The sequence below is a fragment of the Lithobates pipiens genome, unplaced genomic scaffold (genome assembly GCF_037356315.1).
Source record: "Lithobates pipiens isolate NorthernLeopardFrog02 unplaced genomic scaffold, aLitPip1_a1.2 Scaffold_27, whole genome shotgun sequence".
NCBI lineage: Eukaryota > Metazoa > Chordata > Amphibia > Anura > Ranidae > Lithobates > Lithobates pipiens.
Window position 1 is genome coordinate 4572437 of NW_027507788.1, and position 110114 is coordinate 4682550.

The 110114-nt window shown below is 48.4% G+C and overlaps 2 protein-coding genes across 3 annotated transcripts; one reads left to right on the forward strand and one right to left on the reverse strand.

Annotated features, from left to right (window-relative positions):
- The first annotated feature begins 6725 nt into the window (after positions 1 to 6725).
- Positions 6726 to 64940, forward strand: TMCO4 (transmembrane and coiled-coil domains 4). Its single transcript, XM_077456345.1, has 14 exons — positions 6726 to 6952; positions 17798 to 17946; positions 19879 to 20053; positions 20595 to 20622; positions 22676 to 22808; positions 34667 to 34764; positions 35004 to 35147; positions 38987 to 39106; positions 39306 to 39470; positions 39560 to 39696; positions 45421 to 45505; positions 47901 to 48018; positions 51209 to 51326; positions 64076 to 64940. Exons 2-14 carry the CDS (start codon positions 17819 to 17821, stop codon positions 64490 to 64492), a joined length of 1866 nt encoding a protein of 621 aa, XP_077312471.1. The 5' UTR covers positions 6726 to 6952; positions 17798 to 17818; the 3' UTR covers positions 64493 to 64940.
- A 7260-nt stretch (positions 64941 to 72200) lies between these two features.
- Positions 72201 to 95500, reverse strand: HTR6 (5-hydroxytryptamine receptor 6). Of its 2 annotated transcripts, XM_077456346.1 has the most exons (4): positions 94248 to 95497; positions 78934 to 79077; positions 75196 to 75905; positions 72201 to 72518 (listed from the first exon to the last, which is right to left on the reverse strand). In XM_077456346.1, the coding sequence occupies exons 1-3, from the start codon at positions 95064 to 95066 to the stop codon at positions 75507 to 75509; spliced, it is 1362 nt and encodes a 453-aa protein (XP_077312472.1). In that variant the 5' UTR covers positions 95067 to 95497; the 3' UTR covers positions 72201 to 72518; positions 75196 to 75506. The 2 variants fall into 2 exon arrangements, with proteins under 2 accessions (XP_077312472.1, XP_077312473.1); XM_077456347.1 differs by lacking the exon at positions 78934 to 79077 and having other exon boundaries at positions 94248 to 95500.
- Between the last annotated feature and the right edge of the window lie 14614 nt (positions 95501 to 110114).

Consider the following 110114-nt stretch of genomic DNA (forward strand, 5'->3'; position numbering starts at 1 on the left):
CATTTTGGAAAAGAATGTACCATTACGCATATTCTATTAAGGTGGGGAACCTTGGACCTTCCCCTTGGATGACACGTAGCAAAAGTCCTTAACTATGGATTCCCTAAAATGGAGTTCACAGCACCAGATAGGATCAATAAGTTTCAGAGCTACTTATTTTCATGCTTCTACAAAGTAGAATGTGATCTGTGGAACGTTGCCTTCATTTTTGTAACCCCCAAAATCTATATATAGTTTGGTTGCTAGGGGCAGCATCGCTGTTTTTTATGCGACTGCCCGTGCGCGATCAACATGGTGATCTTTTTATAGTATCTTTTTTTGATGTTTCAGACTTTCTTTAATGCAACTCTATGCACATCTTAGTTAAACTGGACAGTTAGTATGGTTAAAAATTGGCAAAAATGTTTAATTGGGTCTCCATAGGTCTTTATTTTTAACTTGATCTCCATAGGTCTTTAATTTTGAATTGGGTTTCCATAGGTCTTCAATTTAAACTGGCTCTCCATATGTCTTCGATTTTAATTGGGTTTCCATAGGTTTTCAATTTTAATTGGATCTCCATATGTCTTTAGTTTTTAATTTGGTTTCCATAGGTCTTTAATTTTAATTGGGTTTCCCTAGGGCTTCAATTTTAGTTGGATCAAAATAGGTCTTTAATTTTAATTGGGTTTCCATAGGTCTTCGATTCTAATTTGGTTTCCATAGGTCTTGAATTTTCATTTGGTTTCCATAGGTCTTTAATTTTAATTGGGTTTCCGTAGGTTTTCAATTTTAATTGGATCTCCATATGTCTAGTTTTTAATTAGGTTTCCATAGGTCTTTAATTTTAATTGTCTCAAAATAGAGCTTTAATTTTTAATTTGGTTTCCATAGGTCTTTAATTTTAATTGGGTTTCCATAGGTCTTCAATTTTAATTGAATCTCCATATGTCTTTCATTTTAATTGGGTTTCCATAGGTTTTCAGTTTTAATTGGATCTCCATATGTCTTTAGTTTTTAATTTGGTTTCCATAGGTCTTGAATTTTTATTTGGTTTCCATAGGTCTTGAATTTTCATTTGGTTTCCATAGGTCTTGAATTTTCATTTGGTTTCCATAGGTCTTGAATTTTCATTTGGTTTCCATAGGTCTTTAATTTTAATTGGGTTTCCATGGGTCTTTAATTTTAATTGGGTTTCCATAGGTTTTCAGTTTTAATTGGATCTCCAAATGTCTTTAGTTTTTAATTGGGTTTCCATAGGTCTTCGATTTTAATTTGGTTTCCATAGGTCTTGAATTTTCATTTGGTTTCCATAGGTCTTTCATTTTAATTGGGTTTCCATAGGTCTTTCATTTTAATTGGGTTTTCAATTTTAATTGGATCTCCATATGTCTAGTTTTTAATTAGGTTTCCATAGGTCTTTAATTTTAATTGGCTCAAAATAGAGCTTTAGTTTTTAATTGGGTTCCCATAGGTCTTCAATTTTAATTTGATTTCCATAGGTCTTTAATTTCAATTGGATCAAAATAGGTCTTTCATTTTTAATTGGGTTTCCATAGATCTTCAATTTTAATTTGATTTGATTTAATCAATTTGTATTTAATTTTATTTCCATAGGTCTTTCATTTTAATTGGGTTTCCCTAGGTCTTCAATTTCAGTTGGATCAAAACTGGTCTTTCATTTTAATTTGGTTTCCATAGGTCTTTAATTTTAATTGGGTTTCCATAGGTCTTCAATTTTAATTGGATCTCTGTAGGTCATTCATTTTTAATTGGGTTTCCATAGAGCTTCAATTATAATTGGATCTCCATAGGTCTTTAATTGTATCTGGGTTTCCCTAGGTCTTCAATTTTAGTTGCATAAATATAGGTTTTCAATTTTAATTGGATCTCCATATGTCTTTAGTTCTTAATTTGGTTTCCATAGGTCTTTAATTTTTAATTGGGTTTCCCTAGGTCTTCAATTTTAATTTGGCCTCCATAGGTCTTTAATTTGAATTAAAAAAACAAACAAACAAAAATAAAATCACACATATAAAAAGCAGCTGAACACTGAGGCCGCGCACACACGCGGGGACTGTTCGCTCAACTTTGTCCGTCAAACAGTTTCAGCAAACAGTCCGCTCAAAATTAGCATGGACGGACTTGCCCACACACGACGAACGAACAGTTTGCTGAAACCGTGCGCGATGACGTGAACGGCACGTACGACGGGACGCAAAATACGACGTCCTATACATTGCATTACAACTTTCGGCGTGTAAATCCTTTCTGAGCATGCGCGGAACTTAGTTTGACGAACAAACCTACACACGAGGGGACTGTTCGCTGAAACCAAGTTTCAGCGGACAGTTTTTTGGAAATTCCGAAAAACCTTGTTCAGCAAACTGTTCGCTGAAACTGTCCGCTGAAAGCCCACACACGGGCGGACTGTCCGCCGAAACACTGTTCAGCGGACAAAGTTGGGCGAACAGTCCCCGCGTGTGTATGCGGCCTAAGAGTAAAATCCTGAAATCCCTTAGGTATAATTATAAAGCAGGTAGTGCAGGGCTATAACCGTCCAAACAATGAAGAAACAATCCGCGCAGACTTCCGTGATAGTATAAGCATGCAGGTGACTTTGTGGAAAAACCTCCACCAGAATAGTAGATGGACTCTCACCTCACCAAATGGACCCTTTGATTATAGAGGGTCTAAAACGCCTTCCCGCTTGGGGCATGTACAATGGAATCGGCACATATATCTTAGGCACTTCCCACTTGGACAGGTGTTTAGATCGACACTTTTACTCCTGAATATCAGTTGTCAGCCGGGCGGTGAGGGGCGCTGAGTACACACAACTGCTGCCCCTGCCTTCCTCCAGCTGGGCTCTATTATGAACGTCAAGTTATGGTGGCCAATGGGAGATCTTATGCAGTTGTGCCCACTACCAGCCCCAGCCAGCTTTGCCACATACTTGGCCATAAGTTTTTGCATCCGATGCCGCCCGATGGTGAAGCGGCCATGTTGGGGAGATCCAAATCATTTAGTTAATATATAACTGCTGCCCCTGCCTTCCTCCAGCTGGGCTCTACATCGTCCTCCTCATCCTGCCTGATGCCCGTCTTCAAGGTTCCTGACAGTTTCTGGGGGCTTTCACCTCTCACGTCACCAGCCAATTTTAATTGACTCTCCATAGGTCTTCAATTTTAATTGGATCTCCATGGGTCCTTTGCAGGCATTATGAACGTCAAGTTATAGTGACCAATGGGAGATCTTATGCAGTTGTGCCAACTACCAGCCCCGGCCACCTTTGCCGCTTACTCGGCCATGGGTTTTACATCCGATGCCGCCCGATGGTGAAGCGGCCATGTTGGGGAGATCCAAATCATTTAGTTAATATGTGACGTAGCAAGGTCCCAGGTCCTCCCCTAGTCTAATGAGAACATTTAGACCCAAAAACTGCTGACATCCTTCCACATAGAGTGGCTTGTAAGACATATTGGGTGTAATGCAAGTTAGATTTGTGGGCGCCAGACACTTCTTGAACGCGAAGAGAGTTTGTTTCTCTTAAATAGAGTTGGGTTGCTATGGGTTACGGTTTTTCCTTTGTAGCAATCCATAGGCTTTAGTGTACAGACGGATGCATATGCACTTTAATGGTTATGTTGGCTTTAAATAAATTCAGAAACACAAAAAACTTTTTTTTGTCAATAAATGTATTATATAAAAAAGTTTTTGTTTATTTTGTTTTTAAACCTTTAATGCTTTTTCTAGACATAAATGTGATGACTTGTGGGTAATAATCTGAGCTGTTTGTGTGAAGGGGCCCGGATATGTCATGTTGTACCATAGCAAAACTATTAACCCCTTTTGCTGCAAGAGCTGTTTTTGCATTTTTCTGTTTACATGTTTAAAAATTATTTTAGGCCTTAAAGCGGGTCTGTACTGGGGAAAAAAATATTAAAATCCAGCAGCTATAAATACTACAGCTGCTGACTTTTAATAAATGGACACTCACCTGTCCCGGGGTCCAGCGATGCCGGCAGCCGAGGTCGATCGATCGCTCGGCTCTCAGCTGCTGCCGCCACCATTCTAGGTGAGGGAATCAGGAAGTGAAGCGAATCGGCTTCACTTCCCAGTTCCCTACTGCACATGCGCGAGTCGCGCAGCGCAATAGGAATTGTCCGCGCTGTCACTGGGACCCGTGTGTGTCCCAGCAGACAGCGCGGCAGGACAGGAAGAGGCATAGACTCCCACGGGAGTCTATGCCCGGAAGTGGGTGTAAATACCTGTCTTTGACAGGTATCTCCTCCCCCCTGAAAGGTGCCAATTGTGACACCGGCGGGGGGGAGGGTTCCGATCAGCGGAAGTTCCACTTTAGGGTGGAACCCCGCTTTAAAAAGGAGTTCCATAAAAAATAAAATAAAAATGAATAGTCAGCAGCTACAAATACTGCAGCTAATCGGACACTTACCTGTTCCAGGGTCCAGCGATGCGCAGGGGATCGACGCTTGGCTGCGCCGGCATTGCAACTGTGGGCACCCGGCTGTGGCTTCACAGCCGGCCACCCACTGCGCATGTGCGAGCGGCACAGCGCCCCGTGATTGGCCGCGCAGTCATCTGGGACCTGTCACGTGTCCCAGATGACTGACAGGAGGGAGGGGGCGGAGCTGAGCCCTTCCTGCGCCAAGGGGAAGTGATGTCACCAGCCCAGGCACTGAAGGAGGCAGACTACGAGGAACCCCCTAGCAACAGGCATCTAGAGGTGAGTTAAAAAAAAAAATTCAAAATGTTTTTTTTTTTTATATTATTTAGGAATTTTAATGATTTTTTATTTTTTTTTCTGTGCAACACCACTTTAAGATTACATAAAAAAAAAAAAAAAAACTGGACTGGGTTCACACTGTCGCACGGAGCAGCTCACAGCAGGGGGTCCGTTGCGTCCCTGTTCACCGCACTGCTGCACTCGGACTTGAAACGGACCCAAAAAAAGTACAGGACTCCTGTACAATTCGTATCGGAGCCGCCCGGAAGATGTGTGCACCGGCTCCATAGAGAGCCAATCACAATCTCCAGACATGCGAATTGGAATGCGGGGAAAACCCAGATCCAAGTCGCAATAGTGTGAACCCAGCCTAAAACAGAAGTAGAAACTCTGGAGAATAAAAAAAAAAAAAAATGGTAGGTACAATTTTTTTATTTTTTAAAATATATATTTTATTCAACGCCAAAACAAAAAGGGGTAGGTACAATTTTTTTTTATGTCGCTCAATATTAGCGCAATGGTTTAGGAAGCACAACATTTCTGTAAAGCATACACTGAAGTTCATTTTAGGGCACACATACACAATAAATCAACCAACTTTCTAGTAAAAACGTAAAAGACGAGGTTGTGCCGAGTAAATAGATACCCAACACGTCGAACCTTAACCCTTTCACGCCTAAGCATATTTCTGACATTTGTTGCTTACAAGTTAAAATCCATTTTTCTTTTTTTTTGCTAGAAAATTATTATAAACATCCCTTGTATTTGAAAAAAAAAGCATGACAGGACCTCTTCAATGTGAGATCTGGGGGGCAAAAAGACCTTACATTTAAACTAAAATAATAAAATAAAAAAATAAAAAATAAATCTTTTTTTTTTTTTTCCAATAAAAAATAAAATAAAATCCCCTTTAAGACCATTGGACCGCAGTGACTGTTTGACGTTGCTTCCGTCATCCAATGATATGGAGCGAAGTGGGGAAAAGGACCGGATCATCTCCGCCGCTTACCAGAGCTGTCTGTATTTTTAAAAGCCTGCTGGAACATTCGCCGCCACATCACGTTTATCGACGGCGGTGGGGAGAGGTGCCCCCTCCCCCTCCCTCCCGCCGCATCCCTGTCATCTCACATTTACACTAAAATGCAATAAAAATACAAAAAAATAAAATGTATTTTTTTTTCCCAATAAAAAATTGAATGGTCTTAAAGGGGAATTTTTTTTATTGGGGAAAAAAAATACATTTTATTTATTTATTTATTTATTTTTATTTTTTATTGCATTTTAGTGTAAATGTGAGATGACCGGGATGTGGCGGGGGGGGGGGGCACTTCTCCCCACAATTGATAAAAGTGATCTCGCGGCAAATGCTCCAGCAGTTTTTTGCCATAACAATGGTATTCAATGTCAAAATACCGACGAATAATGAAGGCGGGCCGTCCGGATTAAAGGAGATTGTACAATCAGATTGTAATGTGTGTGTGTGTGTGGGGAGTTTTGGAGACAAAAGAGAGTGGGTGCCGGTGGGGGAGGGGAGAGTTCAGTCCCAGTGTTCAGACCTCTCCCCCCCTCCCCACCCTGCTCCTCCCCCTCCCCCCCCCCCTCTAAACTTGGATACACACTATACAACTTTCGTTGTCTGATCTCCTTTTAGATTTACCGTCAACCATGTAGTAGAAGGGCCGGCCTGACTGCATACACATTGTTTAGGTGTGACCTCATATTATATGGTTTTGGTAAATCTAAAGGTAAAAAAAAAAAATCTACAGAAAATTGTATAGTGTGTATCCGGCTTTAAGGTTCAGCACTCTGGCAGTCTGGTGGTGACGTGTCACCGACCCGCCTACATGAGCCATGATTGGAGGATTGGACAGGGATGGGGGGGGGGGTGGAGCACAGGCAGCTGTGTGCTCCTATTGTGCAATGTGACGTCACAGAGCCCTGTGTACAGTACAGAGCACACAGGGGAAGTCTTCTGTCACCATAGTGACCGCCGACGGGGGGGAGCAAAGTCCTCCTGCCAGATCATTACGCCCGATTCCTTACGGACTTTACGTAACCTTCCCTGAAAGGATCACGCCACTGCGTTCCCTTGCGCTGCGATTCCCGGAAGAGCTACGCCGCTTCCGTACGTGAGCATTACAGCGGCTCCGGGTCACCGGGGGGCCCCAACGGGGGCTGTGCCATGCTGCTGAGGACCCCCCCGGGGTGTGACTGGTGATTATTTAGGTATGATTATACTGACTATGGGGGTATTACTGTATTTACTATCATGTCACATGTTACTGATGTCGAGATGTATATTATTATTATTATTATTATACAGGATTTATATGGTGCCAACAGTTTGCGCAGCACTTTATAATGTAGGGGGGGGGGGGGGGGCAGTACAATACAGAAGAAATAGGAGGGCCTTGTTCATGGAGCTTACAATCTCACTCCAATACAACCGTACATGTCAATAATAATATTATCTACTTGGATACATTGTTATCTGTTATATTTGTATCATGTTTTAAAGACTTGTACACATTGTTAGTATTTTTTTATCTTCCTTATAGGATAATATACAGCAGGGATCTGCAATTTCAGGACCTCCAGCTGTTGCAAAACTACAAGTCCCATCATGCCTCTGCCTCTGGGTGTCATGCTTGTGGCTGTCAGAGTCTTGCTTTGCCTCATGGGACTTGTAGTTCTTCAAAAAAGCTGGAGGTCCACTAATTGCATATCCCTGTTATACAGTAACTTTAGATTCACATCTCTGCAGGCAATTGCGCACATATCCAACCTCATGCCTCCTCCCAAGAACCTCATATGGTCTCCTGAAAACTGATATCTCCTCCTGAGAACCTCATATGGTCTCCTGAGAACTGATACCTCCTCTCGAGAACCTCATATGTTCTGAGAGCTCATACCTCCTCTCAAGAACCTTATACCTCCTCCTGAGAACCTCATATGTTCTGAGAACTCATACCTCCTCTCGAGAACCTCATATGCCCTCCTGAAAACCTAATACCTCCTCCTGAAAACCTCATATGCCCTCCTGAAAACCTAATACCTCCTTCCGAGAACCTCATATGTTCTCCTGAGAACTGATACCTCCTCTCGAGAACCTCATATGTTCTGAGAACTCATACCTCCTCTCGAGAACCTCATACCTCCTCCTGAGAACCTCATATGCCCTCCTGAATACCTCATACCTCCTCCTGAGAACCTCATATGCCCTCCTGAATACCTCATACCTCCTCCTGAGAACCTCATATGCCCTCCTGAATACCTCATATGCCCTCCTGAATACCTCATACCTCCTCCTGAGAACCTCATATGCCCTCCTGAATACCTCATACCTCCTCCTGAGAACCTCATATGCCCTCCTGAATACCTCATACCTCCTCCTGAGAACCTCATATGCCCTCCTGAATACCTCATACCTCCTCCTGAGAACCTCATATGCCCTCCTGAATACCTCATACCTCCTCCTGAGAACCTCATATGCCCTCCTGAATACCTAATACCTCCTCCTGAGAACCTCATATGCCCTCCTGAAAACCTAATACCTCCTTCCGAGAACCTCATATGTTCTCCTGAGAACTGATACCTCCTCTCGAGAACCTCATATGTTCTGAGAACTCATACCTCCTCTCGAGAACCTCATACCTCCTCCTGAGAACCTCATATGCCCTCCTGAATACCTCATACCTCCTCCTGAGAACCTCATATGCCCTCCTGAATACCTCATACCTCTTCCTGAGAACCTCATATTCCCTTCTGAAAACCTTATACCTCCTTCCGAGAACCTCATATGTTCTCCTGAGAACTGATACCTCCTCTCGAGAACCTCATACCTCCTCCTGAGAACCTCATATGCCCTCCTGAATACCTCATACCTCCTCCTGAGAACCTTATATGCCCTCCTGAATACCTCATACCTCCTCCTGAGAACCTCATATGACATCCTGAAAACCTCATACCTCCTCCTGAGAACCTCATATGCCCTCCTGAATACCTTATACCTCCTCCTGAGAACTTCATGTCTCTTCCTGAAAACCTCATACCTCCTCCTGAGAACCTCATATGACATCCTGAAAACCTAATACCTCCTCCTGAGAACCTCATATGCCCTCCTGAAAACCTAATACCTCCTTCCGAGAACCTCATATGTTCTCCTGAGAACTGATACCTCCTCTCGAGAACCTCATACCTCCTCCTGAGAACCTCATATGCCCTCCTGAATACCTTATACCTCCTCCTGAGAACTTCATGTCTCTTCCTGAAAACCTCATACCTCCTCCTGAGAACCTCATATGACATCCTGAAAACCTAATACCTCCTCCTGAGAACCTTATATGCCCTCCTGAAAACCTAATACCTCCTCCCGAGAACCTCATATGCCCTCCTGAGAACCACATACCTCCTCCTGATAACCTCATACCTCCTCCCGGGCACCTCATACCTCCTCCTGATAACCTCATACCTCCTCCTGGCATCTGCACTGAGAACCATGGAATATGGGTCCTTTCACACGGGGCGGATCAGTGCTGATCCGCCCCGTGGATATCCGTTTGCTCAGCGGGGATCACTCCGTCGATCCCCACTGAGCAGGGAGATGACAGGTCCGTCTCTGCACACTGCGCAGGGACAGACCTGTCAGACCTGTCACAGCGCCGCTCTCCCCTACGGGAGATCGGATGACTACGGACCGCAGTGTCCGTCGTCGCCCGATCCGATCCGCAGACGGATGGAAAAATAGCTTTTTCCTCCGTCACACTTTTTCCGATCGGAGCGGGTCGGATGTCAGCGGACTTGTCACCGCTGACATCCGACGCTCCATAGACCTCTATGGAGCGTCCGTTCAGGTCTGCCTGAAAAACTCACAGGTGGACCTAAACGGATCGTCAGTGTGAAAGGGGCCTCTTAGGCTCCATTTAGATATGTGTGTGTCTAATTGAATACATTGTAATTTGTTATATTTGTATCCTGTTTTAAAGACACATTGTTAGCATTTTTGTATCTTCCTTATTGGAGGATTTAGGGATATGCAATTAGTGGACCTCCAACTGCTGCAAAACTACAACTACTTGAATACATTGTTATTTGTTATATTTGTATCATGTTTTAAAGACTTGTACACATTGTTAGTATTTTTTTATCTTCCTTATAGGATAATATACAGCAGGGATCTGCAATTTTCAGACCTCCAACTGTTGCAAAACTACAAGTCCCATCATGCCTCCGGGTGTCATGCTTGTGGCTGTCAGAGTCTTGCTATGCCTCATGGGACTTGTAGTTCTGCAACAGCTGGAGGTCCGCTAATTGTGCATATGCCTGATATACAGTAACTTTAGGTTCACGTCTCTGCAGGCAATTGCGCACGTTCCCAACCCACGGAGAAGCGCGTTAGTGTCTGCTAAAGTGCAGTTCATTTCTCTGCGGGTTGGTAATGTGCGCATTTTATTTTATTTTTTTCACCAGAGATGTGAACCTCGAGTTACTGCATATCATCCAATAAGGAAGTTAAAAAAAAATTCTAAGGGCCAGTCCACACCACATGCAGTCCAGTGAGGTTTTTTTTCTGCATCAAAAATGCATATAAAGTAGGTTATATGGTTTCCAATGGCGTAGTTCACACCAGTCAGCTCCGGGGCTTTCCAGTTCCAGGAAAAAAAAGTAGAACATGCTGCATTTTTCATGCACTGGACTGTATTAGAACGCTATAAAACACACCGAAATGTACTAGAATGCATCAAAGACGTATTAAAAAAAAAAAAAGCAAAAAAAAATAAAAAATGTATCGGGAGCAGATCTGGATTTGATTATTGTGGTGTGAAGCAGCTCTAACAATGTATACAAGACATTAAAACCTGATACAAATATCAAAAATAACAATGTTTTCAATTAGACACACTCAAACATATCTAAATGGAGCCTCATTCCATGGTTCTTAGTGGAGATACCAGGAGGAGGTATGAGGTTCTCAGGAGGAGGTATGAGGTTCTCAGGAGGAGGTATGAGGTTCTGAGGAGGAGGTATGAGCTTCTCAGGAGGAGGTATGAGGTTTTCAGGAGGACATATGAGGTTCTCAGGAGGAGGTATGAGGTTTTCAGGAAGAGACATGAAGTTCTCAGGAGGAGGTATGAGGTATTCAGGAGGACATATGAGGTTCTCAGGAGGACGTATGAGGTTCTCAGGAGGACATATGAGGTTCTCAGGAGGAGGTATGAGGTTCTCAGGAGGACATATGAGGTTCTCAGGAGGAGGTATGAGGTTCTCAGGAGGAGGTATGAGGTTCTCAGGAGGAGGTATGAGGTTCTGAGGAGGAGGTATGAGCTTCTCAGGAGGAGGTATGAGGTTTTCAGGAGGACATATGAGGTTCTCAGGAGGAGGTATGAGGTTTTCAGGAAGAGACATGAAGTTCTCAGGAGGAGGTATGAGGTATTCAGGAGGACATATGAGGTTCTCAGGAGGACGTATGAGATTCTCAGGAGGAGGTATGAGCTTCTCAGGAGGAGGTATGAGGTTCTCAGGAGGACATATGAGGTTCTCAGGAGGAGGTATGAGGTTCTCAGGAGGAGGTATGAGGTTTTCAGGAGGACATATGAGGTTCTCAGGAGGAGGTATGAGGTTCTCAGGAGGAGGTATGAGGTTCTCAGGAGGACATATGAGGTTCTCAGGAGGAGGTATGAGGTTCTCAGGAGGAGGTATGAGGTTTTCAGGAGGACATATGAGGTTCTCAGGAGGAGGTATGAGGTTTTCAGGAGGACATATGAGGTTCTCAGGAGGAGGTATGAGGGTCTCGGGAGGAGGTGTGGGGTTTTCAGGAGGAGATATGAGGTTTTCAGGAAGAGACATGAAGTTCTCAGGAGGAGGTATGAGGTATTCAGGAGGAGATATGAGGTTTTCAGGAAGAGACATGAAGTTCTCAGGAGGAGGTATGAGGTTCTCAGGAGGAGGTATGAGGTTCTCAGGAGGAGGTATGAGGTTCTCAGGAGGAGGTATGAGTTATTCAGGAGGACATATGAGGTATTCAGGAGGGCATATGAGGTTCTCAGGAGGAGGTATGAGGTTTTCAGGAGGAGATATGAGGTTTTCAGGAGGAGGTATGAGGTTTTCAGGAGGAGGTATGAGGTTTTCAGGAAGAAACATGAAGTTCTCAGGAGGAGGTGTGAGGTATTCAGGAGGACATATGAGGTTCTTGGAAGGAGGCATGCGTTCTCAGGAGAACATATGAGGTTCCACAGTCTCATTCTGTCATCTGTCACCATAAGTGACTTTGTATTGTGACTAGGGATGAGCTTCGTGTTCGACTCGAACATTGGCTGTTCATCCGTTCGGCGAAATCCGAACACTTGGTCCGTTCGCGTCAAAATTCGTGTGGCGCGCACGGCCCACAATGCACTGCGATGGCGCAGTGCATTGCTGGCTCATGATTGGCCAAGCATGCACTGTGACCCCGCATGCTTGGCCAATCGCAGCGCCAGCAGCGAGGAGAGCCATGATTGGCCACAGGCATCCTGCCTGTGGCCAATCATAGCTCAGGCTGTGTAGTGCACGCCTTTGAGGCGGCCTCGTGTAGTGTGTTGGCGTCTGAAGCAGTGGGTGTTCTGTGTACCTTCAACACAGTACACACCAATCGTTTTTGGCTGATTTCCTATCTTGCTGCTGTGTAGTGGTTGTTGTCTGTGCCCTGACTGCAGTATACACCACTATATTCACCTCACCTATATAGCTAGTGATCTATCTTTTATAATAGAGCTTGCAGTCAGTAGTGTTAGGAGATAGTGCGTGCTGTCTGCGTGCTCTGTACCCAGTACATACCGCTATAATATAGGACAGGCCCCTACTTTCAAACATCCAACTTACAAACATCTCCTACTTGCAAACGGAAGGAGACAGCAGCAAGTGAGATGAAAAAAGATGGACGACAAAACAAATTATACAGGGGTGATAACCCTTCACTATGTTTTCCAAAAAGCTTAAAGATAGTTTTTTTGACTGGAGCTACACTTTAAAAATGTACCGGTTGAAAATGACAAACAGATTCAACTTAACACAACAAACCTACACAGTCCCTGTCTTGTTTGCACCGCCTGTATACTGCTGTTCTGAGTATATAGGGCCTGGGGGCCACACGCATTTCCTTTTTTTAATATGGGTACGGGGTTCCCCTTAATATGCATTTTTCTCAATGATTTTCAACCATATTGCAGGAACCAGATAAAACATTAAAACCGCAAGCAGTTTTAAATGGTGTTATTTCCGTTTAATGTCATTTTGTGCAGGGACTGTTCTAAACACGGGAAACACGTGGCACTTCACAGGCATACTACAGACACCCCCCAGGCACCATATTTAAAGGAATATTTCACTTTTTTTTTTCACTTTAATCGTCATTAAAATCAGTGCTCCCGCCAAAACGGCCGTTTTTAAAACTTTTTTTTGCAGTGACCCATGTCCCCTGAGGCAGGAGCCAGGTCCCCAAACCCTTTTTAGGACAGTATCTTGCATATTAGCCGTTAAAATTAGCACTTTCCATTTTCGAACGTTCGAGTCCCATAGACTTCAATGGGGTTCTAACGTTCGTAACGAACGTGGGGTCCGTTCGAAAGTTCTGGTGCGAACCGAACCGGGGGGTGTTCGGCTCATCCCTAATTGTGACATTGTCTCTTCTATAGCTGTCACCTTGTATTGATATTCTATATGGGTTCTGTAAAGGTCTTCTGTACGAGTTCTATATGGGATCTGTATGGACCTTCTATATTGATTCTATACTGGATCTGTATGAATCTTCTATATGGGTTTTGTATGGGTCTTCTACAGTATCTCACAAAAGTGAATAGACCCCTAACATTTGTGTAAATCTTTTCATGTGACAACACTGAAGAAATGACACTTGTCTACAATGTAAAGTAGTGAGTGTACAGCTTGTATAACAGTGTAAATTTCCTGTCCCCTCAAAATAACTCAACACACAGCCATTAATGTCTAAACTGCTGGCAACAAAAGTCAGTACACCCCTAAGGGAAAATGTCCAAATTGGGCCCAAAGTGTCAATATTTCCCAGCACTGCCTTCACCCTCTTGGGCATGGAGGTCAGCAGAGCTTCACAGGTTGTCACTGGAGTCCTCTTCCACTCCCCCATGATGACATCACAGAGCTGGTGGATGTTGGAGACCTTCCCCTCCTCCACCTTCCATTTGAGGATGTCCCACAGATGATCAATAGGGTTTAGGTCTGGAGACATGCTTGGCCAGTCCATCACCTTTATCCTCAGCTTCTTTAGCAAGGCAGTGGTGGTGTTGGAGGTGTGTTTGGGGTGGTTATCATGTTGGAATACTGCCCTGCGGTCCAGTCTCTGAAGGGAGGGGATCATGCTCTGCTTCAGTATGTCACAGTACATGTTGGCATTCATGGTCCCCTCAATGATCTGTAGCCCCCCCAGTGCCGGCAGCTCTCATGCAGCCCCAGACCATGACACCCCCACCACCATGCCTGACTGTAGACAAGACACACTTGTCTTTGTCCTCCTCACCTGGTTGCCCCCACACACGCTTGACACCATCTGACACCAAATACGTTTATCTTGGTCTCATCAGAACACAGGACATGGTTCCAGTAATCCATCTCCTTAGTCTACTTGTCTTCAGCAAACTGTTTGCAGGCTTTCTTGTGCATCATCTTTAGCCATGCAGACCAATTTGATGCAGTGTGCGGCGTATGGTCTGAGCGCTGACAGGCTGACCCCTCCACCCCTACAACCTCTGCAGCAATGCTGGCAGCACTCATACCTCTATTTCCCAAAGACAACCTCTGGATATGACGCTGAGCATGTGACCTCAACTTCTTTGGTGGACCATGGCGAGGCCTGTTCTGAGGGGAACCTGTCCTGTTATACCGCTGTATGGTCTTGGCCACCGTGCTGCAGCTCAGTTTCAGGGTCTTGGCAATCTTCTTATAGCCTAGGCCATCTTTATGTAGAGCAACAATTCTTTTTTTTTTCAGATCCTCAGAGAGTTCTTTGCAATGAGGTGCCATGTTGTACTTCCAGTGACCAGTCGACACCGGGGGGGGGGGGGGGGGGAGGGAAAATGGCTAATTGGGCCCAATTCTGACACTTTTACTTAGAGGGTTACTCAAATTTGTTGCCAGCGTTTTAGACATTGTTGAGTTATTTTGAGGGGACAGGAAATTTACACTGTTATACAAGCTGTACACTCACTACTTTACATTGTAGACAAGTGTCATTTCTTCAGTGTTGTCACATGAAAAGAGAGAAGAAAAGATTTAGACAAATGTGACCGAGGGGTGTACTCACATTTGTGAGATACTGTATATGGGTTCTGTATGGAATCTATGCATCTTCTATATGGGTACTGTGTCAGTCTTTTTTTTTATAGGGGTTCTGGATGGATCTTCTAGATGGGTTCTAAATGGGTTTTATATATGGGTACTGTTTGGGTTTTTAGAGTCTACAGACAGTACAGAAGTCCTGCTCTCCAGAGGTTTGTCCTCGTTTCTGGTCATTGATTTGCTTCCCAATCACTTTTTAGAAAGTCGAACTGTTGGCATTGCATTGGTAGTCTCGGTGACAGTAGGATAGGATATGATGGGATCAGTTGTCACAGAGCATGAGCTGGTTTAGACTGGATTCCAGGCCCAGCCTGTTCCGTCCATGCCTCCCGTCCATGCCTCCCGTCCCTGCCTCCCATCCATGCCTCCCCTCCATGCCTCCCGTCCATGCCTTCCGTCCATGCCTCCCGTCCATGCCTTCCATCCATGCCTTCCATCCATGCCTCCCGTCCATGCCTTCCGTCCATGCCTCCCGTCCATGCCTTCCGTCCATGCCTTCCGTCCATGCCTTCCGTCCATGCTTTCCGTCCATGCCTTCGACCATGCCTCCCGTCCATGCCTTCCATCCACACCTCCGTCCATGCCTTCCATCCATGCCTCCGTCCATGCCTTCCGTCCATGCCTTCCGTCCATGCCTCCCGTCCATGCCTCCCGTCCATGCCTCCCGTCCATGCCTTACCTCCATGCCTCCTGTCCATGCCTTCCGTCCATGCCTCCCGTCCATGCCTTCCATCCATGCCTCCGTCCATGCCTCCGTCCATGCCTCCGGTCCATGCCTCCCGTCCATGCCTCCCGTCCATGCCTTCCCTCCATGCCTCCCGTCCATGCCTTCCGTCCATGCTTTCCGTCCATGCCTTCGACCATGCCTCCCGTCCATGCCTTCCATCCACGCCTCCGTCCATGCCTTCCATCCATGCCTCCGTCCATGCCTTCCGTCCATGCCTCCCGTCCATGCCTCCCGTCCATGCCTTACCTCCATGCCTCCTGTCCATGCCTTCCGTCCATGCCTCCGTCCATGCCTCCGTCCATGCCTTCCGTCCATGCCTCCCGTCCATGCCTCCCGTCCTTGCCTTACCTCCATGCCTCCTGTCCATGCCTTCCGTCCATGCCTTCGACCATGCCTCCCGTCCATGCCTTCCATCCATGCCTCCGTCCATGCCTCCGTCCATGCCTCCGGTCCATGCCTCCCGTCCATGCCTCCCGTCCATGCCTTCCCTCCATGCCTCCCGTCCATGCCTTCCATCCATGCCTTCCATCCATGCCTCCCGTCCATGCCTTCCGTCCATGCCTCCCGTCCATGCCTTCCGTCCATGCCTTCCGTCCATGCCTTCCGTCCATGCCTTCCGTCCATGCTTTCCGTCCATGCCTTCGACCATGCCTCCCGTCCATGCCTTCCATCCACACCTCCGTCCATGCCTTCCATCCATGCCTCCGTCCATGCCTCCGTCCATGCCTTCCGTCCATGCCTTCCGTCCATGCCTCCCGTCCATGCCTCCCGTCCATGCCTCCCGTCCATGCCTTCCCTCCATGCCTCCTGTCCATGCCTTCCGTCCATGCCTTCGACCATGCCTCCCGTCCATGCCTCCCGTCCATGCCTTCCATCCATGCCTCCGTCCATGCCTCCGTCCATGCCTCCGGTCCATGCCTCCCGTCCATGCCTCCCGTCCATGCCTCCCGTCCATGCCTCCCGTCCATGCCTTCCGTCCATGCTTTCCGTCCATGCCTTCGACCATGCCTCCCGTCCATGCCTTCCATCCACGCCTCCGTCCATGCCTTCCATCCATGCCTCCGTCCATGCCTTCCGTCCATGCCTCCCGTCCATGCCTCCCGTCCATGCCTTACCTCCATGCCTCCTGTCCATGCCTTCCGTCCATGCCTCCGTCCATGCCTCCGTCCATGCCTTCCGTCCATGCCTCCCGTCCATGCCTCCCGTCCTTGCCTTACCTCCATGCCTCCTGTCCATGCCTTCCGTCCATGCCTTCGACCATGCCTCCCGTCCATGCCTTCCATCCATGCCTCCGTCCATGCCTCCGTCCATGCCTCCGGTCCATGCCTCCCGTCCATGCCTCCCGTCCATGCCTTCCCTCCATGCCTCCCGTCCATGCCTCCCGTCCATGCCTCCCATCCATGCCTTCCGTCCATGCCTTCCGTCCATGCTTTCTGTCCATGCCTTCGACTATGCCTCCCGTCCATGCCTTCCATCCATTCCTCCGTCCATGCCTCCCGTCCATGCCTTCCGTCCATGCCTTCCCTCCATGCCTTCCCTCCATGCCTCCCGTCCATGCCTCCTGTCCATGCCTTCCATCCATGCTTTCCATCCATGCCTCCTGTCCATGCCTTCCGTCCATGCCTTCCGTCCATGCCTTCCGTCCATGCCTCCCATCCATGCCTTCCGTCCATGCCTTCCGTCCATGCTTTCCGTCCATGCCTTCCATCCATGCTTTCCGTCCATGCCTTCCGTCCATGCCTCCCGTCCATGCCTTCCGTCCATGCCTCCCGTCCATGCCTTCCGTCCATGCCTCCCCTCCATGCCTTCCATCCATGCCTTCCGTTCATGCCTTCCATTCATGCCTTCCGTCCATGCCTCCCATCCATGCCTTCCGTCCATGCCTTCCGTCCATGCTTCCGGTCCATGCCTTCCGTCCATGCTTCCTGTCCATGCCTTGCACAGGTGGGACTTTCAGATGTTTTTGTGTCCATATTCTTGAACATTTGATCTTGTTGCAGGTGAGTCCTGTGGGGGCCGTCATGCAGGATGAGCCGGATGGACAGAGCAAGGTGGTGCTGGGGAGGTTGCTGCAGGAACCAGCCAGGTTTGGATACGCAGGACTGTGCGCCATTTCTTTGGCTCATCTCTTCCCGGAGAAAGAACAAAGGTAATCTAGAGATCTCTGAGCAAACATATTGGTCCGGTTCACACCGGTGCCACAAGCACTCCGACTTTGAGAGCACAAATTGCATGACATGTAAAGATCTATGTTTCCCTATGAGAGACCCATCTTAACCGGTCCCACTTGTGTCAGTCCGCCTTTTTGAAAAGGTTCCTGCACTGCTTTGGTCCGACTTCAGTTCACTGAATTTAACTGAAGTCGCATCCAAGTCTGATCAGCATCTTAACTAATCTGACTTGTGACATGCGACTTGTGCTCAGAGGCAAGGTTAGCAGTGCCCCCCCCCCCCAATCCATATCAGGCCCTTAGGGTCTGGTATGGATTTTGTGAGGAAACCCCACTCCAAGAAAAAAAAAAGGGAGAGGTCCCCCCCCCAAATCTATACCAGACCCTTATCCGAGTGGGGAGGGGAGGTGCAGGCACCCATGCCCCCTCCTAAACCATACCAGGCCACATGCCCACAACATGGAGAGGGGGGAGGGCACTCCCCCCACCCCAAAGCACCTTGTCCACCTTGATGAGGAAAAGGGCTTCTTTCCCACAGCCCTGGGCTGTGGTTGTGAATGTGTGCGGGCAGGGGGCTTATCGCAATCTGGAAGCCCCCTTTAAGAAAGGGGTCCTCCAGATCCCGCCCCCCCCATAAGTATGGGGTACATAGTCACCCCAGACATAAGAAAAACATGATTCTATTTTTTACAAGTCCTTTATTAAAAATTACTAATGTCTGCCGTGGTAGCTTCAACATTAATCACGTTGGAGCTACCACGCCGGCCTGCAGAAAATAACAAAAATTGCTCCTCCGATGGTGGCTCCCTCTGACGCTGCTCCTCCCACCATTTTGATACCATTCTATTGGATGAAACGCGTTGGGTGTGGGGGTATGCGGGCAGGGGGCTTATCGGAATCTGGAAGCCTCCTTTTAAGAAAGGGGGCCCCCAGATCTCTGGCCCCCACATTTGAATGAGTATGGCAGGGTACCCATTTACCCCCCCCCAAAAAAACTGTGTAGTGTAAAAAAAACAGGAGGCAATTTTTGACAAGTCCTTTATTAAAAGTGACTAATGTCCCCCCCCCCCGTGGTAGCTCCAATGTCAATCATGATGTCTCCTGTCACCGCCGCTGACCCGCTCAAAAAAAAAAAAATGTTAAAAACACTCCTCCTCCGACGACACTGGCTCCCGCTGTTCTGTCAGCTCCGGGGTCTGACAGTCCTTATGGGGCGTGACCATCGGGTGACGTCAACTCTAGACCCCGCCCCCTTTGTGACACCAGCGCCCCGGGCATGATGGGTTTGTGATGTCACAAGGGGGTGGGGGGTCTCAGGATGATGTCATTGGATGACCACGCCCCATAGTTATATAAGAACTGTCAGACCCCGGAGCTGACAGAACAGCGGAAGCCAGTGTCGGAGGAGGAGCGTTAAAAAAAAAATGATTTACAGCGGGTCAGCGGCGGTGACAGAAGACATCATGATTGACACGGGGGGGGGGGGGAGGGGACATTAGTCACTTTTAATAAAGGACTTGCCAAAAATTGCCTCCTGTTTTTCTTACACTACACAGTTTTTTTGGGGGTAAATGGGTACCCCACCATACTCATTCAAATGTCGGGACCGGAGATCTGGGGGGACCCCTTTCTTAAAGGATGCTTCCAGATTCTGATAATGCCCCTCAGACCGGCCCATCTGCCACCAACAACCACGCCACGTCCAAAGTCACCGAGATCCCCTTTCTTCCCCATTCTGATGCTCGGTTTGAATGTCAGCAAGTTGTCTTTACCACGTCTAGATGCCTAAATGTATTGAGTTGCTGCCATGTGATAGGCTGATTAGCAATTTGTGTTACCGAGCAACGGAACGGGTGTCCCTAATAAAGTGTCCGGTGAGTGCGTGTCACAGTCTGCTGTCCTCTCCTGTAGGGACTTCTGCCGGAGGTTTGTGGAGGATTTGGTGCGATGGTTGGACTTGTCCCCCTCCGTCATTCCGGCCATGGAGGCCTTCGCCAGCGGGTTGGGAGGAGAAGGAACGGAAACCTTCACGGCGGTTCTGCTGGAGGATTCCGTCATGAAGGAGAAGCCGACTCTTATCACTCAGGTAACGGCGATCTGTATGGCTGACCGCTTCCGATCAATACAAATCACACCCAGATACATCAAAGCCGAATTACACCAAAACCAGAAATGTCAAATATTTACAGCTTAACAATCAGTAGATGTGGCGGCTGCATTCGTTTTCTTTTTGTAGGATTTTTTTCCCCACAGTTTTTCACCTGGTGATCTGGCCAGTATTAGGGAGACAACTCTGGAGGAATGATAAGAGGAGGCATAGCAAACAGCAGTATTGGGGGGAGGGGGGGAGGCGTGTTATATGGATTAGCAGATCTAAGTATACTAACAAATTGAAGTCAAACTGCAGCTCACACTTTATAACCAGCTCCAGGCATGTTTCCTTGTCCATGCACCTGAGCAAAGATGGCGCTGTGTTTCTGGAGAGAAAGACAGATGAAGGCGTTGTCAGGGGAAATACTGCGATCACATTACTGAACATGCTGCACTTATAATGAAACAATGTATCTGAGGATATCACGCTGTGATTGGCCGCTGCCTGACCCCGATCTCCCTCCTTTCTCTCCTAGGATCTGGTGTCCTTCTCTCTCCGGGACGGTATGTTTTTATTTTATTATTCTGTTTACTAAAGAGGAATTTTTTAAATTGTAAAACTTCACAGGATTTCTATCATGTCAGCCCCTCCCAAGAAGACCCTCAATGTTTATTGTCAAATTCCTGCTACCGATCTCATGGTGGGGGAGACATCAGGTTCACTTTAATGGCGCCCCCACCATCAGCACACAGTCCCCTATCCACACCCCCCAGGAATGTGCATGTGACTGACTCCTCCCTTCCACCCCTCCCATGTGACTGACTCCTCCCTTCCACCCCTCCCATGTGACTGACTCCTCCCTTCCACCCCTCCCATGTCACTGACTCCTCCCTTCCACCCCTCCCATGTCACTGACTCCTCCCTTCCACCCCTCCCATGTGACCGACTCCTCCCTCCCATGTGACTGACTCCTCCCTTCCACTCCTCCCATGTGACTTACTCCCCCTCCCATGTGACTGACTCCTCCCTTCCATCCCTCTCATGTACTGACTCCTCCCTCCCATGTGATTAACTCCCCCCACACCTACCATGTGACTGACTCCTCCCTCCCCTCTCATGTGACTGACTCCTCCCCACCCCTCCCATGTGACTGACCCCCTCTTCCATGTGACTGACTCCTCCCTCCCATGTGACTGACTCCTTCCCACCCCTCCCATGTGATTGACTTCTCTCTCTCTCTCCCCTCCCATGTCACTGACTCCTCCCTCCCATGTGACTGACTCCTCCCTCCCATGTGACTGATTCCTCGCCACCTCTCCTATGTGACTGACTCCTCCCTTCCACCCCTCCCATGTGACTGACTCCTCCCTTCCACCCCTCCCATGTGACTGACTCCTCCCTTCCACCCCTCCCATGTCACTGACTGCTCCCTTCCACCCCTCCCATGTGACCGACTCCTCCCTCCCATGTGACTGACTCCTCCCTTCCACCCCTCCCATGTGACTGACTCCCCCTCCCATGTGACTGACTCCTCCCTTCCATCCCTCTCATGTACTGACTCCTCCCTCCCATGTGACTGACTCCTCCCCACCCCTCCCATGTGACTAACCCCCTCTTCCATGTGACTGACTCCTCCCTCCCATGTGACTGACTCCTCCCCACCCCTCCCATGTGATTGACTTCTCTCTCTCTCCCCTCCCATGTCACTGACTCCTTCCTCCCATGTGGCTGATTCCTCTCCACCCCTCCCATGTGACTGACTCCTCCCTCTCTCCCCTCCCATGTGACTGACTCCTCCCTCCCATGTGACTGATTCCCCCTTTCACCCCTCCCATGTGATTGACTCCTCCCTCCCATGCAAATCAAGGTGAGTAGAAAATTCTGGACAGCCGCGCTCCAAATGAAATTTCTCATGCCTTTATTAGAACATCAAGATCACAAGGTACATGTCACAGCAAAGTAATACAGAACTAAAAACAGCTGACCTAAACGTAGTGCTTACTCATAGCTCCTCCCTCCCATGTGACTGACTCATCCCAACCCCTCCCGCGTGACTAACTCCTCCCTCCCGTGTGACTAACTCCTCCCTCCCGTGTGACTGACTACTCCCTCCCACGTGACTGACTCCTCCCTCACATGACTGACTCCTCCCACCCACGTGACTGGCTCCTCCCTACCACGTGACTGGCTCCTCCCTCCCGTGTGACTGACTCCTCCCTCACATGACTGACTCCTCCCACCCACGTGACTGGCTCCTCCCTCCCACGTGACTGGCTCCTCCCTCCCACGTGACTGGCTCCTCCCTCCCATGTGACTGGCTCCTCCCTCACATGACTGACTCCTCTCTCCCATGTAACTGACTCCTCCCTCACATGACTGACTCCTCCCTCCAATGTGACTGACTCCTCCCTCCAATGTGACTGACTCCTCCCTCCAATGTGACTGATTCCTCCCTCACATGACTGACTCCTCCCTCCAATGTGACTGACTCCTCCCTCCAATGTGACTGACTCCTCCCTCCAATGTGACTGATTCCTCCCTCACATGACTGACTCCTCCCTCCAATGTGACTGACTCCTGGCCAGGACATGACATGATGGTTCTGTTTCCCCGCAGGGTACTATGACGCACGGAGCCGGGTGTTAATCTCCCACGTGTCCTGGCTGCTTCGCGTCCCTCCAGAAACGATGGAGCTGAGCGAGGAATCCCTGATGGAGAGTCTGAAGGAAAACATGGAGCAACCATCAGAGTAAGAGCCCCTCCATCACATGAAAGCCAATGTGCCGGGTGTACTGCGCCACCTGTGCTCAAGTACTGCCAAGCACCCGCAGTTTATTTTATTTTTTGAAACTTTCTGTAACAGGCCAAGCTGTCCAACAAAAGTTACATATACAGAGGTTGCGACCAACCATATAACACTGCCCAGGGTGCTCACAACAGTCAGCTTTTATTTTGTGCTTTACAGCTTTCATTTGTTGCTGCTAATACATAAAGTGTTATTTGGAGTTGGGCTTTAAAGTCTATCTAAGATTGCCCTCTATAAAAAGCAGTCGCAGCCTATTTACAAAAGCCAGCAAGAAGAGCACTGGCCCCTTTTTTGTGGAAGCAGCAGTCTCTGTGCAGAGGTCCGGTGCGCCCCCTGCTGAGTCAGACATGGAGGTCTCCAATCAACAGGCAGCATGAACTTTGCTGATTGGAGGGGTGGAGCTCTGCCCTGGCATAGGGTGTCTCAAACCTCTTTGTGGAGGCAGCAGTCTCTCCGCAGAGGTCCGGTGCGCCCCCTGCTGAGTCAGACATGGAGGTCTCCAATCAACAGGGCGCATGAACTTTACTGACTGGAGGGGGGAGGAGACCACTGCTTCCACACGGAGAGCAGGAACCCTTCTCTGCAGCAGGCTGGCAGGGGACAGGCTTTTCTACTGTGACTTTGCACATCCTTCGTCTTGGTTCTCCATGAACATATTTAGCTGGTTCACCTTTTCTATCATGTTTGAGGCTTTGCTCACATTTAGAGTATAACATAAATAACATAAAACATGGACGATGCAAGCAACACCTCCCCCCCCCCCCAAGAGCTCAATTGTGGGGCGCCTCTGTGCAGCGTTATGTTGTCATTCACCTTTAGGCTCCGCCCCCCACCACCCCATCATCCAGGTCCAGGATTGGTGCAACGTGGTGGCCCCTCCTGCCTCACCTCACCCAACCAGGTTCACCTGAGGCTGGAAGGTGTGTGTGTGTGTGTGGGGGGGGGGGGACACTGCAAGAGCCTGCGCTTTGCACCCATGACACACTGATCACCGGTGCAGTGCTCTGCAGCTTCACTGCAAAATTTGCTGCATTCGCTACTTTTTTTTTTTTTTTTTAGAAAAGGTGGGTTCCCACTTTAAGGTGAAGGACCAATTGGACTGGAAGTATTGGGGTGGCCCTATACATTATAGAAGCCCTCCCCCTCCCCCTCCCCCTCCACCCCCCCCCCTATTGATTTCCTTGGTGGAACCTTCACCCTCCTAATGGCTTTTATGGCGCTGTTTACCCGCAGCGCTGTATGATTCGGTATGGGGCAGAGTCTGCCCACATCAAGAGAGCCGCCATCTCCTTATCGCTAATTGGAGATTTATTGCAGAGCTACTGGAGATGTGACAATCGGGCAGAGATACCCCCCCGCCACATAAACAGGAGCCTATATGTAGGGGAGGGGGTGGTTTAACCCTAGAGTCTTGCAAATATGTTTCAAATTATAATTTTTTTAGGCCTGAAGATTACATAAACCCCCCCCCCCCCTCCCCAAAACATATTTTCTGAAAGCAAGACACCCTGGGGAATAAAATAGTGGTGGTTACAATTTTTTCATGTCACAAAGTAGTCGCACAATAGTTTGCGAATCACAAAATTTTGGTAAGAAAAAAAAAAAAGAAAAAACACACTGAAGTTTAAGTGGTGGTAAAGCCGAAAATTTTTTAAGCTTAAAGCGAAGTTCCTCCCAAAAAGTGGAACTTCCGCTTATTCGTCTCCCCTCCCCCCCCCCTCAGTGCCACATTTGGCACCTTTGAGGGGGGGGGACTTTTATTCCTATTACAAGGAATGTAAAAATCCCTTGTAATAAAAATAAGGATGACAGGTCCTCTTTATAGAGAGATCTGGGGTCTGTAAGACCCCCAAATATCTCCTTTACCTTTAACAACAAAAGATCAAAAAACATTATTTTATTTTTTTGATCTTTTGCTTTAAAAAAAAATAAAAAATTTGCTTACTTCCACCCTAGACCAGAAGTGACGTCACTCCGGTCCTCCAAGACCATAGATGTGATCAGAGACGATCTCGTCTCTGTTCGCCTCTGTGACCAGCTGGCCGCACCGCCGGATCATTTCTCGGGTTCACTGGTGAAAAAGGCAAGCCCGAGATGACATCACCCCCCCCCCCCCCCATCCCACCCCCACTGCCGCTTCTGAAAATGATCCAGAGGCTAATGGGGCGCTCAAAGCTCTTTTATGAGAAAGCCAACTGCTGGCTGAAACCCCCCCCCCCCCCCCCAAAAAAAAAAAAACTAAGTTATGGCTGACAGCTTTAGCCATTGCCCCCGGTTAAGCACTGGCAAACCACATACGTATACGTATTGCAAAGCGAGCGAGGGGGCGGAGCCACACCGCACTGTCTGTGTCTATGGACGCAGGCAGCGTGGCTTAGGAACGAGCCGGCAAGTGTGCCACCAAAGGATGTAGCTTCCTTCCAAGAAGAGAAGGAGCCAGGAGCACCAGCAGGGGGACCGAGAAGAGGAGGATCGGTCTGTTTTTATCTACAGGCGCCCCCTACCAGTATAGGCATTTTTTAATTTTTTTTTGGTAAAGGTGGACTGAACCTTTTATACTTCTTGAATGAAAGCCGACCCTTGTAAGCATGCTGGCAGTTTAATCTTGTTTTTCCAACCCCTGTAACTGTCTCCATTGGTGGACAGCTTGGCCTGCATGTAAATGTGGAAACACAAAGACACGCTATATAAAAAAAAAAGGAATTCATATCCTGAATATTATCATTCCAGGTATTAACCCCGTATGTACCGGAATACCATTTATTTTGCTATAGTGGATTTGCCCCAAGCACGGGCCGGGCATTCCATGGTACGGGTGACTCTGGCGGCGCTGTAAACCTTGAAAAGTGGTGCCATCCATCAATACTAATTCCTCCAGAGACCTTCACTGCTCAGATAATGTGAGATTATCCTCCCCGATAACCCACCCCATTCACTAATCACCGATCAATACTGCAAGGAGCGGGATTTCACATCTCCTTATAGATGTGTGCAGAGTGGAAGTTTTTTGCACGCCCGTCTCGTAGGCAGTGTTGTGAAAATACACCAATCGGCCATAACATTATGACCGCCCACCTATTATTGGGTAGTTCTGCCTTTTGCCCTGACCCGTCGAGGAATGGACTCCACTAGACCTCTGAAGGTACGCTCTGGTCTCTGGCACCGAGCTGTCAGCAGCAGATCCTTTAAGTCCTGTACGCTGCAAGGTGGGGGCCTCCATGAATCAGGCTTGTTTTTCCAATGGGACTGAGATCTGGAGAATTAGGAGGCCAGGTCAACACCTCCAACTGGTTGCTGTGTTCCTCGAACCATTCTTGAATTCAGCAGACCAGGCCACCTTCTTCCAATGCTCCGTGGTTCAGTTCTGATGCTCATGTGCCCATTGTAGGATTTTTGGCTGTGGACACGGATCAGCATGGGCCCCCTGACTGGTCTGCAACTACACAGCCCCCCATATATAAAAAAACTCACCAATTTTAGCTCCAGTAGTTCTTCTACTGAATGAGACTACACAAGCCAGCCCCCCCCCACTCCATCAATGAGCCTTCCCTCCCCCCACCTCCATCAATGAGCCTTCCCTCCCCCCACCTCCATCAATGAACCTTCCCTCCCCCCCACCTCCATCAATGAGCCTTCCCTCCCCCCATCTCCATCAATGAGCCTTCCCTCCCCCCCACCTCCATCAATGAGCCTTCCCTCCCCCCCACCTCCATCAATGAGCCTTCCCTCCCCCCACCTCCATCAATCCATCAATGAGCCTTCCCCCCACCTCCATCAATGAGCCTTCCCCCCCACCTCCATCAATGAGCCTTCCCTCCCCACCTCCATCAGTGAGCCTTCCCTCCCCCACCTCCATCAGTGAGCCTTCCCTCCCCCACCTCCATCAATGAGCCTTCCCTCTCCCCACCTCCATCAGTGAGCCTTCCCTCCCCCACCTCCATCAATGAGCCTTCCCTCCCCATCTCTATCAATGAACCTTCCCTCCCCCCCCACCTCCATCAATGAGCCTTCCCTCCCCCCCACCTCCATCAATGAGCCTTCCCTCCCCCACCTCCATCAATCCATCAATGAGCCTTCCCCCCACCTCCATCAATGAGCCTCCCCCCCACCTCCATCAATGAGCCTTCCCTCCCCCGCCTCCATTAATGAGCCCCCCCCAACCTCCATCAATAAACCTTCACTCCCCACCTCCATCAATGAGCCTTCCCCCCTCCACCTCCATCAATGAGCCTTCCCTCCCCCCCACCTCCATCAATGAGCCTTCCCTCCCCCCCACCTCCATCAAAGGGCCTTCCCTCCCCACCTCCATCAATGAGCCTTCCCTCCCCCACCTCCATCAATGAGTCTTCCCTCCCCCCTCAATCAATGAGCGTTCCCCTCCCCCACCTCCACCAATGAGCCTTCCCTCTCCCCCACCTCCATCAATGAGCCTTCCCTCCCCCCACCTCCATCAATGAGCCTTCCCTCCCCCCACCTCCATCAATGAGCCTTCCCTCCCCCCACCTCCACCAATGAGCCTTCCCTCCCCCCACCTCCATCAATGAGCCTTCCCTCCCCCCACCTCCACCAATGAGCCTTGGCCGCATTACCTTGTCACCGGTTTTTCTGGTTCTCCTTCCTTGGAGCACTTTTGGTTGGTCCTGACCACTGCAGACCGGGAACATCTCACAAGAGCTGCAGTTTTGGAGTTGCTCTCACACATTCATCTACACATTATAATTGGGTCCTTGCCAAAGTCTCTCCAATCCTTACACTTGTCCATTTTTTTCTGATTCAACCCAACAACTTCAGGGACGACATGTTTACTTGCTGAATAATATATCCTACCCACTTTCAGGTGCCAGATAATCAATGTTATTCACTTTACCTGTCAGAATGTTATGGCTGATCTGTGTATGTTTCTATAACGCAAGGATAACAATTGCTGATGCGTTTTCTTTCTGTCTGCGACCCAGTCAGAATTTGACAAAACATTGGGGTTGATTTACTAAAGCTGGAGAATGCAAAACCTGGTGCAGCTCTACATGGCAGCCAATCAGCTTTTAGCTTCAGCCTGTTCAATTAAGCTTTGGCAATAAAACCTGGAAGCTGGTTGGCTACCATGCACAGCTGCACCAGATTTTGCTGCGTGAAGTTGCCTTAGAAGGATATGGCCCAGACTTTGCTTCTGCCCATGAAGGAAATGCAGATTTTTAAAACGTATTGATAATAATTATTATTGTTATTACACTTATTCACAATATTTCTAAATTCTTTGTGTAGTGCCACCATCTTCCGTGGTGCTGTACAGAGAAAGGCTATAGTGCGGTGACCTGCGTTGATGAACGCTTGTCTCGGCTAGGGCACACAGAAAACCATTGCCTTCTATGTGTTCTATTCACTCTGCAGCGCCCCCCGGAGGTGTGCTGCATTGAGCTGCGATGCTTACAATTTGGCTGCCATGGCAAGAAGCAAACTCTGGACCTTTCCCATCATAAGACAAGTGTTATTGTGGTAGATGTTCCTTTTAATATGTATTATTCTGTCTGTTCCTTCCGCTGCCAACCAGGAGCCGAGAAGCAGGTATGTAACTAATGATGAGATTTCCTGCAGTAGTTTGTGTCTCTGCCCCTCCCACAATGGGGAGATTTCCCTGCAGTAGTTTGTGTCTCTGCCCCTCCCACAATGGGGAGATTTCCCTGCAGTAGTTTGTGTCTCTGCCCCTCCCACAATGGGGAGATTTCCCTGCAGTAGTTTGTGTCTCTGCCCCTCCCACAATGGTGAGATTTCCTGCAGTAGTTTTTGTCTCTGCCCCTCCCACAATGGGGAGATTTCCCGCAGTAGTTTGTGTCTCTGCCCCTCCCACAATGGGGAGATTCCCTGCAGTAGTTTGTGTCTCTGCCCCTCCCACAATGATGATATTTCCTGCAGTAGTTTTTGTCTCTGCCCCTCCCACAATGGGGAGATTTCCCGCAGTAGTTTGTGTCTCTGCCCCTCCCACAATGGGGAGATTTCCCGCAGTAGTTTGTGTCTCTGCCCCTCCCACAATGGGGAGATTTCCCGCAGTAGTTTGTGTCGCTGCCCCTCCCACAATGGGGAGTTTTCCTGCAGTAGTTTGTGTCTCTGCCCCTCCCACAATGGGGAGATTTCCTGCAGTAGTTTGTGTCTCTGCCCCTCCCACAATGGGGAGATTTCCTGTAGTAGTTTGTGTCTCTGCCCCTCCCACAATGGGGAGATTTCCCTGCAGTAGTTTGTGTCTCTGCCCCTCCCACAGTGGGGAGATTTCCCTGCAGTAGTTTGTGTCTCTGCCCCTCCCACAATGGGGAGATTTCCTGTAGTAGTTTGTGTCTCTGCCCCTCCCACAATGGGGAGCTTTCCCTGCAGTAGTTTGTGTCTCTGCCCCTCCCACAATGGGGAGATTTCCCTGCAGTAATTTGTGTCTCTGCCCCTCCCACAATGGGGAGATTTCCCACAGTAGTTTGTGTCTCTGCCCCTCCCACAATGGGGAGATTTCCTGTAGTAGTTTGTGTCTCTGCCCCTCCCACAATGGGGAGATTTCCCTGCAGTAGTTTGTGTCTCTGCCCCTCCCACAGTGGGGAGATTTCCCTGCAGTAGTTTGTGTCTCTGCCCCTCCCACAATGGGGAGATTTCCTGCAGTAGTTTGTGTCTCTGCCCCTCCCACAATGGGGAGATTTCCTGTAGTAGTTTGTGTCTCTGCCCCTCCCACAATGGGGAGATTTCCCTGCAGTAGTTTGTATCTCTGCCCCTCCCACAGTGGGGAGATTTCCTGTAGTAGTTTGTGTCTCTGCCCCTCCCACAATGGGGAGATTTCCCTGTAGTAGTTTGTGTCTCTGCCCCTCCCACAATGGGGAGATTTCCCTGCAGTAGTTTGTGTCTCTGTCCCTCCCACAGTGGGGAGATTTCCCTGCAGTAGTTTGTGTCTCTGCCCCTCCCACAATGGGGAGATTTCCTGTAGTAGTTTGTGTCTCTGCCCCTCCCACAATGGGGAGATTTCCCTGCAGTAGTTTGTGTCTCTGCCCCTCCCACAATGGGGAGATTTCCCACAGTAGTTTGTGTCTCTGCCCCTCCCACTATAGAAAGATTTGATTGCCCAGTTCCAAAAGGCATCTCACTGGCGTTTTGGGCCGTGCCTTCATATCTTTCAAATTGTTCGATCCCCGTTGTCCTTCTACAGATTGTCATGCCATACATCTAATACTGAAAAAAAAAATGTCTGGAGTTCCCCTTTAATGTTTAGTACACAGCAGGTCCCTGTAAGTTCTATACAACGAGTGGGGGGGCGTAGTTCATGAAACCTCCCACCGTACGGCTGTTCTCCTACATACAAAGAGCTCATTGTATGGTCTGAGTACTTCTTCTGCTTCGGTGGTTCCGTGCTGCACCTTGTTGTGAAGGAGCCATGCTGTGTTCTACATGTAATTATTGTTGTTTGTTTCCTCTGTGTTCTTCTACTATTGTTCTTTAATAAAAAAACAATCCAATTAATCAGAACGGATTCACCCACGTCAAGTCTTAGCCTAACTCCAACCTTGCAAGTCAAGATTTAACTCCATCATTGGACCGAGGTGCCTCATTCCTTCCAGCCTACACTATTTGGGCAGATGTTTGTAGACCCCCCCTCCATAGGATGGAGTTCAGGTGTCTCTAGTGACGGGTTCTGTAGACCCCCCTCCATAGGATGGAGTTCAGGTGTCTCTAGTGACGGGTTCTGTAGACCCCCCTCCATAGGATGGAGTTCAGGTGTCTCTAGTGACGGGTTCTGTAGACCCCCCTCCATAGGATGGAGTTCAGGTGTCTCTAGTGACGGGTTCTGTAGACCCCCCTCCATAGGATGGAGTTTAGGTGTCTCTAGTGATGGGTTCTGTAGACCCCCCTCCATAGGATGGAGTTCAGGTGTCTCTAGTGACGGGTTCTGTAGACCCCCCTCCATAGGATGGAGTTCAGGTGTCTCTAGTGACGGGTTCTGTAGACCCCCCTCCATAGGATGGCGTTCAGGTGTCTCTAGCGATGGGTTCTGTTAATACTCCATCATACGAAGACAATGTAGACAACTGTGCTTCTCCAACCTTGTGGTTGCAGTTTGGTGAAGACCCTTTTTAGTTCCAGCATGACTGTACCCCCTGTGTACAAAGCCAGATCCATATAGACATGGTTTGACCAGTTTGGTCTGGAGGAACTCAAGTGTCCTGCACCGATCCCTCTCCTCAACCCTACTGAACACCTTTTGGAATGAGTTGGAACGTTGTTGGTGGGTCTCCCCATCCAACATCAGTACCTGACCTCGCAATTGTTCTTTTGGCCTAACGGACACAAATTTCCACAGATACACGCCCAAATTTTGGTAGCAAGCCATCCAAGAAGAGTGGAGTCAGCTCCATATAGACATGGTTTGACCAGTTTGGTCTGGAGGAACTCAAGTGTCCTGCACCGATCCCTCTCCTCAACCCTACTGAACACCTTTTGGAATGAGTTGGAACGTTGTTGGTGGGTCTTCCCATCCAACATCAGTACCTGACCTCGTAATTGTTCTTTTGGCCTAACGGACACAAATTTCCACAGATACACGCCCAAATTTTGGTAGCAAGCCATCCAAGAAGAGTGGAGTCAGCTCCATATAGACATGGTTTGACCAGTTTGGTCTGGAGGAACTCAAGTGTCCCGCACCGATCCCTATCCTCAACCCTACTGAACACCTTTTGGAATGAGTTGGAACGTTGTTGGTGGGTCTTCCCATCCAACATCAGTGCCTGACCTCGCAATTGTTCTTTTGGCCTAACGGACACAAATTTCCACAGATACACGCCAAAATTTTGGTAGCAAGCCATCCAAGAAGAGTGGAGTCAGCTCCATATAGACATGGTTTGACCAGTTTGGTGTGGAGGAACTCGGGTGTCCTACACACAGTCCTGACCTCAACCCGTCTGAACACCTTAGGAATAAATTGGAACTCTTATGGTGAGCCAGGTCTTCTCATCCACCATCAGTACCAGACCTCATCAATGTAATTTTGGCTTAATGGCCACAAATTCCCATAGACACATTCCAAAATTTTGTAGGAAGTCATCCAGGTGGAGTAAAGCCAGCACCACAAAGACCTGGTTTTAAGCTGTTTGGTGTGGAGGAACTCGAGTGTCCTGCACAGAGCCCCGACCTCAACCTAACTGAACACCTTTAGGATGAATTGGAAGTCCGATTGTGAGCCGGGTCTTCTCATTTAACATCAGTACCTGACTCCATATCAATGGCCATGGTCTTGGAATAAGGTCCAACAAGCTCATACAGGAGTGATGATCAGGTGTCCATTGATCTCTGACCTCAACCATGCAGAACACCTTTGGAATGAATTGGAATGTAGGAACATGGTAGGTCTTCTCATCCAACATCAGTACCTGACCTCAATGTTCTTGTTCATGTTCTTTTGGCTTAATGGCCACAAATTCCCACAGACACACTCAAAAATTCTGTAAGAAGACATCCAGGTAGAGTAGAGCAAGTTCCACAAAGACCCGGTTTTGAGTAGTTTGGTGTGGATGAACTGGAGTGTCCTGCACAGAGCCCTGACCTCAACTTACTGAACACCTTTGGGATGAATTGGAACGCTGATTGTGAGCCACGTCTTCCCATTCAACATCAGTACCTGACCTCACAAATGGAAACTCCCTACTAATGGCCATGGTTTTGGAATGGGATGTCCAACAAGCTCAAAAAGATGTGATGGTCAGGTGTCCACAACGTCTGCCTAGGTGTCCACTGATCTCTGACCTCAACCCTGCCCAGGGCCGTTTTTAAGGCAGTGCAAAAGGGGCAGCTGCCCTGGGCCCTGTCATTGTTGGGGGGCCCAAAGCAGCTGCCTCATACTTGCCAACTATCCTGGTTTAAATTGCCTCGTCCCTTGAAGTTTTAGTCCTGTGCTGTGTCCCAGTATCTCAGTGTGAATTGCTGCTACTAATGCTGCCCAGCTCTGCCCTATTGTTGTGTACAGATGACTCATCTGCAGACCCTGTGTTTACATGTAAAGTACCGGCATTCGTATGTAAATAGCAGCGACATTCATATGTAAATAGGGGGTATCATGCCCCACCTCATATGTATATTATGCCCCCCTGAGGTCATATCCCCAGTAATCTCTAGCAACCAATCAACAAGCAGAAATCATGTGCTGTAACCTCTAGCAACTAATCAGTGAGCTGTAATGTGTGCTGTAGCCTCTAGCAACCAGTCGGTGAGCGGTAATGATACAATGTAACCTCAGGCAACAAATCGCAATAGCTGCCTGACCTGGTTCAGTAAACTGATTTTGAGTCTAGCTGCTATTTATTGTATGTCTCAGAGCAGGTGGAGAGCGAAACTGCATGGGGGGGGGGGGGGGCCCAAGAAAAGTTTTGCCCAGGGTCCAATCAGTATTAAAGACGGCCCTGACCCTGCCGAACACCTCTGGAATGAATTGGAACGTGGGAACGTGGGAACGTGGTGGGTCTTCTCACCCAACATCAGTACCTGATCTCACAAATGGAAACTCCCTACTAATGGCCATGGTTTTGGAATGGGATGTCCAACAAGCTCAAAAAGATGAGATGGTCAGGTGTCCACAACGTCTGCTTAGGTGTCCACTGATCTCTGACCTCAACCATGCCGAAACACCTCTGGAATGAATTGGAACGTGGGAACGTGGTGGGTCTTCTCACCCAACACCAGTACCTGACCTCACAAATGTTCTTTTGGCTTAATGCCCACAAATTCCCACAGACGTACTTCAAATTTTTGTAGGAAGCCATCTAAGAAGAGTAGAGTCAGCTCCTTAAAGACATGGTTTGACCAGTTTGGTGTGGAGGAACTCAAGTGTCCTGCACAGAGCCCTGACCTCAACCCTACTGAACGCCTTTGGGATGGATTGGAACGCCGATTGTGAGCCAGGTCTTCTCATTCAACATCAGTACCTGACCTCACAAATGGAAAAATCCATACTAATAGTTTTGGAATGGGATGTCCAACAAGCTCAAAAAGGTGTGATGGTCAGGTAGGTCCACAACGTCTGCCTATATAGTGTAACTGGTCTCCAGTGGTCTGATGCTGCATTCTCCTCCAGCATTCAGGGCTGGACTGGGACAAAAATTTGGCCCCGGACTTCATCCAGACCGGCCCACTTTAATTTTGCAAACACGCAAAAAACAGTATATAAACTGTATGCAATTGCGCAAAAAAGCCCCTAGAGAGCCCCCCTTACATCAGGGTCCCCAGAGAGCCCCTCCTTACATTTGGGTCCCCAGAGAGCCCCCCACTTACATCAGGGTCCCCAGAGAGCCCCTCCTTACATTTGGGTCCCCAGAGAGCCCCCCACTTACATCAGGGTCCCCAGAGAGCCCCCTCTTACATCAGAGTCCCCAGAGATCATCTGCCTTACATCAGGGTCCCTAGAGAGCCAACCCCTTACATCCGCGTCCCCACAGAGCCCCCCCTTACATCCGGGGTCCACAGAGAGCCTCTCTCTTATATCAGGGTCCCCAGAGAGCCCCTCCTTACATCAGGGTCACCAGAAAGAGGGCAGGTAGTGGGCCGGGACCCTGTGGTTGGGGACTCCTGGACTGACTTGGGGTTATGGGCCCCAGATTCGGGGCTTTAGCCCCAAAAGTCCCCCCCCAGTGATGCCACTGGCTGTCACTGAAACCGGCCCACTGAGCCATCGGCCCACCGGGAAACTCCCTATAGTCCCTATGGCCAGTACATGCCTGCCAGCATTTGTGACGGGTGTACTTGATATTGCTTGTTTCCGTGTGTCATCAAAGCCCTCACTCTCCTTGCAGGTCAGTGCAGGCGTCTCGCAGAAAGAAGGAGAGTCGGAGGAAGATGAAGAGGTATTTTCTAATCGGCCTAGCGACCGTCGGAGGCGGCACAGTAATAGGTAAGAGATCAGTAATGGGGAATGTTTAGCATAGTGACCATAAGTAACTGAAGGAAGAGCATTTTGTTATCCTGGGCAACCAATGGGATTCCACCTTTGGTGTATCCCATGCAGTATTAAAGGATAAAAGGGAACGCTGATTGGCTGCATTGGGGAATATAAAACATTTTGATCAGGACTCCTTTTATCATTGACTGACAAGTCCCTGTGTGATGTCATCGGTTACTTTTGTTAATCAGGTCTAACTGGAGGTCTGGCCGCTCCGCTAGTCGCTGCAGGAGCCGCCACCATCATTGGAAGTGCCGGAGCTGCTGTCCTGGGGTCGACGGCTGGCATCGCCATCATGGCGTCTTTGTTTGGAGCAGCTGGAGCTGGTCTCACAGGTAAGTACTTCCCGTGGGTTTGTCCCTTGTATAATCTGCTTGTGCCCCGCTCTTAATTGCTTTATTCTGACCAGCTCTTGTTACCCGTTTTCCATGCTTCTCCACTTTGCTGCCCCCCCCATTTATTAGGGACTTTCACAGAAAGTGCACAGAATGAGCCTCTTATGTGTTTCCCGAATGAAATGTCCACTGTGGTCACCCTGACCTGATAATGCCTAGTCATGCCCACAGCAGTTCTAGTGCTTGCAGGAAAGTTGAAGGCCCCATCGACACAGCATCATCATATTGTAGAACCATTTCAGGGTATTAACATAGAAGGGGTCAGATAAGAACAAGACAAACATAAATTAATGGAATTTGTAAGTATACACCGATCAGCCATAACATTATGACCATCCTCCATAACCCATCAAGGCATAAATTCCATTAGACCTCTGAAGCTAGGCTGTGATATCTGGCCCAAGCCGTCAGTAGCAGATCTTGAATGCCCTGTAAATTGTGGGGCATGGCCTCCATGGATCGGACTTGTTTTTCCAGCACATCCCACAGATGATGGATTGGATTGAGATCTGTAAAATTTGGAGGGAAAGTCAACACCTCAAACTCGTTGTGTTCCTCAAACCATTCTTGAATTCATCAGACCAGGCTACCTTCTTATATTGCTTCGTGGTCCAGTTCTGATGCTTACGTGCCCATTGTAGGGGCTTTTGGCTGTGGACACGGGTCAGCATGGGCATCCTGACCGGTCTGCAGCTACACAGCCCCCCATACACATGTGTGTTCCGACACCTTTCTATCAGAACCAGCATTCACTTTTTCCGAACTTTGTACTCCAGAAGCCCTTCTATTGGATGGGACTACACAGACCAGCCTTCCCTCCCCTTCCCACCTCCATCAATGAGCCTTCCCTCCCCAACTCCATCAATGAGCCTTCCCTCCCCACCTCCATCAATGAGCCTTCCCTCCCCACCCCCATCAATGAGCCTTCCCTCCCCACCTCCATCAATGAGCCTTCCCTCCCCTCCCGACCTCCATCAATGAGCCTTCCCTCCCCACCTCCATCAATGAGCCTTCCCTCCCCCACCTCCATCAATGAGCCTTCCCTCCCCCACCTCCATCAATGAGCCTTCCCTCCCCCACCTCCATCAATGAGCCTTCTCTCCTCCACCTCCATCAATGAGCCTTCTCTCCTCCACCTCCATCAATGAGCCTTCTCTCCTCCACCTCCATCAATGAGCCTTCCCTCCCCACCTCCATCAATGAGCCTTCCCTCCCCCACCTCCATCAATGAGCCTTCCCTCCCCCACCTCCATCAATGAGCCTTCTCTCCCCCACCACCATCAATGAGCCTTCCCTCCCCCACCTCCATCAATGAGCCTTCTCTCCTCCACCTACATCAATGAGCCTTCCCTCCCCCAACTCCATCAATGAGCCTTCCCTCCTCATCTCCATCAATGAGCCTTCCCTCCCCACCTCCATCAATAAGCCTTCCCTCCGCACCCCCATCAATGAGCCCCCCCTCCTCATCTCCATCAATGAGCCTTCCCTCCTCATCTCCATCAATGAGCCTTCCCTCCCCACCCCCATCAATGAGCACCCCCTCCTCATCTCCATCAATGAGCCTTCCCTCCCCACCCCCATCAATGAGCCCCCCCTCCTCATCTCCATCAATGAGACTTCCCTCACCCACCTCCATCAATGAGCCTTCCCTCCTCACCTCCATCAATAAGCCTTCCCTCCCCCACCTCCATCAATGAGCCTTCCCTCCTCACCTCCATCAATGAGACTTCCCGCCCCCACCTCCATCAATGAGCCCCCCCTCCTCATCTCCATCAATGAGACTTCCCTCCCCACTTCCATCAATGAGCCTCCCTCCCCACCTCCGTCAATGAGCCTTCCCACCCCACCTCCATCAATGAGCCTTCCCTCCCCACCCCCATCAATGAGCCCCCCCTCCTCATCTCCATCAATGAGACTTCCCTCACCCACCTCCATCAATGAGCCTTCCCTCCTCACCTCCATCAATGAGCCTTCCCTCTCCATCTCCATCAATGAGCCTTCCCTCCCCACCTCCATCAATGAGCCTTCCCTCCTCACCTCCATCAATGAGCCTTCCCTCCTCACCTCCATCAATGAGACTTCCCGCCCCCACCTCCATCAATGAGCCCCCCCTCCTCATCTCCATCAATGAGACTTCCCTCCCCACTTCCATCAATGAGCCTCCCTCCCCACCTCCGTCAATGAGCCTTCCCTCCCCACCTCCATCAATGAGCCTTCTCTCCCCACCTCCATCAATGAGCCTTCCCTCCCCACCTCCATCAATGAGCCTCCCTCCCCACTTCCATCAATGAGCCTCCCTCCCCACCTCCGTCAATGAGCCTTCCCACCCCACCTCCATCAATGAGCCTTCCCTCCCCCACCTCCATCAATGAGCCTTCCCACCCCACCTCCATCAATGAGCCTTCCCTCCCCCACCTCCATCAATGAGCCCCCCCTCCACATCTCCATCAATGAGCCTTCCCTTCCCACCTCCATCAATGAGACTTCCCTCACCCACCTCCATCAATGAGCCTTCCCTCCTCACCTCCATCAATGAGCCTTCCCTCCTCACCTCCATCAATGAGACTTCCCGCCCCCACCTCCATCAATGAGCCCCCCCTCCTCATCTCCATCAATGAGACTTCCCTCCCCACTTCCATGAATGAGCCTCCCTCCCCACCTCCGTCAATGAGCCTTCCCTCCCCACCTCCATCAATGAGCCTTCTCTCCCCACCTCCATCAATGAGCCTTCCCTCCCCACCTCCATCAATGTCTGTTCTCCCCAGCCAGATGGGGCACCTAAAAAAAAAAATTAGGGCTGCGGAAATTAACGATTAATTGTTCGATTAATCGTTAATTTCTTTGATCGATCAAAATAATTTTGATCGAGGACGATCCGCGGAGTGAGCTCCGCAGTCTCGCCCATAGGAAAGGCCGCGGCTTCGGCCTAGCTCCGGAGCCGCGGCCATCTTGGTCCACCCGTCGGTGGCCTAGACGCGCGCGCTGGCGTCATCATCGCCCGCCTGCTTGTGTCTACTCTGAGGACGGACGGGTCTGCCTGCTGTCTATTCCAGACAGAGCAGACAATAATGAATATTAAGGTATGGGGGAGATGTGAGGAGATGTGGGCAGTACTTTATGGGGGGAGATGTGGGCAGTACTTTATGGGGGGGGGAGATGTGGGCAGTACTTTATGGGGGGGAGATGTGGGCAGTACTTTATGGGGGGGAGATGTGGGCAGTACTTTATGGGGGGGAGATGTGGACAATACAGCATGGGGGGAGATGTGGGGGAAATGTGGACCGTACAGTATGGGGGAGATGTGGACATTACAGTTAAAGTTAAACTAACTTTCTACGTTTTTCTTAAAGTTTAATAAAAAAAATTGTAAAAACTGTATATGCATTATAATTAATCGAAATTAGTCGATTAATCGATTAAAAAAAAATCGATTAATCGAACAGGAAAATTTTAATCAGTAACAGCCCTAAAAAAAATAATAAAAAAAAAACTACTGATGCCAGTGGTGGAACTACAGGGCTCACAAAGGTCATACCTGTGACCACGCCCTGGAGTTCCACCGCCGGACTCGGAGGGAAGGGCCCTGGCTGGGGTTCAGGGGGGGCCCTTCATGGTTTCTTGCATCGGGGCCCTGAAGGTTCTAGTTACACCACTGGTTGCCACCCTCTCAAGGCAGGCTTTCATTGAAGACTACAAGTTCAACACACATTACATAGTCATGGCCCATTATTGTCACCTTCAGGAAACGCGCCCTGACAAATGTTTTTTATTGTCCCCAGGCTACAAGATGAAGAAGCGAGTTGGCGCCATAGAAGAGTTTGAGTTTTTACCTCTGACCGGAGGACGCCAGCTGCACATCTCTATCGCCATCACTGGCTGGCTGTCCACTGGCAAATACGGTAAGTGGCCCATTTTGTGAGGTATTTTGAAACCGATCCTCATGTGACGTCCATCATCCACAGACCCCCAGCAGCGTCCTTTGTGGCCTCCGCTTACAGCCCTATTTATTTCTCAATAGATCTCCCTCCCTTGTTGCTGTCCATAGCAGTGGCATCTATAGGGATGGCCTCTCTAGTAATTGATGATTTTGTTGTCCAGGCAGCTTCGCCGCCCCGTGGCACAGCCTCCTGCACTCCACCGAGCAGTACTGTCTGGCCTGGGAGTCCAAATACCTCATGGAACTGGGAAACGCACTGGACGCCATATGGAATGGGCTGGTGAACATTTTCGCCCAGGAGGCCCTGAAGTACACCATCTTGTCAGGTCAGTCTTTGGTGGCCCTGGGGTGGTCCTTGAAGTCCCATCTTACCCTGTCAGCATGCTGTGTAATTCACCTGTCCTTCCCTGTCCAGGAATTGTGGCGGCGCTGACGTGGCCGGCCTCTCTCATCACCGTGGCCAGTGTGATTGACAACCCCTGGGGCGTGTGTCTGAGCCGATCAGCAGAAGTTGGCAAACACCTGGCACAAATACTGCTCAGACGCCAGCAGGTAACGGCGACCAGAAGATTTATATTTTACCTCGTCTGTCTCCGGCTATCTCATTTCCCCTCTTCTACATTCAACTCCTCTTCCCTCCTTACCTCTTCCTTTTGTTCCCTCTCCCCTTCTCTCCACTGCCCTCCTCAGCTCTCCCCTCTCATCGTCCCTCGCCTCCTGTTCTTCTTCCCACCTCTTCTCTTTTTTTCTCCTCTCTGCTCTTTCCCCCTCTCTCATCTACCCCCTGTCACCTCTCATCTCCTCTCCTTTTTTCTTCTCACCTCTTTTTCTACCCCCTTCTCTTTTCTCTTTTCCTCTTCTCTCATTTTTCCTTTCTCCACTCATCTCCTCTTCCCTCATTCCTCTTATCCCTTTTCTCTCATTCCTTTCCCATCTACTTTCATCTTCCTCACCCCCCCACCTCATCTATCTCCTATTTTCTATCCTCCCTCTTCTTCTCCTCTCCACATTTTCTCCACTGCCCCTTTTACCTCTCCTCTCTCCCCATCCATTTCCTCTCCTTTCGCCTTCCTTACTCCCTCCTCTCCTTTTTACCCCTGACTCTCCTCTCTCCTTCCCTTCCTCTTCCCCTCTTCTCTTTCCCCTCTCCTTTTCCTTTTCCCTCCTCTCCCCGTTCTTTTTTCTCTCCCCCTCTTCTCCCTTTCCCCTCTCCTTTTCTCTGCCCATCATCTTCTCCTCTCTACTTTTACCTTTCTCTCCCAATCATCTCCCCTTTCCTTCTCTCTCCCCCTCTTCTCCCCCATTCCCCCTCTCCTTTTCTCTCCCCTTTCCTTTTCTCTGCCCATCATCTTCTCCCCTCTACTTTTACTTTTCTCTCTCCCTCATCTCCCCTTTCCTTCTTTCTCCCCCTCTTCTCCCCTTTCCCCTATCCTTTCCTCTCCCCCTGATCTTCTCCCCTTTCCTTTTCTCCCCTCTTCTCACCCCCCCCCCTTTCTCCATTCTCCTTTTCTCTCCACCTCATCTTCTCCCCTTTCCTTTTTATCTCCCTTTTCTTTTCCCCTCTCCCCCCTTTTCTCCCGTCTCCATTACTCTCCACATAATGTTCCCCCCTTTCCTTTTTTCTCCATCTCTTTTCCCCTTTGCCCTCTTCTCCCCCTCCCCACTTTTTCTCCCTTCTCCTTCTTTCTCCCTCTCATCTTCTCCCCTTTCCCTTTTTCTCTCCCTCTCTTTTCCCCTTTCCCCTCTCCCTCCTCCCCTTTTCTCCCTTCTCCTTTTCTCTCCACCTCACATTTTCCCCTTCCCCTCTCCTTTTCTATTCCCCTTCTTCTCCCCTCTCCTTTTCTATCCTTCTTCTTCTACCCTCTCCTTTTCTATACTCCTTCTTCTCCTCTCTCCTTTCCTCTTCTCCCTTTTCCCCTCTCCTTTTCTCTTCTCCCCTTTCCTCTCAATGCTTCCCGTTCTCCTTTTTTTTTTTCCTTTCTTCACTCTTTTGCCTTTTTCATCTCACCGATGTGTCCCTGTCTCCTCTCATTTTTCTTGATGTCTCCCTGTTCTTTCTAGTCTCTCTTTGCTTCTCTCTCTATGTCTCTCTTCCTCGCCATGTGATTGGATTGGTGAGCGGTAAGTCACGGCGGTGCGGGCGCGGTGGATGGTGACACCCGCACACAATTATGGAAGAATCCGTAAACCTCTTTTTACAACTGAAAATGAATCTCCCTGTGTATGAGGGGGCTTCACAGTGGGGGTGTCAGACGTGCGTGATTTACATTCCTGACAGCTGCCCCTCTAATGAGCATATGTTCTCCTTATTGGGGGATGGTAATTGTGCCGCTAAGTGCGGATTATGAACGGCTACTTCACCGCGCTCATTATGCCCAGGAACTGCCTGGCACGTCTCGGGGGTCTTTCATGTAAGCACTTGTCCAGGAACAGCTGTGTGGGCTCATCCAGGAGAGGGGGGCTGCGATACCGTCCTCAGGGAAAACAGAAGAACCAGTCAGGTAAAGCAAGGAGCAAACAAAATGCAGCCAATTAGAGATGTTTAATGAAACCACATCAATAGGGTAGAACTCCAGGTGGATATGAAATAACACTCAAGTTATGTATTTATTCAGAAATCATAAAGTTGTAGTTTTATATACCGCTAGTACACAATATAAAATGTGAGGCTGCATTATGAATCTTCACCACAAGATGGCAGCAAAATAACAAATCTCAATGCAACATATGAGCTTATAATACATTCAGTGTGTGTTGTCCTGGCTGTGGCTCAGTGCTGAGCAAATTGGCCTTGAAAGTCCTGTGACTGTGAGTTCAAATCCCTTGTCAGTGTGTGGGTTCTTTGGAAGCCAATAGCTCCAGTATACAACACATTGTTTGTTGTTGAGCCCCTGCTGGCTGTCCCAGTGGCTCATGCTATTAAAGGAATGGATAGTAGAGCGTTCAAGTCCACGTTCCTCTCAATTTAAAATCTTCAGTCTTGTGGTCTTCTTCAGTTACTCCATTTATTGAGAGGCCTGGTTGCTGTCGTGTCTGTGTGGCTCACGGTGGTTGGGTTACAACTCTACGGAGTCCTGCTTTGTTGGTTCAAATCCTTCTCTCGGCACTGGGTTCATCTTTTAAGTATCTTCATGCTAGACGAAGAGAAAGGTGAGATATGGTCAAACAGTTGTTAGCTGAGTGTGTGGCTCAGTGGGCTGGATGCTGATGGTGGCAACCCAAGGGCTGAGAGTTCAAATCCCAGTGAAGGTGACTCTGACTGGTGCGTGCCAGATGGGCCCATAGACCACCTCAATGTGAATGGCCACTCTCATGTCAAAGGTGCACTACTGATAAGGTACCCTCACCAGAGCATAAACCATGAAAGGTGCATGGGCAGAGTTATATAGTGATGGTGGAAGGTTGCAATTAAGTTTATACTATCCAATGCTGGAGGAAAAATAAAACTGCTGCCATCACATGAAGGCTTCAGGACAATCTTAGTACACAACCTTCTCCCAATGGTGTTTGCATAGTTCCTCACTTCACAGTATTGTACCACCTTTCCTTGTGTAAGGCCAACACTTTAGTAAGGAGGCCCAGTTCAGCTACCCATCCACGTTAACAACACCTCACACAGGATGTGCACCACACACATTGGGCTCCACATAATATACAATGTCCACACCTTAACTTTTCAGTTTCTTTAACCCCATGCTGGTTGTGCACACATCAACAAGGTCTGCACCTTAAAACCTCACAGGTTAAAGCCCCACATTGGTGGTGCACCCATGCATTGGGTCCCAGACAGCATACAAGGCTCACACCTCAACACCTCTCACAGATGGCTTTTTCCCCACAAGCCATCTTGAAATCTGCTCACGGCAAATCTCTGGAGTTGAACCCACAACTCCTGCCTTCAGAAGCTTGCCACCATACACTGTAAGCCACAGAGCCAGGCAATGGACTGTCCCTCCACAAGATCCTGTGTACTTTGGAAAGGGTTTGTAGTACATGAAGTCTTAACAAAAAAAAGCACAGGAACCACCCTCCACCCCCAGCTGGAATTGAACCATGGACGCAATGTTCTAGTAGATGGTAGGCCTACACCTTGTGCCACAAAGTCTGATAAGCTGGTTGCTTCTCCAAGTGTGATTTGAAGACAAATAGGTCAAAAGCATGGTAGTGTAAAAGCCCACAATGGCATTGAACTATAAAAAAAAAAAGCATTCTACAGCTGTTGGTTGCTATAGGTTACCGCTGTTCACGCTACTAAAGTCAAGCCCAAGAATTAAAGACCTTGGGAGGGGAAGGGAGCTGAACCTGCAAATGCTCTGTGTTGTAACTCAGCGTCCTACCTACCGCACCACACTAACAAGTGGAGGAAGACATCCAGAAGAAGACTTCTTATCATTTATGATTGAAAGGTAACACTTTCATCAATGCTTCATAGTGTTTGTTAAAGATTGCACATTTTAATCTGTATTTACTGATGTCATTGCTCTATGAATGACTTAAAATGTAGGTTCCATAGACATGAAAACAAAAAAAAAATAAAAGAACTCACAGCACCCCCCTTCCTGGAACTGAACCAAAAAATGCAACACACATAGCAACAGCACACCAAACCCCACACACCACAGGCTTGGGCAGGAAGGATGACCTCCAATCTGCTATTAAGGGATAAAAGACAAAACTCATAAACCAGCTTCTTCGGCATAGATTATTGGAAGCAAAAGTCTTAAAATGCGTCAACCTGTAGCAGCCAATCAAAAACTGTCTATTACTGACTACGGCAAGGTGAAATCTTATGGGTTGTCATAGTTCTTCGTTAATTAAGCCTAAAGTCTTAACCATACGGGGCTTGAGAGTATAACCTTCTACGTTATATATGAGGAGCCAACTCGACACAACATAGAATTCCATCATAGTATTCTCTACCATAGAAACAGATGGGAAACGGATGGGAAACTGGTGGTGACTTGCTGGATGGTGGCCCATAGGTCTACAGTCATGGGAAAGCTCTGGTAGTGGTTGGGGCGACATATAGGTTCTATGGCAGCGATGGTGAACCTCGGCACCCCAAATGTTTGGGAACTACATTTCCCATGATGCTCAACTACACTGCAGTGATGGTGAACCTCAGCACCCCAAATGTTTTGGAACTACATTTCCCATGATGCCTCGACAACTACACTGCAGAGTGCATGAGCATCATGGGAAATGTAGTTCCAAAACATTTGGGATGCCAAGGTTCGCCATCGCTGCCATAGAACCTATATGTCGCCCCAACCACTACCAGAAGCTTCCCCATGACTGTAGACCTATGGGCCACCATCCAGAAAGTCACCACCAGTCTCCCGTCCGTTTCTATGGACTGTAGACCATACGGGGCTTGAGCGTATAACCTTCTGCATTATATATGAGGAGCCAACTCGACACATCATAGAATTCCATCCTAGTATTCTCTACCATAGAAACGGATGGGAGACTGGTGGTGACTTGCTGGATGGTGGCCCATAGGTCTACAGTCATGGGAAAGCTTCTGGTAGTGGTTGGGGCGACATATAGTTTCTATGGGAGCGATGGCGAACCTTGGCACCCCAAATGTTTTGGAACTACATTTCCCATGATGATCATCCACTCTGCAGTGTAGTTGTCGAGCATCATGGGAAATGTAGTTCCAAAACATTTGGGGTGCCAGGGTTCACCATTACTGCAGTGTAGTTGTGGAGCATCATGGGAAATGTAGTTCCAAAACATCTGGGGTGCCAAGGTTCGCCATCGCTGCCATACAACCTATATGTCACCCCAACCACTACCAGAAGCTTTACCATGACTGTAGACCTATGGGGCCACCATCCAGCAAGTCACCACCAGTCTCCCGTCCGTTTCTATGGTAGAGAATCAATAACTGCCATTTTCAACACATACACTGGGACTATTCCCCCCCATAGAGAATGTTTGCTGAATGGCAGGTCCTCTGCTTGATATCTATGCCCCGTTGTGTTTATCTCCATGAAATATGAGTGGTTCCTGAAGAACCTTTCCTTGAGGTGGATTGTTGGGTTTTTATGGCGCCCATTCAGTGCCAATGATTTTGCAGTGATATATTAGAAAGTCTTTATCACTTTTATTTATTTCTTATTATTATTCTACTTTATGTAATGCCATTGTGCATTCATTGGCCGGTATCCTCCGCATTATGCCAATGTGGTTATAAGTTGATCATATTGTTGGGTTGGTCGGTTGGTTGGTCGGTTGGTCGGTGTTTGGACACTTCTTCTCCTTTTCCAGGGACACAGACCGGTGACTCTGATCGGCTTCAGTCTCGGCGCTCGAGTCATTTACTTCTGCCTGCAGGAACTGGCGCAGGAATCCGGTAAGCCCCTCCATCGGTCATCATGCGTCTGGTAGATAAGGCAGTCGCTTCTCACCACGGAAAAAAAACGCCCCGACACCACTTCCTCCTACAACACGCGAGAAATGAGTCAGCGGCGGGCTAATTCTGTACAGGAAACACGCCATCCGTGTTCAGGTCACAACGTTCCCCTCAGCGTAATAAACCCCAAAAATTGCAGCTTTACAAATTCTTATATGTGACGGCTGCATTTCTTTTCTTTTAATAAGCTTCTTTTTTTTTTTTCACCTAGTGATCCAGCCAATAAGTCAGTTGTTGTTCAACCAAAAAAAAAGTTATCCTGCAGATGTAGCAGTTAAAAGGGATGAAACAAATCATTTACCACTGACAGTGGTGCTTATAATGATCAGCTTTTATGTAAAACTTCTATCCCAAAATGAAAAAAAAACAACTGTAACTGATTATAAAATGTGAGCTGTAGCTTGGCTTCAGTTTGTTAGTGTATCTAAATCTGCTAGTACATTTAACACAACCCTCACAAGCCCCCCCCACCCCCCACCATTGTCCAGCTTCCATAGAGCCCTTCCAGGCTCATTAGCCCTTTTGTCCTATAAACATATACCATGCCGAATACAAATTCGGACACATTTTTGGTTATTTGGATGTATCCGAATCTCCTAATGAAATAGTAACGAATTTAGTTTGAAATCCATTTGAAAAGGAATAAACAAAACAGATTTTAACAAATTCCAACTTTTCAGAAAGATTAGAATTCGGAGCGGTCGTAAAAAAAAAACGATCGTCTGATTCGAATTCCGAGCGAAGAAACAGCTGGTTGCTAAGCAGCGGGGCCGGGAAGGTGGCCGCCCGCGTCCTTAGCAACCGATGAGTCATCATCTGTCAGCGGGCTTCCCCACTGACAGAATGTAAAGAAAACAATGCCGACAATAGAAAAAAACAAAACAAAAAAAACTTCATAGCCCCCCCCCCATCCCCCTCCATACCCAAGGGTTGGGTATGGATTTTAAGGAGAACCCCCCCCAAAATCCATACCAGACCCTTATCTGAGCATGCAGTCTGGCAGGTGAGGGGGGGGGGGGGGTCAAGTGAGTGCCCCCCCCGAACTATACCAGGCCACATGACTTCAACCTGGGGGTAAGTGCTTTGGAGTGGGGGGGCTCTGGGCACCCTTTGGGGACAAGGGTCTCTTCCTGACAACCCTGGGCTGTCGTTGTCTTGGTCTGCGAGGTGGGGGGGGGCTTATCGGAATCTGAAAGTCCCCTTTAACAAGGGGGCCCCCAGATCCCAGCTCCCCCCCCCTCAATGTGAATGGGTATCGGGTACGTCGTACCCCTAATCGTTCACAAAAAAAAGTGTCAAAAAGTGAAAACCACAGGAAACAGTTATTGTCACGTGACGTCAGAAAGGGGGTGGTGCCACTGGGTGACGTATCCGGGTTGCCCCTCCCTCTGCCTATATGAGAACTGTCAAAGCGCAGAGCAGGCAGGGGGTCTCCCAGGAGGTGGAGCGGTTTTTCTTTTTTGGCGGGCGCCGTGATCAAGGATGGATTTACATCGAGGGACACTACTTTTTTTTTAAAAACTGGATTTGTCGAAAACGGTTTCCTGTGGTTATTACTTTTTCACGCTTTTTTGGTGAATGGGTAGGGGTACGACGATGTACCCATTCCCATTCACATAGGGGGGTGGGATCTGGGGGCCCCCTTCCAGATTCCGATAAGCCCCCTGCCTGCAGACCCCGACAACCACAGCCCAGCCAGGGTTGTCGGGACGAGACCCCCGTCCCCATCAACATGGGGACAAGGTGCTTCGGGTGCATTTTTGGGGAAGTCCCCTGATAGGTGATAACTTGTTGGTTGCTAAGGACGCGGGTGGGTGGCTTCTCCGGCCCGCTGCTTAACAACCAGCTATTTCTTCACACAGGATTAGAAATCGGTCGATCGTTGTTTTTTTCGACCAATCCGAATTCGAATTGTTCTGAAAAGTTGGAATTTGTTAAAAAATTATCAAATGAAACATTTTTTTATGAAAAGGAAAGGAAATGAATTCCATAATGAAATGAAATTAGTAACACAACGAATCTATCCGAAAACGAAACAAATGTTTCCGTTTTGTACGTGTAACAAGAGACCCCCCCCCCCCCCCACTATCAGTGCCAAGACAAGGCCATCCAGCGCCCACAGCAAAAATGGCAAAACTGCACCAGCCCCCCCACCCCTCCCCCATCTTAGGGTGCCCACATGCCTGCAATAAACCATTGCACCCAGGACAGCCGCCCCTCCTGCCCTGCCCCCCCCCCCCCCCTCCGGCCCTGCCCTGCCCTCTATGCATCCTCTCTTATATGGAAAATGATAAAAATCATGACATCTCTGCTCTATCGCCATGTCTGATTTCAGGCTCGGAGGGGATTATAGAGGACGTGGTGCTGCTGGGAGCCCCGGTGGAAGGAGATGCCAAGAGATGGAAACCCCTGACACGCGTTGTAGCCGGACGGATCATTAATGGTTACTGCAGGTGAGTAAATCATTCCCCCCAACCTGCCAGAACACTCAGGGGGGGGGTCTATTTCTGAAAACAGTAGCCGGGCAAATGTTTCAGTCGTCACAAATAATCCCCCCCAAATTCTTTTGCCTAACATGATTATTTTCTTAGGGATCGTCAGCTCCACCTAGTGGCCGCAATGCAGTATTTCCCCTGAAAATACCCCAATCAGGAAAATACCACATTAGGGCCACTAGGTGGAGCTGACGATCATAAGAAATGAACAGGAGTGGGCAAAACGACAGGGATTATTTGTGAAGACTGTGCGAATGCTTGAGAAAGTCGCACGTAAAACTGTCTGTGTTGCCCGCTGTCAATCAGGTTGCAAATTTCCAGGTGAGGGAAGGAGAGGTGATTGGGTGATGGGGGCATTCAAGCGTCGTTCAGGGTTAGGGTTTGCACAGCGCTTTACACGGTGAGGGCAGACAGTACATCTCTACAATACAATTCAGTGCAGGAGGAATCCATGAAAGAGTTTTCAGCACAGATTGCCTGCGCCCCGGTGCATTGTGGGTAATGTAACAAGTAGCGTGTATAAAAGCGAGGATATAAATATGTTCCATCTCTGTGTGCGGGAGAGATGGAGGATGAATAATGCAGTAAACAATGACACTGATTACAGATGGCCGGGAATAGAATTGGGAGCCAGGGATTGCGGGGGAGGGGTACCAGCGTTTTTTTGTCACATGACAACTTTCACACCGCAGAGATTCCTACAGTCCAGTCTGTGCGATGGGGGATATCATCTACCCCTGTACTGGTACCAGTCTGTGCGATGGGGGATCTCATCTATCCCTGTACTGGTACCAGTCTGTGCAATTGGGGATATCATCTATCTCTGTACTGGTACCAGTCTGTGCGATGGGGGATGTCATCTATCCCTGTACTGGTACCAGTCTGTGCGATGGGGGATCTCATCTATCCCTGTACTGGTACCAGTCTGTGCGATGGGGGATCTCATCTATCCCTGTACTGGTACCAGTCTGTGCGATGGGGGATCTCATCTATCCCTGTACTGGTACCAGTCTGTGCCATGGGGGATCATCTACCCCTGTACTGGTACCAGTCTGTGCGATGGGGGATATCATCTACCCCTGTACTGGTACCAGTCTGTGCGATGGGGGATGTCATCTATCCCTGTACTGGTACCAGTCTGTGCGATGGGGGATCTCATCTATCTCTGTACTGGTACCAGTCTGTGCGATGGGGGATATCATCTATCCCTGTACTGGTACCAGTCTGTGCGATGGGGGATATCATCTATCCCTGTACTGGTACCAGTCTGTGCGATGGGGGATCTCATCTATCTCTGTACTGGTACCAGTCTGTGCGATGGGGGATATCATCTATCCCTGTACTGGTACCAGTCTGTGCGATGGGGGATATCATCTATCCCTGTACTGGTACCAGTCTGTGCGATGGGGGATCTCATCTATCTCTGTACTGGTACCAGTCTGTGCGATGGGGGATATCATCTATCCCTGTACTGGTACCAGTCTGTGCGATGGGGGATATCATCTATCTCTGTACTGGTACCAGTCTGTGTGATGGGGGATATCATCTATCCCTGTACTGGTACCAGTCTGTGCGATGGGGATCTCATCTATCCCTGTACTGGTACCAGTCTGTGCGATGGGGGATCTCATCTATCTCTGTACTGGTACCAGTCTGTGTGATGGGGGATATCATCTATCCCTGTACTGGTACCAGTCTGTGCGATTGGGGATCTCATCTATCCCTGTACTGGTACCAGTCTGTGCGATGGGGGATATCATCTATCCCTGTACTGGTACCAGTCTGTGCGATGGGGGATATCCTCTATTCCTGTACTGGTACCAGTCTGTGGGATTGTGGGATCTCATCTATCCCTGTACTGGTAGCAGTCTGTGCGATGGGGGATCATCTATCCCTATACTGGTACCAGTCTGTGGGATTGTGGGATCTCATCTATCCCTGTACTGGTACCAGTCTGTGCGATGGGGGATCATCTATCCCTGTACTGGTACCAGTCTGTGCGATAGGGGATCATCTATTTCTGTACTGGTACCAGTCTGTGTGATGGGGAATATCATCTACCCCTGTACTGGTACCAGTCTGTGCGATGGGGGATCATCTATCCCTGTACTGGTACCAGTCTGTGCGATGGGGGATGTCATCTATCCCTGTATTGGTACCAGTCTGTGCGATGGGGGATCTCATCTATCCCTGTACTGGTACCAGTCTGTGCGATGGGGGATCTCATCTATCCCTGTACTGGTACCAGTCTGTGCGATGGGGGATCTCATCTATTCCTGTACTGGTACCAGTCTGTGTGATGGGGGATATCATCTATCCCTGTACTGGTACCAGTCTATGTGATGGGGGATATCATCTATCCCTGTACTGGTACCAGTCTATGTGATGGGGGATATCATCTATTCCTCTACTGGTACCAGTCTGTGTGATGGGGGATATCATCTATTCCTGTACTGGTACCAGCTTGCACAGCAGGGGGGATGTCGCCTATTCCTGTCCCGGCACTCCAATCTTTGCCTCTCCCAATATCCTCAAATATTTCCCCTCCAGTTGTAACACCCATTTGTGTGTCGCCAAGCATGCAGCCAGTGAAGGCCAAACTCCTGATCTGCATGCATTTTCCAGGTCAGTAGCTCAGAAGGTAATAACGCCAGGGGATGAGCATGACAGGAAGAAAAACAGGATGTACAAAGGAAATTCTCTCTGGACAGGTTCCCGTTGCCTTGAAACTCCCAGTATGACTTTACAGCAACCAGTCCGACAACCCCATACTGGAAAATATTGCCGATAAAAATACTGGAGCATGTGACCTGGCTTGTCATGAGCAGCACAGACAGCCCCCCCCCCCCCCCCCTACTGAGACACTTTAATAAATAGAGTCTTGCATACAGGCCCGGGAGAAGGGGTGGGCAGGAGGGGCAGCTGCCCCGGGAGCAGAGAAGCAAGGGGGCAAAGAATAGATGCAGGGTGGGGCACCCATTCTACAGAATGTATTAACAATGGGGGAGGGGGGGCTCAATTCTGGCCCCAGTACGACAAGATTGGCTGAAAAATTCCTCACCTATCAGGAGGACGGTAGTGCTGTGTTCCCCTATGACCTCTCCCCTGGTGGTGGCGCTCTACTGACGAGTCTCATCCTGTCTTACAGAGGGGATTGGCTGCTGAGTTTCGTGTACAGAAGCTCCTCGGTGAAGCTGAATGTGGCCGGTCTACAGCCGGTAGATTTGGATGACCGGAGGATGGTCAATGTGGACCTGTCTTCAGTGGTAAGTGACCTCCTCTGTGTCCTCTCTATCCTTGTAGCAAGGTTGGTCGGGTGAAGAGAGCGCGGATCCTTTAAAGCCCTGTAAGTTGTGAGGTGGGACCTCCAATTCCAATTGGGACAATAATAGTAGAACCTTAAGACTCCTCTTCCCCCCCACGCCATGTATGTTTTTTGTTTTGTTTTTCTTAAACTATACATATTTTTTATTTGCCGGCCCGGTGATCTGACACCAGCTTCATCTCCTTCTTCGATCGCTGGCAGGAGAGGGCACTTTTTCCAGGACCGAGTGGTGCTCATATAAATGACCCGTAGGTGGCGCTCAGTGCCGAAATACACTAAGCCTATGTGCAGGGGCGGACTGACAACTCATGGGGCCCCCGGGCAATAGGAGATTATGGGGACCCCAGGCAATACGAGATTATGGGGCCACACACTATACAAAAACACACACACAGTATACAATCACACAGTATACACATACATGTATACATAGTATACATAGACATGTTTCTATTGGCTGAGAAGGCACTGGAGAAGATTTTTACATACTGTCCCTGGTTTTACTGATGCTGGCAAACCTGATGGGGCCCCCTAGTGTCCCGGGGCCCTCGGGCAGTGCCCGAGTTGCTGAATGGTCAGTCCGCCCCTGCCTATGTGATGATGCGCCCCCTAAAGGGGAGTGTAAATAACGGAGGTGGGGCTCACCGAAAATGGGCAGGATGACCTAGCGTTGAGCTTCCCGAAGGAAGACCGCCATCGCTGGACCGAGGAGGTAGACGGGGACAGTGCTGGAGCTTGGTGAAGCTCCAGTAGCTGAATTTGGGAGGGCAGGGAACCATAATTGGGAAAAAAAAAAAAATGCATGGGCTTTCACTTAAAGCGGAGGTCCACCCTAAAATGGACCTCCGCTCATCGGAATCCCCCCCCCTCCGGCGCCACAATCGGCACCTTTCAGGGGGGAGGGGGGTGCAGTTACCTGGATAATCCAGGTAACTGCACCCACTTCCGGGCTAGCTCTCTGCGGAACGGGGCGTACGTTACGCCCCCGTTCCGCAAGCGCCCGCCCCCTTCAGCAAGTGCCCCGCTGCCTGCTGGGAAACACACAGCTCCCAGAGGCAGCGGGGACCGTCCGGATTGCGCCGCGCGGCTCGCGCATGCGCAGTAGGGAACCGGGAAATGAAGCCGAAAGGCTCCATTTCCTGATTCCCATACCCAAGATGGCGGCGGGACCCGGCAGCCGAGCGAGCGATCGGCTTCGGGTGCCGACATCGCGGGCGCGCTGGACAGGTAAGTGTCACTATTTAAAAGTCAGCAGCTGCAGTATTTGTAGCTGCTGGCTTTTAAAAAAAAAAAAAAAAAAAACGTGGAGTCCCGGTGGACTCCCGCTTTAAATGCTAAATTCTGTCTTATTGCTTCCAATAATTGATCATTAAAATCACTTTATTATATCCTCTGCCAAGGCGACTCCTATAGATGGAGCATAACCACCATTTATGGTGGACAACAGATTAGATAAAGAGAAGATTATGACGGAGAGGTTGGGTCAGCCTGCTCTCTATATGATTGCCTGGCAGTGTCCCTCTGCTTTTCTGGGATATCAGGAGCGTTCGGGAACAAGGAGAGGATAACCACATTCCCAGCACTCCCCCCCCTACGCACCCTCTTCACACCGAGCCCCCCCCGCCGCAATTGGAAAATTACATCCGTGTCTTATGATGCAGTCAGATTTAATTAATCTTAGATCCCCTCTGCCGCACGCTGCACTTACACTCCTTCACAAGGATTGGGGATAATCCGACACGACCGCCTCTCGCCGTGCGAATTCACATGTCAGCGAGGGGCCTTTTTCTCAGGTCCTAATCCTCTGGGAATTGGTCTCCAACAGACTAAAAGATTCACTCTGATAACAGTGTAGAAACATGCAGTAGTGGCCTTTCAACAGCTTCGGGTTTCCTGGAGTTTTTGCGATTTAACAGTTTGCTGCAATGAAGTCGTTTTTTCGCACCTCGTTGTGAAACATTTATTGTTATTTTGAAGTCCCTCCGTCTTCTGGAACGCCCACCCATCACGATAAAAGCTCCTCCACCCTCAAAAAAAGCCCCTTTCCACTTGTACAAAGACCAACAAAACCCCCTTGACCTATGGCAGACCCTGACTTCCCTGGAAAGAACCTCTCTACACCTGTAGAGGTCCTATTTTCTAAAGGTCCTCCAGCCCAAGAGTGCTACTTAACCGTGGATAGCCCCCACCTCTCCATCTCGAGAAAAGAAGACCCTTCACCACTAGAAAGTCCATCTCCACAGCCGAAATATTCCTCTATCAATTCAAAGGACCTTCTGCCATTGATAAAGCCATTTCCACGCCTACAAAATCCCAACTTACCTAGTAAGCCCCCCAACTCTTAAATGGGCCCTGATTCCCAATTTCTCCCTGAAGGTCTTCCAGCCTAGGAGTGCTACTCTGCCGTGGATGGCCCCACCTTTCCATCTCTAGAAAAGCAGACCCTTCACCACTAGAAAGTCCATCTCCAAGCCAAAATGCTCCTCCACCAATAAAAAGTCCCTCTGCCATCGGAAAAAGCCCATTTCCACTCCTACAAAAGCCTAGCATCTCTGGAAAGCCCCTCGACTCTTAGAAGGCCATAAATCCCTTGGAAAGAACCCCATTTAGCCCTGTACAGGCACTCCTCCCTAAAGGTCTCCAGCCCAGGAGTGCTGTCCTATATTGGATGGCTCCAGCTCTCTGCAAAAGCTTCCCCATCCTTGGAAGGCCCCTTTCAAACCCTAAAAAAAGCCCCTCAGCCACTAGAAAGCCCCTCTCCCCTTCCAAAATGGCCTTCAACCAATGAAAAAGACCTTTCACCCTTGAAAAGTAATTTTCCACTGCTCCAAAAAGCCCACCATCCCTGGCAACTTCTTTAACCCAGGAAAGGCCAGGACTCTCCTGGAAAGAACCTCCTTACCCCTGTATAGGTCCTCCTCGATAAAGATTCTCCTGCCCAGGAGTGCTGTCCTATGTTGAATGTGATCCCCCCCACCCCCACCCCACCTCTCCTGGAAAGTTCCTCACCTCTCTAAAAGCCTCTTCTGCCCTGGAAAGACCGGTTTGACCCCTAAAAAGACCCTCCACCACTAGAAAGCCCCTCTCTCCTGCTGAAATGCCCCTTCACCCTTGGAAAGGCCCTTTCCATTCTTAAAAAAAAAAAACACAATCTTTGGAAAGCTCTTCAAGCCTTGCAAGGCTTTGTCTCTCCTGGAAAGAACCTCCATAACCCTGTATAGGGCCCCTTCTACCTAAAGATCCTCTTACCCAGGATTTCCGCCCTATGTTGGATGGCCCCCCTCTCTTCTGGAAAGCTCCTTTACCCTTTCGAAAGCCCCTCATGTCCTGGGAAGTCACATTGACCCTCCTGTACTAGAAAGCCCCTCTCCCTGCTGGATAATCCCTCGTCTCTCTAAAAGCCTCTTCTGCGCTGGAAAGACCGGTTTGACCCATAAAAAGACCCCCCACCACTAGAAAGCCCCTCTCTCCTACTATAATGCCCCTTCACCCTTGGAAAGGCCCTTTCCACTCTTAAAAAACCCCCCACAATCTTTGGAAAGCCCTTCAAGCCTTGCAAGGCCTTGGCTCTCCTGGAAAGAACCTCCATAACCCTAGGACCATAGGGCCCCTTCTACCTAAAGATCCTCTTACCCAGAATTTCCGTCCTACGTTGGATGGCCCCCCTCTCTTCTGGAAAGATCCTTTACCCTTCGAAAGCCCCTCATGTCCTGGGAACTCACATTGCCCCTCCTGTACTAGAAAGCCCCTCTCCCTGCTGGATAATCCCTCCTCTCTCTAAAAGCCTCTTCTGCCATGGAAAGACCAGTTTGACCCATAAAAAGACCCCCCACCACTAGAAAGCCCCTCTCTCCTACTATAATGCCCCTTCACCCTTGGAAAGGCCCTTTCCACTCTTAAAAAAAAAAAACACAATCTTTGGAAAGCCCTTCAAGCCTTGCAAGGCCTTGGCTCTCCTGGAAAGAACCTACATAACCCTAGGACCATAGGGCCCCTTCTACCTAAAGATTCTCTTACCCAGGATTTCCGTCCTACGTTGGATGGCCCCCCCTCTCTTCTGGAAAGCTCCTTTACCCTTCGAAAGCCCCTCATGTCCTGGGAAGTCACTTTGACCCTCCTGCACTAGAAAGCCCCTCTCCCTGCTGAATAAGCCCTCAACCCCCAGGAGCGTTGATATGCTCCTCCATTGCATGGATGGAGCGGCCAGGATGGGGAAGAGTTTGGTAGTTTTGTCTCTCATAGAGACATTCTGAAAATGGCGAATGCGGAGTGTACTACACCTAACTTCCTAATGCTGCCACAGTACCGGGCAACCTGGAAGCTGGCAGACAGTCCTCATGGCATCACCGGCATACGCTAAAACCTTCATGAGGAGGGTAGCTGCTCACGACGGAATTCAGAAGCTAGTGGAGCTCTAAAGGGGTGAATTTCATTTCAAATTGGAAGATTCCTTCGATCCGGGACTTATGCCGGATTGGCGAGAAGGCCACCAATCATGGCGCTTTCACCCGTCAAGAAACTGCAGAATAACACCGAGCGCCTCCTCCTTTTCGGGTCATGAATGTCGGAAAATGCAGCTCGTCTTTTGGTCACCTCCTGGTGAGTTGCTAGCAGGCGGTGATGAGTCAGTGCCGCAACCCCTTACCGGACACACCCGCCATTATTTTCTAGCGCGCCCTAGATACGGCTGGTCGCTCTGGGCACCATCTTCATTTTTCCTCTTCGCTGGTTTTGGTAAATCAGCCATATCACGCCGCGCTCTCTCTCTCTCTCTCTCTCGCTCTCTCGCTCTGCCTGTCAGCCTCAGAGAATGGAAAGGATGTGAAATATATGTTTGTTGCCTGCGGGCCCCCCCCCCCCCCCAGCTAAGATTGCAGATCCATCTGGGTAGATTGTAGCGCCTGCGAGGCTGATGGGCCGCGTCTAGCGGGAGAGGGGGGAGGGGAGGGGAGGGGGGGGGGGTCATTTCCAGGAAAGAGCACTCAACCAACACAAAGCGCTACACCGTGGGGAGGGGCCATCAGGTGAGGAAAATTGAAGGCTGGCATCTTCAGAGCCATTTTAATCGCGGGCTTTTAACACAGAAAGCCCATCGCCGCCCATCTGGGAGATAACAGCCGAACGCACACACATCACATTTAAAGACTGACAGAGCTCCTCTGTTGGGGCATTTAGAAAGGTTTCCCAAAGTGCACCTGTCACTGCAAATAAAGCTTTTGACATTCAGGAGAGCGCAGAGGCGTTGGCTTCTCCCATCCCCCCCCCCCCTACGAGTCCCGGGAATCAGAGTTGGGATTTTTGCTGGAATAAATGTCAGAAGAATTACCGGAGCCTCGTATTATGCCAACACGTTATCAGAGATGGGTGAAGGGTCACCAACGTATAACCAGCGGGAATCCCCACTTACCGTAATGCTATTGGACCTTCGACAGCTAAACGAGTGCAGCTGGACCGTTCAGCCTTTCAGGTTGGGAACTTCTCCTCCTGGACAAGAACATGGTTGCTCCAGGACCCCCCCGGACTTCTTTATGCACCCCCCAGCCCCCTACTGGGCACCTCACCCCCTTGAGACTGGCTGGGGCCACATAAATATTCAGGGCTGTCTTTAATATTGATTGGACCCTGGGCAAAACTTTTCTTGCCCCCCCCCATGCAGTTTTGCTCTCCACCTGCTCTGAGACATACAATAAATAGCAGCCAGACTAAAAATCAGTTTAGTGAATCAGATCAGGCAGTTTTTGTGATTGGTTGCCAGAGGTTACAGTGCATCATTACCGCTCACTGACTGGTTGTTAGAGGTTACAGTGCATCATTACCGCTCACTGACTGGTTGTTAGAGGTTACAGTGTATCATTACCACTCCCTGACTGGTTGTTAGAGGTTACAGCACACATTACAGCTCACTAATTAGTTGCTAGATGTTACAGCACATGGTTTCTGCTTGTTGACTGGTTGCTAGAGATTACTGTGGATATGAACTCGGGGGCATATCAATGCCGCCCTTATTTACATATGATTGCTGGCAGCAATCATATGTAAATAGGGGCAGCAATATGAATGCCAGTAGTGTACATGTAAACACAGGGTCTGCAGGTGAGTCATCTGTACACAACAATAGGGCAGAACTGGGCAGAATTAGTAGCAGCACTTCACACTGAGATATCGGGACACAACACAGGACTAAAAACTCAAGGGACGATGGAATTTAAACCAGGATAGTTGGCAAGTATGAGGCACCTGCTTTGGGCCCCACAACAATGACAGGGCCCAGGGCAGCTGCCCCTTTTGCCCTGCCTTAAAAACGGCCCTGGCTGTAAATCTGACTCTCCCAGCCCACTATATTCCAGAATCTTCCAGAGGGTGGGGGTGGGGGTAGCCAAACCTGCAACCAGTGAGACCCCGAACAGCCCAAAGTCCATTTTTTGCAAGACTTGTTCTCCCACAATCACATCCCCCCATTCATCCTGTGCGGGGCCGAGGCCGAGCGCCGTCGTTATCTCCAATGGAGGACAGCGCTCGGTCAGGTTTCTTCCCTTCTGTAGTATAGAGAAGGAGGAGAGCTGTGATGTGCTTACATCCCGTTTCCTTCTGTGGGCGGGCGCAATCTGCAGAGCACCCAGTCATGACCCGCTTAGAAGTATTGATTGGTGGCTGGCTACGTGGGCATTTACTATGAAGCAAAGAACACTGCCCACATACACGCCCACAACTGGGGGCGGACTGACAACTCATGGGGCCCCCGGGTAATAGGAGATTATGGGGCCCCCGGGCAATAGGAGATTATGGGGCCACACAGTATACACACACACAGTATACACACACAGTATACACACACACAGTATACACACACACACAGTATACAATCACACAGTATACACAGACATGTTTCTATTGGCTGAGAAGGTACTGGAGAGGTGGGGCATCTATAATCTCTGGATTTTTAGACCAAAAGGATGTCGGTAAGGGACATTTTAGAGACAGATGTAAAAAAAAAACACAGATTTTTACGTACTGTCCCTGGTTTTAGTGAGGCTGGCAACCCTGATGGGGCCCCCTAGTGGCCCGGGGGCCCTCGGGCAGCGCCCGAGTGGCCAAATGGTCAGTCCGCCCCTGCTCACAACCCTACTTAACTCTCATTGGTTCCTGGGAGTTGTAATACTTATTTACCATTGGTAATAACTAGTTATTATCCCGGTAATGATGAGCTTGGGTGTGGCTCGTTTTGGTAGCTATCAGTGCCATTTCAAAGAGTTGTGGACGGGTGGTCTTGCTATCAGCTGTAGACATTTCCTTTCTGCCACTAGATGTCACTGGTCTTCTGGGTTGAGTGACAGCCAGTATCAATCAACAAAAATATGGATTTAACCGAGGATTGACATGTACCGCCTCTCTATAATAGAAACATTTCAAAAAGGAGAAGTAGAAACGGAAGTTTTAAGGTGCATATTGATTCAATTTGAAAACAAATTCAAATTGATCAATTTTTTATTTACTAAGCATCAGTTTAAAATATTATATAAAAACCAACATGAGTGAATTCATACGGTCGTTGTACAAAAGTTTTTCCGACTCTACATGTTTCGCCATAATCATGGCTTCTTCAGGAGATTTTGCCAGGCTTAATGTGCAGTTTCACTATAAATAAACAACAGTTTTCTTTTTTTTTTAAGTAAACAAAAAAATACATGTACATCAAAGATTCACAATATACATAGAGACCGTATATAGTCTAAACATCTTTTGTCTCCATATATTACATTACAAATACAATTATATGTGTATATAATATAATATTTTATAATATATATATATATATATATATATATCTATATATCTATATATATATATATCTATATATATATATATATATATATATATATATATATATATATATATATATATATATATCTATATATATATATAGATATATATATATATATTATATAAACTTTCATTGCCACACTGATACTTTGCCGGGTTGTTTTGGGGTCTTGTTGGTCTTCTGGAGTTGTACTTACATCTGGGGTGAGAGTCCTTTTCATCAGTTGACATATATTATATACACATATAATTGTATTTGTAATATATGGAAACAAAAGATTTTAGACTATATATGGTCTCTATGTATATTGTGAATCTTTGATGTACATGTATTTTTTTGTTTACTTAAAAAAAAAAATGTTGTTTACTTATAGTGAAACTGCACATTAAGTCTTTCAAAATCTCCAGAAGAAGCCCCGTTAGCACATGGGGGGGGGGGGGGGGGGGTTGTTAAAAGCGGCGCAAAAATGATGGTAAAGTGCCACTAAAAATAGTGGCACTTTACAGCCAATGCCCCAGCGTGAAACTAGCCTAAGTCTTGCAAAGGCTCCTGAAGAATCCATGATTATGGCGAAACACGTCGAGTTGGAAAACTTTTGTACAACGACCGTATTGTTGGTTTTTATCTAATATTTTAAACGGATGCTTATTAAATAAAAATTTGATAAATTTGAACACCTTAAAATTCCCGTTTCTACTTCTCCGGACCCTTTTCTCTAAGCCCAGGCTGTCATGGACCCGCCCCCTGGGGTTGCGTCATCACGCCAGCCTTAACCCACACTACCGCAGTGCATGAGCTCTGCCCAGTGAAGGAGGAAGGACCACCCATTGCTACCGCCGCTGTTTTTATATTACGTTAAATCGCAGTCACATAATAATAAAAAAATAAAAACGCGTAGATCTCCTTTAAAAGCAAAGATAGTGCAGCGCTGCAGCCGTTCACCTCCCACCCGTGTCGTCTCTGCGTCAACGTTCTGCGCTGCAAATGCCGTTCTCTAAACTCCGTTTTCCCTCTCAGACGTCTCGCGGCTCCCCGCAGTCTTGTCATCGGGTTAATTTCCAAGGAAAGGAGAAAAAAAAATATCACCAGTTAATCAGCGTCAACGCCCCCACCTTTCCGAAAACTAATTACACCTTGAGGTTAATGCGGTGACCCCGCTGTCCTTTTCTCAGCCCCCTTGGGGGGGGGGGGGGGCCACTGCTGTGACGGGAGCGCTGGGCGAGGAACAGCTGCTCTGAACAACGAAACCTTGCGCGCCCTTCCACCGTAATTAACGCTGCACGCTTTTTTCACGCCTTTTTTTTTGCACTTTAAAGCTCTTGATTGCCATTTGTGTACGTTTTGTAAACGTCCCGCGGCGTCCCATTGTCTCGTCAGTGACCTGCAGCTGCGTCACTCTGAATGGGCCAACCGCGGCGCGCCGAAAACGACTTTTATCTTACGCGCACGAAGAGACATAATCAGATTCTGCGGGCAACTGAACTGGAATGGATCTCGCTGGGCTTTTCTGTATTTGTTTTCAGAATTTTTATTTTTTTTAACCCTTTTTTCTTAAAAGGAATCCGAGCGGCACTTCTGTGAGAAGCCTTGGATAGAAGCTGCTGTGCAGTGGCAGTGCATCAGAAACGATTGCTTCTTCTCTTGTGCATTTTCTTCTTTATTAGATTAGTATTTAATTTCAGCATGTAGTAGAGATCAGTCTTGCATTTGCTACACAATGGACCCCTTAGGTTACATTGACCATTACAGGATTCAGCTACGTGCTGCTTACTCTATAGGGAGCCATTAGATCTGTTTATGCCGATCAACCATGACCTTATGACCCCGGTTAAAAACAAATAGGAAGAGGGCGCTACCATCTAAGTGCAGCCATTTATAGATGGTGGCGCCCTCTTTGTTTTGTTTTTTACAATCTGTGCAATCTAGAGTAAACTCATGACTTGGATGTTGAGGAGCTGCAACCAAAGTAAAGTGACCGTTGGCTGAACTGCTACTTTACCCACAAGACTTTTTATGGCCCTTTTTCCCTAATATAAATTTATACTCAATTTTGCGGCATAGTAATCTTTTCTATTTCTTTTATAACATTATTTCTATCCCAACCAGCATGAGCTCCAGTAGCTCTTCTATTGGATCGGACTAATAAGGCAAAGCCTCCCCCCCACCTCCATCAATGAGCCTTCCCTCCCCACCTCCATCACTGAGCCTTCCCCTCCCCCACCTCCATCACTGAGCCTTCCCTCCCCACCTCCATCAATGAGCCTTCCCTCCCCCACCTCCATCAATGAGCCTTCCCTCCCCACCTTCATCAATGGGCCTTCCCCTCCCCCACCTACATCAATGGGCCTTCCCTCCCCCACCTCCATCAATGAGCCTTCCCTCCCCACCTCCATCACTGAGCCTTCCCTCCCCCATCTCCATCAATGAGCTTTCCCTCCCCCACCTCCATCAATGAGCCTTCCCTCCCCACCTCCATCACTGAGCCTCCCCCCCTCCACCTCCATCAATGAGTCTTCCCTCCCCACCTCCATCAATGAGCCTTCCCTCCCCCACCTCCATCAATGAGCCTTCCCTCCCCACCTCCATAAATGAGCCTTCCCTCCCCACCTCCATCAATGAGCCTTCCCTCCCCCACCTCCATCAATGAGCCTTCCCCCCATCTCCATCAATGAGCCTTCCCTCCCCACCTCCATAAATGAGCCTTCCCTCCCCACCTCCATCAATGAGCCTTCCCTCCCCCACCTCCATCAATGAGCCTTCCCCCCACCTCCATCAATGAGCCTTCCCTCCCCACCTCCATCACTGAGCCTTCTCTCCCCCACCTCCATTAATGAGCCTTCCCTCCCCACCTCCATCAATGAGCCTTCCCCTCCCCACCTCCATCAATGAGCCTTCCCTCCCCACCTCCATCAATGAGCCTTCCCTCCCCACCTCCATCAATGAGCCTTCCCCTCCCCACCTCCATCAATGAGCCTCCCCACCTCCATCAATGAGCCTTCCCTCCCCCACCTCCAATGAGCCTTCCCTCCCCACCCCCATCAATGAGCCTCCCCTCCCCACCGCCATCAATGAGCCTTCCCTCCCCCACCTCCATCAATGAGCCTTCCCTCCCCACCTCCATCAATGAGCCTTCCCTCCCCCACCTCCATCAATGAGCCTTCCCCCCATCTCCATCAATGAGCCTTCCCCCCCACCTCCATCAATGAGCCTTCCCTCCCCACCTCCATCACTGAGCCTTCTCTCCCCCACCTCCATTAATGAGCCTTCCCTCCCCACCTCCATCAATGAGCCTTCCCCTCCCCACCTCCATCAATGAGCCTTCCCTCCCCACCTCCATCAATGAGCCTTCCCTCCCCACCTCCATCAATGAGCCTTCCCCTCCCCACCTCCATCAATGAGCCTCCCCACCTCCATCAATGAGCCTTCCCTCCCCCACCTCCAATGAGCCTTCCCTCCCCACCCCCATCAATGAGCCTCCCCTCCCCACCGCCATCAATGAGCCTTCCCTCCCCCACCTCCATCAATGAGCCTTCCCTCCCCACCCCCATCAATGAGCCTTCCCTCCCCACCCCCATCAATGAGCCTTCCCTCCCCACCTCCATCAACGAGCCTTCCCTCCCCCAACTCCATCAATTAGCCTTCCTTCCCCACCTCCATCATTGAGCCTTCCCTCCCCCACCTCCATCAACGAGCCTTCCCTCCCCCAACTCCATCAATGAGCCTTCCCTCCCCCACCTCCATCACTGAGCCTTCCCTCCCCACCTCCATCAATGAGCCTTCCCTCCCCACCTCCATCAACGAGCCTTCCCTCCCCCGCCTCCATCAATGAGTCTCCCCCCCCACCTTTATCAATGAGCCTTCCCTTCCCGCCTCCATCAATGAGCCTTCCCTCCCCACCTCCATCAATGAGCCTTCCTTCCCCACCTCCATCAATGAGCCTTCCCTCCCCACCTCCATCAATGAGCCTTCCCCTCCCCACCTCCATCAATGAGCCTCCCCACCTCCATCAATGAGCCTTCCCTCCCCCACCTCCAATGAGCCTTCCCTCCCCACCCCCATCAATGAGCCTCCCCTCCCCACCTCCATCAATGAGCCTTCCCTCCCCCACCTCCATCAATGAGCCTTCCCTCCCCACCCCCATCAATGAGCCTTCCCTCCCCACCCCCATCAATGAGCCTTCCCTCCCCACCTCCATCAACGAGCCTTCCCTCCCCCAACTCCATCAATTAGCCTTCCTTCCCCACCTCCATCATTGAGCCTTCCCTCCCCCACCTCCATCAACGAGCCTTCCCTCCCCCAACTCCATCAATGAGCCTTCCCTCCCCACCTCCATCAATGAGCCTTCCCTCCCCACCTCCATCAACGAGCCTTCCCTCCCCCGCCTCCATCAATGAGTCTCCCCCCCCCCCACCTTTATCAATGAGCCTTCCCTTCCCGCCTCCATCAATGAGCCTTCCCTCCCCACCTCCATCAATGACCCTTCCCTCCCCACCTCTATCACCGGTTCTCCTTCCTTGGACCACTTTTAGTTGGTTCTGACCACTGCAGATCGGGAACATCCCACAAGAGCTGCAATTTTGGAGTTGTTCTCCCCCATTCATCTACACATTATAATTTGGCCCTCAAATCCTTACAATTGCCCATTTTTCTGCTTTTAACACAGCCACTTCAGGGACAACATGTTCACTTGCTGCCTAATATATCCCACCTACTGTCAGATGCCGTTGCAACCAGGTAATCGGTGTTATTCATTTTGCCTGTCAGTGGTCAGAAATGTGTGGCTGATTGTTTAGTGGCAGTTTTCGGGGGCGATCGACCAACTCCCCGCGGTCACTTAGTGAGTAACTACTTCTGTCTCCTCCCTGCAGGTCAACGGACATCTGGACTACATGAAGCAAATGGACACGCTGCTCAAAGCGGTCGGAATTAAGACCAAGGAGTGCCGCTTCGAAGAGCAAAGCGGACTGCTCCGCCCGTTGGGCGGGGTCACGGTACAAACACACAGCGAGCCTGCGGAAGAGAAAGTAGAGGGCGAGGACCGATCCCCGTGGGACTGGGAACCGGTGAGCGCAGAAGCAGCCCAAGAAAACCGGACCGAATCCCAAAATCACCACCCGGGCCCCTCAGCCGCCGAACATCACCGCGACAAAGAGGACCCGTTGTGTAAAGACTGCGCCAACAACAACGAGAACGGCTCAGACTGTGCGTGTGAAAAAAGCGCACCAACCGCGTTTAATCGCCCCCGTACAGAGGCAGAGCAACGCGCGTGTGCGCGCCCCAGATGATGCAACGCAGACAGTCTGTGACCCACTTAGACATCCTCACCACGGGGGACTGCAGAAACCAGGACACCATGAAGACGGCGGCGGCGCCTGGCCACGTGCCGTCCCCCCGATACTGCCATTCCTGGGATCGCGTCACCGAGACACGGCCAGGCTCAGAGAACAAAGAGGACCTGTCACTCAGCAATCACACACCGCCAAAAAACAAAGAGAACCCGTCACTCAGCAATCACACACCGCCAAAAAACAAAGAGGACCTGTCACTACACCGCCAAAAAACAAAGAGGACCTGTCACTCAGCAATCACACACCGCCAAAAAACAAAGGGGACCTGTCACTCAGCAATCACACACCACCAAAAAACAAAGAGGACCTGTCACTCAGCAATCACACACCACCAAAAAACAAAGAGGACCTGTCACTCAGCAATCACACACCTCCAAAAAACAAAGAGGACCTGTCACTCAGCAATCACACACCTCCAAAAAACAAAGAGGAGAATAGAAAAAAGAGAGGGCGCACCAGCCTTGTGCATTATCCTTTGATATATTTATTATTGAAAAAGTATTAAGGATGGAAAGAAAACCACAATGTAACAATCTTTGGCTTATGACAATCCGTCTACTGGTAGCAGTCTCCAGATCCTAAAGAGAGGACGTACGAACCACTGCTGGCAGACGCGTTTTGAAGGAGCCTAGGCTCTGAGGAAGAAGGTAATCCTTCGAAATGCGTCAGTAAGCAGTGGTCCCCCACATCGAAAAGCTGCCTTTTAAAAAAAAAAAAAAATTTTTATACAGTGACCTATGTCTGCCAGATCCTGGGGGTTACCGTCCTACATAGTTACAGCTTTTACTGTAAAGACAACTTTCCAAAATGCTGAATTTGCACCTGTGCACGTGCATGATCATTGGTGACACACGTGGGAAGCTGCCATCCCTAAGGCACGGGGGGGGGGGGGGTTATTTACGAAAGGCAAATCCACTTTGCACTACAAGTGCACTTGGAAGTGCAGTCACTGTAGATCTGAGGGGGACATGCAAGGGAAAAAAAAAACAGCATTTTTGCTTGCACACGATTGGATGATAAAATCAGTAGAGCTTCCCCCTCATTTCAGATCTTCCCCTCAGATCTACAGCGACTGCAACTTCCAAGTGCACTTGTGGATTTGCCTTTAGTAAATCAACCCCAGAGAGCGAAAATTTGCTCTCTCTTCCACAAACAACAGCCCATCTGTAAGCAAGCCCCGCCCCCCGCTGAGCTCTGAGGCAACCCTAGAGGAGCCCCTTCACTGGGTGTAGAAGAAGGTAAAAGGGAGGGTAGGGGAGGAACCAGGGAAGGCAAAATATACGCAAATTCCATTTCAGCCTTTTAATGAATATGATAGCGCCTCTTTTCAGAAACTTGCCTTTGGTGACCCGCTCTACCAGCTTCCTGCACACTTGTCTGAGGACACGAGTACCTGACATTTAACGAATGTTATTACACTCCGTCTGCTGCTGCGAAGGGCGAGGAGAAAAGGCGGACACCCGCAGTGCTGCCTGTTTTCTGCAATGCAAATGTAACAAATATCACTGGAAATGTCAGAGCAAAAAAAATCCAATATGAAGGATGTGAAACAAAATCACTGAAATCTCGGAACTCCGAGCCGAAAAACTTCCCAGTCCAACTGTGAACTCCAACCATGACTTCTTGTCTGTTGAATCTCCCATTAGAAGCACCATGTTGTATCCATTATGTATTTAATAAATGAAAATAATTAAAATAAAAAAACGTTTAAAATCCAGAGTTGTCCTTTGCACACTTCCCCTGACCCCCGCACACTGCCTGTGTTCTCCACACACTTCACCTCTCCTCCACACATCTGCCCTGTCCACTGCGCACACCCCCCATCCCCTGACACTTCCCCCTATCTCCCCACACTTCCCCTGTCCCCTGCACACTTCCCCCTGTCCCTTGCACACTTCCCCCCCGTCCTCCCCACACTTTCCCCTGTCCCTCGCACACCTCCCTCTGTCCTCCCCCTGTCCTCCCTGCTCTTCCCCCTGTCCCCCGCACACTTTCCCCTGTCCTCCCCACACTTCCCCCTGTCCTCCCTGCTATTCTCCCTGTCCCCCGCACACTTTCCCCTGTCCTCCCCACACTTTCCCCTGTCCCTCGCACACCTCCCCCTGTCCTCCCCACACTTCCCCCTGTCCTCCCCGCTCTTCCCCCTGTCCCCCGCACACTTTCCCCTGTCCCCCGCACACTTTCCCCTGTCCTCCCCACACTTCCCCCTGTCCTCCCCGCTCTTCCCCTTGTCCCCCGCACACTTTCCCCTGTCCTCCCCACACTTCCCCCTGTTCCTCCCACACTTCCCCCTGTCCTCCCCGCTCTTCCCCTTGTCCTCCCCACACTTTCCCCTGTCCTCCCCACACTTCCCCCTGTCCCTCCCACACTTCCCCCTGTCCCCCGCACACTTCTCCCTGTCCTCCCCGCACACTTCCCCCTGTCCTCCCCGCTCTTCCCCCTGTCCTCCCCACTCTTCCCCCTGTCCCCCCACACTTCCCACTGTCTCCCGCATACTTCCTCCTGTCTTCCCCCTGTCTCCCGCACACTTCTCCTTGTCCTCCCCACTCTTCCCCCTGTCTCCTGCACACTTCCTCCTGTCTTCCCCCTGTCCCCTGCACACTTCCCCCTGTCCTCCCCACTCTTCCCCCTGTCCTCCCTACTCTTGCCCCTGTCCCCCCCACTTCCCCATGTCCTCCCTACAATTCCCCATGTCCCCCCATACACTTTCCTCTGTCCTCCCCACACTTCCTCCTGTCCTCACTCTTCCCTCTGTCCTCCGCACACTTCCCCCTGTCTCCTGCACACTTCCCCCTGTCCCCCCACACTCCCCGTCTCCCGAACCCTTCCCTCTGTCCTCCCCGCTCTTCCCCCTGTCCCCCGCACACTTTCCCCTGTCCTCCCCACTCTTCCCCCTGTCCTCCCCACTCTTCCCCCTGTCCCCCCACACTTCCCCCTGTCTCCCGCACACTTCCTCCTGTCTTCCCCCTGTCCCCCGCACACTTCCCCCTGTCCTCCCCACTCTTCCCCCTGTCCCCCGCGCACTTCCCCCTGTCCTCCCCGCTCTTCCTCCTGTCCCCCGCGCACTTCCCCCTGTCCTCCCCGCACTTCCCCCTGTCCTCCCCGCACTTCCCCCTGTCCTCCCCACACTTCCCCCTGTCCTCCCCACACTTCCCCCTGTCCTCCCCACACTTCCCCCTGTCCTCCCCACTCTTCCCCCTGTCCCCCCCACTCTTCCCCCTGTCCCCCCACACTTCCCCCTGTCTCCCGCACACTTCCTCCTGTGTTCCCCCTGTCCCCCGCGCTCTTCCCCCTGACCCCCTCACACTTCCCCCTGTCCCCCTCACACTTCCCCCTGTCCCCCTTACACTCCCCCCTGTCCCCCGCACACTCCCCCCTGTCCCCCGCACACTTGCCCCTGTCCTCCCCACACTTGCCCCTGTCCTCCCCACTCTTCCCCCTGTCCCCCCACACTTCCCCCTGTCTCCCGCACACTTCCTCCTGTCTTCCCCCTGTCCCCCGCGCTCTTCCCCCTGACCCCCTCACACTTCCCCCTGTCCCCCTCACACTCCCCCCTGCCCCTCGCACACTCCCCCCTGTCCCTCGCACACTCGCCCCTGTCCCCCACACACTTGCCCCTGTCCTCCCCACACTTCCCCCTGTCCTCCCCACACTTCCCCCATCCCCTGCACACTTCCCTCTGTCCTCCGCACACTTCCCCCTGTCTCCCGCACACTTCCCCCTGTCCCCCACACTTCCCCCTGTCTCCCGCACACTTCCCCCTGTCTCCCGCACACTTCCCCCTGTCCTCCCCGCTCTTCCCCGCACACTTTCCCCTGTCCTCCCCACTCTTTCCCCTGTCTCCCGCACACTTCCTCCTGTATTCCCCCTGTCCCCCGCACACACTTCCCCCTGTCCTCCCCGCTCTTCCCCCTGTCCTCCGCGCACTTCCCCCTGTCCTCCCCACACTTCCCCCTGTCCTCCCCACACTTCCCCCGTCCCCTGCACACTTCCCTCTGTCCTCCGCACACTTCCCCCTGTCTCCCGCACACTTTCCCCTGTCTCCCGCACACTTCCCCCTGTCCTCCCCGCTCTTCCCCCTGTCCTCCGCGCACTTCCCCCTGTCCTCCCCACACTTCCCCCTGTCCTCCCCACACTTCCCCCGTCCCCTGCACACTTCCCTCTGTCCTCCGCACACTTCCCCCTGTCTCCCGCACACTTTCCCCTGTCTCCCGCACACTTCCCCCTGTCCTCCCCGCTCTTCCCCCTGTGCTCCCCACTCTTCCCCCTGTCCCCCCACACTTTCCCCTGTCTCCCGCACACTTCCTCCTGTCTTCCCCCTGTCCCCCGCACACTTCCCCCTGTCCCCCCCACACTTCCCCCTGTCCCCCCCATGTCCTCCCCACACTTCCCTCTGTCCCCCCACTCTTCCCCCTGTCCCTCGCACACTTCCCCCTGTCCTCCACACACTTCCCCCTGTCCCTCGCACACTTCCCCCTGTCCTCCCCACTCTTCCCCCTGTCCCCCGCACTTCCCCGTGTCTCCCGCACACTTCCCCACCTGTCCTCCCCACACTTCCCCCTGTCCCCCCCCACACTTCCCCCTGTCCCCCCCCCCCCACACTTCCCCCTGTCCCCCCCCACACTTCCCCCTGTTATTTTGAGGGGACAGGAAATTTACACTGTTATACAAGCTGTACACTCACTACTTTACATTGTAGACAAGTGTCATTTCTTCAGTGTTGTCACATGAAAAGAGAGAAGGAAAGATTAGGGCCCCGTTCACACGTGTGGACAGCATGTCCGTATTTCATCCATCGGACATACATACATCTCTATGGGATAGCGGGTGTCAGCGGATGAACACCGGAGCTTTCTATGGGCTTCATAACAAAGGGGGGGAGGGGGGGAGGGGGAGGGACACACAGGACAATTATCACTTTTATGGATATATTTTCTAATTTTACTTCACCAATTTAGACTGTTGTGTTCTGATCATCACATATGTACTAAAGGCTGTAATGTAACAAAATAGGTAAAAAGCCAAAGGGGGGTGAATACTTTTGCAAGGCACTGTAGATTGGAGGGGGGGAGGGGAATCCGATAAAGTCACTTGACACGAGCTGATGAGCCCTTCGATTGGTCCTGACAAGATCTGACATTTGCAGAGCGGAGGCGGACGGTCACGACGATGTAATTACCGCCGCGGTCGTCTGTGATGAAAGGTTGTCCGTTATCGGCTACCTGTCAAGATAATCCCCCCCCTCCCCCGACACAGTGCCGACGAGGTGAACGTCTGCCGAGCTGCCGGCGTCACCGGATCCGCTTCTTATCCCAACACCGAATGATAAATAGGAGAGATTTCATCGCTGATCATTCCTGACGGGAGACCGTGGATGGTTTCCATACAGCAAACGCCTCCCGCCCGGCGTCAGAGAGCGCAACACATAGAGAGCCAGATCCCTTCTACACATCGACCAGCCAATCAGAAGCCTGGAATCATGGGAGTCCCTCTGTGATGTAACCCCAGCATTTCCTCAGTCCCCCCCCCCCCCCCCCCCGTGATCAGACTGTATATTGTAACTTTGTAGAAGGAGGAGGAGTCATTTCCTTAGTCTCCTCCCCCCCAGTGATCAGACCGTACATTGTAACTTTGTAGAAGGAGGAGGAGTCATTTCCTCAGTCTCCTCCCCCCAGTGATCAGACTGTACATTGTAACTTTGTAGAAGGAGGAGGAGTCATTTCCTCAGTCTCCTCCCCCAATGATCAGACTGTACATTGTAACTTTGTAGAAGGAGGAGGAAGCATTTCCTCAATCTCCCCTCCCCCAGTGATCAGACTGTACATTGTAACTTTGTAGAAGGAGGAGGAATCATTTCCTCAGCCCCCCCCCATTGATCAGACTGTACATTGTAACTTTGTAGAAGGGGGAGGAGTAATTTCCTCAGTCTCCCTCCCCCAGTGATCAGACTGTACATTGTAACTTTGTAGAAGGAGGAGGAGCAATTTCTTCGGTTTCCCCTCCCCCAGTGATCAGACTGTACATTGTAACTTTGTAGAAGGGGGAGGAGTCATTTCCTCAGTCTCCCCTCCCCCGGTGATCAGACTGTACATTGTAACTTTGTAGAAGGAGAGAGTCATTTCCTCAGTCTCGGCTCCCCCGGTGATCAGACTGTACATTGTAACTTTGTAGCAAGTCACAATGTGAGAGGCTGAACCAGGGGGCTGATCTGTGTCAGACATTTGCTATCACAGCCAAGAACCTGCACAGACACCGGGATTTACATGATTGTGTCGGCAGAGGGCGGGACCTGTGAGAGGTAGTAAATACCTGGAAGGGTTACATGCACTAAATTGTGAAGACATAAATCAGATGACAGGTCCACTTTACGTGACAGATGGAGGTACGCACACCGCTCCTCGCTTGATGGACTCTCTGATCTCGATTTCAGCTTGCTCTCTTTTTACCCAAACAGTCCATCTTTAAGCAAGCCCCGCCCCTGCTGAGCTCTGGAGACCTCCCTAGAGGAGTCTCATGTAAGGAGATTATAGGCGACCCCCCCTCCTCCCCTCTGCCCCGCCCCGCCAATGTGAAAATTCAGATATGAAAGCTGATTGGGCAGAGTCTGTGCTGCCTAATCAACTCATTTAAATCTGAGCTCCGCCCCATCAGTCTTGCACAGTTGTACAGACTCCTCCCCCTGGCCTGAAACGCCTCCTCCTCTGATTGCACGCTGTGAGCTTCTCACCATGTGCATTAGAAGATAGAGCCCCGCCCCATTTCCTGGCTGGGGGGGGGGGATTGGGGGGTGTGTCCAGCATTACCTACCCTGACTGTTCCTTGCTCCGCCCCTTTCATTCATTGGACTTCAGTTCATTTCAATCATAGAGGCTCAGCATGACATGTGGGAGTTACCTATGCAAATACAGCCTGCCTAGGACCGCCCCCACTCCTCCAGACTGACACCCGCCCATCAAGGCATTTCCATATTTGCATAACTCCTCCTCCCACTGCTGGCATCAGTGCAAGAGAGGAATACTGAGGCAAGCAGTGGGCGGGCTCTTGGGGAGGAGTAATTATGCAAATATCAAAATGCCTTGATGGGCGGGTGTCAAGTCTGGAAGGAGGGGGGGGGGGGGGGGGACCTAGGCAGGCTGTATTTGCATAGGTAACTCCCACATGTCATGCTGAGCCTCCGGTCAGGGGGGTGGCGATGTCATCGACAGCACCCTGCCGGCTCCTCCCACCAGCCATGATCTGATTGCATTGCATAGAGAAGCGCAGAGACCCGGCGATGGGTCCGAAATAAGGTGAAGTTGGTTTTATTTAAAAACCTCATTAGTATTTTTGATGGGCGGAGGGGGAGGGGGCACCGGAGAGGGTGAAATTCTCACACAGAAAATTCCCCAAATTGCATTAGAAGAAATAAAAAAAAAAGAAGAAAAAAAAAAAGGAATTTGGTCTCTATGGACATGGAAATAAATTTTATTTTATTTATTTAAATTTAAAGGATCTCCAATTTAATATGAAACGTTTTAATCTACAGTCAGCTTTATCTATCAAAGTTTTTTTTTTTTTTTTTTGGGAGCAGAAATGTGATTGGTGGTGGTGGTGGGGGGGGGGGGGGTCGGCGAGTCATCACATCTCAAAACCATCGCTGTTCTTTTTTTTTTTTTTTTTTTTTACACTTTATTAAATAATCTGTAAAGTGCCACATCACCAATTTTCAACAGATATTTACATATTTACATCCAAAAAAATAATAATATAGAAGTAGGTCCGCCCCCCTCCCCCTTAAAGATAGTGGGAGGGGCCATCCACTCATTTTTTTGCTGACATGAGACAAGAGTCTCGGTTTCAGGGGGGGGGGGCGATGTATTGGCAGCCGCCATCTCTGGTCCTGGCAGGTTCCGTTTAAGAACTTTTGCAAGTGCTACAATATTGTATTATCCCTGACCTTGCAGCAACAGGAGGCCGAAAAGAGCTGTGTGAGATGGAAAAAAAAAAAAAGGAAAAAAAAAAAATTAAATAATTTTAATAAATTAAATTAAGATAAATATCACTCAATATAAGAGGATCATTTTTGGTAAATTTTGTTCCGTGTCAAAAAATCATTAAATTTCACGGAAACGTTGACAAGGATGGATGCCTATTTCTCAATACAGCTAAAATGTAAGAAGATATATATATATAAATATATTCTCTGGGGTGTCTGCTTTCAAAAAATCGATAATGTTTGGAGGTTTTATGTAATCTTCAGGCCTAATTTTTTTTTATATATATATATATATATATATATATATATATATATATATATATATATATATATATATATATATATATTTTTTTTTTTTTTTTTTTAACATTCGTGCAAAAAAAATAAAAAAAGGCCCTGGCAATGAAAGAGTTAAAGCATTAAAAAAAAGGGGGGGGGGATATATTTATATATCTATATATATATAGATATATATTTTGTATATATATATATATATATATATATATTATTATTTTTTTTTATATATTATATATATATATATATATATATATATATATATAATATATATAGATATAGATATATATATATATATATATATATATATATATATATATATATATATATATATATATATATATAAATATGTATGTATATATATCCCCCCCCCCCCTTTAATGCTAGCTACAATGCTCACATCAGCTTTAACTCTTTCATGGCCAAAGACATTTTTATATATTTTTTTTTTTCATTTTTTTGCACAAATGTTAAAAAATAAATATATCATTTTAGGCCTGAAGATTACACAAAACCTCCAGAAATTATTTATCTGTTTTCTGAAAGCAGACATCATAGAGAATAAATTAGTAGTAGCTCCAATTTTTTTTTATGTCACACAAAATTACTGCAAAATTTTAGTAAAAAAATAAATAAAAAAAAAATACTCTAAAGTTATTTTAGGGCTCACACATGTAAAATAGTACACAATTATTTTTTTTGTAAACTAGAAAAGATGAGGTTGCACCAAATGAATAGATAACCAACATGTCAAAGACTAAAATTGTGCGTGCCTGTGAAATGGCAACAAACTTCAGTACCATATATTATATATATATTTTTTGGCGGCAGGTTATCTTTATAGCGGTTCTAAAGGCAGAACGTTTTTTTTTTTTTTTTGTTTTTTTTTTAACCTTAATGCATTTTCTGCATCAAGGTATAAAAAAAAAAAACTTCTGCAAGCAGCTATAGAGTAAAAGAGAACAGAATAGAATATAACATAAAAGAAAAGATTAAGATACAGTATAATAGAAAATAAATAGATAGAAAAGAAAATAGAAAATAATAGAGTAAAACAGAATAGAATATAACATAAACGAATAGAATAAAATACAGTACAATAGAAAATAAATATTATTTTCTATTTTCTTTTCTATTCTATTTATTTTCTATTGTACTGTATTTTATTCTATTCTTTTATGTTGTATTCTATTCTGTTTTACTCTATTATTTTCTATTTTCTTTTTTATTCTAGAGTAAAACAGAATAAAATATAACCTAAAAGAATAGAATAAAATACAGTATAATATAAAATAAATAGAATAGAAAAGAAAATAGAAAATAATAGAGTAAAACAGAATAGAATATAAAATAAAAGAATATAATAACTTAAAATAGAACAGATTAGGAAATAAGGGAATAGAACAGAAAAATAATGGAATAGAAAAGAATAAAGAGTAAATAAAGAGTAAAACAGAACAGAAGAGAAAAAACAGAATAGAAAATAAAAGGAGTAGAATAGAAAAGCAAAAACAGAATAGAAAAGAATTGGAGTAAAACAGAACAAAATAGAATATAAAATAAAAGAGTAGAAATAGAATAGAAATTAAAGGAATAAAATTAAATAGAAAAGGAAATGGAATAGAAAAATAATAGAATACAAAAGAATAGAGTAAAACAGAACAGAAGAGAAAAAAAAAGAAAAGAATAGAAAATAAAAAATAGAATAGAAAAGAATAGGAGTAAAACAGAACAAAGCAGAAAAACAAAAGAGTAGAATAAAATAGAATAGAAACAAAACAGAAGATAAAAAAGGAATAGAATAGAAAATAAAAAATGTAATAGAAAAGAATAGGAGTAAAACAGAACAAAGCAGAAAATAAAAAAAAGAGTAGAATAAAATAGAATAGAAATTAAATGAATAGAATCAAATAAAATAGAACAGGAAATAAGGGAATATAATAGAAAAATAATAGAATAGAAAAGAATAGAGTAAAACAGAAGATTAAAAAAGAATAGAATAGAAAATAAAAAATGTAATAGAAAAGAATAGGAGTAAAACAGAACAAAAACAGAAAATAAGAGAGTAGAATAAAACAGAATAGGAATTAAAGGAATATAATAGAGTAGATTAGAATAGAAAAAACCCAATAGAATAGAATAAAATAGAAAGAATATAACCATTAAATTCTAATAGAATAATTTGAAATTCGAATAGTGGATTAAAATTTTTCCAAATTTGGAAAATTCTAATCGAATTCGAAAATGAATAAACGAAATGAAATGAAACAAATTTCAAAAACGAAGTTATCTAAACAAAATAATTTACGAATTAAATTAACGAATCGAAAACAAAACACATGTTGTAACGTCTACAAAAGAGAAAGGTCACCTTGGTTGTCTCTGACACCTATCGGCAAAGGCCTTCTGGTCCTCTCCAGCCCCGCATCGGGGTATAAAGGGGTGACTGTCATAGCTCCACCCACTATCCTTAAGTCCATTAAAAAAAAAAAAAAAAATGTTTTAAAAAACAAAGCGTTGTCCCCGTTGACCCTCCTCGCCAACCGTTGACCCTCCTCGCCATGATCGGATATTCCATATCAAATCTTTAAAATGTTTTTGAAAAGGACAGGACACAAAAAAAGTCAGTGAGATGGGGATAGGGTGGGCAGTACAAGGGGGCTCCGGGCCCTCCAGGACCCCTCAGTCCATAGGTGTGTTCAGCTGGTGGACCTGCATCTCTTGCTCCAGGTCAAACAGGTTGACGGAGTCGGCTGCGGTGACTGGCAGCGGGTCGGTACTGAGGTCCTTATAGTGGGGCAGTAGGTGGTCGTTGCCCAGGGTGGCCGAGTACATGGAGTCGGTCTCCCCGCGTAGGGTTAGCACGTTCCTCAGCGATAGCCCCAGGCGGGGGGCGCTGTTGGAGTTGCGCACCGACAGGGAGATGACCCGGGACCGCCGGCAGCAAGGTAGGTACTTCCCCATGGCTCTCTTGAAGTCCCTCATGAAGAGCGGGTAGATGATGGGGTTCATCATACTGTTACAGTAGCCGAGCCAGGTCAGCACATCGAACAATCCGGGGGGGACGCAGTCACAGACCGCCTACGAGACACAAGGGAGGAAGAACGACAGTAAGTACACAGGAGGCGGGCGGGGAAAATGGCGGAGAGCGAAAATCTAAACTCGTAAAAAATGTAAGGGCAGTGAGCTTTTTACATCACCAGACATTGAGATCAACGTCCACAGCATGGTGTGTGGGAGCACCTATGGGGTCCCCAGCTGGGGTCCCGGGAAACGCTCATCGGTTGGGATTGTTTTTGTTTATTTTAAATGTTTATGTTTTAAATGGTTTTAGATTACTTTTTTTTTTTAATAAAATTTAATTTTACACCCATGAAAAGAGGAATCCTAGAGCACAGAGCACAGCAGAAGCTGTTTGCTTTCAGACTCTCGAAGACTAAAACATTCAGGCTCTCGCTAAAGAAGCAGGGAGGGGGTGGAGCCGATGCTTTGGAGGGGAGGAGTCACAGCTCTGGATAGGAAGGGGTTATTGTTCTTTTGGGGGAGAGGGGGAATCACTGCTCCGGAGGGGGAGAGGGTCGCTGCTCTTAACGGGGAACAGTCACTGCTCTGGACAGGAAGGGGTTATTATTCTAGAGGGGCAGAGGTCTGGAGGGGGGAGAGGGTCACTGTTCTGGAGGATGGAGGGGATCACTGCTCTGGAGGGGGTCACTGCTGTAAAGATGGAGGGAGTCATTGCTCTAAGGATGGAGGGGGTCACTGTCCTAAGGATGGAGGGTGTCGCTGTTCTGGAGGGGGCCACTGCTCTAAAGATGGAGGGGGTCATTGCTCTAAGAATGGAGGGGGTCACTGTCCTAAAGATGGAGGGGTCATTTCTCTAAGGATAGAGGGGGTCATTTCTCTAAGGATGGAGGGGGTCACTGTTCTGCAGGGGGCCACTGCTCTAAAAATGGAGGGGATCATTGCTCTAACGACAGAGGGGGTCATTGCTCTAAGGGTGGAGAGGGTCATTGCTCTAAGGATGGAGGGGGTCATTGCTCCAAGGATGGAGGGGGTCATTGTTCCAAGGATGGAGGGGGTCATTGCTCTAAAGATGGAGGGGGTCATTGCTCTAAAGATGGAGGGGGTCATTGCTCTAACGATGGAGGGGTTCATTGCTCTAAGGGTGGGGGGGGGTCATTGCTCTAAGGATGGAGGGGGTCATTGCTCCAAGGATGGAGGGGGTCATTGCTCCAAAGACGGAGGGGGTCATTGCTCCAAGGACGGAGGGGGTCATTGCTCCAAGGACGGAGGGGGTTATTGCTCCAAGGACGGAGGGGGTCATTGCTCCAAGGACGGAGGGGGTCATTGCTCCAAGGACAGAGGGGGTCATTGCTCCTAGGATGGAGGGGGTCATTGCTCCAAGGATGGAGGGGGTCATTGCTCCAAGGTTGGAGGGGGTCATTGCTCTAACGACGGAGGGGGTCATTGCTCTGATGACGGAGGGGGTCATTGCTCTAAGGGTGGGGGGGGGTCATTGCTCTAAGGATGGAGAGGGTCATTGCTCTAAGGATGGAGGGGGTCATTGCTCCAAGGATGGAGGGGGTCATTGCTCCAAGGATGGAGGGGGTCATTGCTCCAAGGACGGAGGGGGTCATTGCTCCAAGGACGGAGGGGGTTATTGCTCCAAGGACGGAGGGGGTCATTGCTCCAAGGACGGAGGGGGTCATTGCTCCAAGGACAGAGGGGGTCATTGCTCCTAGGATGGAGGGGGTCATTGCTCCAAGGATGGAGGGGGTCATTGCTCCAAGGATGGAGGGGGTCATTGCTCTAACGATGGAGGGGGTCATTGCTCTGATGACGGAGGGGGTCATTGCTCTAAGGGTGGGGGGGGGTCATTGCTCTAAGGATGGAGAGGGTCATTGCTCTAAGGATGGAGGGGGTCATTGCTCCAAGGATGGAGGGGGTCATTGCTCCAAGGATGGAGGGGGTCATTGCTCCAAGGATGGAGGGGGTCGTTGCTCCAAGGATGGAGGGGGGTCGTTGCTCCAAGGATGGAGGGGGGTCGTTGCTCCAAGGATGGAGAGGGTCATTGCTCCAAGGATGGAGGGGGTCATTGCTCTAAGGATGGAGAGGGTCATTGCTCCAAGGATGGAGGGGGTCATTGCTCCAAGGATGGAGGGGGTCATTGCTCCAAGGATGGAGGGGTCATTGCTCCAAGGATGGAGGGGGTCATTGCTCCAAGGATGGAGGGGGTCATTGCTCCAAGGATGGAGGGGGGTCGTTGCTCCAAGGATGGAGGGGGGTCGTTGCTCCAAGGATGGAGAGGGTCATTGCTCCAAGGATGGAGGGGGTCATTGCTCCAAGGATGGAGGGGGTCATTGCTCCAAGGATGGAGGGGGTCATTGCTCTAAGGATGGAGGGGTCATTGCTCCAAGGATGGAGAGGGTCATTGCTCCAAGGATGGAGGGGGTCATTGCTCTAAGGATGGAGGGGTCATTGCTCCAAGGATGGAGGGGGTCATTGCTCCAAGGATGGAGGGGGTCATTGCTCCAAGGATGGAGGGGTCATTGCTCCAAGGATGGAGGGGGTCATTGCTCCAAGGATGGAGGGGGTCATTGCTCCAAGGATGGAGGGGGGTCGTTGCTCCAAGGATGGAGGGGGGTCGTTGCTCCAAGGATGGAGAGGGTCATTGCTCCAAGGATGGAGGGGGTCATTGCTCCAAGGATGGAGGGGGTCATTGCTCCAAGGATGGAGGGGGTCATTGCTCTAAGGATGGAGGGGTCATTGCTCCAAGGATGGAGGGAGTCATTGCTCTAAGGATGGAGGGGGTCATTGCTCCAAGGATGGAGGGAGTCATTGCTCTAAGGATGGAGGGGGTCATTGCTCCAAGGATGGAGGGAATCACTATTTTAAGGATGGGGGGGGGGGTCACTGCTCTGGAGGGGGGTCACTACTCTGACTCCTGCACCTGTGTGGGTTAATTTTAGCTTGGGCTTCACAAACACGAGTATGCGCACAACCGAGCGTGAGCCGCCATAGGGAGGAAGGCCCTTCCTCCACTAGGGAAGTCATCCTAAATATGCTCCGGTCATACCATGGATCTGGGTTGGTTTTGTCTGCAGCTCACCTGGACGACGTTAGCCACGAAGAAGGGCAGCCATGCCACAAAGAACATGCCCAGCAGGATGCCCAGGGTCAGGCTGGCTTTCAGGGCCTTCTTGCTGTGCTTAGTGACGAACTTTCGGCTTTCAGTGGCAGGAAGCGTGAGAACCTGAGAGAGAGAGAGAAGCGGATGGGTGAGACCGCGATGGTGAAGATTGCCCAATTTCTTGCCAAAATATTTATACAATTTTTGGAGAATTAAGATCCTAGTAGGAAAGTAGCCCTAGTAGGAAAGACTTCCTCGTTACCATGGGGCCACCATCTTCCCATCCTAATTGGCTGTAGAGGAACCTGGTTGGAGGTTTGGACTGCTATCATTGGCCCAAAAGCCAGAATCTCAGATTCGAACCTCCAGCAAACATGAGCCGCAGGAAGAACCGAAATCTGTTTTTTAGCTCATCAGGGATTTGAGCCATCGTTCTGCACTCAGCTCCTTTTATATGTCAGCGCCTCGCCGGGGGATGCAACCATCTGTCCAGATTTCATGCTCGGCTTCCTCTGCCAAACCATCTATAGAGACAAAACCTGAGGAAACGCCCCGCAACACCCCCCCCCCCCCCCCGTCCAATAGGAGCGCTGCGAAATCTGCAGAACACCTGTAACGGGTTATCAAAGTGGCTGCTGATGTGCTTTCATATGGATATATTTAATGCTCCATATCTTCATACCCAGGCCTGTGAGCGCTCCCCCTTCTGGCCATTTATAATGCAATCAGCATCCCTGCTTAATGACTGCTGAAAAAAACAAACTCAGTTAGGCTACAGGTGCCACATTGGGTGACATTCAATGCCATGTTTGTGGGTGACACTAAACCTTGCAATCTGGGGAAAAGCCAAGGGGCTAAGTTGGAAAACCTGGCATGATCACTACTACCCCCCACCCCCAAAATAACCAATATCAGCCATGCCAGGCTTCACTTCTCCCTCCCTCATTCCCTCTCCATTTACAGGCCAAGCTGAGCGTTCATGGTCATTATTGGATCAGTCAGTCTATAAAAGGTACATTAATGCTCACCTCAAAGTTGATCTGTTCACCTCAAGGGGTTAGGATGGAAAATGTTCCTTTGGACGAGCGCTTTTTTAGATTTTTCTTCTTTTTGGATTTCCTGGGGTGGGGGTTGGGGGTTGGGGGTTGGTGCCAGAACAGCAACAACATGCAAGTCAATGGGAATGTGGAAGAAAAACTTAGAAGTTAGCTGAAGGACCATAGGCAATCAATGAGTCTGGAGGACACCAGCCATAGGTCAGGAGGGGTTCGAAAGCAGGTTAGGAGTAGGTTAAAAGTGGATCAGGAGGAGGCCATCAGCGGATCAGGAGGAGGCCATCAGCGAGTCAGGAGGAGGCCATCAGCGAGTCAGGAGGAGGCCATCAGCGAGTCAGGAGGAGGCCATCAGCGAGTCAGGAGGAGGCCATCAGCGAGTCAGGAGGAGGCCATCAGCGAGTCAGGAGGAGGCCATCAGCGGCTCAGGAGGAGGCCATCAGCAAGTCAGGAGGAGGCCATCAGCGGGTCAGAATAAAGTCAACAGCAGGTAACGAGGAGGCCATCAGCAGCTCTGGAGGAGGCCATCAGCAGGTCAGAATAAAGTCAACAGCAGGTAAGGAGGAGGCCATCAGCAGCTCTGGAGGAGGCCATCAGTAGGTCAGAATAAAGTCAACAGCAGGTAAGGAGGAGGCCATCAGCAGGTCAGAATAAAGGGAACATCAGGTAAGGAGGAGGCCATCAGCAGGTCTGGAGGAGGCCATCAACAGGTCAGAATAAAGTCAACATCAGGTAAGGAGGAGGTCATAAGCAGGTCTGGAGGAGGCCATCAGCAAGTCAGAATAAAGTCAACAGCAGGTAAGGAGGAGGCCATAAGCAGGTCTGGAGGAGGCCATCAGCAGGTCAGAATAAAGTCAACAGCAGGTAAGGAGGAGGACATCAGCAGGTGTGGAGGAGGCCATCAACAGGTCAGAATAAAGTCAACAGCAGGTAAGGAGGAGGCCATCAGCAGGCCTGGAGGAGGCCATCAACAGGTCAGAATAAAGTCAAAAGCAGGTAAAGAGGAGGCCATCAGCAGGTCATAATAAAGTCAACAGCAGGTAAGGAGGAGGCCATAAGCAGGTCTGGAGGAGGCCATCAGCAGGTCAGAATAAAGTCAACAGCAGGTAAGGAGGAGGCCATCAGCAGGTCTGGAGGAGGCCATCAGCAGGTCATAATAAAGTCAACAGCAGGTAAGGAGGAGGCCATCAGCAGGTCTGGAGGAGGCCATCAGCAGGTCAGAATAAACTCAACAGCAGGTAAGGAGGAGGTCAAAAGTAGGTCAGGAGGAAGTAAGTGAACAGCGAGCTCGAAGGAGGTCAACAGCAGGAAAGCTGTAACTGTGAATTCTGAAGCATCTGGGACCACTTATAATTAGGCATTCCATTGTGGTGCAGTATTGTACATGTAAATAAATAAAACATCGAGGCACCACAATGGATGAAAGGAACGTGCATGACCTGGTTTCAACATCACACACAATGCACTGTATATGGTGCACTGCATTGGGCTCTAGGATACGGTGCGTTGGGGGGGGGGTGCTATTTCCAATAAATGACATCACAAACATACGGCACACAGAGCAGGTGTATTACCACAACGCAGAAGTTTGCACGAACCCTCAAATTCCAACCATGAGAAGGGCGGATTCTTCCTCCAACCCCTGCGATCCCTGTGCCCCCCCCCTCCCCCCCAAATTTCCAAAAAGTTCGAGATTTTAACATTTTGCCATTTTAGTGAAATGCGTTCCAACTCAATGGGGAAGGTGAAATGAAGGTATTTTTTTTTAGGTGTAATAGTCCCCCTGGGGGTTCTCCCACCTATTCCTGAACTGGTTATTGTGCCAGAAAAATGGCTTCTCAGTACCCTTCATTATTTTCTTTATTTTTGTTTACAGAAAGAAAAAAAAACACAATAAAAAAAAAAAAAGTGGGAAAATAGAAGCAAAAGTAGAGAAATAATCAAAAACAAAATAAAGCAAAACAAAACAAAAACAAATAAAAAGAGCAGAAAACAAAACAAAAACAAAACATTGTCAATAAAAAAGAAAAAACGCAGGAAGAAAAAAGAAAAAAAAAGGCGAAGAAAAAAGAAATAATAAGTACAGAAGGCTACGATTTTTTTTTTTGGAGTCGCGCTGTGCAGTACTGCGTTACCGTGCGTTTTGGGGAGCACTAACACAACCGTGTCTGCTAGAGGTGAAGGGGTGTGCCATTAAGGGCTGGTTCATATCAACGGCAGTTGGCACTGCCACCTGCAGACGTGTGCAGGTGGCATTGATTCTTAATAGCACCAACCCCCCCCCCCCTCCCCCACGCATCTAGCAAACACATGTGCGTTCGCAGCGACTAAAACGAATGAGATCGCAAGTACCGTGTGGTTTGGTAAAAAAAATCTTGATCGCCGTACTTTATTATTTTTTTTGCGCGTTCCAGAGCATTAAAATGAATTGGGCTGCGCCAAAAAAATAAATAAAAAAATGCACAGCTCAGGCACATACAGTTTGGTTTGGTAAAAAATCTTGACCGCCATATTTTTTTTTAGCGCGTTCCAGCGCATTGAAATGAATTGAGCTGCGGCAAAAAATAAAAATAAAAAAATCCGCAGCTCAGGAACGCACATACCGTGTGGTTTGGTAAAAAATCTTGACCGCCGTATTTTTTTTTTTAGCGCGTTCCAGTGCATTGAAATGGATTGGGCTGCGCCAAAAAAAAAAATATGCGCAGCTCAGGAACGCACATAATGTGTGGTTTGGTAAAAAATATTGACCACCGTATTTTATTTTTTTGCGTGTTCCAGCGCATTGAAATGAATTGCGATGCGGCAAAAAAATTAAAATAAAAAAAATGCGCAGCTCAGGAACGCACATACCGTGTGGTTTGGTAAAAAATCTTGACCGCCATTTTTTTTTGCGTGTTCCAGCGCATTGAAATGAATTGGGCTGCGCCAAAAAAAAAAAATATGCGCAGCTCAGGAACCCACATAATGTGTGATTTGGTAAAAAATCTTGACAGCCGTATATTTTTTTTTGCGCATTCCAGCGCATTGAAATGGATTGGGCTGCTGCAAAAAAAAAAAATGTGCAGCTCAGGAACGCACATACCGTGTGGTTTGGTAAAAAATCTTGACCGCCAAACTTTTTTTTTTTTTATGCGTTCCAGTGCATCGAAATGAATTGGGCTGCGAAAAAAAAAATGCGCAGCTCAGGAACGCAAAAAAAAAAGAAAAAAAGAAACGCACGCGCCTGGATGAACCTGGATGGAGGGAGCTCTGAGAGTTTACAGAGAGACGCGGAGCGTTCCCTCAGGGCCAGGCGGCGGCACCGTAAGAAATAAATAAAAGCGAAGGATTCAGCAGAGCGAGGTTGTTGTACAGAAGAGGAGACCGGCGCTGGCTGCGTTGGGTGGGGAGCGAACGGGGGGTGGGGGGGGGTGCTCCTGCGGCGCACACAGCGACTTGGCACCCGGCAGCCCAGCAGACAGAGGGTACAGGGGCGTGTATATTTTATGCATGCTCTGTGGGCAGCAGGAAGGGCTGGCAGGAGAGCGCAGCGCACATTGTTCGGGGGGGGGGGGGGAGGGGGGTGAATCATCTGAGAGGCTGCCATAGCAGTAGCGCAGCCATAATCGTGGGAATGTCATTCAATGAACCGCAGCAAATGCCCGGTGCCAGGCGGTGACATTTATAAGGGAGGAATAAAGGGGGCCATTTGTGCCCCGTGGGCAGCCTGGTGACTCTTCGCGTTTCTCAAAGAGTCACGTGGGTATTCCCATCAATGAGAATTAAAATCCTCTTATATACAGTATCTGAGAAAAGTAAGTACACCCCTCAGTCACATGTGTGTAAATCTTTTCTTCTCCCTTTTAATGTGACAACACTGAAGAAATGACACTTGTCTACAATGTAAAGTAGTGAGTGTACAGCTTGTATAACAGTGTCAATTTCCTGTCCCCTCAAAATAACTCAACACACAGCCATTAATGTCTAAACCGCTGGCCACAAAAGTCAGTACACCTCTAAGTGAAAATGTCCAAATTGGGCCCAATTAGCCATTTTCCCTCCTCCCCGGTGTCATGTGACTCGTTAGTGTTACAAGGTCTCAGGTGTGAATGGGGAGCAGGTGTGTTAAATTTGGTGTTGTCGCTCTCACTCTCTCATACTGGTCACTGGAAGTTCAACATGGCACCTCATGGCAAAGAACTCTCTGAGGATCTGAAAAAAAAAGAATTGTTGCTCTACATAAAGATGGCCTAGGCCAGTGATGGCGAACCTTGGCACTCCAGATGTTTTGGAACTACATTTCCCATGATGCTCAACTACACTGCAGAATGCAAGAGCATCATGGGAAATGTAGTTCCAAAACATCTGGGGTGCCAAGGTTCGCCATTACCGGCCTAGGCTATAAGAAGATTGCCAAGACCCTGAAACTGAGCTGCAGCACGGTGGCCAAGACCATACAGCGGTATAACAGGACAGGTTCCCCTCAGAACAGGCCTCGCCATGGTCCACCAAAGAAGTTGAGGTCACGTGCTCAGCGTCATATCCAGAGGTTGTGTTTGGGAAATAGACGTATGAGTGGTGCCAGCATTGCTGCAGAGGTTGTAGGGGTGGGGGGGTCAGCCTGTCAATGCTCAGACCATACGCCGCACACTGCATCAAATTGGTCTGCATGGCTGTCGTCCCAGAAGGAAGCCTCTTCTAAAGATGATGCACAAGAAAGACCACAAACAGGTTGCTGAAGACAAGCAGACTAAGGACACGGATTACTGGAACCATGTCCTGTGGTCTGATGGCACCGATGTAGCACCCTGATGGTTAGGTAGGGTTGCTATTAAATTTAATTGCCAGGCGATAGTTGCCTTGGCCAATTGTTAAGAGATCAATTGATTTCCCTCTAATTCTGGAATTGCTGCACTTCTTTCTTCTGTCACTGGGTGGCAGCGTTTCTAGTGACATTGGATAAGACAAGGGCTTATCAAGGACAGATTATGAATGGATGGGGTGTCTCAGCCAATGGGCAGGAATTTTCTTGGGCCCCTTGGCCTGCTGGGAGACCCCATTTATTTGGTGTTCTTCTGTGCCACCTGGACAGCTGTCTGGGTGGACGTGTGTTGTTATGCCCCGGGCTGCTAGGCCAGAAACCTGAAGGCTATCCCGAGGACATCGGAGCCCTATCCCGGGCTGTCTGAGGGCCCATCCAGAATCAGGAGAGCAGCGTAGAGTTGGGACTGGGGGCTTGTAGTCCAACCAGAAGTTACGGTTCCACCGGCCGGGGAACCAGTTGTGGTCGGAGGTGGAGGGGAAGCTCTCGCCACTAAGGGATCATCCACCTTGTTACCGGAGACCACGGTGAGTAAGCTGAGGACAGTACCAGAACAGACTTCTCATCAACTCGGGGAAGCTGAAGAAGTCAGCAAGTGCCAAGTCAGGGACCCAGCAGGACAGCAGAGGTGACACTTGTGGAGTATCAGTGAGTGCCAAGCCGGGGACCAAACAGGGAAGCGGGGGGTGAAGCTTGAGGAAGATACCGAGTGCTAACAGTGGAAGAGCTCAGGGGATCCAGTAGTGATTGGATCTGAAGTCTAATGAGAGAGACTGGGAGCCCGTTGAGTGAAGACCATCAGTGAGTGATTGTGGGATAAGCTGAGAACTGTTTGTGTTGCAAATAGTTGGATACAATTGCAGTTAGTAACTTCTACAAGATTGTTGCCATAAGAGACAGCGTCCTACCTATACAGAAGGGGTGTCCGGCTGGAGGTCTTCACCTGTAAAGCTGTCTGCCTATAGAAGTCTTGAAGTCTGCCAATTAACATTGCATCTACCCAAGGGTGTCCTGGCCCTAACCCTCTCTTCCACAGTTCTGTTCAAGAGACAATAAATCTCTTTTTGCATTCTAAAAGTGTCTGGCGCCCACCGTTCCATCTTGCATTATACCCACCATGCCTTGTAACCCACTCTACACAGAATGATGTCAACTGTCCCTGACTCACTGGAGGTCACCATTAGGCCTAAAGGAGCCCCGGACTTTGCTACACAAAGATAAACGTATTTGGTGTCAGATGGTGACAAGCGTGTGTGGGGGCAACCAGGTGAGGAGGACAAAGACAAGTGTGTCTTGTCTACAGTCAGGCATGGTGGTGGGAGTGTCATGGTCTGGGGCTGCATGAGTGCTGCCGGCACTGGGGGGCTACAAATCATTGAGGGAACCATGAATGCCAACATGTACTGTGACATACTGAAGCAGAGCATGATCCCCTCCCTTCAGAGACTGGACCGCAGGGCAGTATTCCAACATGATAACCACCCCAAACACACCTCCAACACCACCACTGCCTTGCTAAAGAAGCTGAGGGTAAAGGTGATGGACTGGCCAAGCATGTCTCCAGACCTAAACCCTATTGATCATCTGTGGGGGATCCTCAAACGGAAGGTCTCCAACATCCACCAGCTCTGTGATGTCATCATGGAGGAGGGGAAGAGGACTCCAGTGACAAACTGTGAAGCTCTGGTGACCTCCATGCCCAAGAGGGGGCTTGGGGCAGCTCTTCCAGTCAGGACTGACCGGCTGAGGACAATGCTCTCTGTGTGGATGGGATCTCATTGCAGCAGCTGTGGATCAAGGAGGCCGAGTTTTTATAGAGGAATAAAAAAAAATTCCTGTCAATGCCGCACTGATTTTTTTTTTTCTACCAGTGCCACGGAATTTATTTCCATAAGTGCCCCATGAACTTTAGGAGTGTCACAGCGATAGTATTGTATATCCCAGAGCTCTAGAGGTTGTTCATAACCAATCATATTGCAGAAATCAGTGCCACAGCGATTATTCCCATCAGTACCACACTGACTATTGAGCTACGGGGATTGTATGTTGCACTGGCTGAAAAAAATGAACACGAGTTCAACCGATAGAAAAATAAATTGAAAACCTGCAATATGTATCAGTGCCACATGGAATAATCCAATCAGTGCCACATGCAATATATTCCAATCAGTGCCACATGGAATAATCCAATCAGTGCCACATGGAATAATCCAATCAGTGCCACATGCAATATATTCCCATCAGTGCCACATGGGATATTTCAATCAGTGCCACATGGAATAATTCAATCAGTGCCACATGGAATAATTCAATCAGTGCTACATGGAATAATTCAATCAGTGCCACATGGAATAATTTAATCAGTGCCACATGCAATATATTCCAATCAGTGCCACATGGAATATTCCAATCAGTGCTACATGGTAAAATCCAATCAATGCCACATGCAATATATTCCCATCAGTGCCACATGGAATATTTCAATCAGTGCCACGTGGAATATTTCAATCAGTGCCACGTGGAATAATTCAATCAGTGCCACATGGAATAATCAAATCAATGCCACATGCAATATATTCGGATCAGTGCCGCATGGAATATTTCAATCAGTGCCACATGAAATCATTAAATCAATGCCACATGCAATATATTCCCATCAGTGCCACATGGAATAATTCAATCAGTGCCACATGGACTAATACAATCAGTGCCACATGGAATAATTCAATCAGTGCCACATGGAATAATCCAATCAGTGCCACATGGAATAATTCAATCAGTGCCACATGGACTAATACAATCAGTGCCACATGGAATAATTCAATCAGTGCCACATGGAATAATCTAATCAGTGCCACATGGAATAATTCAATCAGTGCCACATGGACTAATACAATCAGTGCCACATGGAATAATTCAATCAGTGCCCCATGGAATAATCCAGTCAGTGCCACATGGAATAATTCAATCAGTGCCACATGGAATATTTCAATCAGTGCCACATGGAATATTTCAATCAGTGCCACATGGAATATTTCAAATCAATGCCACAGAATGAAATCTCCTAAACCGTGATGTACAAAGCCTCATTAAAGAGAAAAAAAGATGGCCTTTAACTCTTTAAAGTCCACATTTTTCAATGAGTTATCGTGACTCAAAATGTGCGCTACCAAGCGGTGGAGCAGAACGTTAAAGGGTTAAACAATATAAAAAGGAGATGTATTCGCAGTCAGCATTCCAACACTACAAGGAATGCAATAAGGAGTGTAAGGACGCAATCAGGGTGGCCAAAAAAAGATTACGAGAGACACAGCAGAGGAGAGTAAAAAAAAAATCTAAATAAATATTTTAGCTACATGAAGAGTAAAAAGGCAAAATCTGAGCCTATTGCCCACATAAAAGACAAGGAAGGGAGGATGGTTAAGGATGACACAGAGAAGGCAACTGTACTAAATACCCCCTTCTCATAAGTGTTTACACATGAAAGGGAGGGCTATACCGACCACGAGAGTAATATTGGTGACACCACATCACGGGACATACCCTCGTGGCTAACAGAGGCCAGAGTGAAGGAAAGACAAAATAAACTCAATACAAATAAATCACCAGGACCAGATGGCTTTCACCCGAGAGTCCTCAGAGAACTCAGTCAGGTTATAGCCAGACCATTGTTCCTATTCCTAATCTTTGTGGACAGAAATTGTACCAGCTGATTGGAGAAAAGCCAACGTGGAACCAATATTCAAAAAAGAACAGAGGCAACAAATCCCTGGGAACTACAGGTCAGTCAGCCTAACATCAATCGTTGGTAAATTATTGGAGGGGAGGATAAGGGTATCCCAGGATTTACAGAGGAAAAAGAAATATATCAAGTATCTTATCAATATCAAGTAGTTATCAGCACGGGATTATGAAAGGTCGTTCTTGCCAGACCAATCTGTTCACATCCTACGAGGAAGTGAGCCGCCATCTAGGCAGGGGTAGGCCAGTGGATTTACGCTACCTAGATTTTGCAAAGGCATTTGATACAGTCCCTCGTAAGTGCTTAATCTACAAAGATGAGGTCTTCCCCCAGTTCCTCTGATGTAATGGGACCCCCCCCCCAGTTCCTCGGAAGTAATGGGAGCCCCCCAGTTCCTTTTTATGTGATGAGACCCCCCAGCTCCTTGGATGTAATGGGACCCCCCCCCCAGTTCCTCTGATGTAATGGGACCCCCCAGTTCCTCAGATGTAATGGGACCCCCCCAGTTCCTCAGATGTAATGGGACCCCCCCAGTTCCTCAGATGTAATGGGACCCCCCAGTTCCTCAGATGTAATGGGACCCCCCCAGTTCCCTTAGATGTAATGGGACCCCCCAGTTCCTCAAATGTAGTGGGACCCCCCAGTTCCTCAAATTTAATGGGACCTCCCCAGTTCCCTTAGATGTAATGGGACCCCCCCAGTTCCTCAGATGTAATGGGACCCCCCCAGTTCACTTAGATGTAATGGGACCCCCCCCAGTCCCTTCGATGTGATGGAACCCCCAGTTCCTCAGATGTGATGGTACCCCCCACTTCTTCAGATGTGATGGGACCCCCCCAGTTTCTCAGATGTGGTGGGACTTCCCCCAGCTCCTCGGATGTAATGGGACCCCCCAGTTCCTCAGATATAATGTGACCCCCCCAGTTCCTTAGATATAATGTGACCCCCCAGTTCCTCAGATATAATGTGACTTCCCCCAGTTCCTCAGATATAATGGGACCCCCCCAGTTCCTCAGATATAATGTGTCCCCCCCAGTTCCTCAGATATAATGGGACCCCACCCAGTTCCTCAGATATAATGGGACACCCCCAGTTCCTCAGATATAATGGGACCCCCGCAGTTCCTCAGATATAATGGGACCCCCCAGTTCCTCATATATAATGGGACCCCCCCAGTTCCTCAGATATAATGGGACCCCCCCAGTTCTTCAGATGTAATGGGACCTCCTCAGTTCCTCAGATGTGATGGGACCCCCTCAGTCCCTCGGATGTGATGGGACCCACCAGTTCCTCAGATGTGATCAGATGTGATGGGACCCCCCCAGTTCCTCAGATGTGATTGGACCCCCCAGTTCCTCAGATGTGATGGGACCCCCTCAGTTCCTCAGATGTGGTGGGCCCCACCAGTTCCTCAGATGTAATGGGACCCCCCCAGTTCCTCAGATGTAATGGGACCTCCTCAGTTGCTCAGATGTGATGAGACCCCCTCAGTTCCTCAGATGTGATAGGACCCCCCCCCCCCAGGAGTTCAGATGTGATGGATGTGACACCCCCCCCCCCCCTCCACCATGGATTGTACCACCACACGAACACGGGGCTTATCACACGTAACACACGGACAGCGTGGGATCCATCAGCGAGTAACAAGACGGTTCTACAGCAGAGAGAAGAGATCGGATCAGTTAATTAATGATTTTTGGACAATGGGGGGGAGGGGTGGGGGAGAGACGGGTCACAGCGGACTCAGAATGAGAATCTCATTTTAGAAATGTTTTATCTTTAACCCAAAAATCGTCATTTCACCCGCAAAACACGAGCCAATCATCATCCCAGAAACAAGGAACACCGCGCCATAACTGCCAGGCACAGGTGGCCAAGTTCAAATTTTGTATTTCCAGCCTTTGGCCCCGCCCCCATCACAGCCGGGTCCCGGCTCATAAGGACTCACCCCAAAAAGGAAATAAAACCCCCTCTGTTCCCATGAGCTTAGGGGAGTTTTCCCTGCTCTGCTCCTGCATGAGCCGTGCAGCCAATTACAGTAGGTGATGGATACAGAGTTTGTGAGGGTTTGCTTATTGGCTACCCTCCCATTGCAAGTAGATTACAGGGGGGGAAAAACTGTTGGGGTCATTTTGGGAACCTCAACTAAAAAAAGTAGCAGAATTCTTCTTTAAAAAAATTTTTTTTTTTTCATTTAATATTAAAAATTTATTTTAATGTATTTTAATATAAAAAAAATAAAAATTATTAAAAAAAATATTCAATTGTGTTAAGAGAGAAGGAAAAAAATTAATAAAATTAAATATAAAGCTCAGAAATACAACAGTTAATAGACAAAACTTGTTACATTCTAAGCCTTTTTTTTTTCACATGACCTCCATTTGTTACTTCTGTACATCTTCCAGCTGCTGTTGATCTGCAGTTTTTAGTGACCAATCACATCACTGGGTAGAAAAACGGGACAAACACCAACCAATCACCCGTCACAGAGCCTCTGTCAAATATTGCCCCGTTATCTGTGTTTGCGCCCCGCACTTCCCTTGTGGTCAATTTCAAATGGAAATGAAAAGGGGTTGTAAAGTCAGAAGGTGCATTCTATACATTAAGATAAAAAGACACCTCCCTCGCCCCCCCCCCCCCCAATACTTACCTGAGGTCCCTCTCTGTCCAGCGATGACCACAAGTGTCTCAGCCATCTGAGATTCTCCCTCCTGATTGGCTGAGACACAGCAACGGTGCCATTGGCTGCAGCTGCTGTCAATCACAGTCAGCTAGCCAAACAGGAGAGAGAGGGGGCTGGGCCAGGCCCGGGGCTCCACGTCTGAATGGACACAGGGAGCTGTGACTCAGCTCGGGTGCCCCCCATAGCACTGAACAGGAGGGAGGGGCCAGGAGAACCAAAGAGGGACCCGAGAAGAGGAGGATCTGGGCTGCTCCATGCAAATCCACTGCAACAGAGCAGGTAAGTATAACATGTTTGTTATAGGAAAAAAAAAAAAAAAGAAATTACAATCACTTTAAGCAAAACCTCCCAGACAGCGAAAAAAAACCCGACAGAGGCCTTAACCCTTCCCTGAAAGAGGATTCCCTGCAAAGGTAAAGCATAATGGACTGCTATGCATCGCATCGCATCGCATAGTAGTCCATTATGTGTCACTTACCTGACACAGGAGCCAGCGATGTCACCGCTGTCCCCTGTAGTTCCGAGCATCCATCTTCTTGGTGGGTCTCGCTGCTCCGGCGCTGTGATTCGCCGGAGCAGCGATGACGTCACTCCCGCGCATGCGCACGGGAGCCGACACTCACGGTGTATCGCCAGGGCCAGATTAACGTAGGGGCTATTGGAGCTGAAGCTCCAAGCCCCTACCTTGAATATAGGCCCAGCAAGGTTGGACCGACCATTTGGGCACTGCCATTGCCCTAGAGATGCTGTCCACTGCCAAAAACCAAGCCCCAAATGCATTTTGAAAAAAAAAATAAAAAATTGTAAAAAATAATTTATAAAAAAAAATTAAATAAAAAAAAAACAAATGCTGACACTGTCCACTGCACTACTTACACCATCCACTGCCCTGCACTGGAAAAAAAATAATAAACAATAAAAGATTGTAGCAAATGATTAAAAAACAAAAAGAAAAATGTAAAAAAAAAAAGTACACAGAAAATGTGGGCTCATTCGCACAGGTTCTCTTGCATATAGTGTGAATGAGCAGTTTAATAAAAATACCTAATTTGTTTTAATAAAAATTAGCATTTTAATTTTATTTATTAACCATAAAAATGACCCCCCAAAGTGCTCAGCACCAGGCCCATGATGCTCTTAATCCGACCCTGTGTATCGCCGCTATCTGCGGCTTGCCCAGTGCGCCTGCACGCCGCGGTGGCTGTCTTCAGGTAAATACGGTTTAGGAGATATTTCTTGGACCTACAGGTACGCCTTACTCTAGGCTTACCTGTAGGTCAAAGTGGTTTGTAAGGGTTTACAACCACTTATAAAATAATAATGAAGGACATGAAGGTTTTGGCTCTAATGCTTCCGTGAAAAAAAAGTATATATATATATATATATATATATATATATATATATATAGAGAGAGAGAGAGAGAGAGAGAGAGAGAGAGAGAGAGAGAGAGAGAGAGAGAGAGAGAGAGAGAGAGATAAGGGGGGGGGATATATAGATGTATATTAATTTAAAAAAAGGAGGGGGTTAAAAAAAAATCAATAAACAAAATAAATAAAAATATAAAAATAAATACAAAATATTTTTTTTTGGCTGTAATCCTTCCTTAAAACTTGGTATGAAACCCTTGTGAAAAAACTAAAACAGGCAAAAAGATGAATGTAGTTTAACAGGACCAAAAGGAAAATCATTTAAAAAAACAATAAATAAAACACGCAAAACAAAAAAAGCAGTGTTAATCCTTTTTTTTAAACACATTGTTTAAAAAAAAATGTGCTCAAAATTAATAAATATGTAATAAAAAAAAAAGGTAAAATAAAATTTTAAATATATTAGAAAGAAAACAAATAGGTAAAAAATAATATATATATATATATATATATATATATATATATATATATATATATATATATATAATATTACACTTTTGTTTTATTTATTTTTTTGTTTTTTTCTTTTTTGAGCAAATTTCTCAAAAAAAAAAAAAAAAAAGTGGTCTACACTTGGGAAGGATTTGAGCCAATAAACAAATGTATTGTTTTGCATTTTCATTTTCTTTTTAACCTATTTTTTTCATCTTTTTGCTATAAATAAATAAATATAAATAAATAAATATATATATATATATATATATATATATATATATATATATTAGTGAATGTACAATGTAAATTGATGGCGCTATATATACATGTGCCATAAATAATAATAATATATTTTTTATAGCAAAAAGGTGAATATATATATATATTGTTCATCTTTTTGCTATAAAAAATATTATTATTTATGGCACATATATAGTGCCGTCAATTTACATTGAAATACAAAACAATACGTTTGTTTATTGGCTCTAATCCCTCCCAAGTGTAGAAATTTGCTCAAAAAAGAAAAAAAAAAGAAAAAAAAAAGTAGAAAGAAAAAAGTGTATTTTTTTTTTTTTTTTGTTTTGTAGTGACGTTTATTTCTTTTTTCTTTTTTTTGTATTTGATCATTTTTTCTATATGGTCTCATTTGTCAATATTACTTTTTGTTTTTTTAATCTGTAAAATAACGGCGGACTGTTTTTTCAGCACAAGAACATGTCTAGGATACGTGAAAGAAGCTTCCTTAACCCTCAGGGGATACATAAAAGCACATGGCACCCTAAAAAAACAACAAAAAAAATACCATAAGCCCCTTTATTTCACCATTTTAAATTGGCTTAAATGCATTTCAACCAAAATGGTAACATTTTACTAAATCACCAAAATTTTGCTGAAAATTTCCAAGAAAAATAAGAAATCTCAGTGTTCACTCGTGACTGGGATTTCCAGAGGTCAGCAGAGTTGCGCAGCGGGAGGGTGCTGGGCCCATAAACAGAGGTCCAAATGTAAAAAACACCGGGCACTCGATGGACCACTTTGCCCATTTCTGCCTTCAGTCTTCCAAATTTGTAGGTTTCTGTTTATTATTTGCAAAAAGCTTCCTCACCTTACAGCTGACGCCCTTCTGATGAATTCTGATGGAGCCGTTACTCACCTGTGTGTGGTCTTCAGTAGTGTTGGGCATGTTGGTGGTCAGGGAGGCCACCTGGATGGCTTGTTTCCTGGCCGCCAACAGAATCCGGCAGTAGGTGAAGGAAATGGCTGCCGACGGCAGGAAGAAGGTCAAGCAGGAGGCGATCAGAGCGTATGGTAGGCTGACCGTGAGCCGGCACTGCTTCTCCTCCGCGACAGATGTCAAGTTGGAGGAGGACGACGGCGCCTCCAAGTTCTGCTCGTGCCATCCCATCTCGATGGGTAGAAAGGAGGCCAGCGCAGCCAACGTCCAGGTGGCCAACATCAGGCCCAAGGCCCGGCAGGATGTCATGCGGAGCTTGTACTTGAGCGGCGAGATGATGAGCAGGTACCGGTCCAGGCTGATGACGCAAAGGTTGAGTATGGACGCGCTGCAGCACATGACGTCGAAGGAGTACCAGATGCAACAGAAGGCGCCGTCCAGGACCCACCTGCCGTAGAGCTCGTTCAACATGGCCGGCGGCATCACCACCAGGCCCACCATGAGGTCCGACATGAAGAGGGACACCAGGAAGTAGTTGGAAGTGTTCCGAAGGGACCTTTGGGTGAAGATGAGCAAGATGAGAAGAGAGTTGCCTGCAGTGGTCAAGAGGACGATGAAACTCAAGAAGACGGCGATCCATACCCTTCGCCCGTCTGACGAGACGCCGTGGACCTCCTGCCCATGAAGTCCATCCAGCTCTTCATCGTTAAGTTGAGCCATGAAGGGGATTTTCCTACTCAGAAGAGACCATTGCCATTTTCTTTTCCTTGGCCGAGGTCTTTGTCTTCTCCGCTCCATCTATCCTAACCCTTGGCTCTCATATCCCTATCCCAACGGCGCTCAACCCGTCTTCGCACCTCCATTCACTTAGTTTTCTCCCGTCGCACTTTTCTCGCCGCGCCGGAGATCCCAGGTTTCAGCAAAGCCTTTGTGTCTGGCGGTCTTTTTTTCCGCATCTAATAATGTTCCCCGGCAGTTCCTCTTCCCCATCATTAGCTCTCAGTTCTGTGTCTTCAGTTTATTTCGCTCCCCCCCCCCCCCACACTCCTCGGCGGTTGTGTCACTTCTCCTCTCTCCATCCTTCCACCATGCCTCTCACAGCAGCAGCCGCACCACGAGATTCTCACATCACACACACAAAGCCGTTCCTGAGCCTGGAAACGCCAAAGTCAATGGAGAATGAGAACTCAACCGGGCGACTGATGGGGAGATTATGAATGTCAGAATGACGCCCACCTCCGCTTTACAGACCCCCCCCCACCCCCACACACACCCCACCAACCTCTGCCACTCACCGGGGGGGGGAATTGTATTATCTCAGGAGAATCAATTCATTTCTTCCCACAAATAAAAAGTACCTGAGTGAATGTCGATACCGAATACCCCCCCCCAACAACGCAGGGCGACAACTGCCAAAGCAGACGCAGGGTGACAACTGCCAAAGCAGACGCAGGGTGACAACTGACGGCAAAGACGGCTGACAGAAAACAACAATGACATCAGTTGTCACAACAACATCATCATCATGTATGAGCTGAAATGTAATTTACTAGTGATGAAAAAAATAACAATAACAGCCTGACTGCATTAGAGTGTAAGCTCCTCTGGTACAGAGACTGATGTGACTGTGGGGGAGGGGACATTAGAGTGTAAGCTCCTCTGTACAGAGACTGATGTGATTGGCTCGGTGTTCTCTGTACAGCACTGCGGTATATGTCAGAGCTATATAAATGTATAATAATAATAATAATATTATGATTATTATTAATAATAATAATAATAATAATAATAATAATAATGGCCGATTGTGGGGGAGGGGACATTAGAGTGTAAGCTCCTCTGGTACAGAGGCTGATGTGATTGGCTCAGTGTTCTCTGTACAGCACTGCTGTATATGTCAGAGCTATATAAATGTATAATAATATTATTATTATTATTATTATTATTATTATTAATAATAATAATAATAATAATAATAATAATAGTAATAAAAATAATAATAGTGTGTGACTGTGGGGGAGGGAACATTAGAGTGTAAGCTCCTCTGTACAGGGACTGATGTGACTGGCTCAGTGTTCTCTGTACAGCACTGCGGTATATGTCAGCTATATAACTGTATTATAATAATAATAATAATAATAATAATATTATTATTATTATTATTATTAATAATAATAATAATAGTAATAATAATAATAATAGTGTGTGACTGTGGGGGAGGGAACATTAGAGTGTAAGCTCCTCTGGTACAGAGATTGATGTGACTGGCTCAGTGTTCTTTGTACAGCACTGCTGTATATGTCAGAGCTATATAAATGTATAATAATATTATTATTATTATTATTATTATTATTATTAATAATAATAGTGTGTGACTGTGAGGGAGGGGACATTAGAGTGTAAGCTCCTCTGGTACAGAGACTGATGTGATTGGCTCAGTGTTCTCTGTACAGCACTGCTGTATATGTCAGAGCTATATAAATGTATAATAATAATAATAATATTATTATTAATAATAATAATAATAATAGTGTGTGACTGTGAGGGAGGGGGCATTAGAGTGTAAGCTCCTCTGGTACAGAGACTGATGTGACTGTGGGGGGAGGGGACATTAGAGTGTAAGCTCCTCTGTACAGAGACGGATGTGACTGGCTCAGTGATCTCTGTACAGCACTCCGGTATATGTCAGATATACAGTATATACAGCCTCTCAAAAAAGTAAGTACACTCCTCACATGTGTGTAGATCTTTTCTTCTCTCTTTTCATGTGACAACACTGAAGAAATGACACTTGTCTACAATGTAAAGTAGTGAGTGTACAGCTTGTATAACAGTGTAAATTTCCTGTCCCCTCAAAATAACTCAACACACAGCCATTAATGTCTAAACCGCTGGCGACAAAAGTCAGTACACCCCCTAAGTGAAAATGTCCAAATTGGGCCCCAATCAGCCATTTTCCCTCCCCCGGTGTCATGTGACTCGTTAGTGTTACAAGGTCTCAGGTGTGAATGGGGAGCAGGTGTGTTACATTTGGTGTTATCGCTCTCACTCTCTCATACTGGTCACTGGAAGTACAACATGGCACCTCATGGCAAAGAACTCTCTGAGGATCTGATATAAGAATTGTTGCGCTACATAAAGATGGCCTAGGCTATAAGAAGATTGCCAAGACCCTGAAACTGAGCTGCAGCACGGTGGCCAAGACCATACAGCGGTATAACAGGACAGGCTCCCCTCAGAACAGGCCTCGCCATGGTCCACCAAAGAAGTTGAGGTCACGTGCTCAGCGTCATATCAAGAGGTTGTCTTTGGGAAATAGACGTACGAGTGCTGCCAGCATTGCTGCAGAGGTTGTAGGGGGGGGGGGTGGGGGGTCAGCCTGTCAGTGCTGAGACCATACGCCGCACACTGCATCAAATTGGTCTGCATGGCTGTCATCCCAGAAGGAAGCCTCTTCTAAAGATGATGCACAAGAAAGACCACAAACAGTTTGCTGAAGACAAGCAGACTAAGGAGATGGATTACTAGAACCATGTCCTGTGCTCTGATGAGACCAAGATAAACGTATTTGATGTCAGATGGTGACAAGCGTGTGTGGGGGCAACCAGGTGAGGAGGACAAAGACAAGTGTGTCTTGTCTACAGTCAGGCATGGTGGTGGGGGTGTCATGGTCTGGGGCTGCATGAGTGCTGCCGGCACTGGGGGGCTACAGATCATTGAGGGAACCATGAATGCCAACATGTACTGTGACATACAGAAGCAGAGCATGATCCCCTCCCTTCAGAGACTGGGCCGCAGGGCAGTATTCCAACATGATAACCACCCCAAACACACCTCCAAGATGACCACTGCCTTGCTAAAGAAGCTGAGGGTAAAGGTGATGGACTGGCCAAGCATGTCTCCAGACCTAAACCCTATTGATCATCTGTGGGACATCCTCAGAGGGAAGGGGGAGGAGGGGAAGGTCTCCAACATCCACCAGCTCTGTGATGTCATCATGGGGGAGGGGAAGAGGACTCCAGTGGTGACCTGTGAAGCTCCGGTGACCTCGATGCCCAAGAGGGTGAAGGCAGTGCTGGAAAATAATGGCGGCCACACAAAATATTGACACTTTGGGCCCAATTTGGAGATTTTCACTTAGGGGTGTACTGACTTTTGTTGCCAGCGGTTTAGACATTAATGGCTGTGTGTTGTGTTATTTTGAGGGGACAGGAAATTTACACTGTTATACAAGCTGTACACTCACTACTTTACATTGTAGACAAGTGTCATTTCTTCAGTGTTGTCACATGAAAAGAAAGAAGAAAAGATTTACACAAATATCACTGAGGGGTGTACTTACTTTTGTCAGATACATATATACACACATACAGTAACTAAACATTTTTTTAATTACAGTATATATGTAATCAAAACTATAACTGAGGCTGTAAATAGAGGCGCACACACGTAGTATTCTGCGGCAAAACACGCGGATAGTGATGATATGTTAAATAAGAATTATAGCGGCACACTTTGTGCGCGGCGGTGAAACGCGTGGAGAACATCGGCGTGCTCTGATAGTGACCGGCCTGCAGGGGAATAATTATATTAAATGATCTTCTAAACTGAAGTATCATCACAATACAAAAGCCAAAAAATAAAAAATAAAAACGTCAAACCCGACGATTGATGGGCCCCAAATGGGCATTTGTATAGAACACACCGACACCAACCAATCAACTGTCACAATATGTAGCAAGTAGATAATCATTACACAAACAGAAAACATCACAATAGATGTGACAATAGGCAGACAAGGAATGGGCAATTGTAATCATATGGGGGCAACAAACTGGCAGTTGTTACAATATTCAGACAAACTGCCAATTATGGCAACAGCAAACACCCACCCGCAAAAATCCATCTCCCTTCGCAAAACCCAACCAATCACAGTCCCCCTTTCCAAGCAAACCTCCCAACAAGCAAAAATCCCAATTCCCCTAGCAAGACCCCCAACAAGCAAAAATCCACCCTCCCCTAGCAAGACCCTCAACCAGCAAAAAAACACAATTCCCCTGGCAAGACCCCCAACAAGCAAAAATCCCCCTTCCCTTAGCAAAAACCACAGCAAGCAAAAATCTACCCTTCCCCTAGCAAGACCCCCAACAAGCAAAAATCCCCCTTCCCTTAGCAAAACCCCCCCCAACAAGCAAAAAATCCACCCTGCCCTAGCAGAACCCACAACAAGCAAAAATCCATCTCCCTTCACAAATCCCAACCAATCAAAATCCTCCTTACCCAGCAAACCTCCCAACAAGAAAAAAAAATCCACCCTCCCCTAGCAAGACCCCCAACAAGCAAAAACCCACCCTGCCCTAGCAGTACCCCCAACAAGCAAAAATCCCAATTCCCCTAGCAAGACCCCCAGCAAGCAAATGTCCCCCTTCCCTTAGCAAAACCCCCCAACAAGCAAAAATCTCCCTTCCCTTAGCAAAACCCCCCCAACAAGCAAAAATCCACCCTGCCCTAGCAAGACACCCAACAAGCAAAATTCCACCCTCCCCTAGCAAGACCCCCAACAAGCAAAAACCCACCCTGCCCTAGCAGTACCCCCAACAAGCAAAAACCCACCCTGCCCTAGCAGTACCCCCAACAAGCAAAAATCCCAATTCCCCTAGCAAGACCCCCAGCAAGCAAATGTCCCCCTTCCCTTAGCAAAACCCCCCAACAAGCAAAAATCTCCCTTCCCTTAGCAAAACCCCCCCCCCAACAAGCAAAAATCCACCCTGCCCTAGCAAGACACCCAACAAGCAAAAATCCACCCTCCCCTAGCAGAACCCACACAACAAGCAAAAATCCATTTCTCTTCACAAATCCCAACCAATCAAAATCCTCCTTACCCAGCAAATCTCCCAACAAGAAAAAAAATCCACCCTCCCCTAGCAAGCAAAAACGCACCCTGCGCGAGCAGTACCCCCAACAAGCAAAAACCCCAATTCCCCTAGCAAGACCCCCAACAAGCAAATGTCCCCCTTCCCTTAGCAAAAACCACAACAAGCAAAAATCCATCTCCCTTCACAAATCTCAACCAATCAAAATCCTCCTTACCCAGCAAACCTCCCAACAAGAAAAAAATCTCCCTTCCCCTAGCAAGACCCCCAACAAGCAAAAATTCACCTTCCCCTAGCAAGACCCCCAACAAGCAAAAATCCAACCTGCCCTAGCAAGACCCACAACAAGCAAAAACCCACCCTTCCCCTAGCAAGACCCCCAACAAGCAAAAATCCACCTTCCCTAGCATAACCCACAATAAGCAAAAATCCACCCTTCCCCTAGCAAGACCCCCAACAAGCAAAAATTCACCTTCCCCTAGCAAGACCCCAAACAAGCAAAAATCCAACCTGACCTAGCAAGACCCCCAACAAGCAAAAACCCACCCTTCCCCTAGCAAGACCCCCAACAAGCAAAAATCCACCTTCCCTAGCATAACCCACAATAAGCAAAAATCCACCCTTCCCCTAGCAAGACCCCCAACAATCAGAAATCCACCCTCCCCTAGCAACACCCCCAACAAGCAAAAAATCCCAATTCCCCTAGCAAGACTACCAACAAGCAAATGCCCCCCTTCCCTTAGCAAAAACCACAATAAGCAAAACTCCACCCTTCCCTAGCAAGACCGCCAACAAGCAAATATTACCCTTCCCTTATCAAAACTCCCAACCAGCAAAAATACCCCTTCCCCCACCAGAAAACCTCCCAACAAGCAAAAATCCACCCTTCCCCTAGCAGAACCCACAACAAGCAAAAACTCATCTTCCCCTGGCAAACCCCCAACAAGTAAAAATCCATCTCCCTGCACAAATCCCAACCAATCAAAATCCTCCTTACCCAGCAAACCTCCCAACAAGAAAAAAATCTCCCTTTCCCTAGCAAGACAGGACTTCTTATGACTTTCTTTCTCCAATGTCTTTCTTCTTGTCACTCTTCCATAAAGGGCAGATTTGTGGAGAGACGACTAATAGTTGTCCTGTGGACAGATTCTCCCCCCTGAGCTGTGGATCTCTGCAGCTCCTCCAGAGTTACCATGGACCTCTTGGCTGCTTCTCTGATGAAGGCTCTCCTTGCCCGGCCCGGTCAGTTTAGGTGGACGGCCGTGTCTTGGTAGGTTTGCAGTTGTGCCCATACTCTTTCCATTTTCCGATGATGGATTGAACAGAGCTCCGTGAGATGATCAAAGCTTGGGAGATTTTATTATAACCCAACCCTGCTTTATACTTCTCCACAACTTTATCCCTGACCTGTCTGGTGTGTTCCTTGGCCTTCATGACGCTGTTTGTTCACTAAGGTTCTCTAACAAACCTCTGAGGGCTTCACAGAACAGCTGTATTTATACTGAGATTAAATGACACACAGGTGGACTCTATTTACTAATTAGGTGACTTCTGAAGGCAATTGGTTCCATTAGATTTTAGTTAGGGGTATCAGAGTAAAGGAGGTCGAATACAAATGCCCCCCCCCCCCCCACACACACACACTTTTCACATTTTTTTGTATAATTTATCATTTTTCTTCCACTTCACAATTATGTGACACTTTGTGTTGGTCCATCACATAAAATCCCAATAAAAGACATTTACGTTTTTGGGTGTAACATGAGAAAATGTGGGGAATGTCAAGGGGTATGAATACTTTTTCAAGGCACTGTATATATGGGGGAGGGGGTGTTATTAACGGATCACTAATGACCAATTAACATTTAATGTGACATTAGAGCGGGTGCCGCTCGTGTGTCCCCGAGGGCCGTATTGATCTTCTATACACTCGGCGTCACGTACGGCACGGAGAGCGTCTCATGGCGGAGCCGTACAATGAGATCTAATTAACAGCCACTTCACATGCCATTATCCGGCGTATTTCACCCCCTCGCTAATACCCGCTCATCCCCCGCCCCCACCAGAGCCCACATTATATCCCATAATCACCCATCGAGCGTCACGCCGCGATTATTGTCTTCCAGGGACATCACCTATAGAGAGAGACCTCCGCCTGGCACGACTCATCCGCGGCACATCGCCAACCACTCAGCCCATCACCCCCCCGATTAACACACTATTTATTATATACAGAACAATAGGCAAATGCCCCCTCCCAAAGAAAATAACCCTCCATATAGAGACTAACCCCCCCCCCATCATGCAGAGTAACTGCCACTGCACCAACCCCCTTAAAGAGAAAGAGACCTCAGACTGGCATGACTCACCCATGGCACACCGCCAACCACTCAGCCCCTCCCCTCCGGGATTAGGACACTATTCTACATAGAAAAATATGTAACTGCCCCCTTCCAAAGAATATAACCACCCCCCACATTAGGAGAATAAGCCCCTTCATCATACAGAGTAACTGCCACTGCCCTCCTTTTACAGAGAGCTAGAGACCTCAGCCTGGCACAACTCATCCATGGCACACCACCGCCAACCACTCGCCCCAGGATTAGGACACTATTATACACAGAACAATATGTAACTGCCCCCCTCTCCCCCACAGAAAAAAAATACCCCATTTACCATAGAAGGTAACTGCCACTGCGACACCCATCGTTACAGAGAAAGGCCTCGGCCTGGCACAAATCAGCAGCACGCCGACAACCACTTAGCCCGCCGCCTCAGTAATGGGACACTATTTACTATATACAGAACAAAAGAACTGCCCCCCTCCTTCATTATAGAGAATAACTGCCACTGCCCCACCCCCTTTACAGGAATGGGAGTGGCCTAGGCTGAGGAGGAAGAGGCGTGCTCTTTCCTTTGAATCATTCAGCAATCTGTGTAATCTGATCTCTCCACTGTTCAGGTTTATTATACAACACGGCTATAAATCCCTTTCCCCAGCCGAGATCCCACTGCCTGCCAGTATAATTAGCCCAGAGGGGATTTTGTTTTATTCTCCCAGGAGTCCTGGATGAACACGCGGGAAGTGATGGCGGCTTCTGACGAAGTCCTGGATGAACACGCGGGAAGTGATGGCGGCTTCTGACGAAGTCCTGGATGAACACGCGGGAAGTGATGGCGGCTTTTGATGAAGTCCTGGATGAACACGCAGGAAGTGATGGCGTCTTCTGACGAGTTCCTGGATGAACACGCAGGAAGTGATGGCGGCTTCTGACGAAGCCCTGGATGAACACGCAGGAAGTGATGGCGGCTTTTGATGAAGTCCTGGATGAACACGCGGGAAGTGATGGCGTCTTCTGACGAAGACCTGGATGAACACTCGGGAAGTGATGGCGGCTTCTGACGAAGACCTGGATGAACACTCGGGAAGTGATGGCGGCTTCTGACGAAGACCTGGATGAACACTCGGGAAGTGATGGCGTCTTCTGACGAAGACCTGGATGAACACTCAGGAAGTGATGGCGGCTTCTGACGAAGTCCTGGATGAACCCGCGGGAAGTGATGGCGGCTTCTGACGAAGTCCTGGATGAACACGCGGGAAGTGATGGCGGCTTCTGACGAAGTCCTGGATGAACACGCAGGAAGTGATGGCGGCTTCTGATGAAGTCCTGGATGAACACGCAGGAAGTGATGGCGGCTTCTGATGAAGTCCTGGATGAACACGCGGGAAGTGATGGCGGCTTCTGACGAAGTCCTGGATGAACCCGCGGGAAGTGATGTAGGCTTCTGATGAAGTCCTGGATGAACCCGCCTGTGAGTGCAAGGCAATGATACGGGGGGGCACCTACCTGTCTGTTCCGTATTTTTTTTTCCAGAAATTGAACTTACAGCTGAAATTCCACATGACAAGGGCCCCGCCAGCTCAGTGAATTGGGGTGCAGGGAAGAGAGAGGATGAGGATGACGGCACTGCCAGCTCTTCTTTTTTAACTCTTTGTTCCTTTAAAGAGGGAAGCTGTACTGGACTTACCAGCCATTGTTTATTTCTCCCTGAACATGCTGGTTACCTGGCTGCCACCCCAAGATTGTCAGGTGGAGGGGCCAGAAGCCGCAGCTAAGAGAATAGAGGGGCTCCTTCTGAAAATACTGGATGCCTGGCTGTTATGCTGAAACTCTGGCTTCAGTAATATCTCAGCCACTGACCTGAAGCAAACATGCAGATGAAGAAATGTCAAAAGCTATCACCAGAACGCTTGTTCTAAAATAGTGACTCAAACAATCCAGAGGATCAATATTACAGCCAAGTGTAGGGCATTGCCTGGTGTTGTCCAGGTCATTGCCGAGAACTCTCATCTCCGATTCTCTGCATACAATATGTGAGCTGAGCAATTGGTGACACCTGCTGGACATGTTGGGCACTGCAGTCATGATTGTTTATGGTTGGCGACACCTGTGGACATGGACAGGTCAGTACAGTATAGGCCAGGGGTCTCCAAACTACACCCTGGGGACTTGATGTGACCCTTTGCTTTCCCTTATCTGGCCCTTGGGGCACTACTCCACCAACTAACACCAATAATGGGGCACTACTCCACCAACTAACACCAATAATGGGGCACTATTCCACCAACTAACACCAATAATGGGGCACTATTCCTCCCACTGACACCAATGATGGGACACTATTCCTCCCACTGATACCAATGATGGGGCACTATTCCTCCCACTGATACCAATGATGGGGCACTATTCCTCCCACTGACACCAATGATGGGGCACTATTCCACCAACTAACACCAATAATGGGGCACTATTCTTCCCACTGACACCAATGATGGGACACTATTCCTCCCACTGATACCAATGATGGGGCACTATTCCTCCCACTGATACCAATGATGGGGCACTATTCCTCCCACTGACACCAATGATGGGGCACTATTCCACCAACTAACACCAATAATGGGGCACTATTCCTCCCACTGACACCAATGATGGGGCATTATTCCTCCCACTGATACCAATGATGGGGCACTATTCCTCCCACTGACACCAATGATGGAGCACTATTCCTCCCACTGATACCAATGATGGGACACTATTCCTCCCACTGACACCAATGATGGGGCACTATTCCACCAACTAACACCAATAATGGGGCACTATTCCTCCCACTGACACCAATGATGGGGCACTATTCCTCCCACTGACACCAATGATGGGACACTATTCCTCCCACTGACACCAATGATGGGACACTATTCCATCCACTGACACCAATGATGGGGCACTATTCCTCCCACTGATACCAATGATGGGGCACTATTCCTCTCACTGACACCAATGATGGGGCACTATTCCTTCCACTGACGCCAATGATGGGGCACTATTCCTCCCACTGACACCAATGATGGGGCACTATTCCTCCCACTGATACCAATGATGGGGCACTATTCCTCCCACTGACACCAATGATGGGGCACTATTCCTCCCACTGATACCAATGATGGGACACTATTCCTCCCACTGACACCAATGATGGGGCACTATTCCTCCAACAGATACCAATGATGGGACACTATTCCTCCCTCTGACACCAATGATGGAGCACTATTCCTTCCACTTACACCAATGATGGGGCACTATTCCTCCCACTGATACCAATGATGGGGCACTATTCTTCCCACTGATACCAATGATGGGGCACTATTCCTCCCATTGATACCAATGATGGGACACTATTCCTCCCACTGACACCAATGATGGGGCACTATTCCTCCCACTGACACCAATGATGGGGCACTATTCCTCCCACTGACACCAATGATGGAGCACTATTCCTCCCACTGATACCAATGATGGGGCACTATTCCTTCCACTGACACCAATGATGGGGCACTATTCCTCCCACTGACACCAATGATGGGGCACTATTCCTCCCACTGACACCAATGATGGAGCACTATTCCTCCCACTGATACCAATGATGGGGCACTATTCCTCCCTCTGACACCAATGATGGAGCACTATTCCTTCCACTTACACCAATGATGGGGCACTATTCCTCCCACTGATACCAATGATGGGGCACTATTCTTCCCACTGATACCAATGATGGGGCACTATTCCTCCCATTGATACCAATGATGGGACACTATTCCTCCCACTGACACCAATGATGGAGCACTATTCCTCCCACTGATACCAATGATGGGGCACTATTCCTCCCTCTGACACCAATGATGGAGCACTATTCCTTCCACTTACACCAATGATGGGGCACTATTCCTCCCACTGATACCAATGATGGGGCACTATTCTTCCCACTGATACCAATGATGGGGCACTATTCCTCCCATTGATACCAATGATGGGACACTATTCCTCCCACTGACACCAATGATGGGGCACTATTCCTCCCACTGACACCAATGATGGAGCACTATTCCTCCCACTGATACCAATGATGGGGCACTATTCCTTCCACTGACACCAATGATGGGGCACTATTCCTTCCACTGACACCAATGATGGGGCACTATTCCTTCCACTGACACCAATGATGGGGCACTATTCCTCCCACTGATACCAATGATGGGGCACTATTCCTTCCACTGACACCAATGATGGGGCACTATTCCTCCCACTGATACCAATGATGGGGCACTATTCCTTCCACTGACACCAATGATGGGGCACTATTCCTCCCACTGACACCAATGATGGGGCACTATTCCTCCCACTGACACCAATGATGGAGCACTATTCCTCCCACTGATACCAATGATGGGGCACTATTCCTTCCACTAATACCAATGATGGGGCACTATTCCTCCCACTGACACCAATGATGGGGCACTATTCCTCCCACTGACACCAATGATGGAGCCCTATTCCTCCCACTGATACCAATGATGGGGCACTATTCCTTCCACTGATACCAATGATGGGGCCCTATTCCTCCCACTGACACCAATGATGGGGCACTATTCCTCCCACTGACACCAATGATGGGGCACTATTCCTCCCACTGATACCAAAGATGGGGCACTATTCCTCCCACTGACACCAATGATGGGGCACTATTCCTCCCATTGACACCAATGATGAGGCCCTATTCCTCCCACTGATACCAATGATGGGGCACTATTCCTCCCACTGACACCAATGATGGGACTCTATTCCTCCCACTGACACCAATGATGGGGCACTATTCATCCCACTGATACCAACGATGGGGCACTATTCCTTCCACTAAAACCAATGTTGGGACTCTATTCCTCCCACTGACACCAATGATGGGACTCTATTCCTCCCACTGACACCAATGATGGGGCACTATTCCTCCCACTGACACCAATGATGGGGCACTATTCCTCCCACTGACACCAATGATGGGGCACTATTCCTCCCACTGACACCAATGATGGGGCACTATTCCTCCCACTGATACCAAAGATGGGGCACTATTCCTCCCACTGACACCAATGATGGGGCACTATTCCTCCCACTGACACCAATGATGGGGCACTATTCCTCCCATTGATACCAATGATGGGACACTATTCCTCCCACTGACACCAATGATGGAGCACTATTCCTCCCACTGACACCAATGATGGGGCACTATTCCTCCCATTGACACCAATGATGAGGCCCTATTCCTCCCACTGACACCAATGATGGGACTCTATTCCTCCCACTGACACCAATGATGGGACACTATTCCTCCCATTGATACCAATGATGGGGCACTATTCATCCCACTGATACCAATGATGGGGCACTATTCCTCCCACTGACACCAATGATGGGACACTATTCCTCCCACTGATACCAATGATGGGGCACTATTCCTCCCACTGATACCAATGATGGGGCACTATTCCTCCCACTGACACCAATGATGGAGCACTATTCCTCCCACTGATACCAATGATGGGACACTATTCCTCCCACTGACACCAATGATGGGGCACTATTCCACCAACTAACATCAATAATGGGGCACTATTCCTCCCACTGACACCAATGATGGGGCACTATTCCTCCCACTGACACCAATGATGGGACACTATTCCTCCCACTGACACCAATGATGGGGCACTATTCCTCCCACTGATACCAATGATGGGACACTATTCCTCCCACTGACACCAATGATGGGGCACTATTCCTCCAACAGATACCAATGATGGGACACTATTCCTCCCTCTGACACCAATGATGGAGCACTATTCCTTCCACTTACACCAATGATGGGGCACTATTCCTCCCACTGACACCAATGATGGGGCACTATTCCTCCCACTGACACCAATGATGGAGCACTATTCCTCCCACTGATACCAATGATGGGGCACTATTCCTCCCACTGACACCAATGATGGAGCACTATTCCTCCCACTGATACCAATGATGGGACACTATTCCTCCCACTGACACCAATGATGGGGCACTATTCCACCAACTAACACCAATAATGGGGCACTATTCCTCCCACTGACACCAATGATGGGGCACTATTCCTCCCACTGACACCAATGATGGGACACTATTCCTCCCACTGACACCAATGATGGGACACTATTCCATCCACTGACACCAATGATGGGGCACTATTCCTCCCACTGACACCAATGATGGGGCACTATTCCTCCCACTGATACCAATGATGGGACACTATTCCTCCCACTGACACCAATGATGGGGCACTATTCCTCCAACAGATACCAATGATGGGACACTATTCCTCCCTCTGACACCAATGATGGAGCACTATTCCTTCCACTTACACCAATGATGGGGCACTATTCCTCCCACTGACACCAATGATGGGGCACTATTCCTCCCACTGACACCAATGATGGAGCACTATTCCTCCCACTGATACCAATGATGGGGCACTATTCCTTCCACTGACACCAATGATGGGGCACTATTCCTCCCACTGACACCAATGATGGGGCACTATTCCTCCCACTGACACCAATGATGGGGCACTATTCCTCCCACTGATACCAATGATGGGGCACTATTCCTTCCACTGATACCAATGATGGGGCACTATTCCTCCCACTGACACCAATGATGGGGCACTATTCCTCCCACTGGCACCAATGATGGGGCACTATTCCTCCCACTGATACCAAAGATGGGGAACTATTCCTCCCACTGACACCAATGATGGGGCACTATTCCTCCCACTGACACCAATGATGGGGCACTATTCCTCCCACTGACACCAATGATGGGGCACTATTTCTCCCATTGACACCAATGATGAGGCCCTATTCCTCCCACTGATACCAATGATGGGGCACTATTCCTCCCACTGACACCAATGATGGGACTCTATTCCTCCCACTGACACCAATGATGGGGCACTATTCATCCCACTGATACCAACGATGGGGCACTATTCCTTCCACTAAAACCAATGATGGGACTCTATTCCTCCCACTGACACCAATGATGGGACTCTATTCCTCCCACTGACACCAATGATGGGGCACTATTCCTCCCACTGATACCAATGATGGGGCACTATTCCTCCCACTGACACCAATGATGGGGCACTATTCCTCCCACTGACACCAATGATGGGGCACTATTCCTCCCACTGACACCAATGATGGGGCACTATTCCTCCCACTGATACCAAAGATGGGGCACTATTCCTCCCACTGACACCAATGATGGGGCACTATTCCTCCCACTGACACCAATGATGGGGCACTATTCCTCCCACTGACACCAATGATGGGGCACTATTCCTCCCACTGATACCAAAGATGGGGCACTATTCCTCCCACTGACACCAATGATGGGGCACTATTCCTCCCACTGACACCAATGATGGGGCACTATTCCTCCCACTGACACCAATGATGGGGCACTATTCCTCCCACTGATACCAAAGATGGGGCACTATTCCTCCCACTGACACCAATGATGGAGCACTATTCCTCCCA

Excerpts from the sequence above, each read along its gene's own strand:
- TMCO4 (XM_077456345.1), top strand. The coding sequence starts at position 17,819 with ATGCAGGATGAGCCGGATGGACAGAGCAAGGTGGTGCTGGGGAGGTTG. Across the intron at positions 39,471-39,559 it reads GAAGTACACCATCTTGTCAG|GAATTGTGGCGGCGCTGACG; the intron begins GTCAGTCTTTGG and ends TTCCCTGTCCAG. Across the intron at positions 45,506-47,900 it reads GGAACTGGCGCAGGAATCCG|GCTCGGAGGGGATTATAGAG; the intron begins GTAAGCCCCTCC and ends GTCTGATTTCAG.
- HTR6 (XM_077456346.1), bottom strand. The coding sequence starts at position 95,066 with ATGGAGCGGAGAAGACAAAGACCTCGGCCAAGGAAAAGAAAATGGCAA. Across the intron at positions 79,078-94,247 it reads CTACTGAAGACCACACACAG|GTTCTCACGCTTCCTGCCAC; the intron begins GTGAGTAACGGC and ends TCTCTCTCTCAG. Across the intron at positions 75,906-78,933 it reads TCGTGGCTAACGTCGTCCAG|GCGGTCTGTGACTGCGTCCC; the intron begins GTGAGCTGCAGA and ends TGTGTCTCGTAG.